This window comes from Microtus pennsylvanicus, chromosome 10 (genome assembly GCF_037038515.1).
Source record: "Microtus pennsylvanicus isolate mMicPen1 chromosome 10, mMicPen1.hap1, whole genome shotgun sequence".
NCBI lineage: Eukaryota > Metazoa > Chordata > Mammalia > Rodentia > Cricetidae > Microtus > Microtus pennsylvanicus.
In genome coordinates this window covers 26854225-26994706 of record NC_134588.1, presented here as the reverse complement: position 1 = coordinate 26994706, position 140482 = coordinate 26854225, and the positions used below count along the sequence as shown (strand labels likewise).

At 49.1% G+C, this 140482-nt stretch overlaps 4 protein-coding genes and 2 long non-coding RNA genes across 11 annotated transcripts in view; 2 read left to right on the top strand and 4 right to left on the bottom strand.

Annotated features, from left to right (window-relative positions):
- The window catches only part of Rab29 (RAB29, member RAS oncogene family), a 7950-nt gene extending 387 nt beyond the window's left edge, over positions 1-7563 (bottom strand). The window contains exons 1-5 of one of the 2 annotated variants that reach the window (XM_075987869.1): positions 6992-7563; positions 4889-4960; positions 3813-3994; positions 3006-3127; positions 1-2707 (exon numbers count right to left, since the gene is read on the bottom strand). The exon at positions 1-2707 is cut by the window's left edge and continues 387 nt beyond it. In XM_075987869.1, the coding sequence (XP_075843984.1) occupies positions 2593-2707; positions 3006-3127; positions 3813-3994; positions 4889-4960; positions 6992-7115 (615 nt within the window). In that variant the 5' untranslated portion in view covers positions 7116-7563 and the 3' untranslated portion in view covers positions 1-2592. The remainder of the gene's footprint in view (positions 2708-3005; positions 3128-3812; positions 3995-4888; positions 4961-6991) is intronic. The other variant, XM_075987870.1, reaches the window with a different exon arrangement.
- A 20363-nt stretch (positions 7564-27926) lies between these two features.
- Slc41a1 (solute carrier family 41 member 1) lies at positions 27927-49158 on the bottom strand. 4 transcript variants are annotated; one of them, XM_075987866.1, is made up of 11 exons: positions 49083-49158; positions 45643-46600; positions 37417-37524; positions 36417-36488; positions 35694-35838; positions 35412-35558; positions 34576-34723; positions 33644-33723; positions 32634-32768; positions 32226-32374; positions 27927-30139 (listed from the first exon to the last, which is right to left on the bottom strand). In XM_075987866.1, the coding sequence occupies exons 2-11, from the start codon at positions 46015-46017 to the stop codon at positions 29954-29956; spliced, it is 1545 nt and encodes a 514-aa protein (XP_075843981.1). In that variant the 5' UTR covers positions 46018-46600; positions 49083-49158; the 3' UTR covers positions 27927-29953. The 4 variants fall into 4 exon arrangements, with proteins under 4 accessions (XP_075843981.1, XP_075843980.1, XP_075843982.1 ...); XM_075987865.1 differs by lacking the exon at positions 49083-49158 and adding an exon at positions 48301-48723; XM_075987867.1 differs by lacking the exon at positions 49083-49158 and adding an exon at positions 48301-48660 and having other exon boundaries at positions 45643-46570.
- An 8270-nt stretch (positions 49159-57428) lies between these two features.
- Pm20d1 (peptidase M20 domain containing 1) lies at positions 57429-90290 on the bottom strand. The gene is made up of 13 exons (XM_075987864.1): positions 90099-90290; positions 86629-86715; positions 83287-83519; positions 82595-82681; positions 81471-81604; positions 81087-81206; positions 79891-79966; positions 79416-79477; positions 79108-79186; positions 70832-70903; positions 63213-63381; positions 61482-61581; positions 57429-59720 (listed from the first exon to the last, which is right to left on the bottom strand). The coding sequence occupies exons 1-13, from the start codon at positions 90265-90267 to the stop codon at positions 59597-59599; spliced, it is 1512 nt and encodes a 503-aa protein (XP_075843979.1). The 5' UTR covers positions 90268-90290; the 3' UTR covers positions 57429-59596.
- Positions 90291-90444: 154 nt separating this feature from the next.
- Positions 90445-92195, top strand: LOC142858223 (uncharacterized). 2 transcript variants are annotated; one of them, XR_012911989.1, is made up of 3 exons: positions 90445-90485; positions 91476-91549; positions 92033-92195. It is a non-coding gene; the product is annotated as an uncharacterized LOC142858223 (long non-coding RNA). The 2 variants fall into 2 exon arrangements; XR_012911990.1 differs by having other exon boundaries at positions 90452-90560.
- Positions 92196-100192: 7997 nt separating this feature from the next.
- Positions 100193-115376, bottom strand: Slc26a9 (solute carrier family 26 member 9). The gene is made up of 16 exons (XM_075987862.1): positions 114930-115376; positions 114141-114293; positions 113766-113848; positions 112955-113102; positions 112167-112280; positions 111922-111999; positions 110516-110611; positions 108762-108868; positions 108031-108100; positions 107849-107941; positions 107599-107712; positions 106811-107092; positions 105942-105996; positions 105124-105266; positions 104179-104250; positions 100193-102545 (listed from the first exon to the last, which is right to left on the bottom strand). The coding sequence occupies exons 1-16, from the start codon at positions 115092-115094 to the stop codon at positions 102498-102500; spliced, it is 1821 nt and encodes a 606-aa protein (XP_075843977.1). The 5' UTR covers positions 115095-115376; the 3' UTR covers positions 100193-102497.
- On the top strand, positions 115068-115517 carry LOC142858531 (uncharacterized). The gene is made up of 3 exons (XR_012912035.1): positions 115068-115165; positions 115216-115310; positions 115361-115517. It is a non-coding gene; the product is annotated as an uncharacterized LOC142858531 (long non-coding RNA).
- The last annotated feature ends 24965 nt before the right edge of the window (positions 115518-140482 follow it).

Sequence of the window (140482 nt, the reverse complement as noted above, 5' to 3'; positions counted from 1 at the left end):
GAGCAAATTCAGGTTGGTAGAACTGTGTGGTGGTGTCTTCACCACTGAGGCATCTTATAGGCCTCAGTTCCTTCTTTAATGACGGTTAGGATTATAATGTCTACCGATTATGAGAGAAAATCTAGACGAGCTATCAAAGCAGCTTCTAGCAATGCTCAAAAAGTCAACAAAAGGGAAAGACAGAATATTCCGCCTTTAAAATGGTTGCAACCAGGCCTAGTACACGCTTGCAACCCCAGCAGGAGATCAGAAGTTTTAGGCAAACCTGAACTATGTGAGACCCTGTCTCAAGGAAAAAAACAACAACAACAAAATAAAATGGTTAATCTTCAAGAAGTACTGGGGATATTTTTGTTTCTTTCTTTTTTTAAATTAAGAATTGAATCATTAGATGGGCGGTGGTGATGCACACCTTTAATCCCAGCACTCGGGAGGCAGAGGCAGGCGGATCTGAGTTTGAAGCCAGCCTGAGCTACAGAGTTCTAGACCAGTCAAGGCTACATAGTGAAACCCTGTCTCAAAAAACAAAACGAAACAAATGAAAAAAAATTGAATCATTACAGGCAATTGTACCTAAGAAATCAGTATTAATAAATTAGTGGAGTATTCCTTTAAAGTAGTTCTTTAAAAACAGGGTAGTGGGCTGAGGATGTAGCTCAGTGGGAGAGTCTTGTCTAACAAGACTGAAGCTCTAGCTTGAGCCCGGGGTCTAGAAAGACTGGATGTGGCTGCGTGGGGCAGTGTTCAAACACATAAGCTTATGGAGGACATTTCTCATTCAAACCACAACCTCAATTTCTCATTCTACCTTTGGTCTCCATAGGCTTATGGTGTGTCATGATACAGAATTCATTTCGTCCAACTTCAAACATCCATAGTCTTTAATAGTCTTGGCACTGTTCAAAAGCCCAGAATTTCTGCTTCTGAGGCTCAAAATGGTCTCTTAATTGTAACCCCTTGAAAAATCAAAAAAGTAAGAAAATTACATACTTCCAACATAGAATGGCACAGAATATGGATTACCATTCTAAAAAGGAGGAATGGGAACATAGCATATGAGTGTTTTACCTGCATGTATGTCTGCTCACTACACGCAGTGCCTGAGGACGCCAGAAGGGAGGGAGCATCATAAACTGGAGTCACAGTCCATGTGAGTCACCATGTGGGTGCTGGGAATTGAAGAGCAGCTGAGCTATCTCCCCAGACTCTTTTTATTGTTTTGATAGTCTCTTAAATTTAAGAATGGTCTTAAATTCTCCTGCCTTAGCCTTCCAAGTGCCAGGATTATAGGCAAGTACCACTACTCCCAGCCAAAAGCTTGACTTTCTTTTTTTTAAAATGTGGCTGAAGATGATCTTTACCTTCTGTTTTTAGATTTATTTTTATTATGTATAGATAGGTGTATGTCATGTATGTATTGTATGTCTGTATATGCATGTGAATAAGGTGTTTTTTGAGACCAAAGACGATGAATTCCTCTGCAGCTGGGGTTAAAGGAGGTGGTCAGCTTCCCAGTGTGGGTGCTAGGTGTCAGGCTCAGCTTCTCTCTAGAAGCAGAAAGCTCTTTACTGCTGAACCACCTCTCCAGCCCAAAACTTGACTATTCTTGAAGCCAAGACAAGGTAAAGCTAATTATGACTAAAAGTTTTAAAAATATAGTGATCCTGTTTTCCCACCAGTAGCCCCAAACCAGTCCAATGTCTTCCTTCTGCATCCCAGAATCTGATGTTGAAATGTTAAATCCAATACAGGAAGAATCTGAAAGAAAATGGAATTTGGCTAAAAGGCCATCTGATCTTATTTCTTCTCAGTCTGAACTCATGGTGTCTTTCTACATCAAAAAGAAAAAACTCAAAAAAATTGGAGAGAAATATTGCTATTATTATTTTTAAAGATGGGATCTTACATTATGTAGCCCAAGCTGCGCCTGTATATTTAATCCTCCTGCCTCAGCCACCCAGGTACTAGGATTGTAGGCATATGCACCACAAGTTGTCTTTGAGAATTATTTTATTCATACTTTTGATATTTACTTATTTACTCTGTATGTGTGAGAGCGAGAGTGTGTCATGGTGAGTGTGTCTAAGTCACAGGACAAACTTGTGTGAGTCAGTTCTCCCAACATGTGGTCCCCAGGGACTGAACTCAGGTTTTCTGGCTTGGTGACAAATGCGTTTATGCACTGAGCCATCTTGCTGACCCTGAGCATTATTTTCAAACTCAGATGCTAAGTGGATGTGCAAGGCCCTGATTCTCATCCTGGGCACCACAAACACAAACAAGCACATGGTGCTAATTTTTAATCCTTCCCATAAACTCATGTCACAGTTGAGGGATGAGATGATCATGGTCACATAGGATGCTCTAGTTGAACTACATGAGCCAACAGTAATTCAGAGACAACATCTAAGAGCAACCAAAATGCACATGGGTCCCAGGCAGCCTTTCCCAGGCCCCAGGGGGCAGGCCTCCTTTCTGGGCGGCAGTTGGCAAGAGACAGTTCAAATGTTCTTAACAGAATTTTATGCCGGGTAGGCAACCAACAGGAAGAGGTGGACTCGGCGACCGGGATAGAAAAGGAGCCTAAAAGAACTAGCAGCAGGTCCAGCCAGAGGAGGGCTTGGTTTGGAGATTGATGTAGTTCCCCTGAGTGGACAAAGACATTACATCTTCTCTGGAATTGTTCATCATCTTTTCAACGAGGACTCTTTTAAAAAAAGAAAAAAGAGAGAGAGAAATAAGCCTGAGAAGGTAGCTGGAGAAGAAGGTGATGCGTAAAAAAATTAAAAAAAGAAGGTGATGCGGCAGGCACTGTCTTATCACCAGGCAGCCCTCCACGAAGACACCAGGCTTAAGTACCCCGCATCCTCAAGTATCTTAGGGAGACTGACATTCCAGGGGCTTGATCTGTACTTGTTTGATCAGAAATCAGAAAAGAGGACCCATGGAGCCACGGTGGACAGTAAATCTGTGCGCCTGTCCCCAGAACACTAAGAGCTACTCACCTCATGGCTTCATTAATATTTCTGTTCTCCTTGACTGACGTTTCTGTCCAACCTGTGAAACCGTTCTCTTTACTGAATCGGTCAATCTGGTCCCGGCTCACTGCCCAAGGAGACAGATCACTCTGACAAAGAAAATACATAAATGGCAACACCGTAACCTTCATGGGAACCTGGGCATTTAGAACAATTTCCAACCAATGGCTGAGACCACCAACATCTAAAATCTGCAGCCAAGGAGTCACTCTCAGGAAAGTTGAGTTGGCTTAGCAGTTAAGAGCACTGACTGCTCTCCCAGAGACCCAGGTTCAATTCCCAGCACCGATATACTAGCTGACAATGCTCTGTAACTCCAGACCCACGGAACCTGACACTGCCTTCTGGCCTCCTTGGGCACCAGGCACACACATGGCATACAGATATACATGCAAACCAAACACACCCCACACAAAATAGAAAGAAAGAAAGACAGACAGACAGACAGACAGACAGACAGACAGACAGAAAGAAAGAAAGAAAGAAAGAAAGAAAGAAAGAAAGAAAGAGACAAACTTTCTCAATATCGCTTCAAAAGAAAGCAGAGGTGAATGCCAACTTGGAAGGGGCAAACCAGGCATGCTGACGGCCAGGCACTGGGGCACTAATTATAGCATTTGAGCAAGATTGCCAGTTTTAGGTTAGCCTTGGCTACACAGACTCTAGCTTAAAACAAAACAGGATGTACATGCTCAGAAACACAGGGCCTTTTAGATACCTTTACTCTAGTGACTGAGAGATGCCAGGGGCCATTTACTTAAACTGGCCACACACCTTGTTGGCCAAAAGCAGGCAGGGCACCGGCTCTCCACTAGGCAATGTAAGCTTGCTGTCCAGATCCTGTTTCCATCTCTGGCTGTTGCTGAAAGTAGTGGCATTGGTGACATCAAACATAATAACACAGGCAGAAGCATCTCGATAGTATAGTCGCGTCATTGAGGTGAACCGCTCCTGCCCTGGAGGGAAGGAAGAGAAAGCTCTCAAAAGGTGTTTCTGGGCCGGGCAGTGGTGGCACAGGCCCTTTAATCCCATCACTTGAGAGGCAGAGACAGGTGGATCTCTGCGAGTTCAAGGCCAGCCTGATCTACAGAGTGAGTTCTAGGACAGGCTCCAAAGCTACAGAGAAACTCTATCTCGAAAAACAGAAACAAACACAAAAAGGAAAAAAGGGGCGATTCTGAAAGTGAGCACCCTCTCTGATATCCTCTACTCTCCCTTCACTGGAGGACAGGGTGTTTTTGTACGCGGTAGAAAGGGTCCCTTCCCTTCCCTTCTGACCCTGCCTAGCCCATTAAGGGATTATTAAATTCGGTCACTTCCACTGCAGATTCTGTCTCCAAACTGAAGCGCCCACATCCCTGTCTGCCACTTACTATCTGTGCAATTTTAAGAAGAACAGGCTGAGCGCTTCAGATCTGTCAGGTGCCGAGTAAGAGAAACGCTTTCACAACAGGGTCAGTGAACCAGTAAATCAGAAATACTCTGAAGAACAGCATAGAATAAGGATCCACCATTATCACTGACTTGTTTTCTGGAGATCTTGCTTCTCACTAAAGTCAGCTGAAGATCTAGAGCCCACCCTCCTACCAGGGGAGTATCCACCATGGGACAATCTGCCACCTTAACAGCATCTCCACCCACACAGAGGTGGTGGGACATTTTTGTCTTTGGGGCAATATGCTGCCAGAAGCATCTCAAAAGCTCAGAGAAGCTCAAACTTGTAGCTTCAGGAAGGAAGAAAAAAGATGTCAGTTTTGCCATCCCATTTCCACACTACCTCCACCCGACCCCAGGCAGTTTACTGGCTAAATAATTTCTTCCCTTGTTCCCATCTGGTCTTCCCATTTTACCTGCAATATCCCAAAGTTGAAGTCTCACCATCTCTGAGTCAGACCACTGGAGAACCTTCAGCGCAAAATCCACTGAAAATACACATATTTTACTTTAATTAAGTCTGCCTTTAAACAAATCCAGGGGTGGGCCAGTGAGATAGTTCTGTGGGTAAGCTAAAGGGACTTTTGCCAAGCCTGTCAACACAAGTTCAGTGCCCATAACCTAAAGCTTACAAACCATCCTCTGACTTCTCCATGTATGTCATGATACACATGTTCATGCAATCACACACACAAAGTATTTTTTAATCCAGGGATAAGATCAGAATAAATACACAAAGACAACCCCTGAATCTTAAAACTCCATTTAGGCTTAAGCCTTCAGTTGGGGGAGAGGAGTCTGCACGGCGGGTAAGCGTGGGACACAATTCACACTCAAAGGGTATTCAGGGTTTTGGCCTCTATCAGATCAGGTTATTTGATACTAATTACCCCATGGCTAGGAACAGGAAATGTTATGGAAATAATTCCTCTTCTTAGGTTAGATGGTTTCTGGAAGTTTTCAGGGGTTTTTCTCAGGGTGACAAAGGAAATGAGTTAAGTTAAACAATTTTTGTTTTTGTATCTTCTACATTCAGCTTCACTGTTGGTATCTGAGCAAATAGTATAAGGAGAAAACACAACAAAAGACTCTATGTCGTCCGTAAGACTTTGGTAATTACGTCAGGCAGGAATTGGATAACTGAAAAGGTTCCAGAGGACGAAGTGTAAGAGCTATGCGGGAATCTGCCAGCGGGTCAGTCGAACCTCCCGAGTTGTGTAGCGCAGGCTAGCACCCACTTATCTTCCTGAGCGTGGAATTAAAGGTACAGAAAGCCATGCTGGGCTTGAAAAGCTAGTTGTCAAGGAGAGGAACAGAGTAACTTCAGTTTGGAAACATATTCTACATCTGCGACAGAAGTAGAAACCAGGGAGAATTTATAATAGTAAACACCGGGAGACAAACCAGCAAACCCAAATTTTCCAGAGTCAATTATATTCATACTGTAGGAAAATGCAGTCTTTGAAATGTTAAGTAAGCCCTTAATTTTGCCAGATACTTTTGAAAAATTAAAATGTTTTATATATATGTGTCTGTCTGTCTGTGTGCCTGCTCATGCCACAGTGCTTCCATGGAGGTCAGAGGACAACTTTGGGGGTCTCTTTCTCTGTCCCTCTTGTGGGGTTGGGGACTCAGCTCAGGCAGTCAAGCTTGGCATAAAGCACTGTTACCCACTGAGTCATCTCTCCCATCCTTTGCCAAATACCCTTTGAAGTTTTCATTTCAAAGTAAATAGCTAATTAAAAACAACTTTCATATGAACACTGGTGCACACTTTCAAAATCTGTATTGGTACAAGCTTTAAATAAAAATTTTAGTTTTTATTTTAGATTTTATTTCACATCAGCACCTCATTAACTACCTTCTACTTGTAGTGGTGCGGGGGTGGGGGTGGGGTGGTTCCCTTCAATTAAGTTCAAAGGCCACACTAAGGAAAGAAATTAATTAACTTTTGGTGTTTCTTTCTGTCCTCCCCTCCCTTCCCCAGTGTTAGAGAAGAAGGGTGGGAAGATAGGCCACTCGGGGTGTAGTTCACATTCTTTCTTGAATTCCTCACATTTCCCACGAAGTCCACGAATTATCTTTATTAGAGCAACCCACAGGGCTCATCAGTCCTAACCAGAATCTGTTCCCCAATCTTCCCCACATTCGGCCCTTCTGACTGCCTAACTCCTGGGCTCTGCTCCTTAGCTCAAGTCGTTTCTTTCCTCAACACAGTGAGGTGAGAAACAGAGCAACCCTCCCCAGCCCGCACTTGAACCCGGGCTCAGCTGCCTCCGCTGATTGGAGAAGTTAATTAATTGCTCGGGGAAGCTCACGGCTTCAGGAGAGTACAGCCGGCTGCCGTGAACCGCCCTACTCAGACCCCTCCACCTTCTCCATCTCTCACCTGTACGCTTTGGCCTGATCGTTGCAGGCAGACAGCACAGGTTGGGAACCCCCCTAGAGACGACCCCAGTACCCAGCGACTACCCGCTGCAAGCCCCGACGCCTGCTCCCGGCAGCCCGCGGCCTCTCACCTCCCACGGTGGACTTGTAGTGCTTGCTGAAGCTGTCCTGGGAGTAGCGCTGGACCAGTGACGTCTTGCCCACGGCGGCGTCCCCCACCACTAGCACTTTGAACAAGTGATCTCGGCTGCCCATGGCTAGCGGTGGGGAGAGGAGGTTTTGTTTTGTTGTTGTTGTTGTTGTTTTTTATGTTGATTTTTCGGGAAGTCGCTTATTTTGAGCCCTTGGGCTCCCCCCGAGTTTTCTTCCGACTGAAGTCGTGCATCCCCACCCTGTCTAGCTGAAGCTGTTCAGAAAAGGAAACTTCTGCACTCGGCCTCTGCGCGCTTCCTCCCCGCGCTGCCGCAGCCAGGGTGGGGCGAGTACGAGCTCGACCCCCTGCGGTTGGCACCTTCCCGTCAGGGACCTCCAAGCAGCTCGCCCGCGCGTGAACCCTACTGGCACCTTGCTCCACCCGCTAGGTACAGAGGACCTGGGCCCTTCTCTGACCGCACACACCAAATTGGGGGTGTGCAGAGTCCTTGTCCGGTCCCTGTTCTGCCACTGGCGGCGCACTTCCCGTCTTCCTTCGCCAGCCTTGTTTGCCCAGCTGCTGGGAGCACTACATTTCCCAGTGTACCTTTTGGTGAAGAGGCCGGGAGAGTGTGGAGAGTTGCCGAGTGGACTTTTGGGAAATGTAGTTTCATAGCTACCTTGCGCAACCATACATAAAGTTTTCAAACTTTAAAACATTCAGAAATCTATTTTAAAACAATTCTAAAATTCGGCGTGGTGGCGCAGGCTTGTAATCTTTGCCTTGGGGAGATGGAAATAAGAGGATCAAAACAAACAAACAAACAAACAAACAAACAAAAACCGCAAGGTCGTCATCTGCCAGGATTCCCCCCCCCCCCTTCCTCTCCCGGAGACAGGAGGCAAGGCGTTTTTTGAAACAGCTTGGTGTGTGGGGGTGTGGGGGTGTGGGGGTGTGTGTGTGTGTGAAAGGGGGAAGCCTGAACTACACAGGCCATGATCTCGCCTGTCTAAATCTTTCCCCTAATGTTTTAAAGTCATATTTTAAAGGTTTCTAGATGTTTTTTAATCACATTTTTAACGTTTTATGACACTAAAATAAACCACACCATTAATAAAAGACTAAACATCATCCCTCATGTCCCAAGTGGAGTCCATTTCCTGTTATCTCAACGACACAGTCAAATCTCGAACCTTGGAAATGTATTTTCTTTATGACCAATAACAAGCAAATTCATGGGCATTTGATGCTATAGCAATAGCAATACAGAATAAGCAGGAGACAGTTCCTCATTCAGACTTCCACATTTCTTACAGCAGCCACGAATATTATTTGAACACAAGGTCATTTCCTTTTGTTGCTACTATTGTTTCTGAATAATCATAAAATGATTGGCAAATATTTTTAACTTTCCTCCCTGTAACTTTTCTGTCCTGCCTCACCTTTAGATAGGATTTGTGACTGGTAGAAATTGGCCTCAACTACCTACATATGACCTTAAATTTGTGATTCTTCTGTAGCCAGTTTTATAGTTTTGGGGATTAAACCCAGGCATATCCCCAACCCTCTTCTTCTTTTTTCTTTTGACAGAATCTCTGTAGTCAAGCCTGACTTTGAGCTCCTGATCCCCTTGCTTCTGTCTCTGCTTCTTCCCTTTTCCCAGGAGTACACACCGTGCCCCAATGTGGGGTAGGGGAGGCAAGTCTCTTCCACCATTCCCTCCCTTCCCCCCTTTGCAAAAAATAAAAACTTGGAGTTAGTATACAAATTAATATCTTTCATGGCAACATTCCCCCCCCCCACACACACATACATCGACGTTTTCCTGTTCTAATCACTGGCTTTGCCAGTCTTCTCTCCTCCACTCACATTTAAAGGATTGCATGTTCTCAGTTCCCATGGCTTTAACATAGTTCAACACCCTTTGACATTTATTGCCATGTGGCTTTTGTGATGCTGTTCCCTCTTTTTTTCCACTCCCATGTCACTTTTTAAAATTCTTTGCATGGATCTCTAATGTGGGATTTCCCTCTGTAAGCTGTGATTACCATTAATGAATAAAGACACTGCTTTGGACCTACAGCAGGGCAGAACTTAGCTAGGCAGAGAAAACTAAGCTGAATGCTGGGAGAAAGAAGGGCAGAGCAAGGAGAAGCCGTGTAGCCCTGCTGGTGATAGACACCAGACACCAGACACCAGAACTTTACTGAGTAAGCCACTGCCACGTGGTGACACACAGATTAATGGAGATGGGATATATATATATATATATATATATATATATATATATATATATATATGTGTGTGTGTGTGTGTGTGTGTGTGTGTGTGTGTGTGTGTGTAGAGCTAATGGGCCAAGCAGTGTTAGCTGGGAACCAACAAGCGGCCCTCCTCCAACAGATCTCTCTATCCTATCCCCTTTAAGTATTTCCTAAGGATTAATTAACTCTTGGTCTCTGGGTTGATTATTCTATATTAAGAGAAAAGCATATTTCTCTTGGCTTCAAATATATCTGTCTTCACTTCTGAATGAAAAGAAGAAATAAAAGAGAAAGATAGGCATGGGGGAGCAGTAAGTTTATTATGGATATGTGGGAGAGCATAGCCAGAGGTAGGGACATCTGGGAAAGCCCAAAGTGGACATGATCAGACTGAGCTGGGCCATGTGGGGAGAGGAGGACGAGAAGGGATAGGGGAGAGAGGGGAACCAGGTGCAGTACCCAGGAGGTCAAAGGTCCATTAGGGGAGGGTAACCAAAATGTCTGGATTATATAGGGAAGAGCTTCTGGGGGAAGGACAGCCTCTCTGGGCTGGAGAGTTCAGGGTAAGAGGGTGGGTTAAGACAGCTGTACCCTGTAGCTGGTAGGAACTAAGGGATGCTGGGAGAAATAACCTGGCAGTCAGGTCTGCTTTGATATGTTAAATAGCACCTTGTTTGTCCCTGGTTTGAAACTTAACAACTTTATTTGTTGTTTCTCTCCAAACAGTTCTGTTCAGTATTGAGAAAGAAAGGTATCTCTACTTGGGCAAATCCATCACAGCCTTCCTCTTAGACATCACTGCAAAAATAGCTCCTTTCTCAGCCTCATCATTTCTCTCCTCCATGTAGACTTCATATTTTGAGCATTATTAATTCTTTTTATCTACGTTCATTTACCTCAATCCCTCCTTTTCAAAAATCAATTACCACATCCTGTTTCTTAAAAAATGTTTCTCAGGGATGCCTCTGGGAATCCAAACCAATACAGGTTGTTGATTGATTAGCAAAACTAGACGGTAGGACCCCATTTGTGAAGACACCACATGCTTTGATTGCAGTGCACAGAGAAATCAAGCTGGAACTGAACCGGAAGCTTCTCTGCTAGGCGGGGCTACACAGGCTGCTGGAGGCTGGTGGTCATTGATGGTGAACTCTGTATGTGTGCTACACTCAACTTGCCAGCAAGATGTGTCCAGTGGCGCACTAACGGGGTGACTATGGAGGGGACAGCCAATCACTTTCATTTTTAAACGTGTGTTTAATGTTACCTATATGAGTGTTTTGCCTGTATGTATGTCTGTGTATCACATGTGTGCTGGTGCCCACGGAAGCCAGAAGAAGGCACAGGATCCCTTAGGACTATGGTTATAGATGGTTATGAGCCTTCAGGTGTGTGCTGGGAATCGAACCTGGATCCTCTGGAAGGGCAACAAGTATTCTTAAATACTGAGTCATCTTTCCATCTCTCAACCCCACCTCCTAAAATATTTTTAATTGGATTTGAGGCCAGCCTCCTAATAGAGTATTCATGTCCCCTTCTGTAAACCTTGTCAAAAGCCTGTGTCTGGGGAGACCTAAGTAAGACTTAGAGGGGAAGCTACTACTGTTTTTGTTAAATGGGTGAGTTGTGCCTGTCAAACAGCCTTCTAAGTGTTTATATTTATTCCCATAGATGAGTGCTGTCAGTATTGGCATGAGAAGCTTCTTCTGGAAGTCGTTAAAGATTCACTGCAGGATCCCCTAACTGGTCAAAGTGCTGAGAAGAAGTGACTCAGCCCTAATATGGGAATGCCCATCCTACCCCACCCAAGGCTCGGGGAACATTGTGGAAGAAACGCTAGGAAGAATATAAAACCAAAGGAAGAGGTAGGTGGGGTGTTGTGTAATTCTGTCTTCTGGCTGTTGCGTCCATGAACACATGAACAGCAGCTGTGAGCCTCTGCATAAGACCTTCAGAGACTGGGCTCTTCATCAGTCGGTCACGGAGCAGGGAGGGACTCAGGAAGCCCTCCATTCCCTGAGGAATTGGCAATTAATGGTGTCAGGGGAGAGGCAATTTGTTTGTTTGCGACTGGACCTCTCGTTATGTAGCTCTGGCTGTCCTGGAATGCTCTGTGTAGACCAGACTAACCTTGCACTAAGGGAGATCTGTCTCCCTCTCCCGAGTGCTGGGATTAAAGCCAGGCATGCGCCACCATGCCTAGCAAAAGGCTTTTTTCTTTCTTTAGTGGTGTAGCCACTGGTAAATTGCTGGTGCTCCTGTAACTAAGTTCACTCATGCTCTGTAAGCAACCCCAATTCAACCCACTGGGGGGCACTGTTCTGGTAAAGCTCCCCCTCCCCATCTCTCTCTCCCCAAACCCTGCCTCATCTTAGAAAGGCTGCCAAACATGGCTCCTCCCTCAGAGATGCTCAAGACCACGCCCACAGGGTATTTAAACTGCATCCCAGAAAAAAAGACATGTTGTTTTTCCATCTCTCTTCCCTATCTTCTCTCTTTGGGGCTGGAAAATCATCTGGGAACGTTTTACACATTAAACCTGGGTTTTTCCTAATTTGGTTTGCGTTGGTCTGTTTCCGATTCTTTCTGGAGGGCTGTCCTTCACAAGTCAAGGCTGGAAGAGAGCCTTGATCTCTGGAGTCTGGCCACTAGGATGACAGTGAGCCTCAGTACACAAATTTTGCAATAACTTCCTTTCTCCCAGCTTCTATCCGCTCCTTCATAAGACCCCACTAGAATACAACACCTCTGCCTAGATATCCACTCAGCCATCATCCCTTCACAAATGTGTACTGCCCTTGGTCTAAAATGGATACAGCATCACGGTTTTATCATTTCTTTGGCTTTCACGCTCTTGTTCATGTAAATGTCTTAGCATTTCTATGCTTTACTTTTTGTTAACTAGCCTTTATACAAAGCGGGCTCCCAGATAGGGCCAGAGCTATTATTGGAAACTGCAGTGGTACAGCTGGTTGGCGGAATTCACACAGAGCTAAGGCCTGTAGAGTGGGTGTGTCTTGCCCACACCTGAGTGCTCCATTGACCTGTTCACCGGTCTCCAGGATCTGAGGACTTGCTGCGCAGTAATTTGTTTGTTTGCTCTTTAATTCATCCCATGAAGCTTCTCCAAAACATCATTGTTTCTTTATTGTCTACTGACTATCGTTCCCAAACTGACCAATCATCCCATAAATATTCAACATCTTCTATGCACATGGTCCACCCTCTTAACCAACTTACCAACTTTATCCAGTATGGTCTTAAGTGGGAATTGCCCTCCTCCCAATTTTTTTTATGTCTTCTTCTTCTCCTTCTCCTTCGTTTTTTATAGTGCCCTGTTATGAAGCCTTGGACGAATCAGGAATCACAGCAATCCTATGCTCCAGTCTCCAAACGCTGGGATTACAAACCTAAAGTACCACAGAAGGCCAGACAGCTCATCCCACACCCCCTTCAGGGTTTCACCTTTCAGGTCAGTCTGTTGGATTGAACCTGGAGCCTTCCGTCAAATAAGCAAGCACTCTACCATGAAGCCACAGTCTCGGCCTCTAACAACCCAGGTCCGATTTTGATTTTGTATGTATACCTAGGAAGTTTCACCAAATAAAATGTTCATGTTTTTCTCTAAACAGCTAAATCTTCCTACACTCTGAAAGCCTTGAATTTACCCAGGTGGTGGTGGTGCACAATTTTAATCCCAGCATTTGGGGAAGGCAGAGGCAGGCAGATCGCTGTGTTTGCAGAACCTGGTCTACAGAAAGAGTTCCAGGACAGCCAGGGCTACACAGAGAAACTGTCTTGAACACTCCCACTCCCCCAAAAAAGGAAGTTTTAAACTTTAGCATGCTTAAGAATCACCTAGGTTCTTCAGTAAGAAGGCCTCTTATTCTGTAAATAACCTACATGATTTCCATACCAGATTCTGAGGAATGGGGCTTGAAAGCCGATTGAAGAGTCATCTCATCATGAACTTGTCCCTTCTTAGGGCAGCCCTTATCTTGTACTTATGTCATTGCCATTCTGTTTGGCGTTTGGTTACTTAATTATGTAACAAATTGGAAGTGGTGGTGCAGAAATGACTCAGCAGTTAAGAGCACATGGCTGCTCTTCCAGAGGACCCAGGTTTAAGTCCCAGCACCTGCATTGGTCAATCAAAACCATTGTGTGCCTCACAACCATCTGTAACTCCACAATGGTCTTGCCTGCACTGTATGCAGGTGGTGCACATACAGGCAGGCAAAACACACATACACATAAAAATAATAAGGCATTCAAGAATATATATTTCTAAGGCTGGGCAGTGGTGGTGCACACCTTTAATCCCAGCACTCAGGAGGCAGAGGCAGATGGATCTATGTGAGTTCGAGGCCAGCCTGGTCTACAGAGTGAGTGCCAGGACAGGCTCCAAAGCTACAGAGAAACCCTGTCTTGAAAAACCATATCTATATGGTTTTATATATAAATCATATGACAGGGGCGTGGATCACATGGCTACCGCTGCTGATTGACAATATTCCTGCATTTCTGCTTTGCAGATCCCAGTTCTCCAGCACCCTTGGCTTTCGTTTTTAATGCTTCTCATGATGCGTTATGAGAGTTCCCTTATGCCTTTCCCTTTGGAAAGTTTTGTTTGGGCTTTAAAGGATGAAAATGGATAAAATGGCTGCTTCTCTAAACAAAATAATCCTTTGGAAAAAAATCCCCATCACGTGAAACCATAAATCGCGATAACTGCCTGCTTCCACACAAGGTAACCCTGAACTGTTCAAAAATTCAGATAAGTAACATGCGCTTGATAAGTAAGGCATATTTGATAAATAAGATTTGTTTGATAAATAAGGTATATTTGATAATCAAGATTTATAAATTCCTAAGGTCTACTCAGGTTTGCAGTAATATTTGTCCAGCTTCGTCTTGCTCACTTTAAGCTTTAGCTATTTGGATAAACTAAGCCATATAAAAAAAAAACTGCAATATTCTATAATGGAGAGTCTGGCCCCCCAAGAAAGTCCTTTTCCCAAGGTCAGGCATTTAGACAAAAGTCCCCATTCTCTCAGGGACTTGAAGAAAGCTCCTGCTCGCTAAAAAAGGAGTCATTCTTATCCCTGGCGAGAGGAATTTGTGGCCCTTCCTTTAACGTGTGGCTGGTGCCTATTAATTTGTTAAGGTCAGGGCTAGCTTCCTCAATCCCTCACCTCAAACTATACAATTTATCTATCCCTTTCTTCCACTTAATCTCATGTGCAACTATAGAGTATAAAAAGTGTATTTTTTCTTTCATTCCTTTTTCTTTTTGTTTGTTTTTTGAGACAGATTCTCTGTGTAACCGCCTTGGCTGTCTTGGAACTCACTCTGTAGACCAGGCTGGCCTCAAACTCATGGTATTCCTTTTTCAATAATCAGGCAGTCATCCTGATTAACCCTCGGATCATGTCATATTTGCCTCCCCCCACATACTCAGACTCCATACCTCCTCTTCAGGACCTGAACCCCCTCAGAGTAAGACTCTGGCAGGACAGTTCATAATTATTTGACTTACAGCGTGTTTGCATTTGACTCAGGGCATCTGGACGAGGAACTTGTTGTAGATTCTTAAATCAGAAAGGTGGGGAGTTAAGATTTAAGAGGGGAGATGTACAAGTCTGCTGCTCCCCCAAGTCACAGAATTTCTGCCTGAGTGATCAAAGGCCAGGCTTTGCCTATAATCTCACCATTTAGGAGACAAAGGCAGGAGAATCAGAAGTCAAAAATTCGAGGCTGTAGAGATGGCTTAGTAGTTACAATCACAGCACCTCCTAAGCTCACAGAAGACCCAAGTTCCGTTCCTAGCACCTGAATAGCAGCTCACAAACTCACCGTGGTTCTAAGGATCCAATGGCCTCTTCTGATGAGATCAGATATTTTCACGGTGGATGGCTATAGACACTGACGCCCTCTTCTGGCCTCTATTGGCACCACACACACACACACACACACATACACACACACACACACATACACACACACACACACACACACGGCTCACATACATATATGCAGGCAAAACACTTATAGGTATAAGAAAAACAAACTTTAAAAGGTCAGAAGCTCAAAGTAAACTTTATCTAGATAATGAGTTTGAGGCCACCCTCAGACATCTTGTCCCAAGAAACCAAAACCAATAACGAAATGGGAAAAGAAGTAATCTTACTCCTTGCATGGAGATAGGTGTCTTCCCAACTTACTAAACTGTCATTTTGATTGCAGTTTCTCAGGGAAAGCGGTATAAACAGGAGGCAGGAAAATGCATTTAGAGTCTGGAAATCTGAGCCGGATGGTGGAAGTGCACACCTTTAGTTCCAGCATTTGGGAGGCAGAGGCAGGTGGACAGATCTCTATGTGTTCAAGAGCAGCCTGGTCTATAAAGTGAGTTCCAGGACAACCAGGGCTGTTACACAGAGAAACCTTGTCTCAAAAAACAAACCAAAAAAAAAAAAAAAAAAAAAAAGAAAAGCCTCAAACAAACAAACAACCCCCCACCAAAAAAAAAAAAAAAAAGAAAAACAACAACAACAAAAAAAACCAATCTGGAAATCTGAATTACTCACACAATTTGGGAACAGAGTTTAGAAGCCAGGAACAGTGGTCACTTTTCACGGTCACCGCTACTCTTTGATGGATGTCTGCCTTCCTCATTTTTCACTTTTGCTTCTCATCTTTTACTCTGAAAATTTTTGAGCTTGCAGAAGAAAACATTCACACCACTTTCTCTTTCAGTGGGCTTATCAATTATGATGGCTAGTCTTGACTGTCAACTTTATAGAATGTAGACTCACCATGGGAACATGCATAGGGCATGAGGCCCTCCTGCTAGCAGATAAACATCGAAGAGACCAGGAACGTTACCAATGCAGGGGTGTCTCTGTAATGGAGGAAATAAATACCCGGCTTCAACCCAGAAAATGGAGTAGATATTGTCACTGACCTAGTGACCTTTGCTATCTGTAGAGCCAGACCTCACCAAGTCCCCCAGAATGTTTATCCCAGACCTCTACCCCTAGGCTTTTATCTTTAGTTAATAGAGCCCATCCTTAGGGGAGATGTCACGTACACTTACGGCCTGCTGACCTCTGTTATCTTTTTTAGAGACCACACCAGATCCTAAGCTATAGAACCCATCTTCATGGTCACATACACTTTGTAAAGGAGTTTCTACATAGTCAAACCTTAAGCTTTATTATGCACCTGAAATTGTAATGATTGTTCTCTGGAAACTTTTCCAAAGTGTTCTGTGTTTAAATATGCTGGCAACATGCAGTTGCCTGTTGCTAGACTCTCTAGAAGTTTGACCCAGCACCAATTAAGTTGGGCTGAACACTTCCCCTTCTTGCCTCTCTAGGTGCGGTTCCCCGCCTACCACCTACTGTGAACTTGCAGGGACCCCCTCCCCTGCCCCACCAGGAACAGACTTGTAGACACATCTTGAGGGAGTTTCCACATTAGATTAAGTTAGGTAGGAAGACCCTCATTACCTGTAGCTGACACCATCCTGTTGGATGAGGGCCCGATTGTTCATCCCAGCTGCCCAGAATCAAAACGATCACACAGAAACTCTACTAATTAAAACACTGCTTGGCCCATTAGCTCTAGCTTCTTATTGGCTAACTCTTATGTCTTAATTTAACCTATTTCTATTAATCTGTGTATTGCCACGTGGCAGTGGCTTACTGGCAAAGATTTGTCATGTCTGACTCTGGCTGCTCCATAACTTCTCTCTCTGACTCTGCCCATATTTCTACCAGCATTCAGTTCCATCTTCCCCGCCTACCTAAGTTCTGCCCTATCAATAGGCCAAGGCAGTTTCTTTATTCATTAGCCAAGAAAAGCAACACACAGACAGAAGGACCTCCCACACCACCATGCTACGGACTGGGGTCCCAGACTAAGTACAAAGCAGACAGCAAACTGAGCACCGGCCTTCCTTGTTCTCTGCTTCCTGACTGTGGGCACAATGGTACCAGTTCCCACCTCTATAACCTCTCTGCTAGGATAGACGTACCCTGGAACTTCCTAGAGAACCAAGTAAATTACACTTTAATGAAAATTAATTTCAATGTAATAGTGCCATCTAACAGTATGACTTTCTCCTTCTTTATAGGCCTCCAAATCCCTTTTCTCATTTCTCCCCACCTCTGATCCATAATTCAGTGTAGCTCATGTATGGCATTTGGTTATTATCTGTAGTCAGGGTTTGTCTCCCTGTGTCTCTGTCTCTGTTTCTCCTTTTTGCAGGGATGACATGAAACTCAGAACCTCATGCACATTAGGCAAGCATTCTGGGAACTACATCTTTGCTCTCCTAAGTTTCTTATAATCTAAAACTATGCTGAGCTCATTATAGGACTCGGTAGCCATGTTTTGCTACTTACTTAAATTAATTAAAATATAATAAATTTAAAAACCACTTCATCAATTACCTAGCCACTTTTTTCAAAATTTATTTTTATTTTATTTGTATTAGTGTTTGCTTGAAAGTCTGTGTGCTACATGCATGCAGTGCCTACAAAGACCAGAAGACAGTTGGTTCCCCTAGAACTGGGTCACAGCCAAGTGTGATCTGCCTTGTGGCTATTGGGAATTGAACTTGGGTTCACTGAAAAAAAGCCAGTGCTCTTAACCACTGAGCTACCTCTCCAGCCTCAAATCTATCTTTTTTGATTGTTGTTGTTGTTGTTGTTTTTTATTTTGGAGACAGGGACTTTCTTTCTTTCTTTCTTTCTTTCTTTCTTTCTTTCTTTCTTTCTTTCGGGGGGGGGGTGTTGAGACAGGGTTTCTCTGTAGTTTTGGAGTCTGTGGCTTTGGAGCCTGTCCTGGAGCTAGCTCTTATAGAGCAGGCTGGCCTCGAACTCACAGAGATAAGCCTGCCTGTGCCTCCGGAGTGCTGAAATTAAAGGCCTCTGCCACAACCGCCCCGTGAGACAGGGTTTTTCTGTGTAGCTTTGGAGCCTATCCTGGAACTTCTGCTGTAGACCAGGCTGGCATTGAACTCACAGAGATCCACCTGCCTCTGCTTCTCCATGGCAGGGATTAAAGGCGTGCGCCACCACTGCCTGGCCCCCAACCTACCTCTTAAATATCTTTGGCTAGTAGCTACTATGTGGGACAACACAGGTATTTTGAAGGTTAGTTCATATTTTAATTTTTTGTGTATTTGTACATGCATGTATATGTAGCTGAGTGTATGTCATGGTGTGGGGCCGTCAGAGGTCAACTCTGGGGAGTCAGTGTTTCCTTCCACCGTCTGAGTGCCAGAAATCAGATTCAGGTCATTAGGCTGGAGTTGAAAACATCTTTACTCACTGAGCCATCTCACTGACCCAGTTAATGTCTACCTCGGTCCTTGCCATTCTGTTTGACTTTTGGTCATTTAATTGTGTGATGATAATTATTTAACATACAAGTAGCCGGCATGTTTCCTTCCTTCCTTCCTTCCTTTCTTTCTTTCTTTCTTTCTTTCTTTCTTTCTTTCTTTCTTTCTTTCTTTCTTTCTTCCTTTCTTTCTTTCTTTCCTTTTTTTTGAAACTAGCTCTTGTAGACCAGGCTGGTCTTGAACTCATAAAGATCCGCCTGCCTCTGCCTCCCGAGTGCTGGGATTAAAGACGTGCACCACCATCGCCTGGCTTGTGTTTTTGTATTTGTTTCTTGAGACAAGGTCTCATATAGCAGCCCAGGTGACCTGAACTGCTTATGTAAAATAAAGAAACATACATACACATATATATGCATATATATAAACACTTATATAGCATATAAGATGATCCAGTGATCCCGTGAATGACCCAGCAACCCAGAGGAAAAGTACATGCCCAGAGAAGGGGGAGGCTGTGGTCTTCTATAGGCATAACGCTCTTCTGATCATGTTTTGCTTTATTTATTTGCAGTGCTAGGGATTAAACCCACTTTCACAGAAAATAAATAAATCATAATACAAAATAAAATAAATTGGTTCTTCTACGTCTACTGCCTAAGCTCTGGTATTGGAATTTGATTGGCCTGAGACGTGCCCAGACAATCAGTAATGCACACACCTTGCCAAACCAACACGTACCAAAGAAATGACCATGTACCAGGCAATTGCCTAAGATTTAGGAGTCTGAGTTCAAACACCCAGACCATGGAGATCTACCACTGGATCTCCAGAGTGGAAAACTGTTGGAACACGTAAGGTGGCCCAACAAATGGCCCAGCAGACCCAGAGGGAGCTGTGTGTCTCCTGCAGGTATATAGATAGTCGGGGGCTCTCCTGATCATGGTTTTGTTGTTATCTGTAGTGTTGAAGATCAAACCGTGGTGTGTCTGTGAGAGTATCCCAGAGAGGACTAAGGGGAGAGAAACATGATGTATGGGGGGGGGGGGAGGGCAGGCATTATCCCCCAGGTGGAGGCCAGGGTAGAACAAAGAGGGGAGAATGGGAGGTCTGGAGCACATGCATGTTTACTTTGTTTCCTGGCCTCCATGACGTCAGATGCTCTGCATCTCCATGCCCCTGCCTTCACCATTACTGAAACTGTGAGTCAAATAAAGTCTCTCCTCTTTGAAATTCTTATGTCAGGTATTTTTTTTTAATCACAGCACACAAACCTGACTATCAGAGACATACACTGTCTCCGTCATTAGAGAAATTGTAAGCCCCCCCCCATTTTTTTCAGACAAGGTCTCACTATGTAGCTTTAGCTGGCCTGGAACTCACCACGTAGGCTGGCCTCGAATTTACAGAGATCCACTTGCCTCTGCCTTCTGCTGGATTTAAAGGCATGTGCCACCATGCCCAGTTTCTTTCTTTCTTGCTCTCTCTCTCTCTCTCTCTCTCTCTCTCTCTCTCTCTCTCTCTCTCTCATACTCAAATAGCACTGCCTTTCTTTCCAAAGAGAAAGCCAGCAGCCTGGGTTACAAAGCCAAATTCTGTGTCTCAAAACAAACCAGTCTAGTCCTGTTCATTGCTTGGTAGAAAGTCTCACATTCTGGATTGTCTGATTGTTTCCTCAAGATTAATAAAACCGGAAAAACATTTTTGGCAAGTGCCTTCCTCAGAGGATGTGGCATGCATTTTAGTATGTTGTTACTGCCAGGCAACTATTGGCGATGCCTACAGTATGCACTCAACCAACACTTGCCAAAGAAGTGACCTTGTGCCAGGCAATTGCCTAAGAGCTTAGAAGTTTGATTTCAAATATCCAGACCTTGGAGATCTACCACTGTCCTAGAAATAGGGTGGAAAACTGTGTTGGAACACGTGAGGTGACCCAACTAAAGGCCCAGCAGACCCAGAGACAGCTGTGTGTCTTCTGCAGTTCTATAGACAGCCTGGGGCTCTCCTGATCATGTTTCTGTTGTTATCTGTAGTGTTGAAGATCAAACCCGTGCAGGGTTTCCTACCTGGAAGTCAAGCACTGTAACAACCGAACTACACCCCCAGTCCCAGTGTTTTCATGAATTTTGGAAAAAAAAAGTCTTTTTTTTATTTTAATTTATTTTTTAAATTTCATTTTACATTCCATCCACAGTTCTCCACCCCACCTCCTGCTGCCCCACTCCCCACTTCCCGTTCAGCCCACTTTCCATTTCACTCCTCCCTACTGGTAAAACCTCCCATGGGAAGTCAACAAAGTCTAGAACATTAAGTTGGGAAGGATCAAGCCCCTCCCCCCTGCTAAGGCTGAGCATGGCATCCCATCATAGGCAATGGCTTCCAACAAGCTAGCTCATACACCAGGGATAGATAGATCTTGGTCCTGCTGCCAGGGGCCCCTCAGATAGTCCAAGCTTCACCACTGACTCCCACATACAGAGGACCTAGTTTAGTTCCATGGAGGCTCCACAGCTGTTGGTCTAGAGTTCCTGAGTTTCCATGAGCTTGGTTCAGCTGTCTCTGTAGATTTCCCCATCATGATCTTGACCTCCCTTGCTCATATATTCCCTCCTCCCTCTCTTCTATTGGATTCCTGGAACTTGTCCTGGTGTTTGGTTGTGGATCTCTGCACCTGGTTCTGTCAGTTGCTGGATGAAGGTTCTGTGATGGTAGTTGGGGTATTCACCAATCTGATTACAGGGGAAGGCCTGTTTGGGCTCCCTATCCATTGTGGCTAAGAGTCTTAACTGGTATCATTGTTGTGGATCCTTGGGACTTTCCCTAGTACCAGGCTTCTCCCTAACCCTATAGCGGCTCTCTCTATCATTGCTCTCCCTCTCGGCCCTCGACCATCCCGTTCCCTCAAGTTGTCATCTCCCATCCCCCCCCCCCCCGTGATTGTTTCTAGGAGAGAAAACAGGTTGAGGAAATGCCTGTGGTCCAGCTAAGTCATCAACCCAAGGGTCCACAACAAAGGTACCTAAGTATATCCCTGAGAGAGAGGCCAGGAAGTTCAAAGGCTCCTCTGTTGACCACGGCTCTGCCAGCTTGTGCCTATATCTAGACAAATTTTGAGCCTGGGTTTTGCTAAAGGAATCATTGAAAAGGTGTGTGTGTATGCGTGCGTGTGTGTTTTACACAACCACATTTGTTGCTAGATGGCCTCATTCATTAAATATCCTCCCCCTTCTTACAAAAAAGGACTAGAGAGAGAGAGAGAGAGAGAGAGAGAGAGAGAGAGAGAGAGAGAGAGAAGGGAGCAGACGGTAGAGAGCCATTGAGGTTTAAAACCCAAGTGTGTGTTCCCAGCTGCCAGCATGGCTCTAGGAAAGCAGCATCTGTTGAAGGGCAGAAAGGAGGGTGCTGTTCTAGTTTCTGGTGTGTGTCCTTTCTTTCTGAACCCATTTGCTCAGAGGTGAGGGAGCAGAGATCTTCATTCATGTGGGCCATCCACGATTGTCCACTGAAATCGCCCTTCCCAGGAGCTCGGAAATACCAAGGACTCTATGAGCTATAAACATACCTAAAGGATCTAAGGGGACATTTGCTCAGCATGGATGCCAAGAGGGGAGCCTCTGCAAGAATCCTGGCCACACATCTTAGGGCTCCCTCTGGCAGAGGGACCAGTCTTCCAGGAATATCTGGCCCTCTCTTAGGTGTCTCTATTGAAGATTTCTGTAGCTAACCAACACAGCCTGCTCAAGTACTAAAACCAACTTCTCTGTTAGGATTCCCGGGTACCTCCTGGTCAGCTGCTTACCCATGAAACTTGTTGCTAGAGAATGATTGTGAATGTCAGGCAAACATCTGTCCTGCTCACTGACCACTGTATTAAATGATTTGTGGGTGGGCTGGGCTCAAGGTCATGATGATGCATTTAACCAATGAGAGCCTCTGTGCAGCTGGCTGACCCTCTTCACTATGGGACATTGAGCTCCGTGTCTGCTGTTCTCCTGTCTTCTTTCTTTCTTTCTTTCTTTCTTTCTTTCTTTCTTTCTTTCTTCCTTCCTTCCTTCCTTTCTTTTTTTTTTTTAAGTTTTTAAGACAGGGTTTCTCAGTAGCTTTGGAGCCTGTCCTAGAACTCACTCTGTAGACCAGGCTGGCCTCGAACTCACAGAGATCTGCCTGCCTCTGCCTCCCAAGTGCTGGGATTACAGGCGTGAGCCGCCACCACCCAGCTTTGTCTAGTTCTTAATATTGTCCCCACTCTCCATTCTGGATAATTTTCTTTTCACTTTGCTTCTAAAATTTCAACCCATCTAACTCACTTTATATAGTCATAATAGTAAACGCTTCTGTTTATAGAATTTTCTGTCTGCCCAACAGCCCCATGAAGAGACATCACTGTCCAATTTAGGGGCTTATAAACTAATTATGATCAAAATCTGGGATCCAAGTCTTTGTCTCCCTACATCTGATCATTAGTATCTCAAGACATTAAATTGTGTGTGTGGGTTAGGGGGATTTTCCAGGGGAAATGATCTTCCATGTGTTCTCACTAAGAGTTTTCTTATTCTGAAAGTGGGCAAGAGGACCCTTCACTTACCGAAGTGGTGGCGCATGCCTTTAATCCCAGCACCTGGGAGGTAGAGACAGGCAGATCTCTGTGAGTTCAAGGCCAGCCTGGTCTACAAGAGCTAGTTCCAAGTCTGCCAGGGTTGTTACACAGAGAAACTCTGTTTCAAAAAAACAAAATAACAAACCAACCACCACCACCACCACACCAACATGGTCTGATGTGGGGAAGGCAGTGTCTAGTTTGGAGCAGAACTTTTGGTAAGCCTGATTCATCCAGAGACTCCTGGCTGCCATCTTTCACCTCGATAGTCCACGAGTCTGTAGGGCAATGGAGATACCTTCCATTTTCCTGAAGTTGTTTTGCCTCTGTCTTTCAAATTCTAGGATTATAGGCATGTGCTATTATACCTAGTTGGATTTGTTTGTTGAGACAGTCTTATGTAACCCCAGCTGGCTTCAGACTTGCTGAGGAGGACTTTGAATGTCAGATCCTCCAGCCTCTACCTCCCAAGTCCTGGGATCACAGGTATTCACAACCATGCTGTTTTATGTGGTGTTAGGAATCAAACCCAGGGTTTTGTGCATGATAGATAAGCGCTCTAGCTGAGCTACATCCCCAGCCCTGGACTTTTAACTGTTTAAGAAAGATACCAATGGCTAGACTGTGATAGTCATATATAGGTAACTACATGTGAACATAACCACAAAGTCTTTAAATTATGTTTAAAGCTATTTTCTTGTTGGTCAAACTGTCATTCCTTTTCTGCAATTTCGGTTATTTTTTACAGTACTTTTTTCTTTTATCTTCTGAGTCAAACATTTGCCCAGGAGTGAAAATGAAACGTGGTGTGTGTAGATAATATAAAATGCAGGGCAGTGCTCCGAAAATGCTGTGTTTTAGCCGAAGGAGATGACCAGTTTCAGGACTAACTTTAGAAGATCATCCATCACCTGACCGCTCACAGAGTTGGAAGTGCTGCCTGTAATTATGTTACAAAATTATCAACAGAGATAGGCTGTGCCTGGCAGATGTGTTATTTTATTTATTTGTTTGTTTATTGTTTTTTTTCAAGACAGGGTTTCTCTATGAAACAGTCCTGTAGACCAGACTAGCCTTGAACTCACATTTTAAAAATTATCCATTGGAAAATACTGTCTATTTCAAAAATTTGCTGGGAACAACTAACTTCAGCAGGCCTGAGCCCACAGCACACAGTATTGTTATAGGATAAGAGTTGTTGCTGAGTGTGTGCCAGCCTCAGAATCAGCCTCTTACAGGCCGGTACCAGGGATGACTGTTCAAAGCAGCTGTGCGTTGTGTGTTCTCTGTCTGTCTGTCTCTGTCAGTCTCTCTGTCTCTGTCTATCTCTGTTACTCTCTCCATCTCTGTCTCTCTCTCCGTCTCTGTCTATCTCTCAGTCTCTCTGTCTCTGTCACTCTCTCTGTCTCTGTCTGTCTGTCTGTCTGTCTATGTTTGGTTGGTTTTGAAGATAGTGCCTCACTACGTGGCCATGGCTGGTCTGGAACTCATGATGTAGACCAGGCTGGCTTTGAACCTGTGGAATCCTCTTGCCTCTGCTTTGTGAGGGTTGGGATTACAAGTGTGTGGCATTACTCCTTAAAGAAGTTATGGTTAAGATTTAAATGACCTTAACAAGGTCATTTGTTATTAATAAATTACAACTAATATTCTGCAGTTATCTGTTATCTGTGCACAACTGAGCTAGCTGGTATCACACACACACACACACACACACACACACAATTTTAGAAAGGTTTTATGCTCCTTTTAAAGGGGTGCTCTGGTTAGCCACTTTATCTGTCTCCAGGCATAGTAAAGCACTGGACTGAGAGGGAATTGGCTTGAAAAAGAATGGGCAAGACATTTAACCTCTCTGATTCTTATAAAATAGTGATACTATCTACTCAGAGGTACTAGAGACATTAACATTGTAAACAAGATTACTAATTTAAAGGTATAATGTAATGACATGTATACTGTGTAACAATATAGCATGCTGTATGGTAAAACACTGCATAAATCATTGACAAGCAATTATCATCTCATTTTCCCTTAACAGCTTTGCTAACTTTGAAGAGTTAGTCCTAGAGCCCAGGGGACTTAGAGGCTGATTCCTGAGATCAGCAGGCGTTCAGACCAAACTGGTGCTTTATACTGCTGTGTGGTACCTTGCGGGGACCTTGTCCTGTATGAGTGGTGGTTCTCACAGAAGGCCTAGGCATCAGAGAGACCCAGGGGAAGTTATTTTCTGAATTTGCCTTACTGCATCTACCTCCTCACAAACACATGTTTAGCTGGGGATGTAACTCAGCTGTTGCTTGTCTAGCCTCCACGGGTTTGATCTACAGCACTGTATAAATTGGAAACGGTGGCACATGCCTGTGATCCCAGAGGCAGGAAATCAGACATTCAGACAATTCAGATTCAATCTCAATCTCTCTGTCTCTGTCTCCCTCTTTCTCTCTCTTTTGAGACAGGGTTTCTTCTGTGTAGACCACGTTGGTCTTGAACTCACAGAGATCCATTTGCTTCTGTCTCCCAAGTGCGGGGATTGAAGGTATGTGCCACCACTGCCTGGCTCATTCTTTTAAAATGATCTATTTGTTTTTATGTTATGTGCATTGGTGTTTCGCCTACAAGTATATCTGTGTGAAGGTGTTGGATCCCCCAGAACTGGAGTTACAGACAGTTGTGAGATATTCTGGGAGAGCAGCCAGTGTTTTTTAACCACTGAGTTGTCTGTCCACCCTTCAAAGTCATTCTTGATCCATGGCAAGTCTCAAAACACAAAACAAAAACTATCCCTGCCTTCTTCCCTGACCCTACAATGTGTCTCACTGGCTGTGAGGTCAGCTTCTAGGCCTTTTGAACTGTTTTCAGTTCTCAAAAATAACAGATTGACTTTTTACTTCTGATCCCTCTGTAGAATGGCTTCCCTTCTCTCCTCCCTGAACCCCATGCTTGACGAGGTCTTTCTCAGGTAACCCTGTGGGGGCTGGACACTGCTCATCACTGGTCTCCACTGGTCCCGTTGCTATAATTTAGCAGGGAATGTTTCTTAAAGGTCTATGTATTAGAGACGTGGTCCTCAGCTGAGCACTACTGGCAAGTACCAGACACTTAATGGGTGGGGATTAAGGGGTCATTTTACATCATTGAGGGTATGCTTTGTAGTGGACTGTGGAACACCAGTCTTCCCGTGTTTATTTTTGTTGTTGTTGTTTGCTTTTTGCTGGTGGCCACGAGCTGCAGCCCGCCCTACCATGAATTCCTTGCCAGCATCTACACCACAGCCCAGAAAGGAGGCTTATTAACTTTGTACTGAAATCTTCCCTTAGAAACAAGCAAGCAAAGGCTGGGTGGCGGCGGCGCATGCGTTTAATCCCAGCACTCGGGAGGCAGAGGCAGGCGCATCTGTCAGTTTGAGGTCAGCCTGGTCTACAAGAGCTAGTTCTAGGACAGGCTCCAAAGCTACAGAGAAACACTGTCTTGAAAAACCAAACCAAGCCAAACGAAACAAAACCAGATGTGTGCGCGCGCACATGGGCGCACACGTACACGAGCTCGTCTCCCCACAGCGTCTGTGCAGGTGGCCATGGAGGCTGGAAGAGGGCATCAGGCTGTGAGCTGCCTGAGTTGAATGCTGGGAACCAAACTGTGGTCCTCTACAAGGGCAGCAAGCTCTTAACCTCTGAATCCTCTCTCGGGCCCCCTTCCCTTTTTATAAGTTGGTTATCTCAGGTATTTTGTTACAGCAAAGGAATGTTGAATAACATAATCCATTTTAAATATTTTGTAGTACTTTGTGGCTTAGCAAGTACCTGGAACAGAACTTTGTGCACCTCACAACTACCTTCTGAACAACATATATCCTGTATCCTATGAAAATTCAGGTTAGGAAACAAGCTGAGAGGGGTCAGTGTTTGTGGAAGGTCATATAAATCCAAGTAGAAGCACAATTCCTTTGGAACCAGTTTTGTAAGTTTCTCAAGGTTTATAGGGTTGAACACAGTGAAGGGACATGGTAAATACTCCAGGTAAAAAGCATTTCTACTTTGATTCGACTCGACTATAAACCTCTGCAAGGCAGGGATTCTAATTTATAGATACCATTACCGCCGGCACAAAAAGAGACCGGGTTAATGGGGGTGGGAAACCAGAGTCTAATATCTCTGAACCCAAGGGCTCCGCTCTCTGCCTCTGAAATCCGACCCACACCACCACTGCTCATTTCTCAACAGATGTGTCTACTACCCTCAGGTGGGTTCTTGCTTGTCATGCATTGGCCCCTTCCCACTTCTGAGGAGGGACTGGGACCGCAGAATGGGGTCCAAGAAAATGGTTGAGGCTGCTTTTTTCTTTTTTCTTTTTTTTTTTAGTTTTTCGAGACAGGGTTTCTCTGTAGCTTTGGAGCCTGTCCTGGAACTAGCTCTTATAGACCAGGCTGGCCTCGAACTTGCAGACATCCGCCTGCCTCTGCCTCCTGAGTGCTGGGATTAAAGGTGTGCGCCACCACCGCCTGGCAGATTGTTTATTTTTATTTATTATGTATACAATGTTCTGCCTGCATCTATGCCTGCAGGCCAGAAGAGGGCACCAGATCTCATAGATGGTTGTGAGCCACCATGTGGGTGCTGGAAACTGAACTCAGGACCTCTGGAAGAGCAGCCAGTGCTCTTAACCTCTGAGCCATCTCTCCAACCCAAGGCTGCTTTTCTGATGAGACCCACAGGAATGCCAGCCATTGAAATAAACTTCCACTTTATTTTACCAAATATAATTTATCAGTTAAGTCGACATTTGTCAATTCAGTTATAGCAACTATAAATAATTCTCTTAAGACACAGTTCTGTAATTTTTGAAGGATATGAAAGTAAACTAATTTTGTTTCTTCCAGTCAGGCCAAAAGTACATGCAATAGGTGCAACCGGGGGGAAGAGATGAATCTTCGACTGAAGTCAACTTCCCTCTCACGCCAGTCCTCCTCTGCTCACAACTGCTGGGTGGGTGTGCCTACCTTTCTGTTTTCTGGGCAAAGAGGAATGATCCAGTCTCTAGACAACCTGATGCAACACCAGAAATCAGGATAGGGTAAGCGGCTGGGGAGCCTGGGGTCACAGTCTCGGGCTTTGATGCCTATACAAGCCTGTGTTTGGGGGTGGAGTTAGGCCAGATGGAAAAGCAGAAACAAGCCCAGATTGGTATTATTCTGCTCGACAGAACTTCAACTAGAAGAACCTCTACGACTCCTTCCAATTCTAAGGTTCTATGATTTCAGGTAATGTGGGAGGAACAAGGGTGTGACGTTTCCTTAGGTCCAGGTACAGCTTAACCCTTTTCTTGCACGGCAATCCTTAGGCTACACAGGGGAAGAGTCTATGGGCTCCTACAAACAGGCTAGGGAGCAGTCCAGTTGCTGAGCTGTTTGGGGAAGAGATCCAGTTTCCTTCTGATCATGTACAAGCAAATACCAAAGCAGCCAACTAATATCCAGCTTGCTCGTTCTAAACTTTCCTCTGAGTGTGTGGTGAGATGTATGGGGGGTGGTGTATTTTAGGACACGAAACTGCCAGCACAATGGGGCCAGTAATCACTGCGGAGTCCGGGTCTGAAGAGGGAATGAGGCAGACCTTGCCTGGAAGTAGGCACAGATACCTACAGCGAGGGAACGTTTACTGCCAGACCGAAAGGGGCACATGGCCTCTGTAACCTGGGGAATGAGGTGAGGTTAGGGCTGTGACCCCCCCAGGACTGGCTGGTCAATGCCTGGCACTGGACCTAACGCGGTAGACACCCCGTGGCTGTTGCTCGGTGGAGAGGCTCGTGGAGGGAGGCTGAAATTTGCTGAATGAGTGAATGGGTAAGGAATGTCAGTGGACAGGAGCCCAGAGAAAGGCTGACTGACCTCTGTTCAGGAAGCGACAGAGGCCAAGACAAACCATGTGGTTAAACATCAGTGAGACACCCGCAACTCACACTGGTCTCATTTGCCACGTTTCCTTGTGCTGTTCCCAGTCTTGGAAGCCTATCATCCGGTAAGCTGTGGGGAAAGGGAGTGCTTGGGGACAATCAGAGAAGCGGCCTGAACAGACTCAGGGGGGCCTCTGGAGACCTGTGCATGGCAGTGATCCATGGAGAGCCCAGGCCACTGCTCGTTCAGCTGGACAGCAATCGGGCAGTTGGGCAAGGCACACGTACACAGATGGAACAGTCGGATCACCTGACTGCGTGCAGGCTGGCCCAGAACAACAGGGCTGTGATTACTAGGAACTGAAGCTGCTTTCTCCTGCCCAGGGCTTTGAAGTTGGTCCATTTCTATAGAAGTACATATATGTGTGGGAGTGTTAATTAGCCCTCATCCCTCTGTTCAAACAAACTGAAAACAACCCAGAGCCCACTTACAAAGAGTTTCTCATTAGGGCCAGGGCTGAGGTCGCTAAAGCTAATCCAAAGGTCCCCAGATGCCAGACAGAATGCCAAGGTCCCAATCTACCTCACCAGGAGGCACCCACCATGGAATTGCACTTGGTGATTGTCTCAAAAGTCTACTTTTCCTGCTTATTTCAGTCCACCTGTCCTTCCTGAATTCTTGCTATCCAAACTTGGCTCAATGTATAAAAATTCCCATTGAAAATAATGAGAATTTGGTATCAAAATGAAATCCCAGAAAGACGTGGGAGTGTAGTGTAGGGTGGGGTGGGGAGACGAAAGGGAAAAGATCCAAATAGAATAGAAAGTGCAGAGGGGTAGAGAATGGGCTGAACGGCTAAGCTAGTCCCCAACATCGGTGTCTCTGTCCCCAATGAGCCAGAGGACATGGAAGCTGAGTGCTAGGAGCCCAGTGCCAAGAAGGTCCCCCAAAGCTGTCAAGTATGGGATGGAGAAGTTGTCCGGGTCCAGGCCCCGACCCCACATCCAGTGCACCATCCAGTCTGCGATGTACAGGAGAATCAGCACCTGGAGAGACAGAAGGGTTCTGCCTGTAACCACCCTCCACCTGCAGGGGGAGCCAGAGGCCACATGACTGACCTGTTCAGTGGATCCCAAGGCTTGGCCGGTCACAACCTTTTTGCCAGGACAGCTCACACTAAGCCAGCGGCTTCTAAGCTAAATCCTGCCCTTACAGGAACTCTGTCCTTGCCTCTAATTTTGGATCAGACCATTCTTGAGTTACTGCAATTCCTGCCATGCTGGCCTCTCCAGGAGCCTGGTAGGGGCTGGCAGTTAGAGCCAGTTTCTCGCACAAGCATCTTCCTCCTTCGTCACCTGGGTAACAGCTGACTATCCAACCTGCTTTCTCTTCACCCTTTCTAACCCGTTGCGGTCTCAAACAATCTAAGTTTATTCTAACATCATCTGTGAAAAAGGTTTATGAACAAGTCAGCTAAATATAAAGTCAGTAATGATGCACAGCCGTTCAAAACTCATTCTGGATTAGCTACTACTCTGGGTTTTTGTACTTTCTGTAATTACAGATGGTTGAGAATAGCAAGATCAGAATCTAGATACTGGGTCCAGGACCAGGAGTATCAACTGCAGTGGGGAGTGTGTCACAAATGCACAATCCCAGGCCGAACCCCGGGCCTTCCCAACAGGAGTTCACATCTTCATCGGATTTACATGCACTCTGCCACTGGGGCTGCGCTTCATCTAGAGCGCTAGTGCCTGGCTGAGGGGTTGAGGGGTCCCCACATGACCGTGTCTGTATGAGAATGAGATCCTTTCTTTCTTTCCTTCTTTTTAAATTGTTTATTTTTATATGCATTAGTGTTTTGCCTGTATGTATACATGTCTGTATGAGGGTGCCAGGTCCCCCAGAACAATACAGACAGCTGTGAACTGCCATGTGGGTGCTGAGAACTGAACCCGGGCCCTCTGGAAGAGCATTCAGTGCTCTTAACCGCTGAGCCATCTCCATCTCTAGAGAACAAGACACTTTCTAATGGTTAGGCTCTGCCATGGTCAACTGGGAGCATTTATTCTTGTACTTTGTAAAGACTGTGGTATGAAAGTTCCGCCTTAAGGGACTCAGGTGCAGAAACCAGAGATTACTATTCTAGGGCCTTTCACATCTGCCCCCGCGCAGTGCACAGCCACGTTGGATTCCCCTGGCCCTGGCCCTGGCCCTGGCTTTGCAGTCCAGCCTCCCTGGAATGTCACAGCCCTTTTGACAGCTGCAGCAGAGTGCCACATTAAGAGTGTGACCAGATGCACCAGGATGGAAATGGCGGCAGCTGTCTTCACATCTAGCCTCCTGAGTCGCGCAAGGACACATGCCAGGACAGGTGCACAGCGACCTGGCAGAACTCTGCTTCTCCACAGATTTAGAGAAGGAGGCGCAGCTAAAACTGACCTTAGGGTCTTCCTAGATAGGAGACGGGATGAAGGTCTGGCCTCACACCTAGATGAAGGGATGAGCTGAGACAGCCACAGCAGCCCCTTGGCATACCTACGCTCCTTTCCCGTCACTGGTGCACCTGACGGCATTTGCAAGGGAGCACGGTGACTTGGGTAACCTCTGCTGGGAAACAGCGTATGGCTCTTTCCGAGATTCCTAACACACAGCTTTCCTAAGGACTGAGTCGGGGGTTTGGTGGGATAACTGTTTACCAACAGGAGAATGGCTTAATCAAATCCAGCAACAACACAGGGAGAAGTAGCACAGCACTACAGAACAGCAAGGCTGGTGAGTCCTGAAGCTGGATTTGTCTCTAAAGTGGTTTGACGCTTGTTCTAGCTGTGAAGCCCGGAATGCACACCAGTCAAGTGGAGCTTTGGGGCGAGCCTCCCCGTCAGGCACCCTGTATCCACCTGTCTGTAACCCTGCCGCTGGTCCATTGCTCTCTCTTTGGAAATATATCACTGAGGCTGAGAAGGGACTCGACTAGGCTGAAGTCACACAGCACGGCAGTAACTCTTCTAGAGCCACCGCCTATCCTCCTGAGTCCTGGCTAGCGGCTGTCCAGGTACAGAGACCAGGCCCAGACTTGGGGTTCTGATTCCTTGTGGGCGCCTGGGCTCTCCCGCTTCCGCGAGGCCATACCTGGAGCAGTGCAGCTGTCATGTAGAAGATGATGAAGATGAGCGTGAGGGTGGTGTGCCCACCCTGCATACAGCTGATGGTGTAGAGGAACACCAGGTGCCCTGGGACCACGAGGAGGAAGAGGACCCGGGCTGAGCGTGAATTCACGTCTGGAAGAGGAAAGAGGAAGACAGGAAGGTCACAGGATGGTCAATGCCATGTTCTAGGCCAGCATACAGTTGTGTCTCCAGAGTGTTTCAGGAGAAGACAATGTCTCCTCCAGGCCCAACTCTTCAGAATAGCAGGCACAGCCCAGCAGAGGAGAACCTTTAACCAGGGGCCCCAGGTGACTCTCTAGTGAAGGTCCTGTCTGTAGACCCCCTTCCTCGAGGCAGGGATGGACCCGGGAGGCTGAGATGCTGTGCTTACCAGGGCTGAAGAAGGTGGTGCATGGACTGGGGCAGCGGCGAGGAGTTGGCTCAGAGTTCTCCCCGGGCATGCCGTTCATGTGGAGGAAAGTGGAGATGCGGCTGGCCTGCACAGCCACCAGGTTGCCCCCGACACCTGCAGAGAGACACACAGGACTCAGACTTGGAGTAGAAAGGGCTGGGAGGAAGCCACCGTATTCTCTGTCTTTTATCTGCAGAGGCCCTGCCTTCTGCTCTCACTAGAGTTGATGCAGACATAGCCCTTGCCCTTGTGCCAGGAGAACAGAACGTGACGGAAGAAGACAAATATTTCACCGCTTCTTAGGAATCCTCTAGGCTCTCAGTTTTCCTTACGTGCAGGCGTGATGGTTCCACGTGCCCCTGAAGTGGCTCTGAGTGTGTTGGCAGGGATATAGCCTGACTGTGTAGCACAGACACCTGCTTGCTCCGGAGCAGACCCAGGCAGGCACCCAGAGCTCACAGACTCAATAACCAGTTTCTGGTGGGAAGTGTGACTTCGAGTCTGGTACTGTCCCAGTAAATTGCCAGTTACACTGTTTGCCTCTAACGTCACACCCCACCCTAGCCTCTGCACTTCTCGGCTTTGTCCTGAGCCCTGAGCAGTGGACGGCTGTAGGCCTCACACCAGTCTCCCACGCTGGATGCCTTTACTTCACTTGTGCAGCGGGAGGTACCAGGTGAGTAGCGAGAGGGGTCTAGTGGGTTTTTTTTTTTTCTTTTCTAGACCCTATTCTGTTTTTGGGCAAGAGCTCACTCTTGCAGGGGGTAGCCTGGAATTCTAACTGGACCCCCACAGGATGATGTCTGGGTCCCCTTGGCCCTTCAGGGCTAGAGACGTTCATGTTGATAATTTCTGGGGGCCTCATGGTCCCCTGTTGGTATTTTGCCCCACCTCTGTCTTTAAGTCTTTTCCTCTCTAGCCTGCTGGAACCCTGACTGACACAGAAGCTGTGTCCAGCTGTCCGCCAGCAGCTGATGCTAAGGTCTCACCATTAATCACAGGAGTGAAGACAGCCATCCCTGCAAAGTTGGGGTCCGAGACAGTCTTGTCCAAGATGAGGCCGCCCACACTAAAGAGACACAGAGACAATGGATGAGAGCCACAGGCCTATTTTTTTTACCTATACATTTTCTCCGCTCCCCTCTTTTCCTCCCCCTCCCCTTCTACCCTTTCCCGTGATCCTCATGCTCCCAATTTACTCAGGAGACCTTGTCTTTTTCTCCTTCCCATAGGCCTATCTAATGTTGGGGACAAGGGCAGTCAAGTGGCTTCCAGGAGTCTCTCCTTTCAGTCTTGGGTTTTCTCGCATGCAGCGGTTGCTGCTCATAATCTCCTGACTTGGCATGGTGACGCTGGGACAAGGTGTGAGTGGAGCCTCCTTCCCGTGAGGACCATGGTCGCATGCCTGCTCAGCACTCATTTCTGCTATGGTAATGGCACTGGCTCCAGCTCTTTCAGACTCAGTCACGGTGGTCCAGGTATCGCTGCTGCAATTGTGGCTAATCTCCCCATCCAACCAGACAGCTGCATTCCCAAGACCGAATGACTGATTCAAGGACAGAACTGTGGCCAACTGAACAGGAAGCAATGACATTCTATACTGGGCCTTTGTGCAACTGTTGGGGGAAAGCCTCTCTCCTCTTGCTGGAAGCTGGACTGCTGATCACCACAGGGAAGGCAGAGTGGTAGACTCCCAGGGTCTCAATAGCACTGCGTGTGTTCCTGGATACAGCTGCTTTTTGTAGTTCCCAAGGTCAATACGCCCTGCTTTGGTTCCTGTCACTTGCAATAGCAGGACACATGCCTGACACTGTGGATGCATTTCCAGTATGTACTCCATTTTTCCTGCTCTGGGACTTCAGATGGGGTCTACAGTGAGGTGGGAGGGGCACGGGGGTATACACTCGGGGCCCCAGCCTACCTGCTGATGGCCATGGCAATGATGACGGGCTCCCAGCCTGAATACAACACCTCCCGTGTGGCTGGGCTCCTTCGGGCCAGCATGATCCAGATAGGCAGCAGGGCCACGAAGAAGGCACACACCAGGGGGTAGATGTATCGCCAGTGCTCTGAGAGGGCAGAGAGCAGAGGGAGATAAGTACCAGGGCCCCAGTCCTCAGCTCCCCCAGCTCAGCCTGCAGATGTCCTGAGACCAGCCCTTCACCCTAAGTCTACTCCGGATGCCTGGAAGAGCATCACCCCACCTCATCACCACTGTGCACCCAGGAGGCAGCGAGGCCAGAGGAGGAAACGAAGGCAGAGAGCTCTCATTTTCGATCTGAGACAAGGCCTTGCTATGCAGCCCACGTTGGCCTTAGTCTCATTCTCTTCTGGTTTTCACCTCCCGAGTGGCTGGGATCATAGGTGTGCACCATCACGACCAGCTCAGGCAGGAAAGTTAACAGAGGCAGACGCCAGACTGTGTGTGTCTTGGTCTGATCCCAGAAATCCCTCCCCTCCCCCTTCTTCAGTTTACAAGAAGATTCTAGTCTTCCACTCTTTTCTTTCCCCTTTCCACATCTCATCCCTCCAAGAGAAACAAAACCCCTAGGATGAAGCAGGGATGAGTTCTGAACCTCCCCCTTCTGCTGCCTGCCTGTGAACCGAGACGAGAGCCTGTCCAGCCTCCCCAGGACCGGGAGGTGTGGCAAACGGTTCATACAATTAACAATTTGGCGAAAATCTTCACGCGTTTGCAAAATGGTCCCCATCTCTCCCAGAGTCCACCCACGCCATTTTCAGTGGCCTCAGCCTTACTCAGCTCCAGGTAGAGTCCCCAGCTGATGCCCGAGAGGAGTGCCAAGGTGATGAGGTCGCCCAGGCTAGCAGCGATGGGTGTGGCCACGTTGTCTGGGTTGATCCCGATTTTTCGAGACCCAATGATAACTCCAATCATGATCATACCTAGTGAGAGGCAGGCCACATGGGGTGAGGAGGAAAAGAGTTGCCCCAATCAACAAAAGACGGCACCGAGATGCCGGGCAGGGTCAACACCCCGGGAGCAGCATCCTCACCCCTGTGCCTTCTTCCCTCTCTTACCCAGCACCAAGGAGGCGATAAAGGCTGTGGCCACGCTGCTGGCACACAACAGGAAGGCATGCGGGATACTAAAGTGGCCATCAGGGATCCAGCCAAAGACGACGGCAGCGATGGATGCCAGAAAGCCCACCACCGTGGCCTGCACCTGCGGAGAGACGTGGTCATGCGGAGAGCCTGGAGCAGAGTTCCCTAGTTGAGGTTACCCAATGGACTTTTCCTAACTCTTAGCAAGCAGGCAGGACTGGACTCTACAGCTCTTGCAGGCTAGAAGGAAGCCTTTATTTTGTCTTAGTCCTGACCCTAGTACAGGGTAGTGCACCATGCAAAAACCCAGGACCCGCTTGCTACTGGATGACTGGAGATGAGGTGAGATCAGTCAGAGCCAAGACCTTGGACCTAAGGGGGAAGACATTCGATCTGTGTGGCCTCCGGGGAGATGGGACAACACTGGCAGAGGACACTCCAACACTCACGACTCTGATTCTACCGCAAAGACTGGTGCAGGCTCAAAAGCCTCTGATCCATCTAGAGCCTGACATGTGACACGGAAGCTGCTGAGGTCCTCCCTATCCTGGCCATTTTCCTGAGTAACTAGTCACCTCCTAGCCTACTTTACAGGATGCTGGAGAGCCTCTTAGGAGCCTGCTGGGCTGACCTAAGCCTTTCAGGGATTCCTGACTAAGGGGATGCTTAGCTTATTGTCTCTGGTCCATGTTTTCTTACCTGGATGAGGGCCATATTCCCCGTGATCATCCGCCAGAGTTCCTTAGGTGTGTCCATTTGTCCAATATTGGCCTGGAAGAGGGGGGGTGAGGGTTGGAGCTTGCTGCACGGGGCCTGGGGTTCTATCTGTTAGACTGGATCAAAAAGCAATGCCGATAGCTTAAGATTCTGGGACTCGGCTATGAAAGCATCCAAGGCAGATGAGTTCCAGGATGTGAGGGGAGCTGAGGTAGATTCCACCCTGTCTTGTTTATCCAGCCAGCACGATCCTTCATGGATCTGCATGATGCTGAGGCAGCTTGTTCTCTCAGGGAAGGCAAGGTCAGTTGTTGGTCCAGGCCTGAGGCTGCCAGTATTTGGAAAGGAGTGGGTGGCACCAGCCAGAAGAAAGGACGAGCAAGGGGTGCGTTAGGCTGGCTGCCCTCTACACTGTCTTCTCCAGAACTGGTCACAGAGGGTCATGCCTGGTCTCCTGAGTTCTAACACGTCATGCCTCCCAGCCATGGCTGTCTATTGGGCTTAGTCCACGAATGGCTGTGGCAGACAGAAAGGACTGTGGGAGATGGAAATGCCTATTCTCTCTCGAAGAAGCTGTGATGGGGAAGGGGGATGGTTGGGAGGGCTGTGGGGAGGGCCTGGCTCTGCTCCTGCCCAGCTGCAGAGTAGGGCTGGAGATCAGAGGAGGCCCCCACCTGTGTGGCTGGAGGGACCAGCGTGATGCCTGCCTGTCGAAGCTGCACAAACAGTCACGAGGCAGGTTGCAATGCAGGAGGTGGGGCAGGCATCCAGGGAAGGCTGGGACATCCAGAGTCCAAGCCTGGGAACCATTCTGGGCAGGGAGCCCCTGCCTGGGGACAGGACACCCAGTCTGGGATCTCCCTCCACAGCTTCCCTTCCCTTCACAGGCCCGGGCAGTCGTGTGGACACCTACTTGTCTCTATCTTCTCCCATTATCTTCTCCCTGCCCCTCTCCCCTGCTCCCCACAGCTAGGACACTCACTGCAGTGGACAGCCTTGACGCCAGGGTCATCTCCAAGTTCCCTTTGAGCCCCAGCAGTGCAGGCACCAGGATGAAGACCTCTGTCACCTTCTGGAAGACCTCCCAGTGCTGTAAGATAAACACAGAGCCCAAGAACCTCAGTACCTCAAAGGAGCGGCACTGAAGCTGAACAGAGTGTGGGGTCAGGGGACAGGAGGGAGAACAGGACCAGCAGGGGCGAGCACACAAGGCACCCAACCTCCCTGCGAGAAGCCTGGGAGTACAATAAGCCCAAGAATTCCAGAAAGCACAGCCCAACCCCCTTCCAGAACAGGAGAAACTCCTAGTCTGATTGTTCCTTCTGTATGCTTTTGTGGGGACACACAGGGGAAACACCCCGAGTTGGCTTTGCCTCAGAACCCCTTGGTAATGTCCTTTCAAACAGCACTCTGCAGCCCCCTTGCCTTCATCCAGTTTCTCTGTGGCCTCAGCCTTGGGAGGTGTTGTCTCAGCTGTGGAGAGCCGGGCTCCACAGGACTGGGGCTGGGGTGATTAGAGCGTTTGTTTGGTTTCTGTTTCCAAGGGCTTTGGGACTCAGCCACAGTAAGTACTTTCCTTAGCAAGCTCTGCATTTAGAGGGTGCTTCTCCTATGGTAGTCGGCAAGAGATTTTTGACTCCTCTCTATGCTCCCATCATCTTAGCTAACAGAAGCACATATACCCCTGTTGGGAGAGACTGGGCCTCGGGAGACGCGGGTTCTAGTCCTAGGTCAGTCGGTCCTGGCTCTCCCACCGACTTCTTTGGCTGACATATGTTAATGTATTTTCTTATCCAGTCACCTCAACAAGCCAATGAAGAGCTATTTTTATTCCCATTTTGCACATGAGAAAACCGGAGGTTCAGAAAAGTACTAAGAGGCAGGTGGATTTCTATGAGTTTGAGGCCAGCCTGGTCTATAGAGCAAGTTCCAGGATAGCCAGGGCTACACAGAGAAACCCTGTCTCAAAAAACCAAAAACCAAACCAAACCAACCACCCAAACAAACAAAAAACCAAAAAGAAAAAAAGAAAAGAAAGTTCTACCCCAGTTACTGTAGGAATCCAGGCTGGCGACTGAAAGCCCCCTTAGTTGTGACCAAAACTAAGGCTTTCCTAAAGAAGTCCAGGTTATGCCTCCCTTCCTGGCCCTAAAGGGCCATGGGGCTTTAAGAATGGAAAGTCTGCAGGTTCGTAAAGGGAGGAGGGCGAACAGCAGGCAGATGAATATGAAGGCTGGTTTGGGTGTCTAGAGACGGGGTGCTGGGATGGGGAGGCGCACAGACACGGGCGCACAGATAGATACAGGGAGGGGTCTCATGCTGTCTTCTCAGCATGCTTCCTCACAGTGGCCAGCTGGACCCTCAGACAGGTTCTGAAGACATCAAGTTCCTGCTCAAGCGTTCAGTTCAGGGGCCATACTGGAGCCCACCAGGAAACTCCAGTCCCTCTACTCTATGCTCAAGAGCAAGGCTGCAAATCAAAACCACCTGTCAGGATGGCTAAGAGGACAGACAGAAAACACCACGGACTGTATGGACATGGAGATCAGAACACGTCTGCATTACTGGTGGGGGTATTCAGCTTCTATGAAAACAGTATGGCAGTTCCTCACATGGGAAATGAATTGTATGTGGTGGATATGCTTGTATCCCCAGCACTGGGGAGGTAAAGGCTTTGCTGAAAGCTCATGGCCAGCTATCTACATAGCAAGACCCTGTCTTAAAAAATAAACAAGCATGGTGTGTGCCTTTAATGCCAGCACTTGGGAGACAGAGGCAGGCGGATCTCTGAGTTTGAGGGCAGCCTGATCTACAGAGCGAGTTTTAGGACGGCCAGGGCTACACAGAGAGAAATCCTGTCTCCAAACCAAACCAACCAAACAACCTGGGGAGATAGATGGCTCTGTCAGTCAGGTGCCTGTCACACAAGCCCAAGTACCTGAGTGTGCATCCCTAGAACTCCTATAAAAAGCCAGGCATTTTATTAAAAAGTTGTGCATGTCGTAACCTTAGTACTAAGACTTGCGGGGCCCTGAGGATCACTAAGCCGCCAGCTTAGCCAACCAGTGAACTCCAGGTTCAATGAGAAACTCTATCTAAAAAAAAAGTGGAGGCAGTCTGGAGAGATGTGACTGAGACCACTAACTGTAATTGCAGAAGACTCAGGTTCCTCAGGTTCTAGTCCCAATAGCCATATGGTGGCTCACAACCGTCTATAATCCCCCAAATTTGACATCCTTTTCTGGCCTTTCCAGGCACAAGGCATACATGTGATGCAGACATAATGTAGGTAAACCCCCCACCCCCATACTACCAAAAAAACCCAAAACCAAAAATAAAATGGAAAAAAAAAAGCAACAACAAAAGGGTGGAGAGCAGCAGAGAAAACGTCCCGTGCTGACCATTGGTTTCCACGTACGTACACATACCCATATAACATGTACCCAATCCATATAATACATACACACACGGTAAATGAATGAGTGATTATGATCTAGCAACCCTAGTACTTCCCCTGACTACTTACCCTCAAGTTCTAAGTGTTTACCAGAATAACTGAAAGCAGGATCTTGAAGGAATGTACTCCTGCTCACGACAGTCCAGAGGTGGAAGCAATCTAACTGTCCATCAGTGGCGGAGTGGGCCAGTGAGATATGGCACAACACTACTGAATGACTCAGCCTTGAAAAGGAAATCCTGTCCCGTGCTACCAACCAAACCAGTCACAACAGGGTGAATATTGTATGATTCCACTTAGTCCACGCTGGAGTAGTCATCGAATTCATAGAAATAAAAAGAGAATTGTGGGTGCTAAGGACTGAGGGCCTGGAGAAGGGAATTAGCATTGTGTGGGCGTAGAGTGTAAGTTAGAAAAAAGGGAACTGAGGGCACACTTCAAGGTCACAGTATAGTTTCACTTTGCGTGACTTCCTGCAACATTAAAAACAAACAAACAGGGGCTGGAGAGATGGCTCAGAGGTTAAGAGCACTGACTGCTCTTCCAGAGGTCCTGAGCTCAGTTCCCAGCAACCACATGGTGGCTCACAACCATCTGTAATGAGATCTGGTGCCCTCTTTTGGCACACAGACAGATAGAACATTATACACATAATAAGTAAAGATCTTAAAAACAAACAAATAATCTAGATAGTATGTCTGTAATTCTAGCAGTCAGAGGCTCAGGCAGGAGGATTGAGTCTTTAGACAGCTGAAAGCACAAACAAAGCCGGGCAGTGGGACGCAAGCCTTTGATCCCAGCACCGCAGAGGAAGGCGGGTAGCTTCAGGGCCAGCCTGGTCTACAAAGTGAGTTCTAGGACAGCCCGGGCTGTTACACAGAGAAACCCTGTCTAGAGAAAAAACAAACCAATACCAAAACCCAAGATGCATGAGGCCATCAGAATGGACTGGGGACAGGGAGCAGAGGCTGAAACACTGGGTGGCCCTATAAGGCAAAGACCTTGACTTTTTGTTAGTGTCATGGGGTGTGTGTGCCATGAGTACAACAACTCATTTCTTCAGGGCTGGAGCATCCCCCTGCCTGAGCTCCTGGGCCTGGGATCCTTTTGAGCGTCTCCTAAGGGACTTAGGCTCTTTGAAGACTCCTGTGGGGGAAGAGCACTCCCCCTCACGCCCCCTCTACAGCAGTTCCCATCCTTCAGTTAATGCTAGGGAAGGTGAGTATCATCTCCCCTCCCAGGCAGCCCCTGGGAGGTGCCTCATGAGTTTTGGGAGTGTTACCACTACGGATTCAGCTTCCTTTGCTGAGGCCCAAACAGCCTTGCCCCTCTCAAACTGGATAGGCAGCTTCAGAGAAGGAAGAAGTCTTCCCCTCCCTTGACAAGTGTGCTGACTGTGGGCTTCTGGAGCGCTCTCAGAACACAGCCCCACGCCTTATCCTCACCCAAAATGCTTGCCTACCTGCGCCCAAGCTGCTAGCTCTCCAGATGGCGAGGGCAATGGGGCATACGCCAGTAAAAGAGAAAAGTCGCAGAAAAGAACACTCCAAGTATATGCAAGGGACATTTTCTGAACTGTCTGTAAGGAGTATAGCATGTCTTTATTTTATATATACATATATATATATAGGTGCAGCTGGGCCTGGTGGTGGCATATGCCTACTTGTAAGCCTACCATTCAGGATGATGAGGAAGGTTGTGAGTTTGAGTCTAGCCTGGGCTACACAGCAACACGATCCTGAAAAAAAGAAGGTATAAAGTTCAGTTAACCCACCCCCAGCTGCCACCACGAGCACCCCTAATCGTCTCCTTCCAATGCATGTGTGTTCTCTGCTTTTAACTACAGGGGGATCTAGAAGCTGTGGGGTTTTGGAAGGGATGAGATGGGACAGACGGGCAAGGAAAAGGACCAGGACCAGTAGAAGTCTTCCCAACTCACAGAGTACAGCTTGGAACTCGCAAGACCTGACCCTATGACCCAGCAAAGCCCTAAGATGGCACTTGGAACAGAAGAGCCAATCCCTACATTTATTTTTCCTACCCATAAAACCCTCTTGAAAATGTTCGTCAGGCTGGGGGTCTATGGCCTGTATGAATGCATGAGAAGCAGAGCCAGCCAGAAAGCACGGCCGTCCTGAGGTTAGGGGCTGAGGACGGAGTGATGTAGATGAAGGTGGCGGCCTAATTCAGGCTCATCCTGTTCACCCTGACTTGGAGCACTTGCTCCTGAAGCCAAACCAGTCAGCTAAGCTGTTAGTCAAGCTACCACCCACACCTCCCTGTATCAATGGGGATGGAACAGGGTCCAGCAAGCTGCTTGGCTTGAGGGTTAGAGAGGAACACTTATGGATTTTTAATTGCTCCTCAGAATCTGGGCCCCTCTTCTCTTTGTTCTCTCTCTTTGACCCCTGATATGCGATGAGACAGCAGCCTCCACACTCAAAGCTCACCCTGACTCAGGGCAGTGGCCAAGCCTCACAGCTCAGAGGCCTTGCTGCGTGTGACTCCTTCCTAGGCCATCCAACCTGCTCCTCCACCTGCAACCTCATTCGGCAGAGCCTCCTGCTCCGGAAACACACCAGCAAGCAGTGAGGGCAGGAAGAGATGGAATGAAGGCACTCAACGGGCCCAAACTCTGATTCTAGGGTTAGGCACCATCTCGGGTCAGGCTGAACCACCGCGTTCATCTGCTAGAGCCGTGTCCCGGGCATCCTGCAGGTATTCAAGCAGAGGGCCTCAGGGCACTGCCTGAAGGGACAGAGCTGTGCACAGTACACAGCGTGACAAACACAGAAGGCAGAGATGGGCAGGGCAGAGGTGATCAAGGGAAACAGGATCTGAGCGTCCTGCCAGGGGCTCCAGCTGCCTCCCACACCTCTTCCCCAAGGCCAAGCTGCTGAGCGTGCACTTCCATCTCTGAAGATACCAGAGAAGGGGCCTACTTTCTGTGGGTACTCAGCAAGTAAAGAGTGCGTTAAAATGAGAGGGAGTCCCCGTTTAAAATGAGAGGGAGTCCCCCTCTTCAAATCTAGTTGAGAGGTCTAACGGAGATCACGCACCGCCTCCAGCCACCCATTCCTCACCAAGGCTGAAAGACACTAGACGTGATGCCCTGTAGAAGCCCAGGACAGAGCTGGGGGAGGGTCACAAAGCACAGGCAGCTAGAGGCTTCCGTGCAGTCTTTTTCTGACGGCAACACTGGGCTTGGTCCTACTTCCCTTGCAAATCCCGGCTGCAGTGGGCAAGTCACAACAGACTACAGTCTCCTTCTCCTTTCATACTCTGGAGAAAAACCTAGGCTCCTTATTTTACTGTGGGGGCTACTCGGAGTGAAGCAAGAGGTCAGACAAGAGACAGGAGCGGGTCTTCTAGGAAAAGCCCAGTCTTGGTTGCTGTGGAACCTTGGGCCAGGGAGGTATCTGTACTGAGGTGCTCCCAACAACAGGGACCTTGAACAACCACCAGAGGGCCCCATCTTGGGCCCTTCTAGACTGTCTCGCTGCAGGTTATTTTATCCTGTGAGGGGAGCACAGGTGTGACTCCTGTATCCAAGAGCATCTGTCGCCCCCATCGCTACCCTGGATGTAGAGTGGCTCCTTGTCCTGTCCTCCCATTCACCAGCTCCAGCCATCTTGCTGTGGTCATCCGTGGGCCCTGCTTTAGCCCAGCTGTGGTGGGACTAGAGGGGGAGGGGCCCAGGAACAAGTCAGTCAGTGCCATCTACAACAACTGAACCCTAGCTCTGCTATGAGTCAAGATGCCACACCCAGGGAGATGCCAGCCCTCTGTGGGCATGCTGGGAGGGGGATCCAGGTACCCATTACTTAAATCTCTCAATGTCTCAGGTCCATGGGCATAAAGCGAGACATCAGAGGACTGTTCCTTTCCTGGAACCCTGACACGTGGGAGGGGAGGGACTGATCCTCCTGGCCCTTTGGCTCTGGTTCGCTTTAAAAGCCAACACCAATTGTTCTGGTTCCCAGTCTGCCCTGTTCTTCAAGACAAGACAAAAACAGCAGGCTCCTCATGGTCTTAAGCCAGGTTGCAAATTCCAGCCATAACAAAGGTTACTGACATAGGCTCTGGGAGAGATGAGCAAGCAGTGTATCTATGGCTTGGTTTCCCATCTACAGAATTGAGATCGATGCCTTTTTCCTTTTTAGGCTTACAGAAAAGCCCCCCAATACCCCTTCTCATTATCACCATCATTATCCAGAAACTAAGTGTCTCCTAGTTCACCCCGGGATGACGGTTCTGTAGCCCCCTGGTTTTCGCCTTGCGGTGCTGGGGATGGAAATGGGGGGGGGGCTTTGTGCACGCTGGGCAAGCACTGGACCACTGAGCTGCATTGTCAGCCCTGCAGCTCTTTATGGGACTAATCTAGAACTCACAGAGTGGTAATGAGAATGAGGGCCTCAGAAAGGAGAGGCGAGGCAGACTCCAAAACCAGTCTCAAGTCTTTCCTCCTTCCTCCTCCTCCTGCTCTTGGCCCTAGGAAGAAAAGCGACCAGCAGGGGAGGAGTCCCAAGCTCTGGACTGGCCTCCTAACCTCCGTGTAGGGACAGTCCTCACAATAACAGGTCTGAGGAGAGGGGAGGCGGCCAGCCCCGGGCACTCTCGCCAGCTACAAATATCCTTCCAATTAGCTTCCAAAGTTGGAAGGTTCTCCTCGAAGACTCAGGGTCTATATGCACATTTTAGACAGCATCTACAACCAGCCCCCCGAGACGGGCCCGGGGACCCCTACAGCACGGGGAGGTGATACTGAGCTTCATACCCTTTAGGGTGACAGCATAGTGAGGGAAGCCTGGATGGGGGAGGAGTGGTCCCCATGGACACAGGCCAAAACACCTGCCTCTGTACTTGGATGGAGCCAGTATCTAGCAGCCACTAGCCATATCCTGATTAACTCAGACGCATTTAGCACTGGTAGAAAGCACAGTATGCCTCCCTGAGCTTCAAAAACTTTTACTTAGAAACAAGACTTTCTCTCTCCAACCTGGAGGCTCTTGGTAAGCCCTGACTCACAACACACTCAATACAGCAGGCTCCAGGTCCTACCAACTCTTACTGTTCCTTCTACCTGATATCCCGTTGCCGGGGCCCAGAGCAGGTTCATGACAGACGAGGAGAGACGGTTCTACCCAGGTCTGGTTATGTTTTGTTCCCATCCCCAGCACTTATAGCCTTTTCAGATCTTATGCCACATTCCCAAACCATCCTCACTCACCAAGGAGACCGTGCCAAGGATGCACGAAGACAAGCAATACAAAATGCCTCAAGAGCTTTCTCACTGGCTCAGAGACTCTCAAGACAGCTGAGTAAATTCCTGCCCAGCAGGGGAAGGGAAGAAAAGGCTTGAAAAGGCGCTTTCTATCATGGGTATCCTTGAAACCGCCAATAAGGGGAAGGGAAGAGAAGGCAGACATGAAGGGAGAGCCATCTCAACAGCACTGTGGTATCATGGCAAGCAACAGCCCTGCCCCTCTTTCCTCCTTTCAGCCTGAGAACTGGAGTTTCATCTGTTACTGTTAGGCAATACTGCCCCGACCACCTCCCTGGGGCTACTTGGCTTCTCGGAGGCTTCTGTAGAAAGTAACAGAGACAAGGATGAAGCCAAGGATGTGATCCAAAGGGAAATAGTATTCTAGGAAGCAGCGGCTGCTTCTAACGCCGAGATGAAGAGGAAGTTTCCCAGAAGGCCGAGGAAGCGAGGGCTCGCGAGCAGAATCTATCCTCCTCGGGTCTTACCTGCACAATGTCCAGCACCATGCCAGCTGCCACAGTCCCAAACCCCGCCAGGAGGAAGGGGAACAGCACTTGCAGGCCAATGGAGAAGGAGGTCTCCTTGAGCGGCGAGGGTGGCGCAGGCCCCCGGTCGGTGCTGACGTCGTCACTTTCGTTGCTCTGGCTCCCATTCTCCAGCAGCGCGTCCTCCTCCCGAACTCCCTTGGCGTTAGCTCGAGACTCAATCACCACCACCTCCACCCCAGCCCCATCAGGCCCCAGGAACTCTGAGGTCCCAGCCAAGGGCTCTCGCCCAGGGCCATCCGAAGAGCAGGGTGAGGGAGTAGGGCCAGTACCATTCGGCTGGTGGATGTCCTTTGGCTCTGGCTTAGAGGACATGACAGGCAGGGAGGAGAGGAGGGGAGAATTATTTATTTTTCTTTCTCGCTCCGACTCTAACTTGGGAAAGAGCTTAGTCTTGGGTTGAACCCAGGCTTGAGTGCCGCAGGACCTCTTCCCACGGCTCTCCACTCCTGCCTGGCACTGTAAAAACTGATCTACCAAAAGGCAGCCCCATCAAGCAATGCAGCCCGGGGCTGGAAGGAAACAAACTCTTCACTCCAGACGCAGCAGCTGCCACTAGAGGGGTAAATCTTTGGTTCTCAATGGCCAGCTCCTCAGAGCAGGGGCATGCAGAAGAGAAGGGCGCAACCTGAGTCTGGAGTGCCTGATATTGCAACCCTCTCTTGTGAACACTGAAATGAGTTCCGATTGTTCAGAACACAGCCTCAATCTGGGGCTGGGGCTTCTTCCCACTCCTGCTGGGGGCCTTCAGCTTCCGGCAGCACCTTGGGCTCAACTGGTCCCAGCACAATGTCCGCTGTCTTTCTCCTCTCTCCCAGAGGGCTCCTCCCTTCTTGAGAAGATCTTGTACTTTCTCAGTTGCCTGGTCCTTAAAGTCACAAGAATTTGTGTGGAACACCTTATGTGGGAGGAAGGGAGAGAGGGAGAGAGGGAGAGGGAGAGAGGGAGAGAGGGAGAGAGGGAGAGAGGGAGAGAGGGAGGGAGGGAGAGAGAGAAGAGAGAGAGAGAGAGAGAGAGAGAGAGAGAGAGAGAGAGAGAGAGAGAGAGAGAGGAGCATGTCAGTACATAGCAAAAACCAGTTCTTACAAGGACAATCTCCAGCGCATGAGGTAGTCTGTTACAGAGGTGGCTATTTGCTGTTTTTTCCCCCCCCACTAAATTTACACTGTCCTGCCCACTTCATGTGGAGGCCCAATAGGTTCTCGTCCCAACAATCCCCCACCAGACAGCAAACCATGACTCCACAGGAAGATGCTGTGTAGGAGACTTTGGCATTGCCTTCTGAGCCGCCTGGGGTGGGCAGAGATGTTCTCAGGGGTTGTCTTCTCAAATCTTGATCAGAACTCAGTGTTAAGTGTAGTTATCTTAGTTACCTTAGCGGTAAGTCACAAATCCCCTATCCAGTCACTATTCTGGGAATGACTTTTCACAAGACAGCCGTGGAAAGGCAGAGCAGACAAACAGGGAGACTGACTGTCCAGAGAAGCATCCCCAAACCTCTAATTGCCCTGGCCCCCTAAGAGGGAAAATGCCAGCAGGACTCACCAGGCAGCGGGGCAGGGCAAGCCTGCCAGACCAAGGCCAAGAGCCAGAGGCCTACTTACTACCTACTTCTGCCCTTGAGAGTCAACAGCATTACAGAGACCTCAGCAGCTGGCCCTGGTCTGGGCTCTTGTCTGTATTTTTCTCTCTCCTCTATGCTTGGCCGAGTGAGCTTCAGCTAGGGCATGGCAGTTAACTAGGTTGAAGAGACAGAGGGTAATAAAACTACCTACATATTTCGGTTACCTAGGCTCCCCCAGTTCCCGAGAGTTCCTAACAGCTGGACAGGGCGCAATTCTTAAAAACAAACAAAAGTATCAGTAAAAGGTGGAGAAGGAGGAAAGAAAAACCAAGGAAGGCAAATATAAGAGTCACAAGCTAATAGGCATTCACTCCCAAATCATGTGTCTGTCTTCCCCGCTCCACTTTTCTTAAAGGAATCCCCCCGGGCCTTGATTCCAACTTGTTGCATCTCACCAGCATGGCTCTCAAAAGAAAAAAAAAAATTCCAGAGCGTTTTGCAGGTATGATGAACAGGCTGTTAGTATTCCAAACACTCACGATTAGTCAACTCCGGTTTGGTTAAGGCAGACTCAAACTCTAGAGTCCAAGTTATGAGTCCTCCATCTACTCGGTCGCCAGCCAAGCCACCTTAAACACAGCACCGTTGTTTTCAAAGATCCTCACTGTGAGTCCACAGCGCCCATGCCAGAAAAGTTTCTGAGTTCGTTCGTTAAAACCTGACACCACTACCCCTCCCATCTCGCTGGCAGGCCACTTTGACCTGGAAGGGGGCTAGCAAGGGGGCAGGCCAGTCCCTCAACTACATCACCAGTAAGGCCACTACCGATGGGCCTGGGGCCCTAGGACGCCTCATTTCCTTCCCAGGCGGGGATGGACAAAAAGACCTGTTTGGGCATCCCCAACTACAGGGGTGGGAAGGAAGAGTAACTGGCCGGCTTCCGCCGCCTCCCTGCAACTCAGACTCTGCAAAGGCGCTGCGTGCTAGAGTCCCCGCTTTCCCCCCCACCTAACCCCAGACCCAACAACACTGACCTGCGCCTCGATGGGGATGAAGGGCGCCTGGAGAGTGGCAGCAGGGGCCCGTGGTATCGGGGTGTGCAGGGTACCCCCTCTTTTCATCACTCCTCCCCCTCAGCCGTCCTCCTCGAGCCCCAGCGTGTGCCCCGCTACACTCCCAGCCAAGGCGAGCGTCCAACCGCGACACCCGGCTCGCTACATTTCGCTTCTGCCTTCCTGCGAGGCCGCTGCTCCGATTCCACGATGGGGAAGTGGCCTGGAGTGCAGGATATTCCGCCTCGGGCCGGCGAGGACAGGACGGGGCCTGGGGTGCCGAGCTTGCTCACCCCCAATCGCCTCTTGCCCACGGACTTGGACAAGAGTGGTTGGCTGTGGGTGGCAAACGTGATCTGGGGCAGAGCGGGTGGCACCCCCCTCCTCCATCAAAAAATAGATTCTGGATGGACAACTACATCAGCCAATCAGGGCAGGAAGAGGGGCGGGCCCCGCCCAGGCCCCGCCCATTTCCCGCGCTCCGTGAGCGGGGGCGGGGGGAGAAACGCAGCAGAGCTACGGGAACTCGGAGTCGGAGGGTGGCGTGGACTCGCGGTGCTCTGGCGCTCGGGCCGGTGGTGCACGCCTGAGTTCTCGTGGCCTCGCAAGGCGAGCGAGCCTGTACACATGTCCCCTGCATCTTGACTCTCTGTCGTGAGCCTCTAGCCTCCGGAAGACCCGAAACCACCCCCGTGGGCCGGCCAGCTGGCGATCGCCCGTGCCCGGCAGCCATCGCGTGTTCCTTCCCTGCGCCCAGTCCCTACCTTCTTCTTGGGCACAGTTTCTTTTCCTCGGGCTCGTCATCTCTCTCCAGGTTCCGTGTTCCTCTCTGGGCGTCTGACCAAACGAATCTGCTTTAATAAAGTTTCAGCCTTCAAAGGGGTGGGGACGGGCAGGCTGGAGGGAAAATTTGTTAGACTCACAGCTAGGGCCACATACACCACCTGAGGTAAGGGTGGAGGGGAGCAGGTTTGCTTTGACCAACTCGTGGCCCCATGGGAGAGATGGCTCCATCCCGGGCGAAATGAAGTCCAATTTTCCCTGACGCACCTTGTGGGATCAAAGAGGAAGGAGAGTGTTTTCACCCTCGCCTTTTTTGCCACTTCCTCCCTGGGGTGTCTCCACCTCATCAACCCCAAATCAGTACTAGTTCTCTTTGGGATGTTTTGTGCAGGGGATGTGACCTCGCCATAAAGGAACTCCCACTGACAGGCTTTCCCCTCTTGTCGGTGGAACCTGTGACCAGTGGTTCCTTCCTGCCCCCCTCCCCTCTAGAAAGGAGCTTGGGGTTATTGAGCATACATACCTTTGAGTGAGGATGGTAGCAGAGATTATCTTGCTGGCAACCAAGCTTGTGGAGCACATGCTCTACAGCAACTCAAGCAGGCATTCCTTTAGATGATGATGACATATGTATCCATAAATCCTGTCCCCACCTGCCAATCCGCATCCCTGCGTTCAGCTCAGCTGCTGGGACATCAAAGGCCTACATTTTCTTAAGAATCCAGCAAAGCAAATGTCACTGTAGTCGAACCCCAATTTTTTCTTAAAAGCCGAGCCTGTGTTTGGATACAGAAGTTACTCCTTAACTGGGCAATACTAGGTCTCCTCCCGAAGGATCAGCCTTGTGAGTAGTGAGTATAGACTGGGAGGGACATTAAGACTGGTTGATGTGCCTGCCCAGCCTGGTGGTGAGGGTTGGTAATCTTAGTCCTTGGGAGGCAGAGGCAGGAGAATCTCTACAAAAAAGGCAGGGGTGGGAGTGGGCATTGTAGTCTACAAAGAGAGTGCCAGGATAGTCAGGGCTATGTAGTTGAGATTCTGTCTCAAGACTAAAAACTTAGTCAGGCAGTGGGTGGCGCATGCCTTTAACCCCAGCACTCAGGAGACTGAGGCAGGTGGATCTCTGTGAGTTTGAGGCCAGTGTGGTCTGCAAGAGCTTGTTCCAGGACAGGCTTCAAAGCTACAGAGAAACCCTGTCTCAAAAAACCAAAAGACTAAAACCTTTTACTCAATGACAACTTACAAACAAAATCAATCTCTCTCTCTCTCTCTCTCTCTCTCTCTCTCTCTCTCTCTCTCTCTCTCTCTCTCTCTCTCTCAATCCCCTCACTTTTTATCTGCTTGAAAAGTCTCTCCTTTCAGTTGGAGTAAACCAAACATATGGGCAAGCACACAAAACCTGTTGTTTAGAACAAGCTGAGACACAGTGAGCAGGCCCATGTAGCCACCACTGAGAGGAAGAATTCAGTCATCACTGCCTCCCTAGAAACCCCCTGGTCACAGCCTCACCTGTCTTCCCTAAGAGCCTCTGTCTCACACCGTTAGCTTTGTCCTCCAGCCTTTGGACTTGATGTAACGGAACCGCTCAGGAGAGATGAGTGGTGTCCGTGCCTGGTTCCTCTCACTCCTGTAGACACGCGATAGCATCAGTTAATTCACCTTTATTGCCGTGTAATGTCACTAAGCAAGCATATGCGATCTGCATCTGTTGATGGACATTTAAGTTGTTTCCAGGTGTGATTATTACATGAGTTTATTATGTGATTATTATATGGCATCTGGATGCCACTGGGTGCACTCCCATTCTTGTTTGTCTGTTTTTGTGGCAGGGTCTCTCTGTGTGGCCCTGGCTAACCTAGGTCAGGCTGCCTTGAACTTCCAGAGGTCCGTGTCCCTGTGCCTCTGCCTCTTACGTGTTGGGATGAAAAGCACATGTGTCCCCACACCCAGTCTACACTTGCACATGGGAACAGGATGGAGACAGAGGGCAGACAAGTGTTCAGCTTTAGTAAATGCTACTAAGTGATTCTCTAATGTGCTTTTACTAATTTATATTCTTGCTAGTGATGTCTTATTGCTTCATAACCTTATTAATACTGGTACTATTAAGCCGAAAAGATTGAAATTGTAGCTATTCAATCCCAAAGGCCAGGACAAGCTGATCTCCATGAGTTCAAGGCCAGCCTGGTCTACAGAGTGAGTTCCAGGTCTGCCAAGGCTGCTGCTGAAACTCTGTCTAAAAACAAACAAACAAACAAACAAACAAACAAACAAACAGCAACAAAAACAATTGTAGCCATTCTGGTGGATGGGTAGTGGTGGTTCACTGTGGCTTACATTTGTGTTGTCCTGATAGCCAATGAGGTTGAGAATTTTTCCCACATATTTCTTTGCCATTTGAATAGCTGTTAAGTATTATGCCAATTTTCCACTGGGCTTTTTGTCTTATCGCTTTTCAGGAGCTCATATATTTTGCATATGAGTTCTTCATTAGCTTTGGGTATTAGACACATCTTTTTAAGACTTCGAGTACAGAAGACCTTACTTCGGGGTATCCTGAAGTGTCAGGACCGCTGGGACAAGGTTCTGACCTCCATGTTTTGATCACTTATGTATCTCTGGCACCTGGCACACAGTAAGAACCCAGGAAATCTGATGAATGACTGTTGAATGAGACAAAGGAGATTTGCCTAGCTAGCATGGCCTGTCACACCGACTTCTAGGGGTAAACAGCAAGAGGGCCTGGGGGAAGCCCATTTCCTTCCAGTCCAGCCAGCTGGAACCTTGGGAGAGGAAGGCATCTCAGCCTTCTCTACTGAAAGAGCAGAAATAGCTACAGTCTATGAAGTGAGAAACACAGATGTGGGGGGCAAAGGTCACAGAGGTAAGGACAGGAATTAGCAGCAGGTATCAAGTCAGCCAGAGATTTCAGGCAAGACCCAGTCATGAGTGGTATGAAGATGGGAAGGTAGGTCTCCGAGCATTTTTGCAGCCCTTTGTGAGACAGGAACCTCCATGTGCACAAGACGCTCCTGTGGTCTTCATCTGGCCTTGTGGATGTGTCCACTCTTGGGCCAGCGAAATGGCTCAGGGAGTAAAGGCACCTGCTGCCCAAGCTGGTGACTGAGTTCAATCCCTAGAACCCTTGTACAGGCAGAAGGAAAAGGACTAACTTTACAAAGCTGTCCTCTGACCTCTACCCACATACTAATAATAAATAAATAAGTTTAAAAGTCTGTTTTTAAAAATTAAAGTGTTATTTTTATTCAAAATTATGTGTTTATGTGTGTGGGGCTGTGTGTAGGGCTGAGCCTATGTAAGTGTAGGTTCACATGGGGTCCAGAAGAAGACATGAGATCCCTGGGGCTGGAGTTACTGACAACTGTCAGCTGATGTGGGTGATGGGTACCCAAACCAGGTCCTCTGCAAGAACAGATTCCCTGACACTTTGGTGACAATCTCAACATGACCTCTCATTGGAGACCTCCCTTTTTTCCTGTTTAGATCTGTCTTTAGCTGCTGCATGGCCTACCATGTTCATTCTGAGCACAGAAGCCCATTACTTCCTACAGTCTTTCTGCAGGCCTGTTGTACTGTGGCGCACTTCTCCTTGGTGCCTTTCCTTCCTGCATCTCTTCCTCCTGCTTTGGAGTCTCTGAGTAGTCCCCGTCACTGTGGGGTAGAGAAACTGTCCTACCAAAATGCTGGAATAAACTCTCGGTGTCCTCTGCTGAGGTTCTCGAGAAGCAGAGTGGCTGGCATTGATCCAGAGGCTAATAGTAGCTCCAGAAATTTTAAACAGAATGAATTTGGGACAGCAGCTAAGCCGAAGAGAGGTGCCATGGCATTGGTGTAGAAAGCACAGAGTTTTCTTTTGGGGGCATGGGGAAGGTTTATGGGGGAAACAATTGTTGGTCAGTTAGGGTCCTGTGAGGAGCCCACAAGGGGAAGACTTCTTGGAGCAGCCTTCTTCAGTCCCGGCACTTGTCCTGATACGCAGTGCATTTAGCCTTCTGTTTTGCGGTTCTCCCAACGCCACGGTTTTCCCTGGGTCCAGGTGCTGACCACTGAGGGCTCCTTCGAGACCAACTTGCAGAGTCATCTTGAAGCGTCATAGCATTCCGGAGTCCCTCTCCAGTGTGCCATGGTCACAAGACTAGCCCGGCATGGCTGGAAAGTTTCCCGACTGTTGTTTTTCAGAGCATGTGTGCCCCCTCCCATTTTTCCCCCTGCTGCCACCCTCCCAGAGGTCAACTTCTTTCCTGCCGCCTGGAGCTGAGGTGATATCCCCTTCCGGCTCCATTCAGCTCTAAAAGGATGTAGGGGTGCGGGCGTATGGGGAAGTATGGCCATCTGTCCTCAGAGCTGGGTGCTGTCAGGTTTACCTTGGCTTCTTTGTAAATGAACTCTGGGTTCCCAATCCCTCCTTGATAGCCACACTGGGGTTTCTTCAAGCAGAAGAGCTCGAGGTATTTTACAGCATTTTATTGAGCACAGCAGGAAAAAAATTGTTCAGTGAACTGTAACAGGAGGCCGGAGGCCATGTTGTCACTAAAACAGTGTAGCGGGGCGGAATGCGCCACAGCTCTGAAATTACACGGGTTGAATCATGTTTAGCCAAACGTTAGGTATGCGGCCTTGAGTGAGCCCCTTCATATTTCTGGGCCACATCTCCAATGGGGAGACTTGACTGCCTTTCTCAGAGATTCTGGGTCGGTAGTAACTGCATTTGGAAAATTCCCTCTCACAGGAGGGTTGTTCTGATATCACTACAAAGAAAGAGCCAAACACAAACATGAGACATCAGGAAGGGTCAGCTCACACTCTCTGAGCTTCATGTTGAATTCTAAACCTTGCAGAGTGCGAAGAATTAAGGATGGATGGTCTGAGAATATGGGTGCTGATAAGTAGCATTCCTTCAGCCAGAAATTGGAGACAGCATCTTGTAAGAACATATCCTGCAAATTAAATTATCTAGTTTCAAACTATCCTCTGTATTTATCCTTTTTGCTTACCTAGTTTTAGTTTACTAAACTGGCCTGATCGTAAGAATCACAAAATAGGCATCTGTTTTAAACATAAATTTCTGACTTCCTAAAAATTTTGTTTATAAAACTTCGGGGAGACAGACCAGAAAAAGGTACCCCAGATAACACTCACTCATGATTCAACTATTTGGATCTAGTTAGCCCTTGCTTGGTGGCTCTCAGTCCTGACTTCATATTAGATTCCCCAGGAAACTTTCAGAGAAACATCTTTTAGCAAGAAACCCTTGCCTGTGCTTGGGAGGACTCAGCCAGGCTCAGAGAGTTTCCGGTGACAGAGTGGCTCTCTGACCAAATCTGACAGCGGTGGTTCATGTGCAAACTGTTGATCTCAGTGATCACACTATGAAAATGCTTGCTGCAGTATAAGGCGTAGAAAATGAAGTCAGCGGTTTGAAAACAAGATAGGGAGCTTTCAAAAGTAATTGAAGTTAGTCATTACGGAAATGCAAATCCAAACCACAAGGTAACATATTGCATCCGCTACACTGGTCATCTAGGTCATGGTGGGGGAACAAACCCCAGAAAATCACACCTGCCAGTGCAGTCTGCTGGGCAGGTGATATGGTGTTGCTTCTATAGTGAACACGTGGTGTTTTCTCAAAGTTAAGCACAGAATTTCCATGTGACCAAGCATTTTCACTCCTAAGTGCCTGCCGAGAAGAATTGAAAGTGGGGGATCATTCTGGTTAAAAGAAAAAGACTTATAACACGCAGGCAGGCAGGCAAGGGAGAACGTGGCAGATGCAGGGGGCAGCATTGAGTGTGTGGCTGGGTGGAAGAGTACATATGCAAGATGGCCCCTTACCAGCTCAAGATTTCTTTCATAGATGTTTCTTCTTCATTCCTTCCTTCTCCCACTCCCTCCCCACCTCTTCTCTCAGTTGCTGGGGATTGAACCCAGGGCTCCATGCATGCCAGGCAAGCATGTGTGTGTGTGTGTGTGTGTGTGTGTGTAGGAGGCTGGGCACAATGTGCCACACTGTGTATATGAAGGCCAGAGGATTACTGTGGGATTTACTTCTCTCATTCCATCATGTAGGTCCTGGGGACAGAACTCTGGTGGCAAAGCGTGGCAGGAAGCACCTTTTGCCCACTAAACCATCTTGCTGGTCCATGAAAGTCTTGTTTTATTACATTCATTTTGCTTCCCAATCTACATTACAAAGTCTTCGAGCACAGACGTGTATATATTTTATATTGTGTACATTAAAATTTTTATAATTAAGATTTTCCGTGATGTCATTTTTTGAGTCAACAAAAAGATGTTTGAACACCTGTTGTTTTCATGTCTCTTGACCACGTACTCTGAAGGGGAATGGTGGGGTAATATGGTAATTCTCTGGTTAACTTTAGAGGGAACACCAACCGTTTCCACAGCTGCTCTACCATGTCACATTCCCACCAGCGAACGCACGAGGTTTCCAGCTTCTCTACATCCTTGCCAACAATTGTTATTTTCCACTTTTTTGATTGCAGCCAACCTGGTGAACATAAGTTTACATCTCCCCAGCGACTAGCAACGTTTACATTTACAGATCTCTGTCCATTCCACTGCCTCTGTTTCCCACTTGTTACACTGTAACAGCTTACTTCACAGGTTAATTGTATTAGCAACCTCGTTATAGTAAATTCTGCACAAGGGTTAGAAAGAAGGACCTGGATTCGGTTTGCCAGGTCCTTCTTTCTAACCCTTGTGGGAGGAGTAAACAGAACAGAATGCTGGGAGGAAGAGGAAGTGAGCTCAGACTCGACAGCAGAGATGCCATGCTCCAGGCTCCCGAGCAGACAGACGCAATTCAGCTCTGACCCAGGATGGACGTAGGCTAGAATCTTCCTGGTAAGCGCCACCTTGGGGTGCTACACACATGATTGGAAATGGGCTAGTCCAGGTGCGAGAATTAGCCTAGAAGAGGCTAGATAGAAATGGGCCAAGCAGTGTTTAAATGGAAAAAAAAAAAAGAAAGAAGGACCTGAACTAGACAGGACCCAGGAAAGGGTCTTTGCTGCACTTCCCTTTCCCTTCCCTGACTTAAAAGGCCCACACTGACGTCATTCATTTTTCTGAAGGCCTCACATGCGCATCTGCTTCAGCATCTTAGCCTGTGCTTGTGGTTCTTTGCCTGGTTCTCATTCAGCTCTGAGGTCTCCGCTGCAATGGCGATCTCTTCACCATGGAGGCACCATGACACATAAAGAATAGACGTTTTCACCAGGTGGTGGTGGCGCATGCCTTTAATCCCAGCACTCGGGAGGCAGAGGCAGGCGGATCTCTGTGAGTTCGAGGCCAGCCTGGTCTACAAGAGCTAGTTTCAGGACAGGCTCCAAAGCCGCAGAGAAACCCTGTTGTGGGGGGAAAAAAAAGAATAAGGTTTTATCTCTTACATTTGGAACAGAAACACCTCACCTGGGCTTCTCGCTTTAGAATGAGCCATGTGTCACAGCCCTGATGTGTCTAACACTCTGTCCCTTGGCACTTAATTTTTGGTGTTGATAGAGCAGTTAGTAACTGCTGAACATACATTCCTGAGAGATCAGGCTCCAGAAAAACATTTATCTTGCCCTAAGTCTTTATTTAAATTGATAAAATAGGATATATTTTGGTCTATCTTATAATGTTTTGAAGTTGGTATACATTAAAAATAAGAGGGGCTGGAGAGATGACTCAATGGTTGCGCTCTTCCAGAGGACTAGAGTTTGATTCCCAGCACCTAACTTGTGGCTTATAACCATCTATAGCTCCAGTTCCAGGGGATCTGGTGCCATCCTCTGGCCTTTGCAGGTACTGTACACATGTGGGCAAGCATTCATACACACTAAATGCCTATGGACATAAAATAAAGGAAAATTAATTTTAAAAATAAAGACCATCTTATAAACTCCATGCAATCCTTGCAGGGTGGAGGGAGGCACACTAATCTTTGCTGGTGTCTGAGTTTGGTGTATGTGCTTGCCAAAGCAAGCATGCCCTCTATCTTCAGCAAAAGTTGATGCCTGGTTGTCTTAAAGGCTGTGGGTTGCTGTGAACTAAAGGCCGGCATGAATTTGGAGTACAAGGTAGAACTGAGTTGTCAAAATGTTTAGGACAAAAAGACAAGGGAAAGCCTGTCATACCCTCCCTTTGGGTAGAAAGAGGGCAATGGTCCTTGTGAGATGTGTTACCTGCTAGTAGTCCTGAACATCCATTTTCTTGAAGGGCTTTGAGTTCTAATCCCTGGCTTGGGCTACTCATGAGTTAGTGTAGTTTTTCCAATATTGCAGAATGGCCAAAGAACATTTCTTAGTATTAAACATTTTATTCAATTCTGAAATTTTTATATTCTTAGATCTAAAAGTAACATATGCAAAGGCGCAATTTTATTCTTGACAGTGTGCCAGACATCAAACACAAGAATTTCAAGTTGTTTCATTTCAATTAAAATATTTATAGTTCCAAAAACATTTGGTGAAATGTTCAGCTCTTATTGGAAGAAAAGAATACTAAATCAGAGGTGGTGGTGCAGGCCTTTAATCCCAGCATTCAGAAGGCAGAGGCAGGCAGATCTCTTTGAGTTTTAGGCCATCCTGGTGTAGACAGCAAGTTCCAGGACTTGTCTGTCTTCTGGTCCCCCCTTCTGTCTTTTAATGGGGTACTGTGTGATATTTTGACACATGTATTCATGGGACGATGTCCAAACCAGCTTAAATGTGTCTATCACCTCAAACTCTCTTCTTAAAAAGTCATCAGTAAGTCAAGGATGAGGCTCAGCCCTGATGGCCTTGTCTAATCCTAACAACCCCACAACGACAGATCCTAATCAGTTAGGTTTCCTCCCTCGGAATACTTTTCTCATAGGATCAAGTTCACAACCGACAAATGTGGGGGACACACTCAAGCCTCAGCGGTTGTTACGGGAATTAAATAAGACATCAGTGGGGAGGAGGTGACACAGGGTCAGAGGATAATGGGGAGTGTGGGAGCCAGGTGACGTGGCTTCAAGCCACTGTTTCCTGCTAAATGTGGAACCCACTCAGAATCAAGTTCATCTCTGCAGGAAGGAGTAACAACAGCATAGTCACAGGGCTGAGATAAGGTGTAAGGAACTGCTCTGTAGGGCTCTGCACAAAAGTGAAGGGTTATTTTTGTTCTTAAGCTTGCCCTCCAACAAAAGCTGAATAAGTACGGAATTGGCCAAAAAGAGAGAGTGAGGGAAGGAATGTGAATCTTAGAAAAAAGAAAAAAAAGCCTGAATAATTCGCACACTGTTTCTAACACTGACAATTAAGCCAGAGCTGCAAGGAGCAGTTCACATCTTCACATCCATGGGAGGAAGGTAAGGACTCCAGAGGGAGGGAGAACGGGGCTTCTGAGGGAGCAAGGAAACCCAGTGCTATCAAGCCTGTAGGAGACATGAAAAAGTCTCGCTGGGAGAGGGAAAAAGAGGGAGTCTTTCAAGTCCCACTTCTGTGTCTCCCCTTGTGACCTCAACTCCCTTGTGAGCCACAAAGCACAGATCCTGGCCCTGAGTCAAGAAACGCTGCTTTCCAAAGCCCCCCACCTGGCAGCTACTGGGCAGAATCAAACCGCCTAGGGTTGGAGTCCAGAGAGAAGGCAGGAGTTCTGCAGTCCTCCAGTGAAGGTTGCCTCCCCTTGCCTCTCTTACCCAGGGAAGAGCAGCCCCTCGAGCACCCCACCACCACCTTGCCCTCCACTTCCCCTTGGTCATTCTGAAACAGGATATGGTGCCAGGGCCAAGGCTCTGCTGGTTCTGGGCTCCAGTGAGAGGCGGTGCCAGGGAAATGTTTCCACAGATTAGTGCCTCCTGGGGTGGGGTCACCAGAGCAGGTGGCAGGAACAGGGCAGGGAAGGGAGCAAAGTTCCAGGAACCCAAGGAGGGCAGCTTGCTTTTCCAGGCCCCAGTGTCTGGACCCAGGAGTTGTGAGGTGTGAGAGGAACTGGTTAGAGAGCAGCTGACAGTGCTTGTGGGAGCCTCTCCGTCTGACCGAGCTACTCAGGTGTGGAATAGACTGCAGAGGCAGGAGAGGCAGCTCCCACATCCAAGAAGAGAGTGGATGGCAGGAGAATGGAAATCCTAGAAGGCAATCCAGCTCAAGTACCCTAAGTTAACATTCTATCTAGATAAAACCTTCCTGAGATTTTTCCAAAATCTGCATTTGTTAAGGCAGGCTGGGAAAGAGGACTAGTGAGACAGGCCAACACCTTCTATGGCAGGACAGCGGCAGCTGAGGCCACTCAGGAGAAGAGGGCAGACATCGAAATGACAGGCTGGATTCTGCTCATCTCCTCCTCCTCGGTGCTTGGTCTATGGCGAGTGAAGGAGGGAGTCAGGCAGATGAACTCTGCAGTGCAAGGTGGTTCCACCAAACCTTTCGTCAACACCGTCTCTGTCTCTCCCTGTAGGTTAGTCCTGCCCAGGGTCGGGCACCCCTCACCCAGCTGTATCCTGGCCTCAGAGTTCATGCACATGAGGAACTGGCTCCTTGTAGGTGTCTGCATTCTGGATCAACTCAAAGATGAACTTCACCTGGTTCTCGTAGTTCCGCACGGAGATTTTCTCGTTGATTCCATGGATACTGAGGGAAGAAGCATTTTGGGGGGAGGAGATAAGAGTCAAATGCTGTGGCACAAGAGCTGGCACAGAACACCCTTCCTGGTCCCCCCTCCCATATGGCTAATCTTTGGTTCTCCTGGGGGCCAAGGTGACAAAAGTCATTTGTCAGCTCATGTGTGCCACACCCATTATTTCTCAAGGACCCGTGCTCCTGCCTAAGAACAGTGGGGAAAACATTGAATAACTCTCTGGGAGTTGTTTAGCCTAGTCTTCTTTTCTGAGGTCGGTTCTCCACTGGTAGAATTATCTTCCTAATTCTTATGTTCTTAGAATAGAGTCTCCTGCTAGAGTTTTTCCTAAGGTTTTGCTCACCAGGGATAAGGGAAGGCAGGAAGGCAACAGCCCGGGGCACCTCTCCAGCCTCTACCTAGGAACCTTGCTATCAGATCTCATGTTTAACCCTCAAAGTGCAAAGATGACAGGAAACAGAGGGGGCATTTACACTCAATTTTAACAACTCCCCAAACATAAATACTATGCTTTTTGTTTACATTTTTTTTGAGACAGGGTCTTTCTATATAGTCCTGGCTGTTTGGCCATTAGACGAGGCTGGCCTCAAAGTCAGACAGATCCTCCTGCCTCTGCCTCCCTTGCCATGGACTACCATGCCTTGCTCAGTGAGGGCCTTTTTTTTTTTCTTCTTGGTTTTCAAGACAGTGTTTTTCTGTGTAGCCCCGGCTATCATGGAACTCACTCTGTAGACCATAGACCAGGCTGGCCTTGAATGCATAGAGCTCCACCTGCCTCTGCCTCCCAAGTGTTGGGATTAAAGGCATGTGACACCACTGCCCAGTAGGAGTGCTATTCTTAAAATCACATTCAAACATTTTCATTCTGTTTCAAGTGACTTGTGGTATGGCAAAGAAATCAGGTCTGATGTAATAGATTGCAGAAGGCTAAATGGAAATTATCTTCCCAAACTTTGAGAGTTAAAATTGCCTGAAGAATCACAATAACGGTCATACTTGACAGTTAAAATTGGTATTCACATTTTGGATTTCCACAGTATTTCTTCTGAGAAGGCCAACTAACATGCACACCTTTAAACTCGTGTGTGTTTGCTTATCAAAGAATGTTGGAGGGTCTCCTTATTTTACAGGTGGAGGAAGGGAGGTCCAGGGATGAGCATTCTCTCAAAGTGAGAAAGGCTACCTGAGGATCCCCTTCTTTCCTGGACATGGTTTTGTCACATAGCTCAGGCTGGATTTAAGTTTGGCAATGCATTAGGCTGGAGAGATGGCTCAGCAGTGAAGAGCACTGGGTATTCTTTTAGGACCTGGGTTTGAGTCCCACATAGCTTATAACCATCTGTTCTGGGGTGCCCCCTTCCAACACTTAAAGGCAATGAATGCAAATGTTATACATCTATACAAGCAAACAAAACATTCATGCATAAAATAAGAATAAATAATTTTTTAAAAAGTGGCCATCCTCCTGCCTCAGTCTCTTAAGTGCCAGGCTTATAGGCTGCTACATCCAGCTTCTCCCAAGGATCTTCTTCCCAACAACCTCTCACCAGTCACTTGACTCTCTCCACTTGTTGAAAGAGGACTGTGAATGGGGACTACCCTCACGATTCCTGGAGCCACGATGCCAACTTGGGTTCTAGAATCTCTCTAATTTGTCAAAACCTGGCTTTTCTCTATTCTGTAAGTCACCCAAACGGGAAGGGACAGCTCAGATACATCTGTTAAGCCTTGCTGCTTAACCCTATTCCACTTACCTACTGAAGCCCTGAGGCTGCAAGAAAACGGGGTTGAACAGATAGATGCCGTTGGTGAGGTTGGCGTAGTGCCGGCTGTCTGTGTTGGCAATGCAAATACCTAGAAGGGGAAGAGAGAGAAAATGGGTTTCGTGCGAGCCACCTGTCCAGTGATGCAGGGGAAGCCGGGTGACTGACTGGGAGCCAGTTAGGACCTGGGGTCACTGTAGAGTGATAACTGGGATGTCCTAAGAGCATCTGCCTAGGTCTCGCCTCCTACCTCCCAGACAGGGTTTCTTTGTGTAACCCTGGCTGTCCTGGAACTAGCTCTTGTAGACCACGCTGGCCTGGAACTCAGAGATCCGCCTGCCTCTGCCTCCCAAGTGCTGGGCCTAAAGGCATGCACCACCCAGCACCTAGGACATTTTTTATTGTCTAAATTGTCTCTTTTCAAATACTTACAAAAACTGTAACTGTAACCAGGAACATGGAACCTCCTAGAAGCGTGGGTGAGATATCCCCGAGTGGCCCAAAGCTAAGCTGTTCTCGTTCCATGATGGCCAGGGAGACTTTCCACTTTGTCCTCCCAGCCAAGGCCATATACTGTGTGAGGACTCGCGAGTTCAGAGAGATCATTTGTTCTGCATCACTTAGGGCAGAAGCCAACAACCGCGGGGGCATTTTACTGAGGTAAAATGGAGCTGTGTTCTGCTGGTCTCATCTTCTGAGGGAGGCAAAGTTCAGGTGGGAAAGTCCCAGGAAGCCCCCCCCTGGATAGGTCCCCCCCCCCGCTGGGCTTGGATTCGCCTTGGATAGGCAGGACCTTTGGGGAAAGCCATTCCTAGCCTCAGTGCAAGGGCGGCAAGACAGTGCAGGATGGTATTTTGTGTTTTGTTCTACTTTCCTCTTCTCATTTCCAATGGGTACCTGGGTCTAAACCCATGCATTGTGGATTTCTTCCTGTTAACTTTCTCTACCCCCATGGCAGTCTGACCCTACTGCTGGGATGATGGCCAGGGGCAAGAATGGGGTAGGGAGAGCCTTCGAGGCTGAAAGAGGAAGATATAGACTGTGAGAACCAGGGTTCCTAAATGTTCACAGAAAGCCACAAGTTAACCCACCTAGAGGGAACTGGACATTTGTCCACACATGGAGACCAGAGACCTGGGAACTGCTCAGTCATCACTACGCCAAAACTCCCCTGGTAACATCTTGCAAAAAGGCAGATTTCTGCTGGAATATGAGGGTGGGTCCAGGTGTTCTACATTTTGTGAAGTTCCCTGGGAGGACCACTGCCAGATTTAGACGGCATTAGCACAGGTGGGGGAAATGCCGAGGGGCCTGCAGGCGTTAGACCCAGGAGGAGCACCGGTATGGATGTCATGGGCTCAGAGGCTGTTCTGGGCAGTCATTCTAAGTCCTGCTACTCAGCTGTTATTCTAGGTTGGTGACAAGGTAACTCCTCCAGGAGAGGCATATCCTAAGCCAATGCCTCTTCTATGTCAGAGGGACACAGAACGCTACTGCCATAGGTGAAGCAAGGACCCATCCTCGGCTGACCTAATTTATTGTTTCTGTCCCTTTCCTGTTTCCCTTCTCACTTCCACCCCCGGGGAAAAGTACAGTTCCAGGGACAGAAGCAGCCAGCTGTTTCCAGGATGAATGGCTGGGTTGGGGGCAGGGAAAGGAATATCAGATAGGAAGCAGTCCCGGCCACCACCACCCACCAGCCACATCTGATGAAGTCATTACCGGGGACAACAATATCGACTTCCGGGAAGACAGACCGTATGGTCTGTTGAAGCAGCTGGTAGCCTATGGCCTTGGCATCGGAGGGGCTGACGGGCAGGGGCTCAAAAGACCTCAGCACATGTAACTGGACTCGGTCATCAGCCACAATGTTCTTGACAAGTTCAAGGACCTTCAGGGTAGAAATCAAGAGGGTTACAATTCTCGCTGATCTGCTACGTAAGCACCAAGTTCAGATCTTTCATTTCAGCAAGGTAGCACTCTAGAGGTGAGAGCAAAGACTTGGTTTTTGCAGCGGGACCCCAGCTTTTGCTGCCAGGCTGTGAGTGATGTAAGAGCTGGCACTTCCTAGAAAGCATGGCAGAATTCAGCTTAGGTGTTTAGGAGGATTGTCTTACAGCTCTGAGTCAGACAGGGAATAATCCGGAAATTGTTTTTTTCCCCTAGGGTTGTGTGAGCCGTGGGCTTGGGTAAAGCATACGAGATAGTAGGACGAGAAGAATCTCAGCCATCTCGAGAGGATGAGCTGCTCCAACCCGATAGCCTTGGGGTGGTGACACAGGCTGCAAAGGGCTACACCATACAGGTTTCCTTTTCCTCTCTTGAGCTGATGCCTGTTTGTAACCAAATACACTGAGCAGAAAGATGAGCTCACATGCACACAGAATCAGGAGTGTGGTGCTGTGGCTGAAGGTTTCCCCTTTGCCTCTTTTTATTGAGAAGGACCATGAGGAAATTCCCAGAAGAATCGAGCCTGAGGTGACTAGGGGGTGTCCAATGGAAATCTCTGGTCCCAGGAAAGATGGAGAATGCACCAGGAGGCTTCCAGTGGTCCCCCAGCCCAGTCAGCTGCAGAAGGCAAACCTCATTTGAGCAGTGGTTAGTTTGAAGCTGCTCCTGTCCTACGAAGGGCTGTGTGTCACAGCTGGAGATCACCTGAATGGGGGCACTAACTAGAGAAGTCATTTTAGGCCAATGGCCCCTAGAAGTGTGGCAGAAGCTACATCTGGAGGGTACATCTGCAGCAAAGGCTCCCACTTCTAGCTCAGAAACTCCATTGGAATCAAAGCAAATGTCCTTCAGGGAGGGGTGAGGGTCATAAGAAATCATTTTCAACCAGAGATCAGTTTCATCCCATCACTAGTGAATTCACCATGGGTATGTCTCAATGGTAGAGTGCTTGCCTAGCATGCACAAGGCCCCAGGTTCAAGCCTCAGTACCTTAAAAAAAAAGTATATCTAGTCCTCACACATTGTTTTACCCAGAGCAAGGCTCCTAAGTTATCCCCTGTGCAGTAGAGAGGGGTTGTGCCTGCTGTTTCTTGCTTCAGCCACTCCAGAGGTTTCAGCATCTGGAAACTGAAGAAGGTATGATGACTGGGTCCTTTCAGTGAGAGGCTGGAGCCTGATCCCGAGGCAGGGGCCATGTCAGCCTTTCTCCCTTGTCTACAGTATTGAGCAAGTAAAAAGCAATAATGTCGGCTACTTGAGCTATAAAAGACAAGAACCAACGAAAATGATAAGAGGCGTTGTGCCCCTAAGTACCTTGTCCATCCTATACAGTTAGGAGTACGGGGCTGAGTGTCTACCTGATTACCTAAGGAAGGTGCTCTGCAGAGGCCCGCGTACAACCGGAAGTGAGGATTAGAAAAGCATTTTTCTTAGGTGTGTAGTTTGGTGTTAGGAATTTCGAGTCTGAGGAGGGGATATAGTACTAGTAGGGAAAAGGCAAGAGATTCCTAAGGTGGAGAAGGATGGGTTAAAAAAATGAGGCATGACAAAAATGTTGTGCTCTGGATAATACCGCACAGTGGAGTGACTTTGGGCCAGGCCCCCAGACCTCTCTGTACTTGTTTGCTCCTCTGTTACCAGGAGCTGAGATTCTTCTCAGTGTTTAAGACGTGTCTAGCATTACGTCCTGCTCAGTGCAGTGTGCACAGTGTGGAAGGAAGGAATGGGGTTAGGTGTACAGGAAGCCACGCCCCAAATTCATCACAAGGAAGATATTCATATCAGGATGCTAAAAGGGGGACGGTCTCTGTCGAGTGGCAGCTTGTCCTGGGTCTTCTTCCAGAAGCAGCCTATACAGCTGGATGGAAGCTGGAGTCACACCAGAAAGACCTGGTTAAATTTTAAACAGCCAGTGTTCTTACCGTCAACAAAGAGAACACACAAGTAATCGACACATAAAAGAGACACCATAGACTGGCAATGTGCCGGGACTGTAGATGGAGAATTGAAAGGTCAGGCTCTATAGCACCCTTGGAAGCCGCTCTCTCCACTGGTAGTCCCTTCTTCTAGTCCATTATTGCTGGAGGGGTCGTGTTCCTTGATCACAAACAGACACTAACAATTATTATAGTCTAGAGTGGCCTCTGACTTACTATCTTGTATCAGACCTCTTGGGGACAGGGATAAAGGTCTGTTCTGGCTGGATGTGGTTGAGCATAGCTTTAATTCCAGCAGAGGCAGGAGGATCTGTGAGTTCAAGGCCAGCCTGATCTACAGGTGACTTTCAGACCAGTGGGGGCTACAAATGAGACCTTGTCTTAAAAAGATGGCCTGCCAATATGTCCTGCTAATATTTCACTGCCCCTGTATTAACTCTGCTCATGTTCCCACTGCAGCTCCACAATCACTTGTGACCCAGAAGCTCATTATCTTTATACTACTTACTGCTTATGTTACTCTGTTCATTCGTTTGATTGCTTGCTACTGCCCCTTCTCACTGGACCGCAAGTCCAATTAGAGTGGGAATCTTGTCTTTCTGAATCACCACTATCCCAAGTGTTTGGAAGAATGTCTAGCTGGGTCAAGGGGGGAAGTCTGAATTATAGCTTCTTTGGAGGGTGACAAGTTTAAGGCCAGCTTGGGCAACTTAGCCAGGCCCTGTTTCAAAATAACAAAGTCGGAAAAACTGGGGAGGAGTCTTGCCTGTGTGTGTGTGGCCCCAGCCGCCTACCTCTATGTTGTGAGGAAGAATAGATGCAGAATGAAGACGAGAACTGTGGCACCCACGCGTGTTCCCACTGGACTCAGCATGACGCTCTGAGCTTTGGCCCCTGGACAAGAGTGACCAGGACAAATGGGCCCTTTGAGCTTCCTAAAGAATGGAGGTTTTCCAGGATAGCCAAAACAATCCTGGACAATAAAAGAACTTCTGGAGGTATCACAATCCCTGACTTCAAACTCTATTACAGAGCTACAGTACTGAAAACAGCCTGGTATTGGCATAAGAACAGACAGGAGAACCAATGGAACAGAATAGAAGACCTGGATATCAATCCACACATCTTCAAACACCTGATCTTTGATAAAGAAGCAAAAAATATCAAATGGAAAAAAGAAAGCATATTTAATAAGTGGTGCTGGCATAACTGGATATCAACATGTAGAAAAATGAAAATAGACCCATATCTATCACCATGCACAAAACTCAAGTCCAAATGGATCAAAGACCTCAACATAAAGCCAGCCACACTGGACTTCATAGAAGAGAAAGTGGGAAGTGCACTTGAACGCACTGGCACAGGGAACCACTTCCTAAATAGAAGCCCAGCAGCACAGACCCTTTCTACTTCCCATGTAGATTATATCTATGTGAGTCTCTCTTAGTGTCCTCATTGCTGTAGAAAAAGACAAGATCTCCTGAGTAAATTGGGAGCATGGGGACCTTGGGGGAGGATTGAAAAGGGGAGGGGAGAGGCAGGGAGGGGAGCAGAGAAAAATGTAGAGCTCAATAAATATCAATTTAAAAAAACCTCATAGAGATGATGAGTGAAAAGCCCCCCCCCCCCCAAAAAAAAGAATGGAGGTTTTCCAGCCTCACTGGGGCAGGTGGTCAGGATGAGTTCAGGAGATTCCAGGAATGTCATCAGATAGACCAGCAGGGAAGACCTTTTGGCTAGGAGGACAGAGTGTGCCAGGACCAGGGGGATGAAAGCCCTAATGGGTGGAAAACAGCCTTTGGAAAAGGATGGAGTTTGAATGGGCTGGGAAAAAGTGGGTGGAAAGCTCAGCTGATTAAATCCAGTGATTTCCTGGAGCTATGAGCCTCCAGGGAGAGCACAGGGTTGGCACCTGCTGAACAGCAGCCGGAGCCAGGATTCACACTGAGCTCAGACCCTTCCCCGAGGCTAGGCTGGCTGTTGACCCACTGAGTCCATGAGATTGCCGGGCCTATATAATTGGTATAGATTCTTGTATACTGATACAAGTTCAAATTATATTTGTTATTTCTGTTTACAATATTTATACACCTATGCAAAGTTATTTTGTCAGATTGTATACATGCATGTTTCTACCTCTGTTTAAGACATTTTATATACTGATACAATTTTTAGGATATATTTATCATATTACATTATATATTTCTACCTCTGATCAAGATACTTATACATTATTTACATTTTAAGGTTATTGTCCTCTTTTACTGCACAGTTGGTTACAGATTATTTAATATTCTGATATGAAGTCTTAGTCTTTTTTTTTTTTTTTTTTGGTTTTTCGAGACAGGGTTTCTCTGTGGTTTTGGAGCCTGTCCTGGAACTAGCTCTGTAGACCAGGCTGGTCTTGAACTCACAGAGATCCACCTGCCTCTGCCTCCCAAGTGCTGGGATTAAAGGCGTGCGCCACCACCGCCCGGCTATGAAGTCTTAGTCTTTATGTTATACAAATATTAAGTATTATAAGTCAATAGTCACTCATGTTTGTTATACATATAGTCAGATTAATTAGGCTCTTTAAATACGTAGAGATTGTATTCTGCATAGATAAGTAATCTGCAACCACTTCAAAGATCCGTAAAACATGACATTTAAATAATTTAGGATTCTGTTGACATGAGACACGATTGCTCCTGATAGCACCAATCTATTCCCGAGAGAATGTTGAGCACCAAAGACACTCCACTTGGAGTTTCTTTTCTTCTTGTCACAACTGGTCTTGGGCAAGAAACTGCCCATACCTCAACCACTGACAAAATGCAAAATGCATGGTGTCCAGACTAAATAAGCAGGACACACACACACACAAAGGCTGCCAAACCTTACCTCTATAAATGGTCTATCAGTTACTCCAGGCCTTAGCCAAAGTTGGTTGCTTCAACATTGCAAATGAGACTTTGGGTGATTGCCCAAGTAACCAGCTGTCTCTGTCATCTACTGCATATTTTGGAAGCTGCTTGATTGCACTTCCTGCCTACTCAAGTAATATTATCTCCCTTCTCAGGCCTTCTATGGGGTTAAAGATTAGATAAATGTAGTTACCTTCCTCTTATGACTTAGCCAAGTTATTTCCAATGCAAAACTTAGACTTCTTAGGATAAAACACTTAGCATATGTTCCTTGCTTAATATTGTTTATGCTGGTTATAATCCTAATTTTATACTTGATATTTGTTCCTAATGTATATAGTTTTGTATTGGGTTTGGAACTCTCTTATTTAGAAAAAAGGGGGAGGTGATGACCTTTAAGAGGCTGGACCAGGTTAGAGCATGACCTTTGGGTACCCAGAGAAAACCACCAGCCTGCCCAGGGCTCTCTCTCTCTCTCTCTCTGGTTCCCACGTTACACACCTAAGGTTAGACTTCTTGTTCCTGTTCTGTGAGTTTGCCCCTTATAATAAAGAATTATAACTGGAATCTTATGGAGTTAGCTTGGGATTCTTTGACTAGTGTCCCCACCCCCTTTTCAGTAACAGGAAGAACTTTCAAAAACTAACAAGTAGAAATCTAGGTATGTCTGACTCTTGAGGAGATGGGCCAGAGTCCCTATTGTGTTCTAGAATGTATTATCCACCTCCCAGTTGCTGGGTTACCCTCTTGGGGTTTTCTTTCTTGCTGTTGTTATTGTTATTTTGAATGTGTGTGTATGTGTGTGTGTGCATGTGCATATATGTTCCTTGCGTGTGCATGTGTGAGATACAGATCAGTCTGGTGTGGTGGTTTGAATATGAATGGTCCCCATAGGTTCATATGTCTGAATGCTTAGTCATCAGTAGCAGCACTACTTGGAAGGATTAGGAGGTGTGGCCTTATTGGAGGAGGTGTGCCACCAAGGGTGGGTTTTGAGGTTTCAAAAACCCAAGTCAGGTCCAGTGTCTCTCTCTTCCTGCTGCCTGTGGATCCAGAGGTAGAACTCTCAGTTACCTCTCCAAAACCATGTCTGCCTGTGTGCTGCCACGCTTTCTGCCATGATGAGAATGGACTAAGTCTCTGAAACTGTAAGCAAGTCCCAATGAAATGCTTTGTTTTTGTTTTTTGTTTTTTTTGTTTTTTTTTCGAGACAGGGTTTCTCTGTGGCTTTGGAGCCTGTCCTGGAACTAGCTCTTGTAGACCAGGCTGGTCTCGAACTCACAGAGATCCACCTGCCTCTGCCTCCCGAGTGCTGGGATTAAAGGCGTGCGCCACCATCGCCTGGCTGAAATGCTTTGTTTTATAGGAGTTGCAATAGAATTTACAGGACTAAGAAAGACATCTTGCTTGGGACTTGTATGGACCAGGCTAGCCTTGAATTCAGATTCACCTGCCTGTTTCCCAAGCACTGGGGTTAAATGCACGCACCATCATATCCTGGTCCATCTTATGCTTTTAGGACAGGGTCTGAATTTAGAGCTCACCAGTTGAGCTAGACTGACTAGGTAGTTAGCCAGCTCCAAGGATCCTAACTCTGCTCCTCGAGTGCTGCGTTAAGGGGTGCACTGTTTACCCGGTTTTTCTGTGGGAACTAGGACTCCAAACGGATCTGCAGGCTTACACGGCACATACTCACCCACTGAGCCATTTCCCCGCCTCCTGTTCTGCTTTTCATTGATCTACTTGGTTTTAACTGAGAATTTCATGCGTCCTATATTTTTATCATTCCCCCGACTCCTCCCACATCCCCCACTTGTTCTCAAATCCATGCTGTCTTATTCCTTAACTACTATTGTCTTACATACTCACCCACCCACCACACACATATACAACCAGCTGAGTTCATTTAGAATTGCCCATCTGTGCTGCTGCTGCTTTTGAGGCAAGGTCTCTAGCCTCAGCTAGTCTCAGACTTCCCCTACTTTCTCATTGATCCAGCTCTTTAGTCTTAGCAACATCTTAAGGGTTCTTTAACACCCAGTTCAAATTTCTACTGTAAGGTAAGGCCATTTTGGCCCTGGAGGTAGCTTTGCAGGGTTCCTGGGGGAGACTCTCCACCCCTGATTATTACGGCAGCAGGAAAGGGCTGCAGACAGCAGCAGCCCTGGAGCCAGATTGTTGGACGTGTACTCACAGGTACACTGCCTATCTGCTCTGTGGCTCTGCAGCCCAGCTTCCCTTAGCCGAGTGAGGACAGCGGAGATCCTACCGTACTGGGGGGCGGCGTAAGTGCTAATGAATGAGAGCGTGCATCTGCACACCCAAGGACGAGCCAAGCACACAGCAAGCCCACTATAAATATTTACTACCATTTATTTGTATTTGTGTTTCAGCCTTAGATTCCAAGTTTTCCCCAACCAGACATGTCCTATCCCATGTGGCTGATGCACAGGGGATTTTGGGAAACAAAACAAAACAAAACAAACCTCAGATGTTGAGGGTCCTACTTCTTGATGCTGGATCTGATCTTTGGAACATAGGTACATACCTCACGTACTGTCTGTGAAGGGTGAATCCGGAAGTTGATTGTAGCCTGAGCCAGTGGGGGGATGACATTCACCTAGACAGAGAACCAGAAACCTGGCCTGAGCCCTCCTCATGTCTTCACAGTGGGCCCCTGCTCAGGAAACACCAACCAGGAGGACGAGAAGCAACTGCTCTGGTTTAAGGAATCAGGGCTCAATCCAGAGTCTGCCCTTGTCTTCCCCCCGCCCTCCACCTGCTGGCACATTGACTTTTAGGGTCTCTGCTTTAGGTGAGATCTTTGTGCTTCTTGGTCATGGAGGGGTCACAGAGCAGTTCAGAACAGGACTGTTCTGCCTGTGACTGCCCAGATGATTCTCTGCTGTGCCATCAGAGACCTCTGTGTGCATGTTCCCAGGACACCTTGGGCAGTTCTGTTAATATTGGGGTTTATTTGTGGTGGAACAGCCAGGGTCTCAAAGGTCTCCATAGCACACTGTGTTCAATCCCAGAAGGGATGGTCGTGGTTGTTTTGCATATCTGGGTATAAAATCTACCTAGTTTTTGTCTGAACTTATGATTAGTTGGAGAAGACATGCTACAGTGGGATATTTCCTTGATGTCTTGAGAGATTTCCTTTATCTTTCTTTGAACTGGAAAGATGCCCAAAAGCTCCAGGTATAATAATGTGCTGGGCTGTTGCAAACAGGCAGTGTGATTTCTGAGTAGCTACTACCTCACTGCAACTCTGCTTCTCCAGCTGGGAGCTGGAGCGACGCTACCTCATGGTTGTCCTAGCGATATCCTACTGCACAGTCCTAGCGATGCTACTGCAGTCCTAGTGATGCTACTGCAGTCCTAGTGATGCTACTGCACAGTCCTAGTGATGCTACTGCACAGTGCTAGTGATGCTACTGCAGTCCTAGTGATGCTACTGCAGTCCTAGTGATGCTACTGCACAGTCCTAGTGATGCTACTACAGTCCTAGTGATGCTACTGCACAGTCCTAGTGATGCTACTGCAGTCCTAGTGATGCTACTGCAGTCCTAGTGATGCTACTGCAGTCCTAGTGATGCTACTGCAGTCCTAGTGATGCTACTGCAGTCCTAGTGATGCTACTGCAGTCCTAGTGATGCTACTGCACAGTCCTAGTGATGCTACTGCAGTCCTAGTGATGCTACTGCAGTCCTAGTGATGCTACTGCAGTCCTAGTGATGCTACTGCACAGTCCTAGTGATGCTACTGCAGTCCTAGTGATGCTACTGCAGTCCTAGTGATGCTACTGCACAGTCCTAGTGATGATACCGCACAGTCCTAGTGATGCTACAGCAGTCCTAGTGATGCTACTGCAGTCCTAGTGATGCTACTGCACAGTCCTAGTGATGCTACTGCACAGTCCTAGTGATGCTACTGCACAGTCCTAGTGATGCTACTGCACAGTCCTAGTGATGCTACTGCAGTCCTAGTGATGCTACTGCACAGTCCTAGTGATGGAACTGCAGTCCTAGTGATGCTACTGCACAGTCCTAGTGATGCTACTGCACAGTCCTAGTGATGCTACTGCAGTCCTAGTGATGCTACTGCAGTCCTAGTGATGCTACTGCAGTCCTAGTGATGCTACTGCACAGTCCTAGTGATGCTACTGCAGTCCTAGTGATGCTACTGCAGTCCTAGGGATGCTACTGCACAGTCCTAGTGATGCTACTGCACAGTCCTAGTGATGCTACTGCACAGTCCTAGTGATGCTACTACACAGTCCTAGTGATGCTACTGCAGTCCTAGTGATGCTACTGCAGTCCTAGTGATGCTACTGCACAGTCCTAGTGATGCTACTGCAGTCCTAGTGATGCTACTGCACAGTCCTAGTGATGCTACTGCACAGTCCTAGTGATGCTACTGCAGTCCTAGTGATGCTACTGCAGTCCTAGTGATGCTACTGCACAGTCCTAGTGATGCTACTGCACAGTCCTAGTGATGCTACTGCAGTCCTAGTGATGCTACTGCAGTCCTAGTGATGCTACTGCAGTCCTAGTGATTCTACTGCACAGTCCTAGTGATTCTACTGCACAGTCCTAGTGATGCTACTGCACGGTCCTAGTGATGCTACTGCACAGTCCTAGTGATGCTACTGCACAGTCCTAGTGGTGCTACTGCAGTCCTAGTGATGCTACTGCACAGTCCTAGTGATGCTACTGCAGTCCTAGTGATGCTACTGCACAGTCCTAGTGATGCTACTGCACAGTCCTAGTGATGCTACTGCAGTCCTAGTGATTCTACTGCACAGTCCTAGTGATGCTACTGCAGTCCTAGTGATGCTACTGCACAGTCCTAGTGATGCTACTGCACAGTCCTAGTGATGCTACTGCAGTCCTAGTGATGCTACTGCACAGTCCTAGTGATGCTACTGCAGTCCTAGTGATGCTACTGCACAGTCCTAGTGATGCTACTGCAGTCCTAGTGATGCTACTGCACAGTCCTAGTGATGCTACTGCACAGTCCTAGTGATGCTACTGCAGTCCTAGTGATTCTACTGCACAGTCCTAGTGATGCTACTGCAGTCCTAGTGATGCTACTGCACAGTCCTAGTGATGCTACTGCACAGTCCTAGTGATGCTACTGCAGTCCTAGTGATGCTACTGCACAGTCCTAGTGATTCTACTGCACAGTCCTAGTGATGCTACTGCACAGTCCTAGTGATGCTACTGCAGTCCTAGTGATGCTACTGCACAGTCCTAGTGATGCTACTGCACAGTCCTAGTGATGCTACTGCAGTCCTAGTGATGCTACTGCACAGTCCTAGTGATTCTACTGCACAGTCCTAGTGATGCTACTGCACAGTCCTAGTGATGCTACTGCAGTCCTAGTGATGCTACTGCAGTCCTAGTGATGCTACTGCAGTCCTAGTGATGCTACTGCACAGTCCTAGTGATGGTACTGCAGTCCTAGTGATGCTACTGCACAGTCCTAGTGATGCTACTGCACAGTCCTAGTGATGCTACTGCACAGTGCTAGTGATGCTACTGCAGTCCTAGTGATGCTACTGCACAGTGCTAGTGATGCTACTGCAGTCCTAGTGATGCTACTGCACAGTCCTAGTGATGCTACTGCAGTCCTAGTGATGCTACTGCACAGTCCTAGTGATGCTACTGCACAGTCCTAGTGATGCTACTGCAGTCCTAGTGATGCTACTGCACAGTCCTAGTGATGCTACTGCAGTCCTAGTGATGCTACTGCACAGTCCTAGTGATGCTACTGCACAGTCCTAGTGATGCTACTGCACAGTCCTAGTGATGCTACTGCAGTCCTAGTGATGCTACTGCAGTCCTAGTGATGCTACTGCAGTCCTAGTGATGCTACTGCACAGTCCTAGTGATGCTACTGCACAGTCCTAGTGATTCTACTGCACAGTCCTAGTGATGCTACTGCACAGTCCTAGTGATGCTACTGCAGTCCTAGTGATGCTACTGCACAGTCCTAGTGATTCTACTGCACAGTCCTAGTGATGCTACTGCACAGTCCTAGTGATGCTACTGCAGTCCTAGTGATGCTACTGCACAGTCCTAGTGATTCTACTGCACAGTCCTAGTGATGCTACTGCACAGTCCTAGTGATGCTACTGCAGTCCTAGTGATGCTACTGCACAGTCCTAGTGATGCTACTGCACAGTCCTAGTGATGCTACTGCAGTCCTAGTGATTCTACTGCACAGTCCTAGTGATGCTACTGCAGTCCTAGTGATGCTACTGCACAGTCCTAGTGATGCTACTGCACAGTCCTAGTGATGCTACTGCAGTCCTAGTGATGCTACTGCACAGTCCTAGTGATGCTACTGCAGTCCTAGTGATGCTACTGCACAGTCCTAGTGATGCTACTGCACAGTCCTAGTGATGCTACTGCACAGTCCTAGTGATGCTACTGCAGTCCTAGTGATGCTACTGCACAGTCCTAGTGATGCTACTGCACAGTCCTAGTGATGCTACTGCAGTCCTAGTGATGCTACTGCACAGTCCTAGTGATTCTACTGCACAGTCCTAGTGATGCTACTGCACAGTCCTAGTGATGCTACTGCAGTCCTAGTGATGCTACTGCAGTCCTAGTGATGCTACTGCAGTCCTAGTGATGCTACTGCACAGTCCTAGTGATGGTACTGCAGTCCTAGTGATGCTACTGCACAGTCCTAGTGATGCTACTGCACAGTCCTAGTGATGCTACTGCACAGTGCTAGTGATGCTACTGCAGTCCTAGTGATGCTACTGCACAGTGCTAGTGATGCTACTGCACAGTGCTAGTGATGCTACTGCAGTCCTAGTGATGCTACTGCACAGTGCTAGTGATGCTACTGCAGTCCTAGTGATGCTACTGCACAGTCCTAGTGATGCTACTGCAGTCCTAGTGATGCTACTGCACAGTCCTAGTGATGCTACTGCACAGTCCTAGTGATGCTACTGCAGTCCTAGTGATGCTACTGCACAGTCCTAGTGATGCTACTGCACAGTCCTAGTGATGCTACTGCAGTCCTAGTGATGCTACTGCACAGTCCTAGTGATGCTACTGCACAGTCCTAGTGATGCTACTGCAGTCCTAGTGATGCTACTGCACAGTCCTAGTGATTCTACTGCACAGTCCTAGTGATGCTACTGCACAGTCCTAGTGATGCTACTGCAGTCCTAGTGATGCTACTGCAGTCCTAGTGATGCTACTGCAGTCCTAGTGATGCTACTGCACAGTCCTAGTGATGGTACTGCAGTCCTAGTGATGCTACTGCACAGTCCTAGTGATGCTACTGCACAGTCCTAGTGATGCTACTGCACAGTGCTAGTGATGCTACTGCAGTCCTAGTGATGCTACTGCACAGTGCTAGTGATGCTACTGCAGTCCTAGTGATGCTACTGCACAGTCCTAGTGATGCTACTGCAGTCCTAGTGATGCTACTGCACAGTCCTAGTGATGCTACTGCACAGTCCTAGTGATGCTACTGCAGTCCTAGTGATGCTACTGCACAGTCCTAGTGATGCTACTGCAGTCCTAGTGATGCTACTGCACAGTCCTAGTGATGCTACTGCACAGTCCTAGTGATGCTACTGCACAGTCCTAGTGATGCTACTGCAGTCCTAGTGATGCTACTGCAGTCCTAGTGATGCTACTGCAGTCCTAGTGATGCTACTGCACAGTCCTAGTGATGCTACTGCACAGTCCTAGTGATTCTACTGCACAGTCCTAGTGATGCTACTGCACAGTCCTAGTGATGCTACTGCAGTCCTAGTGATGCTACTGCACAGTCCTAGTGATTCTACTGCACAGTCCTAGTGATGCTACTGCACAGTCCTAGTGATGCTACTGCAGTCCTAGTGATGCTACTGCACAGTCCTAGTGATTCTACTGCACAGTCCTAGTGATGCTACTGCACAGTCCTAGTGATGCTACTGCAGTCCTAGTGATGCTACTGCACAGTCCTAGTGATGCTACTGCACAGTCCTAGTGATGCTACTGCAGTCCTAGTGATTCTACTGCACAGTCCTAGTGATGCTACTGCAGTCCTAGTGATGCTACTGCACAGTCCTTGTGATGCTACTGCACAGTCCTAGTGATGCTACTGCAGTCCTAGTGATGCTACTGCACAGTCCTAGTGATGCTACTGCAGTCCTAGTGATGCTACTGCACAGTCCTAGTGATGCTACTGCACAGTCCTAGTGATGCTACTGCACAGTCCTAGTGATGCTACTGCAGTCCTAGTGATGCTACTGCAGTCCTAGTGATGCTACTGCAGTCCTAGTGATGCTACTGCACAGTCCTAGTGATGCTACTGCACAGTCCTAGTGATTCTACTGCACAGTCCTAGTGATGCTACTGCACAGTCCTAGTGATGCTACTGCAGTCCTAGTGATGCTACTGCACAGTCCTAGTGATTCTACTGCACAGTCCTAGTGATGCTACTGCACAGTCCTAGTGATGCTACTGCAGTCCTAGTGATGCTACTGCACAGTCCTAGTGATTCTACTGCACAGTCCTAGTGATGCTACTGCACAGTCCTAGTGATGCTACTGCAGTCCTAGTGATGCTACTGCACAGTCCTAGTGATGCTACTGCACAGTCCTAGTGATGCTACTGCAGTCCTAGTGATGCTACTGCACAGTCCTAGTGATTCTACTGCACAGTCCTAGTGATGCTACTGCACAGTCCTAGTGATGCTACTGCACAGTGCTAGTGATGCTACTGCAGTCCTAGTGATGCTACTGCACAGTGCTAGTGATGCTACTGCAGTCCTAGTGATGCTACTGCACAGTCCTAGTGATGCTACTGCAGTCCTAGTGATGCTACTGCACAGTCCTAGTGATGCTACTGCAGTCCTAGTGATGCTACTGCAGTCCTAGTGATGCTACTGCACAGTGCTAGTGATGCTACTGCACAGTCCTAGTGATGCTACTGCACAGTCCTAGTGATGCTACTGCAGTCCTAGTGATGCTACTGCACAGTCCTAGTGATGCTACTGCACAGTCCTAGTGATGCTACTGCAGTCCTAGTGATGCTACTGCAGTCCTAGTGATGCTACTGCACAGTGCTAGTGATGCTACTGCACAGTCCTAGTGATGCTACTGCACAGTCCTAGTGATGCTACTGCAGTCCTAGTGATGCTACTGCACAGTCCTAGTGATGCTACTGCACAGTCCTAGTGATGCTACTGCACAGTCCTAGTGATGCTACTGCAGTCCTAGTGATGCTACTGCACAGTCCTAGTGATGCTACTGCACAGTCCTAGTGATGCTACTGCAGTCCTAGTGATGCTACTGCAGTCCTAGTGATGCTACTGCACAGTCCTAGTGATTCTACTGCACAGTCCTAGTGATGCTACTGCACAGTCCTAGTGATGCTACTGCAGTCCTAGTGATGCTACTGCAGTCCTAGCGATGCTACTGCACAGTTCTAGAAGAATCAAAAGGAGTATCCCTTAGCCCTGGCGGACCAAAAAAAAAAACCACAGGTCAAATGCAGGAGCATAATATGCTGGTGCTAAAGCGATAGCTGGACGTATATGACTATGTTGAACAGCAGCTGGGGAAGATTATCTGGGTTGGTTCCGGTTTGTTATGCCAGAAAATAAACATAAATTTGGAGGCATCATCTACTTCTATCAGAATTTGGGACCACATGAGGTGGCACACGCCTTTAATCCCAGCACTCAGGAGAGACAGGCAGATATATGTGGGTTTTAGGCCAACCTGGTCCACATCATGAGTTCTAGGTTATCAAGGGCTACACAAACACAATGGCAAACCCAAATCAATCTTCTTTTCCAGATTAAGACCATATTGTACTTGAGGAAAATGGTGATGCCTGAAGTTGTGCTGGTGGCACTGATGGTTACGGGTGTGTCTAACTTCTTTCAAAGCCCTATGCTTCGTGGGCCAGGCTTGGTCCTTTAACAAGAGACACCCCTTAGTAGACAGGGCAACTGCAAGTGGCCAATTTACCAAAACCTCAATGCTTTCTTTATAGGATAAAAGCTTATCACATTACTGATTCTTATTTCTAGAAGAATAAGACTCATAGAAATGATAGTCACTGAGGCAGATTTTGGGCAAGGATATCAAAGATTTTACAAGTGGTAAACGAGCGTGTCTTTGAATTTACACCAGGGGAACGTACATCAATCACCCATTGAATTAGTTCAGTGGGTAGAGCTTTGAAAAGAAAGACTTTTTAAAAAGATTCTATGGTTGGGTGGTGGCGGCGCATGCTTTTAATCCCCGCACTCAGGAGACAGAGGCAGGCGGATCTCTGTGAGTTTGCTGCCAGCCTGGTCTACAAAAGCTAGTTCCAAGACAGGCTCCAAGGCTACCCTGTCTCAAAAAAAAAAAAAAGATTCTTCTTGGCCAGTGCTGTTGCTCAGTGGTAGAGCACCTGCCAGGTAGAAGGCTATAGGCTTGATTTATAGCATTACAAAAAAGCAAGCAAATAACCAAAAATAGAGACCTTTGATGGTAAAAGGGTTTGAAGGTTTTCGTCTATATGACCAAAATGCTAGGAAAATATAAAACATGCAGAATTACATTCAGGGCATGGGTTAGGAGACCCAACCCCCCCAAGCCCTTTCTATACATGCCTAGATAGATGTGCCCACACTCTCAGTGGGGTGTAGACCTTGGCTGGAGCCTTTGCTCTGGAGGCTTACCCTACTGATGCCAGAACAGTGGCACGACGACACTGTCCCTTCCATTACTAGAGCCACAGCAGGAGAGGAAAGCCCACAACAAACTCAAGGAACCGAGGTGCAAGGGCAGCCGGAGGAGCCGGATGATGTTACCTTGACTCCTGCATTGAATATGGTGAGGGCGGTGGTGGTTCTGACCAGGGCGTTGGTTATGTGATTCCTCTCCATTAGCCTATAGCAAAGAGGCTATGGTTAGACATCAGGAAGAAGTCGTAGAATGTCTCTCTCTGTCCTAAACCTTGGAGACCTTTAAGGCTGAGAGAGACATCAGCCTATACGTTAATAACACAAAATATCTATGATTGAAAAATGACTAGTCAGGCCAGGTAAGCCAAGAAATGAGGAGGGGGTGGAGGGAGGGTATCTGGGGAGGGAGATTTAGAGGAAACAAAATACGTTACCTGCTTACAATGGGCCGAAACAGCCACAGGTTCCCCAAGACTATATTGGCAGGGAAGGAAAACTGAAAGGGAAGGAACAAGGTCAGCAGGAACGAAGGGGTTGGCACAATAGGGCCACTGTTGTTGAGGTCTGAGTCTCTACTTCAGGTCTACTCCAGGGCACAGTGCTCAACTCCCCCCCCCCTCCCAATCTCTGCTGGAGTGAGGTGGCAGGCATATATGACTATCCAGAACAATTGCTCAGCAGTCTTAGGCAGCATGGGAAACAGCTTTTGAGGGAACCTGGGCATGCTAAGACCTTGGATAAATCCTATCAGCTTCAGACAACACGCTCCTTCTGGCTCAGCCGCTGCTGGGACTAGGTGATAATGGGCAGAGACCTGATTGACACGGTGGCCCTCTCCACAGCTCCTTCCCACCCACTTTCTGCTCCTCGTCTACAGCTGGCCGGGAGCATGGAACGTCCCTCCCATACCTCCTTTGACAGCAGCTTCAGTGCCTGCTTCAGCGGCCCACTCCCAAACATATTCGGCATGGGTGTCTGCTCCAGTCTGGAAGAGAAAGAGTTCTCAAGACCAGGCCTCCCCCAGGACTGAGATCAGCATCCTGGAGCTGAGGGAGATGGGTGCAAGCTTCAACGAGCCTGCCCAGTCGTCCACCTGCCCACCACCTCCAGCAACCCGAGGTGAAGATCCAGAGCATCAGCAGGAGCTGGGGCCGCAGGTGTGAGTCAGGGCCTCGCTCCTCTCTCACTCTGCTTCCTTAGGGCAAGGGGCCATCTCAAGCGTTACTGTATTCCCTGACACAAAGCAGCTCTCTGTCCTAGGGTTACTATTTCTATGATCAAATGGCACGATCCAAAGCAACTGGGGGAGGAAAGGGTTAATTCAGCTTACACTTCCACATTGCTGTCCATCCTTGAAGGAAGTCAGGACAGGAACTCAAGCAGGGCAGGAACCTGGAGGCAGGAGCTGATGCAGAGACCATGGAGGTGGCACTGCTCACTGGCTTGTTCCCCATGGCTTGCTCAGCCTGCTTTCTTACTGAACCCAGGACCACCAGCCCAAGAATAGCACACCCACCATGGGCTGGGCCCTCTCACACCAACTACTAATTAAGAAAATGGCCCACAGGCTTGCCTACAGCCCCATCTTCTGGAGGTATTTTCTCAATTGAGGCTTCCTCCTCTCCAATGACTCTAGCTTGTGTCGAGTCGACAAAACTAGCCAGCACCCTTTCTCTTTACTTTGCTAAGAGAACCTAGACACAGGTAAGTGTTGTTCTTGCAAACCTTGGTCTCTATCCACAGCCAGGGTCCATTATTTATCTTTGTACCCCTGCCAGATCAGCAGGTGAATTTAGGCAGTGTTACCATTCCCTGCCAACTTGTAATTCTAACTACTTGGCCGAGCTCCGGACTATCCAGCTCTCTGACTTGGTTTTTGTCTCCTGGCTCCTGCACATTCTCTAGTTGTACTGACAGATCCTTCGGTCCCAGGCCTGTTCTGAGTATTGGTGGCTTTGTCCCTCCTGCAGCCTGTACCTCTGCTCCTTGGGCCAGCTCGATGGCAGGAAGCATAGGCAGGCAGGCTGGCTCCTCAGTCTCAGAGTGGCCAAGTGCCAGGTCCTCCATCCCATGCAGTCCCGGAAGAGGAGCCAGGAGCTGCTTACCGGCTGACAGCGGCGGAAAGGATACCAATGCTCGTCTCCTTTGGGGGAGCTGAAGAGTGTCCTGGAGTCATGTTCACTTGCAGCATGAGATCAAGGGCACCCTTCTCTGCGACGGAAATTCTGTGGGAGAGGATCAGAGATGAGTCTTCAGACTGCTTCCCTCTAAACTATTCCGTAGACTCACAGGCTCATCTACATGATGGCCTGGTGGTCTGGGAGGTTAGCTTCATGCTGCTTGGAAAAATTCAACACTAGAAGAAGGCTATGGGGGGAAGCCCAGGACACGGTGGTTAATACAACAGAATACGGGGGGGGGGGGCAGGCTGGGTAATTTCAGACGCAGTGATAACTCTTTCAGGGTGGAAGGTGCGGTGCTTGACTTACATGGCAAAGGGCTTCTTGAGGTTCGGAAGAAAATCTTCCATGATAAAGCTCCCTTCATCCACAAGGAAGGCCAGCCGAACGCCCCTAGCCTGTAGGAGTGCTGAAATCTTCTGAGCGCCCTTTATCCCAGACACCTGTAGACAGAAAGACCAAAGTACAGTCCTTCTCAGCCAGGAACGGACAGACAGACAGCGACTGTAGGCTCACTCAGCCAGGAACGGACAGACAGACAGCGACTGTAGGCTCACTTGGCCAGGAACGGACAGACAGACAGCGACTGTAGGCTCACTTGGCCAGGAACAGACAGACAGACAGCGACTGTGGACTCACTCAGCCAGGAACGGACAGACAGACAGCGACTGTAGCCTCACTCGGCCAGGAACGGACAGACAGACAGCGACTGCAGGCTCACTCGGCCAGGAACGGACAGACAGACAGCGACTGTAGCCTCACTCGGCCAGGAACGGACAGACAGACAGCGACTGTAGGCTCACTTGGCCAGGAACGGACAGACAGACAGCAACTGTAGCCTCACTCGGCCAGGAACGGACAGACAGACAGCGACTGTAGGCTCACTCGGCCAGGAACGGACAGACAGACAGCGACTGTAGCCTCACTCGGCCAGGAACGGACAGACAGACAGCGACTGTAGGCTCACTCGGCCAGGAACGGACAGACAGACAGCGACTGTGGACTCACTCAGCCAGGAACAGACAGACAGACAGCGACTGCCTGCCACCTTCCTTCCTAGTCTTTTTTTAATGGGGCAGGGCCTGAGATAATTCTGTCTCGCAGAATTGTCCAATTTTGGAGTCCCTCTGGGTCCCGCTAATTTCGCAAAAGAAGGAACTGGGAACAGTGAAGGGCTGGGCAAGGTTTCAGGCAGGCGGCATCACTGTGAATGAAACACTCAGTTCTCTTTCTGTTGTACTTAGGGTCCCTGTGGTAGAATTGCCAGACTATCTTTTGGCCTAGATATTACCAGGGAGTTTAATGCTGGCACACAGACACAGAGAAACTGGCAACAGCCATGGGATCTCATGATGCCCCTGCATCTGATGGACATACTGGATCGCACCCCACCTCCAAGAGACCCTGAGACAGGTACTCGGCACACTGCTCACCTCCTCATCGTGGCCCAAAGCAATGAAGAAAGATCTTCTAGGGCTATAGTTTCTGATCAATAGGAGCTCCAAGGCCTGCAGGATTGCCTGGGATTCAGAAGAGGAGAAGGGCTCACTAGTGGAGTAGGGTGAAGTCAGAGTCATTCATCAGTAACGGTGGAACTAAGATCTGATAGACTGGATTTACAGAGAACAACTTCAGGTGGTCCAGAGCTCGGTAGAAAACCCTAACTCCCTGAGAAAAGCACACATTTATCTGCGCCACCTGAAAGGTCCCTGTGCAGCAGCGGGTTGTCTACCCCCAGTTCCTCCGTGGTTGAGAAATCAAGGCCCAGAAAATGAAGAAATGAAGTGGAAAAACTGATAGCTACCATTTAGGCCTTCTACAGCCAATTTATTCTCTCTCTCTCTCTCTCTCTCTCTCTCTCTCTCTCTCTCTCTCTCTCTCTCTGAGACAGGGTATCTCTGTGTAGTCCTGGCTGCCCTGGAACTTGGTCTATAAGACAGGTTGGCCTTGAACTCAGAGATCTGCCTGTCTCTTCCTTCTGAGATGAAAGGCATGGGCCACCACTGCCCAGCTCCAGCCAATTCTTTTAACCATAACCTCCTCCCTCTCCCAGAGTCATCCAAATTCTCCCACCCTGGAGCAACTTTTGGGCTCTAAGGAAGTTATTAAGCATAGCACTTCAGACCATCACAGAGTTCTTGTTGTCCAGTGTGCCCCGGCCATGGATGAAGCCATCACGCTCCAGGCCTGAGAATGGGGGCACCTCCCATCCTTCTTCAGGGGCTGGAACCACATCAAAGTGAGCCATCAGCATGTAGGGCTGCAGACTGGGGTCCGAGCCTTGCACAGTAAGCAGGTGGCTGTACGTTCCCACGACTTCATGTCGGATCAGGCTGCTGTGGAACACTGTCGGGAACACTTGAGGCAAAGGAAAGGGATGAGAAGCGGTGAGATTGCCAGGGCCATAGTCTCCTTCCGTTTCCCTCCCAATTTCTTGCTCCTAAATCCTTTTCTTTCTTTATTTTTTGAATATGAATTCTCCTTACAGATATAAATCCTGATCTATCTATTTAGTTTCTGAAATTCCTCTACTGTGTGTGTGTGTGTGTGTGTGTGTGTGTGTGTATACACATTATCATTCCCTCCAGGATCAAAGCCCTCCTATTTTAATGTGCTATTTAAAATTGTACCATTAAATATTGGAGCTGGAGATAGGGCTCAGAAGTTAACAGTATTAATTGCTCTTGAAGAGGACCCGAATTCAATTTATAGCACCCATATGGTGACCCACAATCATCTGTAACCCCCGTTCCAAGGAAATCTGATGCCCTCTCCTGGCCTCTAAGGGAACTGTCTACTTAGTGCATAGACAAACAAGCAGGGGAAACCACCACACCCTCTCTCGCTCTCTTTCTCTCTCTTACACACACACACACACACACACACACACACACACACACACACACAATGGGTAATAGCTCAAGATCTGGCTCATTCTAGCCAAACATATTGACACCTGTATAGATGAGGGTTCTGTTAAAATATGAATGTAATAGTTGCTAATATCCAAATTATTCAGAGGAAAACATAATCACTATTTATTTGAAAAGTTCTAGGGTCTTTTCCTTTGAAGAAAACACCATGGGCATGTACCCGCAGGAGGCTGAGGAAGGAGGACCTGACTTGGAAGCTATTAGGCCACACAGAGACGGATACACGCACGTATCTAGTTAGAGCTACTGTCGCTGTGATGAAACGCCAAGAGCAAAGCAACTGGAGGAGGAAAGGGTTAATCTGACTTACACTCTCACACCTGTGGAATTTGAAATTTGGCTTTCACTGTCCATCACTGAAGGAAGTCAGGATAATAACTCTAGCAGGGCAGGAACCTGGAGGCAGAGGCAGATGCGGAGGCCATGGAGGGAGCTGCTTACTGGCTTGCTCAGCCTGCTTTCTTTTCTTTTTACTCTATTTTTATTCATTCTTCATGTCTTTCATGTCATGCTTCCAAATCCCACCCATCTCCCTCCTCCCCTCTTGTCATGAAGGCTGCAGTGTGACACAGTGAGTCATGCAATAAACCCTTTAGCCATACCTTTTTTTTTCTTTTAAGTTTTTCAAGACAGGATTTCTCTGTATAACAGCTCTGACTGTCTTGAAACTAGCTCTGTAAACCAGGCTGGCCTCAAACTCACTGAGATCCACCTGCCTCTGCCTCCCAGGTACTGGGATTAAAGGCATGCGCTGCCTTCATCACCTACAATCATTTTCTCAATTGAGTGTCTCTCCTCTCACATATGTTAGCTTGGGTCAAACTAACATTAAACTATTCAGGATGTAAGATTTTCTTTCCTTTTCTTTTTTGAGGCATGCTTTCACCACGTAGTCTAGGAACCCATGATCCTCCTGCCTCAGTATTCCAAATTCTGGGATTATAGGTGTGAGTCACCATGTCTATATATTTTCAGCCAAAGGTTGGTTGAACCCATGCATGAAATCCATGGACACAGACAGCTGTGTTTAATATATTATATTTACTTTTTAAAGTATATGTGTGTTTTGGCTGATTGTATGTTGGTGTGCCTGCCACATGTGTAAATCTGAGCCTGGAGCTCATGGAGAGAGGAAGAGGGTGTTGGATCCTCTGAAACTGGAAGTACAAATGGTTTTGAGTCACCATGTGGATGCCGGGAATTGAACTCAGCAAGTATTCTCAAATTACTGAGACATCTTTCCAGCTCCTGTACTTTGTTTTAATTGACCATTCGTGAAGTGATGAATATTTGGGATTTTCCATTCGAGGCTATTATATATTTATAAAATATATATAAATACATAATGCTGCCATGAAGAAAGAAAACAGTGTTTTCACTATTTGTATTTTGTGGAGATAAGTCTCTGTGTCCGGCCATACTTCTGTATGTGGGAGTGGATGTTCTCAGGGCGGATTACTCTCATTACTGGCAGACCTCAACACAGGTGGTCTAGCTAATCCCCCCTGGACTGTCTGGGAAGAATGCACTTACTCCTTTGTGCAATCTAAACACACACACACACACACACACACACACACACACACACACACACCACAGCAAAAAAAAAAAACCTGAAGAAGAGTGTGTTTCAGTCTGTCACCAGATTATTTAGTTTACTTTCACTGTATATGTTTAGTTCTCTAAATTGTTTTAATTTGGGGGGGAGAGAGAGAGAGACATAGAGAGAGACACAAAGAGAGAGACAGACTTGGGATCCTAGGCAAACACTCTACCATGGAGCTCCATCACCAGGCCCCTAGCTTATTCTCCCTCTCATCCCCTCCCTTCTTTGATAATGACTTCTTGCCTGATCTTTGGTTTGGTGACAATGTTTTAGTCCCAGATCCATTTGTCCCAGCATGTTAGAGAGGGAACTACTTGATGCTCCTAAGCTGGCTTTTCCCACCTCCGACATCTTGAAAGGGGGGGGGGCTTCCCTATTTTCCATTAGATTTTTTTTATTTTTCACTTTAAGATTCTAACATCCTCCCAATCCATTCTCCCCAGCTCTGGGCTCCGTGGTCATAGGGATGAAGGAAGGGGGAGGTGCTAGGATAGGTCAAGGATGTTGGCTGCCCAGAGTCTTAAGAGTGTGTTAGTAATCAGTGTAAATGAGCCCACTAGGTGGAGTGTCTTGAAAGCTGGGTGAATGGGTGCGTGGGGGTAGGAGTGGGAGGTGCTGGGACAGAGCTCTAGACATCTGCACACGAGAAGGAGTCCCTTGTTTTACCTACTAACGTCTAGATCAGACAGATACTATTTAGAGAACTACAGCTAGTTCTCAGTTCTTCAAAGGCGAATCTACAGCCCTCTCTTCATCCTCCACTGTGTAACTTTCAGTCTCCCTTTTATACATTCTATCTACAAAGTAAAAAGCACCCCCCCCAATGTGACTGTCTTCTATTAGTGACAAAATGTATTTTCCTATCACTTTGTCAAGGACACCGTCTCTAGTGCGTCTCTGTCACTCTTTCCCTCAGTTTGCAACTGACCTTTGCGCATGTATTCTCCAAACTCAGCGAGGGCTGTGGTGTTGGATTCCTCATGGCTGAAAGACACCGTGGGAATCTGGATGGCACCTGTCAACAGAGATGGAGGATTCAAGTTGATAGAGGTTGGATGTTTCTAGTAAAAATCTGAAACCATCAGGTGTGGTAGCACACGCCTTTAAAGCCAGCACTTGGGAGGCAGAGGCAGGTGATGTCTAAATTCAAGGCCAGCCTGGTCTACAGAACTAGTTCTAGGGTAGCCAGGACTACATGTGGAAACTCTGTCTTGAAAACAAACAAAACCTGAAACCATAGCCGAATGTAGCGGTGCACACCTGTAATCCCAGTAGGCTGGGACAGCAGAACATGTCTCTATAGAACACACACACACACACACACACACACACACACACGAAATTCAAAATTTTGAGGGTCAACATGTCATCAAGAAAATTGACAGATTCAACACAATGCCCAGCAAAATTCCAGCAAAATTCTTCAAAGACCTTGAAAGAACGGTATTCAACTTCATATGAAAAAACAAAAAATCCAAGATAGCCAAAACAGTCCTGTACAATAAAAGAACTGCCGGAGGCATCACAATCCCTGACTTCAAACTCTGCTACAGAGCTACAGTACTGAAAACAGCCTGGTATTGGCATAAGAACAGATAGAAGGACCAATGGAACAGAATAGAAGACCTGGATATCAATCCACACATCTTCAAACACCTGATTTTCGATAAAGAAGCAAAAAAATAGCAAATGGAGGGCTGGAGAGATGGCTCTGAGGGTAAGAACACTGATTGTTCTTCCAGAGGTCCTGAGTTCAATTCCCAGCAACCACATAGTGGCTCACAACCATCTGTAAAGAAATCTGGTGCCCTCTTCTGGCCTGTAGGCACACATGCAGACAGAACACTGTAAACAAAATAAATAAATCTTTAAAAATATCAAATGGAAAAAAGAAAGCATATTTAACAAGTGGTGTTGGCATAACTGAATATCAACATGTAGAAGAATGAAAATAGATCCATATCTATCACCATGCACAAAACTCAAGTCCAAATGGATCAAAGACCTTACTTAACATAAAGCCAACCACACTGAACCTTATAGAAGAGAAAGTGGGAAGTACACTTGAATGAATTGGCATAGGGAACCACTTCCTAAATAGAACCCCAGTAGCACAGACACTGAGAGAAACAATTAATAAATGGGACCTCCTGAAACTGAAAAGCTTCTGTAAAGCAAAGGACATGGTTAACAAGACAAAATGACAGCCTACAGAATGGGAAAAGATCTTCACTAACCCCACATCAGACAGAGGTCTGATCTCCAAAATTTACAAAGAACTCAAGAAATTGGACACTAAAAGATCACATAATCAAATAAAAAAAATGGAGTACAGACCTAAACAGAGAACTCTCAAAAGAGGAATCTAAAATGGCTGAAAAACACTTAAGGGAATGTTCAACATCCTTAGTCATCAGAGAAATGCAAATCAAAACCACTCTGAGATTCCATCTTACACCTGTAAGAATGGCCAAGATCAGAAACACTGATGACAACTTATGCTGGAGAAGTTGTGGGGAAAAGGAAACACTCCTGCATTGCTGGTGGGAATGCAAGCTGGTACAACCGCTTTGGAAATCAGTATGGCAATTTCTCAGAAAATTAGGAAACAACCTTCCTCAAGACCCAGCAATACCTCTTTTGGGTATATACCCAAAGGATGTTCAATTGTACTACAAGGACATGTGCTCAACTATGTTCATAGCAGCTTTGTTTGTCATAGCCAGAACCTGGAAACAACCTAAATGCCCCTTGATCGAAGAATAGATAAGGAAAATGTGGTACATTTACATAATGGAGTACTACATAGCAGAAAAAATAATGACAGCTTGAATTTTGCAGGAAAATGGATGGAGCTAGAAAGCATTATTTTGAGTGAGGTAACCCAGACACAGAAAGACAATTATCACATGTACTCACTCATAGGTGGTTTTTAAACATAAAGCAAAGAAAGCCAGCCTACAAACCACAATCCCAGAGAACTTAGACAACAGTGCAGACACTAAGAGAGATATACATAGATATAATCTACATAGGAAGTAGAAAGTAGGAAAAGACAAGATCTCCTGAGTAAATATGGAGCATGGGGACCTTGGGGGGAGGATTGAAAGGGGAAGGGAGAAGCAGGGAGGGGAGCAGAGAAAAATGTAGAGCTCAATAAATATCAATAAAAAAGTATATATAAGGGGGCTGGAGAGATGGCTCAGAGGTTAAGAGAACTGACTGCTGTTCCGGAGGTCCTGAGTTCAATTCCCAGCAACTACATGATGGCTCACACCCATCTATAATGAGATCTGGTGCCCAGAACACTACATACATAATAAATAAATTTTTTTAAAAAAGTATATATAAAAGGAAAATTTTGGATTTTAAGTCACTTAAGTTTTGTCTGAAAGACACAGTCACCTCTAACTAAGGAAGAACTCTATCACGCCACAGCTTACTACCCAGATGGGGAAGCTTAAGTCCAAAAAAATTAAATTGCCCCACTAAGAGCAGATCCAACATCTGAACTTCGATGTTTTGTATCTTGTTAAGGAGTTCTATGCCACGATGCTACGAGGTCTTGGTAAGCTTTTGTTTTCTTCTGTGCACAGGGACTCTGCCACAGTCCACCAGTTTGCAAAGGGCTATTGGCATGATGGGAAAGCTTTTCCCAGGCCACTCCAGGTCACTCCAGGATAAGCACAATTCATCTGCCACGTGGCGGCTAGCATTTGGTCTCTGTGTCGGCCTGCACATGTTTGCGTGTGCAGTTTTTATTAAACCAGTATTTAATGAAAGGAAAAGAGGAGTTGAGCCCAGTGGTCACAAAGTATTACGTGAGCCCACATAAATGCTCCTCTTTCCTCCTGAAAGGCACAGGCCAATGAGTTGGTTGCCTTGTTAGGTTCCTCGTATTAGGGGGGAAACTAGATACATATTACATGCCGGGAACAATGCATTCCCCTCAGAGTCAGCGAGTCCCACGGATTCTTAAATGTTGCTACCGAGAGCCCAGTCCTTGCAGGAGCCCTGGGGAAGATCATTTAACAAAGCAAATCACTTTTAAGATACCTCGGAGATTTAACAAACATGATACCTTTCAGAGGTCGAAAGTGCTACAAACCACTTGTCAGAGGCAGGCAGGGTGAGGCAGGTCTGAGGTGGGTGCGGGCTATGCCCAGGGGAGAGAAGCTGGAGCCTCCAGGCTAGGTAAGGGGACACTGACGCGAGGGGCGTGTCAGACCCGTGCACCGTGTGCCTGGACGTGTGTGGGAACGCTGACCGGGCCAGCCCGCGGTGTGGCGAGTGGAACTCTAGCCTAAGCAGCGGTCGGTCCCTCTGCCGAGGGAGACAGTCCCGGGATGACTGGGAACTGAGGGACCCACGTCTGAGCCCAAGGGGGCGGAGGTTCACCTTTCAGCGCCTCTTTTATAGCGACGCGCTCCTCCTCGCTGAACTGGGAAGGGATCCGCGAGGCTCCCCAAATTTCCCTGCTGCTAGGGCCGGTGGATCCAGAGACGGTGGAGAGAAAAATCAGGAGTGCGGCAACCAGGGCCCGCACGCTCACACACTGCCCAGCCATGTCTCTCCCGAGGCCTCGCCTGTCTGGCCAGAGTTTGGACCTTAAAGTCCAACCTGACTCGCCGCTGACCAATCACCGCTTGGTCTTGACGGCAGCCAACCAATCAATAGAAGGGCTCCGCCCCTGCTCCGCAAGGCCTTTAGGGGTGTGTGATTTCCCACGGAAGGCGGGAGTAGAGTCAGGAAGCAAACTGAAGCAATACTGCGCTCTAGGCAAAGGTTAGGTCTTCACGGCTCTTGATCTTCTGCTTGGAGATACTGTGAATCTTCTGTGTGTGAGAGCAAACCAGTTCAGTGAGTGTGTAAACCAGGTTTATTAGACCTCAGTCTCTCCTTCTGGAGTATGTTTAGATTTAGATTTTGACTCCTAGTTCCTAGGTTCTGTGGAGGAACTCGGTGGTTTCCGGCTTTAATTTCATCAAAAACTGCCCCAGGATGGCTATTAACGGATAGTGTTTTGACATACCTGTTTGGGACAGTTTGCTCCTGTTTAGGAACCTTGCTGGAACTGTTTTGAACCGTTTTCTTAGCATAGCTGAATACAATAATGTGCTAACAATGGAACCTACCTGTAGTTGGAGATGTGACCTTGTTTTTCCTTGTTCTGCCCAGATCGCTGAGCACACCTCCCACCCCCACCTCCACCCCCACCCCCACCCCCCACCCCCGCCCCAACTAGGAGACCGAGCCCTGTAGGTAAAAGCAAAGAGCCTTTATTCATGCACAAGTTTGCAAACTCGGTCTTTCCGTGTGTCCAACGTGATAGGAGTGAGATCCTTGAGCTCAGAGTTGGGCTTTTATAGTAGCAAAGGTGGGGGTGACGGATTGCTAAGGTTCAGGACCCCTAATTGGCTGACGTTTGTCTAGGGGTGTCCTGGTGAAAAGGGAAGGTGTGTGCTGGCAGGTGATCTTATCTACAAAGGTTAGATCATTAGGAATTTCCTTTGGATGGTCTGTTCCTGGGTGGTGCCTGGGTAGTCTCAGTTTGTGGTTTTTATTGGAACCAGGTGTTGCCTCAGGGCAAACTACTGAGACTCAGGCCTCTTTTGAACTTGTGGTGGCTGGGTCCTACACTCCTCAAGGGTTAATCCCCGCAACAGGCCCCTTCCCCACAGCTTTGAATTTAAGCTTTCCTGCCCTGGGGTCTTCCTTTAAACCTCTCCAGCTCCTGTGTGTGTGTGTGTGATGGTTCTTAAATTCTCTTTTTAGTGACACCAAGAACCCCAGAGAAGATCCGAATTTCCCGGGTTTGATGTCTCTGCTGGCACTCTGAAATTTTTTTGGTAACAACTCTTTCCTTCTTTTTAATTCTTAATTGAAACCGGGTGGTGGTGGTAGTGCACGCCTTTAATCCCAGCACTCCAGAGGCAGAGACAGGAGGATCTCTGAGTTCGAGGCCAGCCTGATCTACAAGTTCCAGGGCAGGCTCCAAAGCTACAGAGAAACCCTGTCTCAAAAAACCAAAACCAAAACCAAAAAATAATTCTTAATTGACAGAAAAAAATGAAACCCCATCCTGTGCCCCTAGATAGCAGCATATAGGCGTCATTATGACACTTTATACATGTGTATAATGGATCCTGATCAAATGTATTCCCGACCTCTGTCTCCCTTTCAGCCCCCACTGATCACCTTGTTGTCCCAACTAGTTTGCCTCTGGGGTGTGTGTGTGTGTGTGATCCAATGAGTTTAATTAAAGCTACTCAAGGAGCATGGGCAAATTACCAGTGAATACCACCTAAAGAAAATTTCTGTTCCTTTCCTAGCAATATTGACATCTTATAACTTCCCAAGAAGTGGGGATCCTGCATGAATCCCTTCCCCCTCCATGACAGAATGCGTGTCACCCAGTTCTGTGCAGGCAGTCTGGTCCAGAGTGCAAAGGCCATGTGTTGCCGGGAAGACAGCATTCCATAGCACACCTCCCTTCCCCCAGCTCTTATGTTCATCTCCATAAACACAATTCTTTTTTTTTTTTTTTTCAGTTTCACTTCTTTATTTTTCCTCAAGTACATTTTAGAAATAACATTTAGACACAGGCATTCTCTCTCTCTCTCTCTCTCTCTCTCTCTCTCTCTCTCTCTCTCTCTCACACACACACACACACACACACACACACACACACACACACACACACGTTGCTTCTTTCATGAAGGGTTTTCCCTTGCTTCCTTTAACTGCTTCACATAGAATTCAAAGCTTTCAGGGGGCTCTGTGAAGGGGACTGGCTCGCCAACATCTTTGAGCAAAGTAGCATAGCGCTTCAGAAACAAGTCATCCAGCTCCACGTTCTTTGCTGCATAAACACAATTCTTACAGGTGCGTATTGTATTTTGAACATAAATATCTTCTCTCCATTACTCTCTACCCTCTATTTTCTTGTTTCTCTGTCCATTGATCCCCATAATTTCCTTAGTTCTCAGTTCTTTCATTTAGTCTATACATACATGATTTTATGAGACCATATGAAATGTAGGAACCACAAATGAGAAATATATTTATATTTCTGAGCTTGGCTTAATTTGCTCAATATAGTTACCTCCGGTGTTAATCTCACTACGACCACAATTCAAAGCCAAATTTGAAGCAAGTTTTAATTAAATCCTGGCCAGGCAGATGCACTCTGGTCAAGTCCATACCAAAGTTGCCAGGAAATGGCCCAGAATCAAGTATGGCATGGGTTTAAGAAGGAAAACCTATATTCATTGCATTTCCCCTCAGGCCCAATCAAGGGCAAACATACATCCTGGTGGACATATAGCCTACATCCAATCAGGGGCAAGCAAACATCCAATGGACCTCTAGTCTACGTCCAATCAGAGGCAAGCACACATCCTGATGGACATCTAGCCTACATCCAATCAGGGGCAAACGTATATCCTGACGTACTTCCTGCCTGTGAACCTCCTGCTCGCACATGATCAAGCACATTTGACGCAGAGGATTCGAACAAATTTGTTTTTGAGGGAGTGAAAACCTTGTGGCTTGTTATCTCCCATAAACAATAGTCTCCAGCCTTTCAGGAACTGCCCTTCCTTGGGCAAGGGGCTTGCAGAGCAGAGGCAAGTTTCGCGGATCTCTAAGGCATAGATAGTAATTCAAACTTAAAATGTAGCTTTGGCTCTCACACCAGGTGCATCCATTTTCCCATTGTGTGTATACGTCACACTTTTCACCCATTCCTGGGCTGTAGGACATCTAGGGTCCGTCACTTGTGAATGTGGCTGCAATGTCCATTGTGTGTATACGTCACACTTTTCACCCATTCCTGGGCTGTAGGACATCTAGGGTCCGTCACTTGTGAATGTGGCTGCGATGTCCATTGTGTGTATACGTCACACTTTTCACCCATTCCTGTGCTGTAGGACATCTAGGGTCCGTCACTTGTGAATGTGGCTGCGATGTCCATTGTGTGTATACGTCACACTTTTCACCCATTCCTGTGCTGTAGGACATCTAGGGTCCGTCACTTGCGAATGTGGCTGCGATGTGGCTGCGATGGGCACCGCTGGGCAGATGTCCATGTCCTCTGTTGATTTGCTGTCTTCCAGGTGACAGTACTCAGGATGCTATAGCTAGGTGATGGAGGAGTTTATTTCTAATTGTTTGTTTATTATCAAGCCTGGAGGGTCCCAGCCCTGAGGGGCAGACGCAGGGTCCCATCCCTTATCTAGAAGCTCTTTGCAACTGATCCCTGCTGGCAAAGGGAAAGCCAGGTTTTTTTTGTTTTGTTTTTTTTCCTGTGGAGTGATCCAGGATAGGCCCCAGGCCCAGAAAGTTAGCCAACATAAAGTAAACTTGATGCTTCTCTGTGTGTGTATGTGGTGTTTATTTGGGGGGGGGGGGGCATTTCTTTGTTTGAATGTTTTTTTTTGTTTGCTTCTTTCGAGTTTCATTTTTGTGGGATTTTTTGTTTTTGTTTGGGGACAGGGTGTCTCTTCATATCCCTGACTGGCCTTGAACTCACAGACATCTACCTACCTCTATCTCCTGAGTGCTGGGGATTAAAGATGTGTGCCACCATGCCTAGATCTTTTGGGGGAAAGGGGTGGTATGGAAACTCACAGCAGTAGAAACTCCTTGGAATCTATAAGGGTGACCCTAGCAAAGACTCCAAGGAATGGGAGATGCGGAGCCCAAACTGGCCATCTTCTGTCACCAGGCAAGGCTTCCATGGTGGGCCTGGACATCAACCCAGCCACAAAAACTTTGATGTATAATTTGTCCTGCCTGCAAGATGTGCTGGGATAATGGTAGTGCAGATCTGGTGGGAGTGTTCAGCCAATGACTGGTGTAACTTGGCCTACATCATGAGTGGGAGCCCATGCCTGACACTGCCTGGAGAGTCAGGAATCAGAGGCTGGATAGCTAGAAACCTAGGATAGAACCAAACATGACTAGTAAAAAAAGTCAATAAAATGATTCTTAATAATATTCTGTTATACTCATAGATTGGAGCCTAGCATCATCGTCATCTGAGAGGCTTTAATCAGGAACCCATGGGAGCAGAAACAGAGACCCACAGCCAACACTAGGCAGAGCTCAGGGAACCAAGCAGAAGAGGGGGAGAAAGGATTGTAGGAACCAGAGGGATCAAGGACAGCATGAGAACAGGGCCCAAAGGGATCAACTAAGCAGGGCTCATAGAGACTCATGAGACTGATTGACAGCTAGGTTCTCTGCAAATATGTTCTACAGTGTAGTCTGGCATTCCTGTGGAACTTCTAACAGTGGGAGGGGGTGTGTCTCTGACTCTGTTGCCTGCTCTCAGGACCCTCTTCCTCCTGCTGGGTTGACTTGTCCAGTCTTCATATTAGGGTTTGTGCCTAGTCTTTTGTTATGCCATGTTCAGTTGATATCCCTCAGAGGCCTGCTCTTTCCTGAAGGGAAATGGAGGAGGAGTGGAGCTGGGGAGAGGAGATGGGGGAATTAGGAGGAGTAGAGGGAGGGAAACTTCAGTCGGGATGTAATACATGGGAGAAGAATAAATTATAAAAAAAGAAAAAAATTCAGAAAAATTAACAGAGAGATAGAGCATAAAGTTGAATGGGTAGAAAGGTAGAAGGGAATTGGGGAGGGGTGGAGGGAGGGGAAGGAACATGACCAGAATATAAAAATATATTGTATAAAAATTAAAATAAAAATTAGATTTATTTATTTTATGTGTATTAGTGTTTTTCCTACATGCATGTGTCTTACAAATCTTGAGATGAGTTTTCTATCTTTAGGCAGTTCAATGGAACCAATAATCTGAAGTTTTTGGGCTGTTCTGCTTTGCTCTCTTTTCTCTGTCACAAGATCAGGTGATCCTCCTGACATAGGACAGAGAGGAAACTTTAGATATGCATGCTTGGGTCTAGAGAAGAGAGAGCTGTAACCCACCTCCAGAGCCAGCTTTCCAATAAAGTACAACAGCATAAAATAACTTTAATATTCTCCACACCTAAGAGATATTTGACCTTTTGCCAGACTGAGTCCAGTGACCAGAAAAGCCCAGAGGTAAGAAATTCTGAATGGTCAGGACCACTGAAGCAGCCATAGCAAGTGGCTTCAGAGGTGGCAAAGGTAGCAAAACAAATACCAATAAACACAGAACACAGAAAGCTCGTGCACCCTAAGGAGGCCAGCCAGAGACAAAACTCATACATTGAACTGGGCCTGACCGATTTCCAACTCATCTCCTCATATTCAAGCAACCAGAGCCAGGCTGGCGGTGCGATGTCTCAGTATTTTGCTCTGGATGGGAGAGTGTTAGGTCTCGTTAGAGCCCTCCTCATCCCAGATCTGGATCTCAGCAGAACAAGAAAGTTACTATGATGACCAGGGGAGGCCTCCATAGGCACCTGCTGCTTTTCTCAGCTTGGCAGTTCACTCTGATAGTCTGAGAAACCAAAAACACGGCCTGGAGCCTTGGTATGTCTCAAGGTGCGCACCTCCTGAGGTGGCCCTTGAGCTCAGAGTCCTGGAGTGAAGATCTAGCTTTAGAATTTGGGTGGGTCGTCTGATCTTGCTGGGGGCCTCCAGAAAATGCTACTACCACTGGGCAAGAATAAGACCACTGCCACAATTTTTGAGCCAAATTTGAAGCAAGCTTTATCAAATACTGGCCAGGATGGTGGACACCGGCCAAGTTCATACCTGAGATTACCAAAGTATGGGACTCAGGAACTTATAAAGGCAAAACCCACAAGGCTTTTGTCCAGCCAGGGGCAAGTGTACACCCTGATGTGCCTCCTGCCTATTGTGATAAAGCACATATACTTGGTGTAATTGTTGCAACCAAGCTTGTTATAGAAGTGAAGACACAGGACTTACGTGAACAGCTCCCAGCATTCCAAGAGTTATCTGTCCTTGGGTAAATGGGGCTTACAGGGTAGAGGTGCTTTTGTTTTATAGATCTCTTAAGCACAGCAATTTAAGTGTAAAGCATAGCTTTAGCCAACACATGTCCACACTGTATGTACTACCTGCCCATCAGTGACTCACGGGTACTTTCACTTGTCTGATTGACTGTGGTGGTGGTGCAATACTTGAACAATGTCAGGAGCCATTTCCCCCAAAAACTATTGCAGGGACCATTGTCCTGGGGATGTTTGCAGAGAGCCCCACACCCCACCTATATTGAGAACTGTTTGTTGGCAGAGCCCACCCCACACCCAACTATCTTGAGAGCTATCTGTTAGCAGAACCTGCCCCACATTCCAACTATCTAGAGAACTGTTTGTGGTTGGAATCACAAAAGGAACGATTCTGCTTGCATAGAGAACACTAGGTGTGTCGACTCGTGAGCTCCTGACCGAGGACTCGTGACCTCGTGACCTGCTCATGACCATCGCTGCAAGATCCCTTCCTGCCCTGGCCATGCTCCTGCCCCCATCCCAACCCAAATTCCTCATCCAGGGGCTATATAAGCCACAACTGTGACACTAATAAATGGAGACTTTGACAACAGATTTTGCTTGGCCTCCTTCCTCTTTCCCGCCCGCGTCTTTTCAGATAGTGCCTCTTCAGGACCCTGGAACAACTGACCTGCCAGGCGGGTTACAACCCTAGACTAACTGACCCGCTGGGCGGTTACAGAACAAGAGAGAACTTACTTTACTTAATAATGGCCCCAAAAGGCAAGGATAGTGATGCTGGCAATTCACACCACACACACACATACACACACCCTCAGTCAGTCATATGCAAGCACACATCAGCTGGGCATATAGTTTGGTGGTAGAGCACTTGTTTAGCATGTGACCCTAGGTACTGTTCCCAGCATCTACATACAATCATCATGCAAGTAACACATGTTGTTATACTGTTCTCACATACACTTTGCTTTTGTTGATCCTCCCCCATACTCCTCTCCTCCCCTTGGAAATTAAATTCTTATCATAATGTGATTATTTTTTAGTAATTCTTCCCCTGCCTTTTAAAAGTTATCACTATGTAGCCTAGGATTGGCATCAAATTCAAGATCCTCCTGCGTTGGTCTCCAGAATGCTGGGATTATAAGTGTGTACCACCATGCCACCATAGTTTCAAAGAATAGCCCCATTCCTTCAAAGCTAATTTGTCATATATGAATACAGCTATCCCATGTGTTCGGTTAGTATTCATCTTGCCCAGGGGCAGCACCACTGTGATGTGGGCCAGGACCTCCTACATCAATCACCAACCAAGACAATGCCCCCCTGACAACGGCCAGAGGCCAGTCTGATGGAGGCAATTCTTTACTTGAGGATGCCTCTACCAAGATTACTTGTTGCAAGGACTTTCCCCTAAGATGCTTCATAAAAAATGTTATGGGTATCTATAGAGTGAGAGAGAAATGAGAATGAAATAATAAAACGAGCAAAATATTAACAATTGAACAAGGATGAAGAGGGTGTGGTGTCTCTTGTATTGTTTTTGGTTTTGCAACTTTTTTCACTTTTTTTTCCTATTAGAAAATTAAAAACAAAGCTGCCTTTAAAAATTGTTCAAGGAAGTCTGAGAAGTGGGAGGAAATCGTGATTTTGTTATGCCATTCAACCTTAGAGTGTGGAGAGCTTCCTGTCAGTGCGTATGAGCCAGTTTCTGTAGCTGGCCTCCTCTGGCAGCATGCCTCGAGAGATTGTATCTGAGAGGGGAGCCATGGTCTTCAAAGGGATCCATTCAGTTTAGCATAGTAGCTGGGCATCTTCTAGAGGGTTCAGCTAGAACCCTAGAAGATACAGGTTTTAAAGATGGAAAGATAAAAGAGTACGTTCGGTTTTACGGCCGCTGCATGCTCCCTCTGTGGAATGTGCTCTCTAACCTGCCAGCCCCTTCCTGGTGGATGTCTTTTCAGGGGACACCCTCAGAAGCCATGTCCCCTGCCGTGGTTGCAGAGTTCATTCCCCCGAGGCACTGCATTGCTTGCTTTTCTGTTGCTGTGAGAAAACACCACAACCGAAGGGGCTTCTAGGAGAAAGAGTTTATTTTTGCTTATGGTTCCTGAGGAGTAGAGTCCATCGTGGTGGGAAAGGCATGGCCCAACAGTAGGAACAGGAAGCTTGCTGGTGGCAGTTTCAACCCCACACAGAAAACCGAGAAAGCAGGAGGTGGGGTGACGCTATACCTCCCAAAGTCACCCCCAGGGATGTGCATCTTCTATCGAGACTCTACCTCCTAAAGGCTTCATAAACACCCCACTATCTGGAGACCACATGTTCAAATATGAGCCTATGAGGGGCATTTCCTGTGGGAGCCACACCATCTGCCTGACAGATTGTAGCGGTAGCTCCAGAACCTCTGGAAAGTGGTGGGGAAGGCGGCGGTCCCCAGCTGCCCCAGTGACTCTTCCTTCTTAAGTTGTATTTCTCTCCATTGCTGTCTCACTCCCGACTGTTTCCTGGATCACAGAAACAGCCTGTGCACCACCTTCGGCCTCTGGCAGAATGGTGGGAAATTAGGAGAAAGAAATGTACTTGGGTTTTCTTCTTCGTGGAAGAATTAGGCTCAGATTGAGGCTAGAAGAAAATCTAAAACTCAAGCAGGGAGGATGCTGATTGGTAATTCGCTGAATTCCCACAGTCCGGAGTGGCAGGGTAAAGTTTATAGACATCAGTTAAGAACGCACCCGCCTCCTGCTTCCACAACAGGAGCCCTCCCTCACCTGTCTCCTTACATTTGCTCTCTCCAGCTCTTCCCTCGTCTCTCTACTCTGCGCATGCATCGTGTGTCTGTGCTCTCTTTGCTTTGCCATCTCTCTGGTCCCTTTGTCTTTTCCCACTATCTCCTCTCCACTCTGTCCTTCTGTTCCTCTTATCTCCTTTCTCCCACTGTTAGAAAACAAAGTTGGGAACTGGTCTAGCTTGTTAGACCCAAGCCCTGTTATCTGTGTTGTATTTCACATTTGGGAGGGAAATCAGGATTAGATCGTGTCCCTCATGAGGCTTTGCTAGGTGGTGGTGGTGCTGATCTCTGGTAGTCATTCACAATGGAGAAGCGTTGATGAAGGGAGGGTCGGCAGAAGGTATGAGGAGAGTTTGGCTGTGTGTGTGTCATGTAGCCAAGGCTGGCCTCAAGTTCATTGTGTAGCCAAGGATGGCCTAGAACTCTCGCTCCCCTTGCCTCTTCCTCCCAAATACTGGGATTACAGGTGTGTGGATTACACTAAACTGCTCAGCCTCCTTTTGTGGTTTCAGAAGCACAGAGCTGGTTGGCAGGGCTGACGCCCGCCCGAGTAAGAGGCCCCTCTGCTCTGTCTCCTCCCTCCAGTCTGCTTTCTGACTGGCTCGTGTGAATGCATTCATGGCGAGGAGTGGGCAAGCAGGCCTGGAGGCTGTCTAGGAGACACCTCAGAATCCTTCAACCTCTTCTCAAGAGTGGTACGGAGCAAAATCGGCCGTTTGGAGGGCTCTTTTCACCACCCTTTAAAACCCATGTCACTACGTACGCACAGCCACGTTTCAAGACCAGTTTATTACCAAAACACACAAAGGAGACTGGCATTTAAATAAGTTATACAAATATCTCAAGAGGTAAGGTTTGCAGCCCTCCCAGGAGCCTATGTCACAGGTCAGTGTCTGTAAGAACATCCACAGCTGTTGGAAATCTGGGTTCTTCTGTTCCCTCGCCCCCTCCCTTCCTGCCTCAGTCGTGTCCAAAGCCGCAGTCTGTGTGACGCTCACAACCTTCCCCAAGAGCGGTAGCTGTGGAGTTCTCTTCAGCACCTTTTTGGTCCCCCTGCCCCCTGTGTTTCTAATGACACCTTCGCCTTGTGGTCTGTGAGAGAATGTAGCATGTGGCAGATCCTTGCTCCCCTCCCAAACAAGCCCCAACCCCAGGCCATCGTGAATCAGTAATCCCTCTCAGTCCCAGGCCTGACCTGCAGGTTAATGGGATCAAGACACTTGGTCCAAAGGGGACTTATAAAATGTCCTGCGGCTCTGTGACCTTCCAATACTTCTTGGACTTTGGAGGAGGCGGAGTAGGGGAGGGTAAACTGTCATTGGCTGGGGTTCTCTTCCTCCTGGAATTTGGCACTTCGAGTGCTGGGTACAGTGAATCCCAGATAACGTTGTCTTTCAGCCTTCCAAGTTCTGGGCTCCATTGGCAGCCAGATGGCATAATGGATCCACTGAGAAGCAACAGCTGCGGCCAAGAATGTGCTGGCTGTTCGCCAGGGCCCTGTGCTTTAACTACGGAGGAGACTCGCTTGCTCACTAGCTTACTTAACACATGGGCACATAACAAAGGTCAGGCTCAAGTTAGTAAGTGGGATGCTTTCCCAGGTTGGGCCGGCCCAGCCTGAACCCAGCCTGTTGGCACAGGGGTCACTACTGAAGGAACTTGGAGAACAATGAGGAGAGGCCAGATTTTCGGTGTACTTGTAAAAATGGTAGTTTTACAAGACCGTGTGTGTGTGTGTGTGTGTGTGTGTGTGTGTGTGTGTGTGTGTGTGTGTGTGAGAGAGAGAGAGAGAGAGAGAGAGAGAGAGAGAGAGAGAGAGAACGAGAACCTATTTCTTTTCAAGTCACTGGTGGGATGTCTCTAGTTACCTCCTTGTTTTCCTGAGAATTTAATTTCTTTCCTGGGGTTAAAAAGGTCCTGAGATAGTTAAGAGCTCCCTGTAGAGGGAGATCCAATCTGAACTGGTCCTTCACTTCTGCACCCAGTTGGGTGCTGCAGCTAGTACCTTAGGACTCCCTTATCCATGTTGGGACCTCCCCGCATCACTCCGGGCTACAAGCTGATGAGGAAGAGTTCAAACGCCTGGCTCTTTCCAAATGAACATGGCCACCATGGCAGATTTCCCAAGGAGGGGCAACGCGGGCTCCGAGGTCAGGTGGACTGTCAGGTCCAGGGACCACTAGTTTGTCCTGAGTCTGCAGTAGCAGCCTGTTCCCCTCTCCGTGTCTCTAGTACAAAGAGGGATTCTGAAAGATTTTGTGCAGAACGGCTGTTGCCATATCGCTGGAGGATTCTGCTGGTCACCTGTTCCCCAGAATGGAGCAGCATCCAGGCGGGTATGATCCAAGAGGCCAAGTCTGCCCCTCGGTGGGTTGTCCCCGGAGAGGTAGTGCTGACAGTCTTGCAGGTCCTGCCCACTGCCCACACTGGGGCTGAAGTGCTGGACAGCAATGAAGGCCTCAGCAGTCTTAGGACAATGAGAGAAGTGGGCACAGAGACAGAGACGCCTGGATTGGGGACAGTACCGTGTCTTTGAAGCACAAAGCTGACAACTATAAGGCAATTGGAAGGACAAGCTTCCACATTCTAACCCAGTGCATCCCTGAGCCCCATGACAGCCTGAAACCCTCCAAGGCCAAACCACCCAGGCCACAGCCCCGTTTGGACTGTGCTCCAGCTCAGCACAGCTGCCCCTATCTTTCTCTGCTTGGCTCGCTCTTAAGACCGGAAGGCAAGTTGTCCACCAGCTGCCATGGCAGGGCACGGGTAGATGGGCAGAATAAGCTTACTGCCGGGCTGGGCTTGAATGAGAAGGGGAGGTGATGGGTGGGTTCATCAGACTCTCGTCTCTGCCAGTTCTTGTCAGGATGGGCTCTTCTGGCTGCAGAGGCTGAGACGGCTCTCTCCCAGGGAGATGGGGAGGGAGGAAAAGTCAGGAGAGAGGACTGGAGTTGAGAGAGGATCGAGAGCTTTGGCCGATGGACATACTCTTCTTTCTGCCCCTCCCTGTGGTCCTGGGCTTATTGTCCGTGGAAATCCCAGGTGCTACGTGCTCAGGAGGCAGTATGGGAACCAAACGGGCCCTCACAGTGCAGTCAGGGTCTCTGTGTGAAACATGCTCCCAAACATCTCCTGCAGAGACCACAGGGAAGAAGGGTGAGAGTGAGGGAGTGATAGACCTGCTGGAGTCAGAGAGGCTTCAACTGAGGGGGGATTATGTACCGCAGGCCAGAATAAAGCATAGCGAGCCAGACGGTGTATGCAGCTAAGCAGAGGAGGGGCAGGCTAACATAGGTGTGAACTGGTACCGGGTGATGGAGCAGAGGAGGGGCAGGCTAACATAGGTGTGAACTGGTACCGGGTGATGGAGCAGAGGAGGGGCAGGCTAGCATAGGTGTGAACTGGTAACGCGTGATGGAGCAGAGGAGGGGCAGGCTAGCATAGGTGTGAACTGGTAACGCGTGATGGAGCAGAGGAGGGGCAGGCTAGCATAGGTGTGAACTGGTAACGCGTGATGGAGCAGAGGAGGGGCAGGCTAGCATAGGTGTGAACTGGTAACGCGTGATGGAGCAGAGGAGGGGCAGGCTAGCATAGGTGTGAACTGGTACCGGGTGATGGAGCAGAGGAGGGCAGGCTAGTATAGGTGTGAACTGGTACTGGGTGATGGAGCAGAGGAGGGGCAGGCTAGTATAGGTGTGAACTGGTACTGGGTGATGGAGCAGAGGAGGGGCAGGCTAGTATAGGTGTGAACTGGTACTGAGCAATGGAGACAGTGTTAGTAGCATCTAATTGTGAATTGTGTCCCATTGGCCTGTGCTACGTGGTTTTTCTTTTTTACACTTTCCTTTCTGAGTGTCGCCTCCATTTTTTTTTTTTTTGTGAGGCAACACCAAGGTGAAGATTACAGAAGCTGTATTATTTGTGCTGGAGATTCCAATGGAGCTCAGAAATCAGCCTGGTAGCTCAGCTATCTCTCACTTGTCATCAACACTCTGAGTGACACACTCGGAGGATCATGGTACTCAAACCAGAAAAGAATGGGAAGACAGATGCTATTTTTAACAGACCCAGATCCAGATTTCTCTAAACTTAGTCACTTGCTTTCTTTTAACTCAAGGGACTGGAATGGCGATAAATTTCACAGGCCCCAAGAAGGCAGTAACAGCTTGTATTGCATAGCTGTCAGTTCTAAATGTTTAACCAGTTGCTGTAATAATTCATTTATGCCCCCAAACATCAGTTCTCCCAGAATGCAGCTTCCAAAGAACAGGGGCCTTTGTTCACGGCTGTTTGCCCACCTGCAACAGTGTCAGGCAGGCGGTAGGTGTTCCACAAACACCTCATGAGTTGATTAAAGATGAGTGGCCTCTTCTGCCAGTCCTGGCGGCAGGGGGACAGATTAACTAAATGTCTCTTACTTTACCGATAATATCGACAGACCCAGTGATGTCACACGGCTTAGCCACGATCACAGGGTTGGCACACTGGAGAGTTAAGAATAGGTAGCAATTCTCTAGGACTTGGTCCAGAGGCTCTTTCATTCCACGGGCTCTGTGTGTGTGTGTGTGTGTGTGTGTGCATGTGTGTGTGTGGGGGAAGGTGGGGTGCTGATGCCGAGAAGAATCAAGATCTATTATTAAAAGAAAGGTGAAACCTTGCCACCCTCAAGGTTACTGCTCTGAACTGGGAGAGATAGCCAACAAGCACCTTCTGTAGAAACGGGTCCTCTTCCCTCTCCTCCCCCACCTTTTGCCCCTCTACTCACCTGCTCTAAGTCCCAATAGCTGGGACCGTCCTCTTCAGAATCATACAGGAAGAACTCAGTGTCTCCTGGAGCCTGAGGGGAAGGAAGTGGGTGCAGGGTGAGTCCGGGTGTCAGAGGTGGGTGCACGGTGGTGGGGAGACTGTTTCCCTCACCCCTTTCCCTGGTCCTCCTCTGCCGGCCTCATGAGACAGCATAGCAACAGGCAGATGCCCATAGGGCCTGGCGTCTCTTGTGGGTGTTACAGGCGGGGAGGCACAGGCTGCCTGAACTTGGAATTCCTTTCCTTTCCCCGGAATTCTGCAAAGGCAGGATCATCAGACTCCTTTTCCTGGCTTTCTCGCTGCACCACTAAGGAGTGTGCATGCATTGTTTGTGTAATTTAAATTATTTATAAATATTAAAACTAGGCTGGAAGAGATGGCTCAGTGGGTAGAGGCATGTGTCACCAAGCTAAAGAACCCAAGTTTAATCCCCAGGACCTACATAACTGGGTATTATTGGTGTAATGACAAAGAACAAGGATTGTCCGAGAGTCCGTGTGGGCAAGGCTCATGAGTCAGAGCGTTCTGCTAGTCTCCCAGGACCTGCAAGTGAGGGGAGGCTGGGTCTGGCTTCTGACGTTTTAGACAGTTGTTTATATCTTTTTCTCACACCATCCACTGAGCTAGTAAATTAAACGTCAAGATGCAGAGACAAAACTCAGCTGCAGCCCCTCCATCCATCTCAGCCTGAAGTCTCCAAGCTGGGGCACCCACCACTACTACAAAACAGTCAAGGGCAATGGTTGATGGTGCCCATTCTACAGATAGGGAAACTAAGGTTCAAGAGCGTGAGGTGGCAGAATTGGTGATGGAACTCAAGCCATCTCTCGTTCTTCCTAACATTCATTGGTCCTCCTGTTTGTGGGAGCTGGAGCCTAGGGTTCTTCAGGTGTGGAGACCTTACCCCTTGGAAGCTGCGTGCTGGGTCTTCTCTAGTGTTTGCCTGGGCAAAGAGGACTGCATCATGAACGCTGGGGAAAACATGATTGCGCTGGACACACCCATCTTCAAAGACACCTCCATGGCTGATGTCATTGTACACCTGGGCTGGAAGGAGGCAGGTGAGGTTAGCTGGAGGGAGGTGCTGGCGAAGATGACAACTGACCCTGCAATATCGGTTCTGGACAGCAGAGGGCAGTATGATCTTGAAAATGCTGAGCCCTCAACCTAGCGCTTGAAGGAAGCTTTCGGATTTGAGAAGTTGTTGCTTGTCAAGGAAAGGTTAATAATACAGCACATTCTGGAGGTGGTTTTCTGGGAGTGTTCACCGAGGGTAAGAGGAATGAGCATGCTCATCACGGGGCTCTGGAAGAGTCCTGCTGGGTGGGTCTGGATATGTGTGCACCCCCTTGGTGTTTCTTTTGTGCCCTTGTGTGCAGTCTGTGCTTGGCATAGCGAATTCAGCGAGTGTCTTTTGCTCTGAGTCCTTGGGGCTGCTTAAAGCTCCCTTTGGAGATAAGTCCCTGGGAATTGGGGTCTCTGGGCTTTCCATGGAAAGGATTTCAGGTTCAACCAGCCAACCCTCCAATTTACACAGCTGGAGACGAACCCCAGGCAGTCCAGAGACTCGGCTAACTAGAGTCAGGGCGCACACAAATTAGTGGTGAGCAGATTAGAATCCTGTCTGCTCTCAGCCACGTGAGCATCCCCCACCCCAGGATGCTCACCAACCGGTCCCCACTGCATCCCCTCTCCAGCCCACCCAACCCCCACTCTTCTTACCATGGATGTTCACCAGAAAGATCTGGACTCCAATCTTCTCATAGGTGGAGCTTAGCTAGAGGGGTTGAGGAGAAGAGGGGAGCGGAAGGAAACGGGGAGGAAAGAAAGGAAAGGAATGCTCTGAGTGGATCTTAAAAGTGACTCACGACACACACACTTCAGAGGCGAGGGAAAACAAACAAGCAACCCCGAGGGCTCTGGCAGCCACAGGCATGAGTGGCAGAGAGCACCCCCTGGAGTGCTGGCCCAAGGCCTCTCTGAAAAGTGGGGCGGAAATGGGGCTTTGCCAGTGTGGCGGGCACTTAAAGTCACATGGCCTTTTTGCAATGCTTGGGACCAAGGCTCAGTTAGGCAGGTCAGTGAAGTCTGGGAATCCAGGTCCAGCCTAGAGAAGCCAGCTGAGCTCAACACCCGAGAATGGCCTGACATAGTCTCTGCTCCCTGATCTCCTAGGTTGCCTCTGTCTGAGTCCTTTTGAGAAATGCCGTCAAACTGACTGTTACAGGGTCACCGAAAAGTGATCAGATGGGTCCTTCTGTTTGGCTTAAGTCTGAGACAAAGCAGTGTTGCATCTTCTTCTCTGGTGAGTGTAGGAAGGGGCAGCAGAGCCAGGGGCCAAGCTGGACTCACTCAGAGGGCCCAAAGTGGGTTCTGGAGACTGATGGCTTGAGAAAGAACCCAGAATGGCCTTGGTGGGCTGAGGCTCAGGGAGCTTGCTCCAGCACCTCACTGTCCTGAACAATGTGTCCAGCCTGCTCACATCTGGGGCAAGGGGTCCTTAGGGTCTGGACGCTCCCTCAGCTAGTTCAAACGAGGGACGTGAATGGGGGTAGGGTGCACGCCCTCCTTCCTGCCCCATGGTGCCTCACCTTGGCTAGGGCTTTGATGCCCATTAAGTCCACAAAGCTGACTCCGCTCATGTCGAGAATGAGGGTGTGGAAGGTGACAAAGGGCGGGACACTAGCTAGAGCATCACTAGGCTCCCTGGGAGACTGAGCGGAGGTGGGCGGCTCACACGAGGCAGCCGTGGAGGATTCTGGGCTGAAGGTGATGTAGGATATGTTGGCGTCACCTGCAGGAGCTTGGTTGTTGTTGGGGTCAGTTGAGGGAGCGCTTTCGAAGTCTTGTTGGAGTTCCTGCAGAGAGACCGTCTGCGGGTGGGAAGGGGACAGTCAGGGACTGTGACAATGAACCCTAAGCAGAGGCAGATCATATTTCAGCTTGGTAGTGTATTCAGGCTTCCCCTAAAGCCCCTTCCCATAGGAGGCCTGCTAGCTTCTCTCTCCCAACCCAAGTGGCGTGAAGGTGGGGGGGGGGACGGGACGACGGGACGACGGGGGGAGGGGAGGACCCTGCAGTTCTCTGAAGCCTCCCCTGCTCGGCTTGAGAGGAAGGCCCTCTAGGGACAGTAGAACTCCCTGTGCGTTTGCCTAAGCCTGCTTCTCCCACCCTCTCGCCCTCACACAGCCTGAGCACCTAGGAAATTCCCACTGGAGATGGGGGCCAGTGGGTCCTCTGGGAGCTGGCAGCCTTTCCCTAGGAGAGTGTCCAGCAGCGCTCTCGGAGACTTCCTGCCTGTCTCTCAATGTGCTGTTGCAGGCTGGGAGCCAGGGGCAAGGCCAGAATGGGCATGGAGGTGGTTCCAGCCTCAGTTCACCTTGGTTTTCATGAAGAGGGATTTCCTCTGTTGTGTGGGCTTCGCCGTCCTCTTCTCCTGCTTCCGGAGATATTTCTGCTTGGCGAGTAATATCTTCTGGGGGTCCATACCTGTCTGTGGGAAGAGGGCCAATAGCAACCTTGACCTCTACCTTTGTGGCGTGGCCTGCCCTGGGAGCCTAGCCCCTTCCTGCTTCCATCTTCTGGCTACTCTCTCTTCAGCCCTCTGGTCAGCAAGGATGGAGCCTTACCTTGGCAATGACTTTTTGCCTGAAGATCTCTGAGTTGGCAAAGTAGAGAGGGGAGCAGTAAGTGACAATCTTAACCCCCTCAATTTCCTGGACCTGTGACAGGGAGACTGAGCTCAGGTCGCAGATAGGTCTTGGAGAGGGGACAGGGTGGAGCAGGGAGGTCCTAAGCTTGGATCACGTACCCTGTTGTAGGTCTTGGGGTTCACATAGATGTCCGTGTCCATGATCTGGGCTAGTGTGGAACCATTTCGACTAGATGAAGAAAAGGAGGATGGAGAGTAAGGATGCTAGTAGCTTGGAGTGATGCTGGGGTGGGGGATGAGAAAAACCAGCCAGGACTCCTGTTCTTATGCAGGCTTGTTGGTTAGTCTTTCTGCCCTGGGGTCGTGGGCCTGGTGGTTTGTGACTGGTCTATAACCAGGCATGTGCTGGTGTAGCCCCCAGACTGGGGGTTGGGGGAGAGGAGGGAGAAGGGTACAGAGGTGACAAGGCCGGGATTTCCTGATTTCTCTTACACCCAGCATTGTCCTTGCCACACCCTGATCTGCTCTGAGGCACCCTCAGCCTGCGCTAATGGCATCCTTTGGAGGAAGGGCACAGAGTCCGTGCTCTGAACTAGTGTTCTCCGGAGGAGGGTCCCATTTGAGTTGAGGTTCTCACAGAGCTTCTTGTGTGCTCCTCCTCATCCCCAGCCCTCTGAACCCATGTTGGTTTGCTCTGGGGTTTTAGGGTGCCAAAGTCAGATAGCTTAGTCTATGCCCACTGTCCTGGCTAGGTTAAGTACTGCTGTGGTCTGGCAGCATGTCCCTTCTCTGGGTCCAGAAGGCAGAAGCTACAGTGCACTATGGGAGATCTTTGCAGACTGGTCCAGTAAACCCATGCTGGGCCAGGGAGGGATGAGGTTGTCACTTACAATTGGGTCTGGAAGATCACAACCAGGATGGAGAAAGCCACACCCACTGCTACACCATAGGGGAGACTCAGGAAGAAGGAGGAGAGGAAGCTGACCACCCAGACGCACTGTGAAGAGAGAGATGTCAAAAGGCATTCTGGGGGGAGTAAAACCGCCCATTGCAGGAAGTCTCCTGGGATTAGCCAAGACCCTAGTCGGCCTGCCTAACTCAGATCTCTCCTTCCCTTCTTACTTCATGTTTGCAGGGAGTCACATGCCGGGACTTTGGTTTCCTTGCCCATTTCTCTTACATTGAGTGCAGCTCTTGAATCCCCCCCCCCCCCCCAGATCTGGGGATTGAATGCAGGGTTTCACGTTCCAGACAAGCTCTCTACCATCGAGCTCCACCCCCACCCCAGTCCTCAGCCTAGTTTTAAAAATAGAATTCTAGCCTTCTATTTTAAGAGATGATGGAAGCATGTACTGAGAGACGGTGTGAGCCGAGAAAGAAGAGCATGCCCAGGTTCAAAGCTGGGTTCTGGACTGTGTGGCTGGGTGAGCCAGTTTCTTAGTTTATGCGGGGAGGGGGGTGATGAGGTCCGTTCTGCAAGAAGACTGAAAGGTCAGAGAGTCATGGGTCCTAGCCTTGCAGGGTGCTCCCGAGTGAATGGAGCCCTCTTCCTGTCTAGCAGTGGATTGTGTGTGCTTGGATGGGGACTCAACCCCTGAACAGAGAAAATTTGGGCCAGGGGTGCTGGTTGTCCCCCAAGGGTCCTCAGGAGCCTCTAAATGGGTCTGGAGGAATCAGCCTCTGTTGGGATTTCTATAGAGACACAGAGTGAAGATCAAGTCACAGGGCCCCATCTGGCTAAGAGGGACTGCGGCCATAGCTGGGAGGTGGGCACCATGTGGTAAAATCAGATCATGTGCTGGGGGAGAGCATTTCATTTCTTCCTGTCTCCACCGCTCACTGGGAGTCCTCAGAGGACCACACAGTTCCTGACATAAAAGATTTCCTTCCATACGTGGTGTGGGAAAGCCTGTGAGTGGCAGGACAGTCCAGAAGCCTGGAGCCCAACAGGGAGTTTCCAGCCAGACTCTTGCTTCCTGCATTGCCTCTGATTTTTGTGGTCCTCCGCAGTGTTTAGTCAGTCTCATCTCTGGGCACCTGTGGGTGGGCTCACGTGGACCTGAGGAGCCCTGTCAACACACTGGAGCCCTCATTGGTACAGCTGAAGCATGAAGCCGAAGCCGCAGGAGGCCTGTGTAGCATGGCACTTTCCCATGGGGATTTATCTCGTCTTCAGGGCCAGCGCATGCCGCAGTACACAGCTCCATCCCACAGACAGATGAGGAAGTAGAACCCAGGAGAAGACTATAAACTTTCTCAGGATCCTGAACTTCTGGCTTTATGTTCTAAGTTTTCTTACTGAACAAGGAGATGTGGGTAGTAAATTATAAAAAGAGTAGCTACTACATTTCGATGATCACACAGGCAACTCAGACCGCACACAGTTCCCTAATCTCATCTTCTTCAAAAGCCATCCCGAAGTCGAATGTGCCCACTTCACAGGCACGGAAGCTGAGGCTTGGAGAGGTAAAGGAATTTGCTATTGGCGACAGAGCCAGGGAGTGGCCGAGTTAGGCTCTCTCCAAAGCCTGCTTCTCAGCCCCTGGGGACTAGGGAACACCAGAGCATCTGCATCAGGCCAGAGCTGCGGGCTGAGAGGAGAGCAGGGGCATCTGTGGGTAACCGGAGACCACCCCACACTTACACAGTCCAGCTTGCTCTTCTTCCACAGGTAGTAGGGGTCGCTGAGTTGCTTGAGGGAGTTCTTGAGGTTGACAGCTATCAGGGCTCCTAGCACAGCCTGGAGAAGCAGAAGAAGAGGAGGAGAACATTGTGTCATTTAAGGCGTCCCCTTCATCTTGTCCTTTCCACACAAAGCTGACCCTGGAGCCCCACAAGACAAAGCTAGAGTTCCGGGGCTCCTTTCCTAAGCGCCCCCTCAGTCCTAGGATTGCGAAGTGAAGCCTGTTAAGCCACACCGCTTATTCTGGGGCTGCCTTTGTATTTCCCTCTCCTGCATCCCTGAGCAGCTCACACCTTACATCCTCGTAAGAGGCGGTGCGGGTGCGGGTACACTGCACTCCCAGACACCTTGCCCTTTATCCTCCAGCCTAGGGATCCAGATCCCAGAAACCAATCCTACATGGTGAGCTGCCTCACCAGACAAGTCAGGCTGTCAACCTCAGTCTCCCCCACCAGTACAAGGAAGGAAAAACGCTCTGTTGTTTACTTCATAGGGCAACTAACAGCAAGGGTGACAGTGGTAGTGTGCAATACATCACGTGCTCCTCCCATTTCCCAATCCATCATGTGCTCCTCCCACTTCCCCATCCATCACGTGCTCCTCCCACTTCCCCATCCATCACGTGCTCCTTCCACTTCTCCATCCATCACGTGCTCCTCCCACTTCCCCATCCATCACGTGCCCCTCCCACTTCCCCATCCATCACTTGCTCCTCCCACTTCCCCATCCATCACGTGCCCCTCCCACTTCCCCATCCATCACGTGCTCCTCCTACTTCCCCATCCATCACGTGCCCCTTCCACTTCCCAACCCATCATGTGCTCCTCCCACTTCCCAACCCATCAAGTGCTCCTCCCACTTCCCCATCTATCACATGCCCCTCCCACTTCCCCATCCATCACGTGCTCCTCCCACTTCCCAACCCATCACGTGCCCCTCCCACTTCCCCATCCATCACGTGCCCCTCCCACTTCCCCATTCATCACGTGCCCCTCCCACGTCCCCATCTATCACATGCCCCTCCCACTTCCCCATCTATCACATGCCCCTCCCACTTCCCCATCCATCACGTGCTCCTCCCACTTTCCAACCCATCACGTGCCCCTCCCACTTCCCCATCCATCACATGCCCCTCCCACTTCCCAACCCATCACGTGCCCCTCCCACTTCCCCATCCATCACGTGCTCCTCCCACTTCCCAATCCATCACGTGCTCCTCCCACTTCCCAATCCATCATGTGCTCCTCCCACTTCCCAATCCATCACATTCTCCTTCCACTTCCCAATCCATCATGTGCTCCTTCCACTTGTAGGGGTTATTCTTCCTGGAGGCTGTCATCATCCCCTGCTCTGGGTTGGGCTCTTACCTTGGGGAGAGGGTACAGATAGGACCCCAGGACCAGCATGGTGATCATCACCACCAGAGACACACACAAGCTTGCCACCTAGTCAGAGAAAGAGCTGGGAGTGAGTGGCTACGGACGCCTCGTGACTCGACCGTTTCCCAGGGAGTGAAAACTAGCTGGGTGAGGATGGCACGCCTATGGCATCTGGAATTCTCTGGCATTGCTCCGTTTCCACTCCTACCCTGGTCCCCTGAGGCAAGGCTCACCTGGGATTTTCCTCCAGCCCCGTCCACAGCCAGGGTGACAGAGAGCGCACAGCAGATGACATGAATCTTGAAAAAGGAGCCGAAGAAGTTGCTACAGCCCAGGGCAATCATCTCCTGTGGAGAGAGGGCAGGGTTGGTGGGGAGTAGGGCTCTGATGTGGGTGGTCATCTGTGTGAGGGGGACTCTGAGGCCTGGTGTAGACCTTAATGCTACCTGACCACACACACTACCTCGGGGTTCAGCCAGTAAACACTACTGCATGGGCGTGAGGGCCTGGGTTCAGATCCCCAGCACCCCTGTAAAAAATATGAACACATAATCCCAGCGCTGAGGAGCCAGAGGCAGGAGGATTCCTCAGAGCTGACTGTCTAGGCAACATAACCAGGCAATGAGCTGTAGTTCCAGTGAGAGACATCAGATGTTAACCTCTGGCCTCCATATGTAGCACACACATACATGTATATGAATTTGCATATACATGTGCACACACACAAACATGTAAACTCGCTCCCCCCAAGACTCCTCACAGAAAGAAAGAAAAGAAAAAAGAAAGCTAAAACCATAGGTCTAGTCCACCAACCCTTAGGTCTAGCCCCTCCCAAACCTTACTGTCTCAACTCAGCACAGAGCCCCAAGACATCTTTATCTCCCCTATTTGAGGAGCTGGGTGTAACCCAGGGCCTCTTGTGTGCTACCACGGAGTCACATCACCAACCCCTCTAAGCTGTTGCTGGTAGGCTTCTGTGGGCCCAGTACCCCTGAGCCCTGCCAGGGGCAGTTGGAGATACCTGATTAGAATCTACGTCATAACCATGCTTGCTGGCGAGGGTCCGGCCCATAGCCAGATTGATGACGTAGCCCACGATTGCCAGGGAGAAGGCTGTGCCCACCATGTCCTTCCACTGCGAAACCACTGGGATCACTGGAGTGGGAAACCTGCAAAGGACCCAAAGAGAGGCAGGGCCCAGGGGTGTGAGAGGAGGGGAGCTGAACCCCCACCATGTATGCCAGGGTTTTATTTGGATGGCTTGTCCCACGTGATCTCACACACTCTAATCCGAAGGCAGGTCCTATCTCTGAAAGGAGGAATTAACTTGTACAGGTCAACAAGTCAGTCAACTGGAGGGCTTCATTTGTTGGTGTCCAGATCCTGATTCTTTGTCCACTAGTTTTTAGACCCACAGACCTGCGGTGCTGTGAGGGCTTGTTCCCCCTCCCCTGTTTCAAGCCCGTAGGGCAAGCCTTGTCCCAGCCGTCCTGGATCCAGTATGGTGTCTGACATAGAACAGATGCTTAAAGAATCTGATGGACCTTAGTGGCTCCCTTTCTGCGTGGGTAAAAGATTATGCACAAGAGCAAAGCTGAAAGCCAGCTATGAGTGGGCCTGAGAGAGGTTTGACTGCGTTCAGTGCATGAAACTTAGGGGCTGGGAGGGTAGCATTTGGGACTCCTTTTCCATGAAGTGGCCACCAAGGGCTGGTTATGTGGCTTTTCTGAGTCAGTTTTCAATTCGGTTTCACTTGGGCCTCTCATCTCCATGAGGGCCACGGCTCTGGTGGAGAACGGGCCGGGGTTGGCCTCTGAGTGATCTGGACTCACCCATGTTGGATCTCTCCCACAATCTGCATGTGATATTTTTTTGGCATCTTGTAGCTCCCAGAGATAGCTGTCGCCACTACCACCTGCAAACCCCAAAGTGGAGAATGGATATGGACTCTTAGTTGGGGCTAAATCGGGGGTCTTTTCTAAATCCTTTCTCTGGGACTCCCAGATCCTACAGTCTTGCCACCTTAAGGCAGTATGTGCATGAGGCAGCCTGGGGATTCACACGGAGGGCCATGCAACGTATTCACATGTGACTTCCTGTCCCGCTGGCTGCCTGCGGAGTGGGTAGAGGGATGGACGGGGACTCCTCTACTCACTGCCCCCATCCTGACCTTCAGAACCCCATCTCCAGGCAGGAAGGATCCTCACCACGATCATCTCCGTAGGGATGGGGAAGTGGATCTTGTGCATGTACCGAGCATTGAGTTCCTTCACCAGCACCAGGAAGACTGCGCTGACCAGGGCGAAGATGAGCGATGCGATGTTGGTGTGGGGGAGGTTTTTGCAAATGTCAATGAAGGTCTAAGGGAGAGAGCATCACAGGCTCCCATCCTTTCTTCCCATACTGCCCTGCCCTTGGGTGCCCGGCCCAGGGGAGACATGCCGCTGGAGACACACAAAGGCAGAACACAGCCCTGGGTGTGGATACCATCCTCTCTCCAACTACCCTCTCCCAAAGCGGGGTGTCAGGAGTGAAGGCGAAGGAGTTACACTTTCTCATATTATTCTTGTGTGTGTGTGTGCATGTGTCAGTGTATGCCACATGTGTGCAGGTGCCTGTGGAGGCGAGAGAGAGGGTCAGATCCTCTAGAGCTACAGTTACAGGGCCTTGTGATCCACCTGATGTGGGGGCTGGGGACTTCAAGATGATATATTTTCTTTCTCTTGTTGAGAGTTTAAACTAAAAGAGAAGGGGCTCCCGGATAAAGGAGTTCAGGCCTTTGAGGAATGGGGTCTCCTGTTCTGCTGGGATTGACCACAGGGAGCCCGAGTGAGTGCATGAGGGTCTGTGTTAGACCTCTTTCCCACAAAGAGAACACATTGGGAAACCCTCTGCCCAATAGCCCAGCCAGCTATCAGAACAAATTAGTTCACTACCTCCTAAGGGTGGGAACAGTTCCTATCCTGCCCCTCCCCAAAGGGTGTTTCTGGACTCACAAAAACGATGGAGCCTGGGCCAGCGTAGGAGGGGATGGTCAGACCAAAGATGTACTTGAGCACGGAGATCAGGATCTGCAGGCCAGCGGCTGTCATGAAGCCCCGGATGAAGGATTCAGAGAGGTAAATGGCAACAAAGCCAAACTGCATGAAGCCCAAGCCCATCTAGAAGGAAGAGGTGAAGAGTCCGCAGTGGGTTGTCTGCTCCAGTTTCCAGGCACATAGCCTGACTGAGAGTCCGCGGTGGGTTGTCTGCTCCAACTGCTGGACACATAGCCTGACCAAGAGTCTGCAGTGGGTCCTCTGCTCCGACTGCCGGGCCTGGCCGAGAGTCCGCAGTGGGGCGTCTGCTCCAACTGCAGGACCCCAAGACTGCCGAGAGTCCACAGTGGGTCGTCTGCACCGACTGCTGGACACATAGCCTGACTGAGAATCCACAGTGGGTCGTCTGCACCGACTGCCGGACACACAGCCTAGCCGGAAGCCTCATGCAATTCCGTGACAGCAGGGACTCAGGGTGAAGAGATCCCTGCAACCTTTCCCCAACATTCTCTGTGACCTGGGCGCCTGCCACCAAACCTTGGTTCCCTCAGCACACAGCCTCTCTGCCACTTCACTACACTGGCTTCGGTTCCTTTATCTTAATATAAATGTGGTCCTCCCCCGGTGCCACCTGTTGCCCGACTGAAATCCCGAGAGTCACACCGCCTTTCCTCCCACAGGCTGCTAACCACGAAGAGCTGGTAATGCTCTTGGCAAAATGTTTCTTCCTCCTACCCGCATCTCCTTCGCCACGGCCACCGCTCTGTCCCTCCTGCCTGGGCCTCTGCACAATCCCTGCCTCGGTTCCACCTGCCAACCATCTTTCTGAGCAAATAGGACCCAAACTGCTGCCAAGAGGACAGACTGCAGACTTTAGGATTGGGCTCCTGCCTACCTTCCTGGCTTCCTCTGACCCTCTGCCCTTGAGGCACACTAAAACCGTTCCTAGGCAGACTTCGCTTAGGCCTCTGTGCTCTTGGGTGCAGTTTCCTTTGCCCGCAGCAGTCGGTACACGGGTTTACTCAGTCTCAGTGAGCTTCCATTTGACCTTGCCTTCTCAGGTCAAATGTCCCCTCCTCTCTGAGGACTTTCCTGGGTTCCTATAGTCACCCATTCAGGGTTCTACTGTGCCTCTTATCTCACTGTGGCACACAAATTTATCTGTTGACAAGGCCACTTCCTCTGTCCTGCTTGGAGCAACTTGTGAATCGGGCCTCTTTCTTTCACTTATCTTTGTATCCTCAGGCCTAGCTTAATTCCTGGCAGAGCAAAGCAATCAGAAAACATTAGGTGAGTGATGACTGAATGATAGGTACTCTCTAAAGTGGCCGGTGCCCTTGCAATCTGCCGCGCTGTGCCTCTTTCATCAACACTGAAGGAAAGAAATCTTTGCACCCCTGGTTAGACGGTCGGCTTATGCAGTGTACCGCGGCTAGGGCCAGAGCTGGGGCAGAGGAAGCTGGAGGGGCAGCAGGGATACTGGCAGAGATCAGGGTTTCTCCAAGGGGCATCTGAAAGTCTCTGGGCAGACTTTATGTTCAAGAGAGTTCCATTGGCGGCACTGCCACACACAGGAAGTGGAGAGTCTAAACTATTTTAAAACCCTTCTGGTCCCTAGGATGGAAAGGGTAGCTTTGACCTTACTGGGGGTTTGGAGGTAGCGCTAAGGTGGTCTGCCACCTTCTGTGTGGAATCGCTGGTAAGGGTGGGAGATGACCCCTCACCTGGATGACGGCGGTCAGGCAGGCAAGCGTCGCCGACACATGCAGCCTTTCCGCCTCCATGGCTGCTGTGTCCACATAGCTCTCGTTGGTGGCATTGTTGAATATCTGGAATTTTGACTCTGGGGCCAGCTGCAGACAGATGTTACCCACCAGGATGCTGATAACGGCAAAGGTACCTGCGGTGCCCCACCCAGCCAGCAAGAGTCAGAAGTTTGCAGCGTGCCCTTGGAAATGACCAAGGGGTCCAGCCCTGGAACGCGCACCAGCCCCCGAGGAATGGTTCCCTAGGCTGGTCTCTGCCAACGACACATCATCAGTTGCCACACCTAAGCTGCCAAGGACACTTCCCCAGATCAGGTACATCCTTGTTAACATCATCTCCTTGGCTCCTTGGACATCAGCTCAGAAGTGCCAGCACAGCCTTGCCCAGAAACTGTGTCTAGGTTCTCTTCCTCCGCCTCACTGGTGCTAGGCAACTCCGAATCTCCCTGCAGTGGCCCGCTGAGAGCTGTCGTGTCTCAATCTGTTTGGTCTGCATAACATATGGTATATTATGCTCTGTCACACTTTGCTCTCCTTCCCGGGAAAAAGATGCAATAGGCCGTGCTGACTGAGCTCACAGGGGTGGAAGGATTTCTCCAAGGTCATCAAGGACCTAGGACTGATGCAGCGACCACCCTTTCAGGTTGGATCAACATCAACTCCAGAAGAATAAAGGTGGAAACGGAACCTCCTTCACCATGCCCTGTGTCTTTGGAGTCTAAGACATCATGTTTAGTGGGGGAGGGGTGGGGATGAGGGAGTAGGGGAAGGATGAGGGAAGAGCCCTTACCTGGGACCATCTGGTGTATACCCCCTAGGAAGAAGTAGGTCAGGAGGGGAAAGAAGGAGGAGTAGAGACCATTGACTGCAGGAAGGTTCGCCAGCAATGCAAATGCCATGCCTGCAGGAGACAGAGGGAGTCTTCGCTCAGGAGAGCATCTGGTTCACATAGGTCATAGGGTAGAGATGGGGAAAGAACAGGAGGGGTTGGCCAGCTAGGCCTGGCTGGGGCTACTCTCACCTTGTGGCACCTGTATACAACCCCCACTGAGTCCACCCAGCATGTCTGGGATGATGTAGTCTTTGATCTTGTACTTGGGGAGCCAGGAGAGCACAGGCAGCAGCCCCAACACAATGGCTTTGAACTTGGTTGAGGAGCACCTGTGGAAGAGGGCAGGTTGCAGGGAGACGCCGGCACTGCCATCCTTTGGCTCACTCAATCTCAGGGCACAGCCTGTGCCGCGGGATGTTGCGGAGGGAAAGCTGTGCTTTAAATGGCAGAGCCCAGCAACACACCCTCCACTTGGGAATCCACAAGGCTGGGCTTCAAGCTGTTGATTTAATGGTAGCTCAGCCTTCTTAGGGTGTCAAGTCCCTTTCTTTTAGACCATCACAAAAAGGCAATCTCTGTTGTCCCTGTTGTCTCTGTTGTGAGCGCACTCTGCCAACTTGCTGTCCCCGACATTCGGTGAGTCTAGTGTGGGTGTTCACCACTGGCAAAGCATCAGAGCGAAAAGGAAGATGGGAGAGCCATTGCTTGGCCAACAGTGTGAGGAGTATTGATCGTTACTGTTTGTGGAACACCCCGAGATCCTTTCATGGAGACTCATGGGTAGCAGGAACAAGGGCTTACAAACCTGAGGGTGACAGCCAGTGGATTGATGACTTGGGGTGGGGGTTGAAGTCAAATGCCCTGGGTTCCTCTGGTGACTCACGGGCCTAGACTGATTAGGCTTCCTTTCTTGCCCCGCACCAATCTTTACTCTTTGCTGTTGCTCAACAATAGTTTCCCTGACACTGGGGCCCCTGGATGTCACCCAAGACTGAAACCAACACAGACAATGCTTTGTATCCTGGAAAGTCCAGGCAGATTTTTTCTTTTTTCTTTTGGTCCCGATTAAATACTCTGCAGAACGGCATCTCCACCAGCCTGTCAGTCCAGCCTCTTCTAGGACCTGGGGTGCTTCTTGCACCCGGGAAATGGTGAACGGCTTCATGCATACCTAAAAGCCTTGTGCTAAGAGGCAACAGCTCTGCAGGAGCTCTGACAGGTTTGCTTATGGCAGAGAAAACTGGACTCGCCGGTAGAGAGCTGGCGGGGGGGGGGGGGGGGGAGGAACACGGCTCACACACCCAGCCTTCTTGCACCTCTGCCATATGTCAGGCAAAGCAACCTGAAGTCTGAAAGAAGCGCTGGAAAGAGATGCCAGACAACTTATGTAGAAGCCTCAGGGTCCAGGACGGGATTGGAGGGAGGGATTAGCTCTGTAGACACTCATTCATTCACTCATTCATTCAACCAACATTCTTTGGAGCACCACATGTGTGCGAGGCACTGTTCAAGGCTCTTGTGCCAACATCATGGGAACTGTGAATTTGCTCCTTCTCTGTACAGTTCTCATCGGCCCTAACCTCCAGGAAACATCAGATCCTCCATCCCACCTGCACACAAACAACCTAAACGTAAACTCACTTGAACACAAAGACTGACTGCATCTGCCTGTCTGCCTGAGGAGCGCAGCAGCAAGGCCAGGGCCCAGACACTGGGCCCACAAGCCCTGAGTGTCGCTGAGCAGAGATGGAACCTCCCAGGAGAAGCAGGGTTGGTCTAGGGCTTTAGTAAAGACTCTAGTGGGTGATTCCCTGGCTTCAACCAGTTCCACCTGCGGCTCCGCTTTAGCTACTGCCAGTGACCTCAATCCAGGTAACTGAATCAGCTGTTTCCGCAGGAGCACAAGGGAGGGTGAGGTCTGCCAGAAGTATGGGAAGGGGGCGGGGAGCCTGTGGCTTCAGGCTTAGGGGGTATAGGTATGGGGCACTTTCCTTCGAGGCAAGATTGCACAGACCACTACCACAGTTCAGGGACCCGAGAGTGGGAGGAACCCCAAGGCTGGTAGGGTCTCTTAGTACAGCCTAGGAACTTAGAATTCCTCCTCTAGGAATCCTTTGAACTGGGTGGAAGAAGGACTACCCATGAGGTTGAGGCATGGGGAGACGGTGCCTTTTGATACCCAAGGATGGGGCATGGAGGAGGGGCTCAGGTGCTCCCCACCGCTCCATGGCGTAGCACATCCATCCAGCGGTCCTTGAAGACCCGAGAGATGACTAAGAGGACTGAGATTTCAGGAGATGCTACGTAGGGGATGGAAACACCACCCTACAACCTTCTGAATGGCTGTGTGGTCCTCATTCCTCTTCTCCACCCTTCCCAAGGAAGCTCTTGTATTCGGGTTTCAGAACCTGCCCTCCCCTAGGGCTTCCCTAACCCCTTGGGTACTGGTCCAGGAGCCCTGACTGGAGCAGGATGGATTTTGGCGAGGAACAGAGGAAAGAGGAGTCTGGGCTCTGGGCCACATTACCTGAAGGTGTTGCGAAGTTTCTCTCCCACCGGGTAGGTGCGGTCCTTTTTCTCAAACTCATCATCGAAGAGGGTGAGGGAGTACGCAGCTCTGTCTACCACGTAGCGGGGCCTGGGCTGGCTCATGTCTGGGGCATTGACAAGCTTTAGGAGAAGCAGAGTATGGGCAAGTGAGGGGCATCCCTTCTCAGTGCCAGCTAGGCCCTTCTCTCTCTGGTCCTCTCTGCAGCAGAGATTTATCCCAGTCTTCCCGCCCCCATCCAGCAAGGTGCCTCCCTTCCTCAGTCAGGCCTTTCCACCAGACTCACTTCTTTTGGTGGCCTTCCTTCTCAGGCACTGATGATACACACACTCGCCCTGGCTGTTTTGCTTGGCACCCAGCACGTGGCTGGCACTCCACACCTGTGACATCACTGTCACTCCTGCTGAACACCAGGCAAAGAGGAGGTGGGAGCATAAGGACAAAAGTCACAGCTGGTTTCCACACAGGAATCCTACTCCCCCGAGGCTGGGGTGGCTCCGCAGACTGTTTCCTGCCCTAGGCCTCTGTTTCCCTGGCAGAAAGGCTCACGCCAGTCAGCTGGTTAGCTTGGAACGATCAGGAAAACAGCCCGCCTAGAGGCAGGGGGCTAGCCAGCGTGACCTCAGGAGGACCTTTGTTGGATAAGACTCCTCCTGCCCACGACTTCACCAACAGGTTTCCCCAGGAAGGACAATAGTGTGCTCGGGGAAGTCTGGATGGTCGGCTTTGGTTCTCTCCCACAGCTTCCTGTGCCTAGCCTATCCTCCACCCTTGTGTACTGGTGTCTCTCTCTCTCTCCGCCTCACGCTTTGCGCAACCTGATATTCCAGGAGCTGAGCTGGGCAGAGCTTGGTGCCAGGGCCCTTGGGGCCCAAAGGAGTTCCCTGTGAGAATCCTTCCTTTACCCTCCTCTAACTCTGGACCCCTCTCCTGTTCCTCAAGCCCAGATGGCAAGAGCTATGTAGAGGCCCCCAGGCGAGGAGAGAGATAGGGTGGCCGGAGAGAAGACTTACATTTGAGAGGTCCTGGGGAATCTGGGGTGGCTGTTACCAAAATAGGTTTGCGATAGGGTTGAAGATGTGCAATCACAGAGGGACCCACCCCACCAGACTTCCCAGGTGAAGGCCTCAGGGAGTGGGTTAGCATATGCGCTTTTGGAAGAGAAAACAGGAAAGAACTGGGAATCCAGAGACCAGAGACTGTTCTGGCTTCTTGGGAGAGAAGGGAAGGATGATACCACCTCCCTGAACCTCCAAGCCCTCGCCAGCAATGTGGGTTAGGCTGCTTACTTCACGGGGATGTGTGCATGATGGCCCAGAAGGAATTAAGTACAGTGGAAAGGACGGTGACGTGAGGGTCTTGGCTAACAAAGTTGTGCTTGAGTTGATTGGTGTATCCATTCCTTTGGCCTGGGGGCTGAGACAGCCTTCCAGAATGGCAGCTAAGGGTTGGCCTGTTAGTGAAATCCCACGATGATGCCCACCAGAGGGTAAAAGTAGGAGGACAAACCTACCCGCAGAGCCCCTGCCCAGCTACTCGCCTGCTACTTAGTCCCTAACAAGTGCCTGTTGAGTGAACCAACCCGTGGGGTTTTGGAGGAGACATGGGCAGAAGTGAGTAAGGGCCGTGGTATGTGAGACATGAGTGGGAGAAACCAAAGAGGCCTCAAGAGAACATCCCGAGTTTTCGAGGCAGAATGACCTGGGTTCAAAGATGCAGTTTCTTCATCTGGAAGTGGGGATAATAACAGTCCCAGGCAGCTGCGGTGGGGATTAAGTGAGCTTTGCGTGAGGTGCCAGTTTCCTAGGTTCCCAGCGAATGCTAACGACACTGATTATTATTATTAAGATGGGAGGATGCTTCCTTATGGGAGATGACTCTCCAGCAGCCAGTCTTCATGCTCCATGGAGCGGCGTGGCTTCGTTCTTCTTCCCAAACCTCCCTGGAGTCTGCTAGGGTCTGGCTTTCTAGCTGGTTTGCTTGGCAGGCTCTCTGGGAGCAGTGAGTGACCAGAAAGACTCCTTAGAGAAACCCATAGTGCCAGGCTTCAGGGTTGCTTGCCGTTTTGCGCGCGGGGGGGGGGGGGGGGGTGTCCTGGGCTACTGAACTGACCAAAAGAACTGGCCAAATATTGCAAGGTGAGCTGACTGACGAAAGCAGAGCCACTTAGGGAAGGAATCTGGCTTCTGTGCTAGCCGGTAGGGTGGGGGTGGAGGGTGGGCTGAAGGATCACCCCAGGTTATTTTTAAAGACTCTGTTTTCGGCTAGTATTGTTTGTGGGGTGGGATATCCCAGGCTATCATCCCTGAGTCCGCCTTCAGCTCTTCCATTTCCTCAGTGGTTCCTTTCTCCCTGCCACCCAGTCACTCCGTTCCTGACACTTGTCCCCGCACCCCCAGTTAATCCTATTGCTTCTTTTTTTCTCCCCTTTTCTCCTGTGTATGGCCTTCACCCCGCCCCCATCCTCCCATCTGACTTCTCTCAAACACCTTTCTTAACTGAATGTTTGGCCACCAGCTCTTCCACTGGGCACAGATGTCCTGCTGGGAAAAGCCAGGTGTCATTTCCAGGAGGACCAAGCCCAGGCTCCTCTTTTAGGCCTCATCTTAGATGATCCAGGTGACTGGTACCTCTGTCCCATGCAGGCAGGTTGTTCACCCCAAACAGGCTTGGGTCTCCAAAGTTCCTCCTTAGCCTAGGTGCTCTGACTCATCGCTGCCTTTCAAGACCCGCCTGTCCTCAAGACCTACTTGAATTCCTCTCCCCACCCCCATCCGGAAGCCTTTTCCACCACCCTGGCCTAGAGAGACCGCTCTTTCCCCTCAGTTCTCCTTCTGGCTGGTCTGGCTAGCACTGTGGTGGGCTCTGGCCATTCCTGGCTGCCTGTCCAGGAACGAGAGGAAGAAAGGGGGCAGGGGTGGGAATCCTTTGGGGAGAAATGGATGTGACTCAGCCCGTCTCTGCCCCTCTGGGCAAGGCTTGCCTGCAACCTGAGCTCCGGGAGTCCCCGGTGACACAGGCTAGCAGCAGAAAAAGTCCCTTTGCTTTCGGTAACCCCAGTTTGCCCCTTTCCTTACTTCCTGACGAGAGTGTCGCAGGGGACCAGGTTTTCCACAAACCTGTTTATAAAAAGGGGAAGCCAGCAGTGGGTGGAAGTCAGGAAGGTGTGTCTAGAAGGGGATTTGAGGGCTGTTCTGGCCCAATTCTCTTATTTCGTGCGTGAGGAAACTGAGTCACGGAGAACAGCAGATGTGTGTGAACTAGGCCTTGACAGTAACTCAAATGCTCCTGTGGAAGGGGCTCCAGGACTCCAGGGGACAACACTGACGCGCGGGCTCTGATGGCCTCAGTTTGTCTAGCACAATGACGGAGTTGCAAGAGTTTGCTCAGGGGCAGCCCTGACTGCTGAAGAGTAGGCGCCTTCCTTGCACTTCCTGTTTCCAGGAAGGGAAGGCTGGGATAGGTGGGGTGGGCATAGCGGAGACAGTCCCTTCATCCCCTCTGAGTCCTTCAGACCTTGGTGCTGTGGGGTAAAGGGGAGTGTGAGAAGGGAGAAGGGGTGAGCTACCGCAGTGCCTCTTGTAGATGGGCCTTTGGGGTTCTCAGCTAAGAGAGCCTTATGCGTTGGGTTGGGTGGGAAGGCAAAAGAGAACAAGAGGCCGAAGAGATGGCTTCGGGGGTTACGAGCACTTGTTGCTCTCGCAGAGGCCTGGGGTTTAGTTCTCAGCACCCATGTGGTGGCTTACAACCCCTAACTCCAATTCCAGGGAATCTGACAGCCTCTTCTGCCCCTGCAGGCACCAGGCACACACGTGGTTACACACATACATGCATACTACATACATACATACATACAGGCAGAGCACTCATATACATAAAATTTAAACCTCTAAAAGAGCAACAATAAAAAGAAATAAGACATACACAGAGAGATATCAGGAACGAGATGATTTGACCCCTAGTTAAACATAGTCTTGGTGGGCCAAATGTTACGTGGCCATGGCTGTGTCAATGAGCCCCACCCCGCACACAGTGTGTAACTCTCCATGTCAATAGATTGCAGGTGCCATGTGACAGTGTTGAGGGACAGAAAGGTGACCCTTACAGTGGAGAGAGCAAGGAGGGCATTCTGAAGAGCTAGAGGTGGGCTCTTTAGGACTCAGAGCAGGAGAGAGAGAGAGAGAGAGAGAGAGAGAGAGAGAGAGAGAGAGAGAGAGAGAGAGAGAGTCACATAAGCAATCCCTAAATCTGGGCCAGGGAAGGAATAGGGTCAGCCTGAGGTTGGAGGAATCTTGGGCTCTTTTACAGCCCAGGAGAGAGCGGCAGGTGGACGGACCCTGTGAGGACTCCACCAATGAGCTCACACAAAAGAAAGCCCACTGGACCTCCTCCCTAGCTTGTGTTCAACTGGGTCTGTGGATCCCTTAGGATGCTTGTTTAGGGGGGTGGTGCCCAGGGAAATGAACACCGGGGAGACTGGCCCTGGGAATCATAGTCATTCCTGGATGTTATTTTTTTTTATTTTATTTATTTACTTAGTATGTATACAATGTTCTGTCTGCATGTATGCCTGCCCACCAGAAAAGGGCACCAAATCTTATAGATGGTTGTGAGCCACCATGTGGTTGCTGGGAATTGAACTCAGGACCTCTGAAAGAGCAGCCAGTGCTCTTAACCTCTGAGCCATCTCTCCAGTCCCTGGATGTTATTATTATTGCTGTCACTTTGGAAGATTCCCTGTCTAGCTCTGCCATTTGGCCTTCCTTTTCCTACCTGATCCTACCCTTTCGTCACAGGCCCTCCCTCACACTCCCCATGTTTTCTGGACTAGTGGAGGGAGACAGAGTCTTTTCTGAGGAGGGGGGACATTGGGAAGCAGAAAGGTGAGGGCTGGCGCATGGATTTCTGGAACGTCTGGAGGTGACCCTGTCCCTGTAGCCCAGAAAGACTTCCTTCTTAAGCCCTGGCTTGGGGGAGGGTGCCTTGGGGGAGTTGTTCCTTGACAGACCTGTGCCAGACACTGGAGCAGCCTGGCCTGGCAGATCACAGGTGTCCTTATCACAGCTCTTTACCTGTCTGCTGGCTGCATTCTGGGGAGTGGAAAAGGCACCTTGAAGTCCCTTTAGCTTCAATTACCCCTTGCCTTCCTCATCTAGGGCAGGTATCCCAAGAAAGGGTAGTCTCTCGCTTGGCCAAAATAGGGAGGTAAGCTGGTTGACAGGACAGAAGGTTGGGGTCCTGACTGAAGACTGTGTCCCTGACCAGAGGAGGGGCCCTAGAAGCCTGTCACCCCTAAGGCATTTTGAAATACCTTTTCTATTGTCGCTGCCCTGTTTCTTGCACAATTTGAAGTCCCCTTCTAGCCCCAGGTCCTCCTTTGTGATGGAAGGGAGGATGGACCTAAGAATGTTAACTCAGCTGTTCTGGGTCTGCAGCCTGTGAGGGGACTCATTGCTGTGGCACTCAGGTCCCCATTCCTTATCTCTAAGCCCACTCGGCACCTGCTTGCCTGGTTGAGAAGGGAGGAACTGGGACCAAGTCCCAGCAGAGGGACTAAGTGGGATGCTGAATAACAAGATTTGCACCAGGCCACAAGATCCCTGTAAGCATACATGGCAAGAATCCGGGTCAAAATTCCAGGTGGCATTGGTAAAAGACTGGAGGATTTTTATCTTGCAAGGCCTGACCACATCGCCCTCCATTTGGCTCATGTCCGGCTGGTCCCCATCCCTTTAACAAGCCTCCTCGGGCTATTTCGTATAGGTTGACACACTCTCACTAAGTATAGATTTTATGTCACTCTGCTGGAAGCCTCTGAGTACTAAGAGATAAAGCTGTCAACTTTACTTCAGATTCTGTTCAGCAAGCCCCAGGTCAGGACAGACCCCGGGATGTGCCGGGAAGGCTGACATAGTGGTGGATCTGGTTCTGGTATGTGCTGGTCTTCACACTGCCCAAGCAGGCTCTGGCCAGGTTCTGAGAGCATGTGTGTGTGTCGGGGGAGGGGGGGGTGCTGCAGGGGCTCTGGGAGAGGATCATCTTCCAGTAAAAACCCATAGGAAGAAATTCTCTCTCAGTCTGCCCTACTTCAGGGTGGGAAAGGCTTTGACAGTCCAAGGGACACATCGTTAAATCTGGTCTTCCCCAAGTTCAACTGAGTAGTCAGCGCTCAGTAGTCAGTGGTGAGAAAAGACTGGCTTAGCTTAGTTTGGTAAGAGACACTGTGCAAAGACGCCTTGGGACCCCTAAGAACTATAAGGCAGGAAGTTCAGAGCTAGATGCTTGTGGGCCTGGCTCTTCACCTCACTCTACACTGACCCAGACCCTTCCGTGTTGCCCCTCTGGTGCTCCACCCGCCTGATGGAGCCTGCCCCTTGCTTGCCTTCTACTGCTTAGTTTCCTCCATGTCTACCTCTTTCGGCTCCATAGAAGAAACAGCAACTAAATAGAAGCCCATACAGCTAAGCACCCTGAGCTCGTAAGAAAATAAGTGAGGGAGGGAGAGTGTCTAGAGGCGGAATGGACAGGAACAGAGCCACACGGACAGACGTACAGACGTACCGAGAGCTCTCTGCTCCCAGGACTTGGAAAGAAGTAGAGAGCGCAGGTAGCTGCTTAAGAGACCCAGGAGGCCCAGGAGGGCCCATGCTCCATTCCTTTTCCTGGAGAGCCTTGTTTTGCTCCACTCTAGTTGAGTGTCACTGACCTCCTCCAATGCAGGGTCTATTCTGTTTTCTCCTCCAGCTAAACGCAGCCTAGTAGCCGAGGTCTTTACGGTGGGCTCCACACAGGGCAGGGCTGGAGGGCTGCTCAGAGACTCTGGTCCACAGCGTCCTTCTAACTTGTGCTCAAATTGGCAAACCCCTCACCCTGTTATCTTCATCTCTCTTTTGGAGGTACCCCTGGGGCCAGTCCTCTTTTCTGGATAACCCCCAGCCCTTAGGGTGGGTTGGGCTGGGTGGGGCTTACCTCTGAGTGAGCAGAGCTGGCTGGGCAGGGCTGCAGGTGTGTCCGGGCAGCGGGCAGCAGGCAGCAGAGAGGTGTTCCTGAGGTGTGTGAAAGGGCTCTGCTCAAATAATCCAGGGAGGCGTTTATAAATAACTTCACCTCAGGGCCACAGGTGAGCCCCGGCTTCTGATTGGCTCGGAGGGGAAGTGGTTTTGAACACTACACCAGAGCTAAGCCTAAGGAGATAGGAAAAGGAGATAAGGGGGAAAAGGTCCCAAATGAACAGCCCTTTTTTTGTTTTACCCAGGGAGCAGGGCCGTTTGATGGGAGCTTGGCACTTCCTAAATCCACCCTGAAGACAATAGGTCACATTCACCGGGGCCACTACCCCACAAGACTCCCCCAAGGCAGTCAGCAGAGGAGGGGCACCAGGCAGATTCCTCTTTGAGCCTGCTGTCCTGCTACTTATGGGGCTGGGGGGTCAAGCCACACAGCTTGGACAATGGGCACTATTGAAGGCACCTGAGGGGTGGGACTCTGAGACTCTTGCTTTGAAGGTTGGGGAGCTGGAGGTTGGGGACGGTGGACCTCTGAGCATCCTGGGAAAGGGCACGAATGGTGTCTGGAGGCCCTGAGGACCTTGGAATACTTGGAGCTGGGGTGGAGATTTGGTTTCCAGTTTTGTCCCTGACCTTAAATCATTGTAAAATTTGTCTCCGTGCAGTGGGTGCAGTGTGCTCTGAACCGTCGGGGGCACGAGACTCAGGATCACCACGGTAAAGGAGAGAAAGCTGAACTAGAGCAAATTTAGGCAAGTGTTCTGGAAGCTCCACAGGCTCCACCCCTTCCAGGAGCGGATGTAACAGAGCCAATGGCAACACTTAGGATCCCAGCGGCCTTTGCGGGAAGAGTTGCTGGTTCCATGGCCAAAGATGCAGCCAGAGACCTCTGAAAGAGGTGTGGCAATCCACCATGTGGGACTCCTGCCTGATGCCAGGTGGCTTTTTTCCAAGACATCTTGTACTAGACTGTCCTAGCCCTGAGTTGTCCTTCCATTCCTCTAAGATAAAACAGAAGCTCGGAAGTGTAATGGAGTCGATAGGGGGGGGGGGGGCTTCTGCGATGCGCGTGGCTGGAAGTGTCCCGGGGAAGGCGAAACGAATTTGCTTCAGTATATAATAGGGACTCGACAAATATTTGTTGAATGAATGAACGTCCGAATTGTCTGCAAGCCCAACCCAAGGGATAGTTTGTAGATGCATTGCTTGTGGGGACTGGGGAAACTCCCAAGGTCACTCAGAGTTGTCAAGGTGTAGCCAGACAACTCGCTGAAGAAATCCAGAATGCAAAGGACCCACGCATATGGGCGCCCCTCGGGGGAGGGGAGGACGTGTGGGTGGGCACTGTGTCTACGAGCCCTTCCCCATGCTCCTGCATAGACAGCGTGTCTTATTCCTGCAGCATTTCTTGCCATGGTGTCATAATATGGAGCATTGCCACGCTGGGCGTGATGTGCCCAGTTGTTAGTCTTTCAAATACACTTACCCTGTGAAGATGTCGGTGGGCAGCTCCGAGCTTGTTTACTTTGGCATTTTGATCTCCTAGCCCCACTGCCTAGAAGTGAGACTTCACTATGAGTCTGTGAATTGGGCGAATATGTCGGAGCCTTTGAACAAAGCAAAACCTGAAAACAAAACTCTTCCGGTTGGCACCCAGCACTGTCCAGTGCAGTGGGCAGTCTGGCCTGCTCTGCATTTTGGCCAGGAAATTCCTAGAAAGCTGATGAGTCATCAGACTCCTGCTGTAGCCAAGTGACAGTGGACATCAGGATCAAACCGTGGGTCTCTCTGCTGAGGCACCATGTCTATCAGGGAATTTTGGGCTCTACTCTTGGGCAGGGAGGGTAACTGCCCAGTTGACTGGATAACCAGGGTTATCTGCAGATATCCCTCCTCTCCCAAATGAGCCATAGATATGCCGGGCTACCAACCAGTCTAGTGTGAGCTTCCTTAGCTGTTCCCTCTGAGCCCTGTTTGGCTTGCTGTAGTACCTTTCAACTTCCACACAGGCTATCTGATTTAATTCTAGAACCAACTATATGGTATCTACATGCTACTCGCATGTTTGAACGAGTAAATAAAAGGGAAATAAGCTTCCCCAAGATCACAAAGATCTTCATGGAAGAGATGGGGAGTGAACATCTCTTTGCCTTTGAACCTGTAGAAGCAAGGGTGGATTGCTAAGCCACACCCACCTTTTGATACTCTCAGCCAGGCTTTTGAACAAGCCCCAAAGGGGATCTGGATGCAGATAGCTGGGGCCTTCAGAACAGCTTGAACGCTCTTGGCCTCTTCTCTCCAACTTCTTCACAGTTTCAGAAAAATTCCAGACAGGGAGGCTTTACCTAACTGGACAGGACAAGTGAGCTCATAGTCTCCTTTGAAGCTAAATCATAGGTGGGAGGCCAAGATGGAGGAACCTGGACCAAAACTGAAGAGTCAGAGGTGGTACCAGCGGGCATGCGGCCCTGAAGACTGAAAGGCATCTTGGGAGCACAGTGGACAGAATAAATTATGGAACAGTTTAGGGTTGAGTAGGGACATGAAAATATAGAGAAGCAGCCATGGAGCTGAGCTAAAAGCACAGAGACAAAGAAACAGAGACAAATTCTCTGAAATAGAAAGCAGTGAAAACATTCACACCGGTAGCATCTCATCCTTGGGTTTCATTAGCTCACCGTCTGTTTTCATGACGCCAACGGCAGCCCCTCATCTCCCTCAGGAGCAGGGCAGGTTCTTCTTTGGAAGTCTCTGTTTTACTCTCACCTTAGGGCTGGAAGTTGTATTGGTGCCTTCCTCCTTCCCTCCTTCCCTCCTTCCCTCCTTCCCTCCTTCCCTCCCTCCTTCCCTCCCTCCCTCCCTCCCTCCCTCCAATACTGCTTCTCTAGAGCTAGGAACTTGTCTTTTGAATACCAAGATAATTAGGACAGAATTCCTGTCATAAAAATATCCAGTCTACTGAGAAAAAAGCTGAACCATAATCCCTAGGGGGTCCCTTCCAGGAGGCTGGATGTGTGATGTTCCCCTAGAGGGCTTTTCCAGATTCTTTCTAGTCCTCTATGATGTCTGAATCAATCCGAGGGCCTCTGTATTAAGCCTGTCCTTGGTTTTCATTGCACATACCACACACACACACACACACACACACACACACACACACACACACACACGCTCACATGGCTTGCCCACATGCCATACTCACATTAAACAGGTCTGGGAGTTTCTGAGTTATGCAGAGAAAGCCACAGTGTTCATCAGGTACCCTCTTGCCAAACCTCATCTTTGGGCTGTTCCTGCTAAGGAACAACTATTTTTCAGATGAGTAAGCTGAGGTTGAACCTGTAAGTCAGACACTAGATCTCTCCGAACTGACTGTCCATCCTTGGGCCTCTAGCATTGTGGCTTCTTGCATGAGTGCGTTGTACAGAGCCTGTGCCAAGGGTGTGGGCAGGATCATGTTTTGGGCAGAGTGGCCCAGTGACTTAAACAAACACCTCAAGGCCAGAGACAGACAAATCTTCACTCCTGCCCTGAAATGCAGGAGCTGACCTGCGCCTCAGGCTGCCAGCTTCAGGAGCACATAGGAACTGGAAGGATGCAGCACTTCCATCAAGAAATCAAATCCTCAACTCTTCCCAGGGAAAGGAGCTCAGAGGTTTAGTACCCCCAGATTGGGGTGTCACTATCTGGTCAGAATGTGGGGGAAGGAAGTGAGGTGACAGGGTGATGCTTGCTGGGGTTCAGTCTTCTCACACAGGGAACCTGAGCTGATACCATTTGCCTGGCCCCATGATAGGTATGCAGGATCCAAGACCCAGTAAAAACCAGTTCTGAGGGGTCAAGACACTGACAGGAGCAAACAGAAGAGGCTTCCAGAACGTATGTGACAGCGCTGAGGAATACTAGGCTGGAAGAAGTTTAGGTGGCCTTTGAAGTGGGTGGTCTGGTCAGGACCTGACTGGATAGGTTACAGTCCCTAAAGTCTGTCACTCAAAGAAACCAGCTGTCATAGAGCCATGCAGTAGGACATGAGGAGAGGCCTCAGGGTTTGTCTGAGGTACCTCCTTCCTCATTCCATTTTCTCTGGCACAGAGAAGGCCAGCAGCCTCCCTGGGGTCATGGGTTGGGGGCTAAGAAGGCAGCTTAGCTGGTCCCACGGGGCTCTCACCTGTAAGTTTCTCTTCCACAGACGTTCCTCCCACTTCTCATGTTCTGCACACTCCGTCCATTTTTCTCTCCTGAGGATGCCCCAGGTCTCCCCACTGACTGCTGGGAGGGGAGCAGGCCTGTTGGGCTGGGGAACTTAGGGGTTGATGCTCTAACTGAGAGAGTTCTGCAGCTTCTAGAAAGAGGAGGCCTGGTGCCGGTGAGACAGGTATAGTAGGTAAAGGCACTGGCTGCCAACTGCTGACCTCCATGGTGGAATGAGAGAACAGCCTCCCACTGACCTCTCTCTCTCTGTGTAAGTGTGTGTCTGTGCATGTATGTGTGTGTTCATATACATGAGAAACAAATAAATAAACAAAATGAAGGGAAAGAGGTAGTGATACTTCTCAGAAACAGAAGTTGATGGCCTAGGTGGGAGTGTCGAAGGCAGCTAAAGCCAGTCTGGAATGCTGAGACCACACCTGAGGACAGGTCTGGTGGGTATGGGTTCTGGGCTGTTGGTGGTAACGGACAGGCCTCCTGATGGCAATTCTGACTCTGGGACTCTGTACCATAGTAACTGGGTATAGGGATACTTTCAAGAACAGGAAGTAGGGAGCCCACTCCTCCAGCTCAGGGAAAATTGAAACGGCTGAAGAAATACAAAATTGGTTGTCTTGGTTTCCAGGGTGGCATCCTGTCTCTACATCTGGCTTGGCTCGTGCAGCTTGGGGATGAGATGGAAAAAGTCTTTGTGATTCGGGGTGGGAGAAGACAGTCTGTCTTTCCTTTAGAAAAGAGGGTAAGCCTAGAGGTTACTTATCATCCACTATCCTCCCAGGGTCCCTTGTCTTTAACCACAGACCTCTGCCAGTGGGAAACGCTGGGCTTTCCAAGGTGTGAAGTCTCCCCACAGCTTCTTGAGGACAGGCTCCAAGAGGCATCAGACTGACTTAGGCAGATGTCCAGGGTCCTGATACTTACTAGTCATGTGACCTTAGGAGCAGCATTAGCCTGCTTGAAGTTCAGCCTGTCCATCTCTGAAAGGTGACTCGTGGCAGAAGCAGGTGTGGTAAAGCAAACTCCTTTCTTTGGGCACAAACTCCTGCTCTGAGGTGATCACACACTGGCTGGCTACTGGCTTATCTTCTCTACCTCTGATAGCCCTCAGTGTTCTGCCCCAGAGATTCTGCCCAGCCAGGTGATGCCTTTGTTCTCTACAGCGGATGACCCCACAAAGCCAGGACCACAAAGCTCCCTCTTGCTAATTTTCCCTCAGAACCTCCTGGCCCTGCAGGCATGTGTCAGACAGCTTCATTCAGCAGGGGCTTCCCTTGAGCTGCCGTGCAGCAGGACCAAGCCACTCAAGCGGAACATGTGCCCTCACTCTGGTACGTTGGTCACCAGCCCCTCTGCCTTCTCTCTTTTTGGGGGGAGTGCGTAGTGGCGAGGGTGTGTGTGTGTCCATGTGTGAGTGCTGGTGTATGGCAGTGAGTGAGAAGCCTGTTACGAAGGGCGGGGACAGAGGACACACAGTTCACCTGTCCCCTTTGCTCCTTCCCTAACCTTCACGTGTTCCCTAATGAGCTGTGGTCTTGGCAGCTCTTGGTGAGACTGCCCCCCCCCCCCCCCCCGCCACTTGGTTGGAGTGAGCTCTCAGACCTGTATATGCCTGCTGAGCTCCTGCCTGGAATAAACCAGGCTCTTTGGGGTGGCGCTCACCCTCTGTGTGGAGGGCTTTGTGAGAAATCCTGCACCTGTGCTCCCAACACAACCAATTTACCCCAGAGTTTCCCTTAGAGACTCTGCTTAAGGGGCACAAATCTGTCAGCTCCTCCCCTCCCCCAACAAAGTAAACATATTGCTGATTTTTAAAAATTTATTTATTTATTTATTTAAACCTCTGAGGTCTGGGCACTTAGGACTCAGATCCTCCCTCCCCTTCTTTTCAGAATTCTTCCCCAAACCATCTACAAAGGCTAGGGTGGAGGCAGCAGTGTTGTCGGCCCTAGAGGAGGGCAAGTCCATCCTGAGCAGGAGCCTGGGACAAACTCAGGGTTCCTCAGACTCCTTGACTCCCCCTGACCAGCCTCAGCTCCACTTGCTTTCTGGGAATCAGGGGTCAGATGGTGTGGGTGGAGTTCCCTAGTGAGCTGGATTCAGGAAAGGTATCTCTCTGGGTCCCCTCAGCCAGCAGGCAGTCCCCAGGTGAGGGGCGGACAAAGGCTGCTTGGGTCTTGTTGGGTCTATACTTCAGATACATCTCCACCTCTGGAGTACAGGGCAGGGCCACTGGGAGTGGCTTTGGGAGGTCTCTTGGAGGCTTCCTCCTGTGGGCCAGTTCCCACCATTTCTCCAGGACTGGGCTCCAGCTGGGGTTGCTCAGTGTTCAGCTTCTCTCAGCCTGCTGGTATAGTCATTGGCTACGATTCCAGTCAAAGACATCTTCAGGGTGCAGGCAGGGTGCCAAGCTTGTGGGCAGGATCTGGACTGCTCCACTGAGCAAGGAGCTGAGAGGCAGCCAGGGCTCATGTCAGACCGGGACGTGACCACCAGGGCTGCCCGCCAAGGGCAAGAGGCATCTGTAAGGAATATGCGGCAGGCAATGCCACATCTGCCACCTCTGCCACCAGCCCTGGAAGGGAGCTGAGCTTCTCAGTCTCTGCAACCAGAGCTCCTGAAGGTTGGCTCTGGCTTTCCCCAAGGAATGAGAGTGCAATTTGTATTGTTAATGTTTTTGACACCGAGTCTCTCAAGGTAGCCCAGGCTAGCCTCAAATTCTCAGCTCTCCTGCCTCAGCCTCTTGAGTCCTGGGTTTTATAACAGGCGTGTGTCACCACCCTCAGTTTAACCAAGTTCCTGAACCTTTCTAAGCTGTTTCCTCATCTGCAAAAAACGTGGGTAACAAAAGCACCTACCTCAGAGGAATGTGGGGAAGATTAAATGTGATCATTCCCAGGAAACACAGGGCTCAAATCACTTCCTCTACCCAAGAGACTGCTGCTCCACCCCTGTGCCCCTCTCCCCCTTCCCCCTCCTGCCTCCTGCTCACTGAAGCTGTCCTTTGTGTGAAGCCCTCGCAAGCCATCTGGGAATGTTCTCCCTTCCCCGTTTCCTAAGACTGCTTAGCCTTATCTCCTGGACGCCTGTCTGCTTGCTTAGGCTGGCCTACCTGCTCACCCTAGGCGGTGGCTTCAGCTGATACTTGGCCAGGTGCTATCAGGGCCTTGGCTCTCATGGTCACACTGCTCCTGGGGCTCATCCCTTTACCCCTGGCACGTAGGAGTTGGGCACGTGCTTTCTCTGTTTCCTTCCTGGACCAAATGTACTAAGCATGTCGGCGTGGTGTTTTGTCCTGCTAGTCAGCTTTCTGTGGCCCAGATAAGATACCAGGAGAAGCAACTGGAACTAGGAGACATTTATTTTTAGTTCACCATTCCAGAGGTTTCAGTACATGGTTAGTTGACCCCACTGTCTTTGGGTCTGTATGAAGCAGAACCTCCCCTCTTCCCCCGGGGCAGACACTGCATGGTGGGACAAAGCCACCAGGAAGCGGGGTGGGGGAAGCAAATCACCCAGCAACCATCTCCTTCAAGACAGGCTGCACCCCAGCAGTTTCTACCATCTTCCAATGGCATCCGCCCATCAGCAGTGGAACCAGCCTTAGCATATGAGCTTTGGAGACACTTCAGCTACTAGCTGTAACATCCACTGATGTCATTGACATGGCCGACCTCAGAGCAGTTAGAAGAAACATAATTAACTCAGCTCCATGCTGTGCAGGGCCAAGTGTTCCCACAAGGAACCTGGGTTGCGGCCTGGCCCACTGGCTGGGGACCTCATCTTCTTGCTCGTCTGAATCTCCCTTGGACTTAGGACTGTAGTGTCCTGGGTTTAGGTTTGAGATTCTCCAGGTTTTCTCCTTCAGGCTTGTTTTGTTTTGGATCTAAGGTTGAATCCAAGGCTGGGTATCTACCACTGAGCTATATTCCAGCACTCCTCAACTCCCAAACTGGTTCTTGCAGCTTTTGTTAGTTTATTTGTTGTTGTTGTTGTTCATAAGTTGCAAAGCAAGGGCATCTGGAAAACTCTGCCCTTCTTCTGTATCTTGGAGCTCTAGCCCTTGAGAGACAGTCGTCTCAGGGAGACGCATGGCCAGGAGCTACATCACCATGTACAACAGAAGCATGGATGTTGGGTTCTCTGGTGCAGACCGCCAGTTTGTATCATCAGAAGTCACACCACAGTGAGGATGTTGGGCACAGCCTCCTTTCCCTATGTGACTGTGTCCCCGCCGATGGGGAGACAAGCCGCTTCTGTGTCCTGGTTTAGGTCGTGGGTGTTCCTTCTTCCTTGTTTTCTCCCTGGCTTCTGGCTCCATCACGCCTGCTGACAGCGGCCTGGCGAATGCGAAGGCATCTGGGCCTAAAATGAGCTCGTGCAGCCAAAGGCACTGCTAGCCTTGGTTTCCTCTCTTTGGAGTGGGTCAGGGGAGTTCTGTCTTGTATTATAATCCACTGCAGTGTGGTTCCCTTCACAGCAGGAACTGAGTCTCTAACACACACCTGGTTGCAAATCTCACGTAGGTCCGGGTGATAAGAGCTCACACCACTTCTTGGAGCTCAATATGACAGAACCTGGGAGGGTGTCTGGGGAGAGGGGCCATAGAGGGTCTCCTCTTAGACACTTGCTTTCCCCTCAGACCTGTGATTTGGATGTACCAGTCTCTGATCTTAGTCAAGGTGAGTTGGGTTCCTAGCATCGCTTTGAGAAGGACTTCTGTCTTGCTGCTTCTTAGATGTAGGATAAATGAGACGGACAGAAGGCCCAGCCATCTTGTCTCCAGGACGAGCAGTGAGGGTACTTGGGATTAGGAAAGAACCCAGTGGCTTGGTGGCTTCTAGGTCACTCTTATTCTCTTCCTGGAAATAGTACGTGGGTGACGGCAGAAGTGGTGCCGCTCACAGAGCCTGAAAACAAACAGTGCTTCAGCCAGGTGTTGTGACACACGCCTGTAGTCCTGTGCTCTGCAGGCTGTAGGGACAGAGACTCCTGGCTTTCCTTGGTCATATAACGAGTCCGAGGCTAGCCTGGGTTACATGAGATATTGTCTCGAACAAACAAACAACAGCTAGCCAGTTGTGTGCAGTGACACCCATCTTCAATCTCAGCGCTTGGGAGGCAGAGGCAGGTGGCTCTCTGTGAGATCGATGCCAGCCTGGTCTACAGAGCTAGTTCCAGGACAGCCAGAGCTACACAGAGAAACCCTGTCTTGAAAAACAAAAACAAAAATTAAAATAAAACCCCCAAATAAACAAAGCAACAGCAAAGAGCCTGGCGCTTCAGTAATGCATCTGGGTTTGAGTGAATGACTCGGCTGTTGTGAGACCCTAGACTTCACAGAGAGCATCTGGGGGTGCGGTCTCATGCAGCTGTGCACGGCCCTGGGATGGGGGCAAGGGCTATTCATCTGTATCTTTCCTGTGTAGATACCGAGGGTCTGTCAGCCACAGCAGAGAATCTCAGGATTGGATTTCTGTGTACTGCCAGGCTGGACAGCAACGTGTTTGTCTTATGTTCAGAAAATGTGAACTGTGAGGATGGCCCTAAGAAGAGAGCCTTGGGTTGATCCAGGTTATCAGGGTCCTCTGTACACAGAGGGCCATCTGCCTACCATCTGGGGAGACCTCTGGGTAGGGTTACATCATTTGAGAAAAGTCCTCAGCCCAAGCAGACTGGGTGACTGAATGCTTGCCCTTTTACCTACAGTGGCCTGGCCACACCAGGTGACAGGGTGGAGTGCAGGGCAAAGGGCCATCAAAGAAGAAAGTCTGAATTGACCCAGGCACCCCTGACTTTTCTGCCCCACTGATTGATCGGCACAGCATTGACACAAACACATGCGTGCGCTCAGAATCATAGGCCCCAGGTTCATTGACTTCCGTAGAAAAGCAGCATGTTTTTAGGGTTTAGGTGAGATAGGAAGGAAGATTTTTTCAGGGAAATCTAGAGGATCATACCAGTCAGTGGGGATCTTCAGAAAGATGCCTGACAGTTCTGAAAAACGGGAGAGCACGGTTTCTCTCTCTCTGATAGTGGAGATGGGAGTGGAATCAGGGGACTTTCCAAGCAGATGAATAAGGTATGAAGTCACTAGTCCCCAAGCCTTGAAGCCTAGGCAGGAAAACAAAGGAAGAACAATGCAAACACCCTGACTGTAGGGGAATAAGGCTTGTCTGGCTCTGAGCCACTGGAGGGCTGGTGAGGGGCTGATGCCCTGGTGACCTCAGGGCCAGAGAATAGGGGCTAGTCCCTGCTCATTCTGCAGGAACTCTCAGAGTCCTGGGGGCTGGGACAATCCTAGGAGGTAAGATTTTTTTCCCTCTCTCTCCATATTTTATTAGGAGAAGTGGCAAACACATAGAAAATCCCCAGAGCCATGTGCCCATCACCTGGAATCTTCATCTCTTAGACACACCTCCCCACTGCCCACGTCCTGGCTGCCCACCAGCCCTTTCTGGATGAACTTCAAAGCAAGGTGAGGCCATCCGTCTCCATCTAGACCAACTTTCAGTGCCGGGCCACTGACCAGTGACCATCATTTTTCTCAGCTATTTTGAGGTAAATTTTATCCCTAACGAAACACACCAATCTTCCGTGTAGGACTGTATTCCCAGTTCCATTGCACAGCTACCCTTGGCTAACCCAGGCTCCTATTAACACCCACAGTTCATGAGGGCGAATTTCCTTGGGAGTCCAGTTCCAAGAAATCCTCATCCTATTCTTACTTCACAGCTGTTCCCAGTTTTTCCCTCTCTGATTCAGTCCGGCTGTTCTGTCACTCACGCAGGTAAAATCTTACTGTTTGTGTTCTCGCAAAGATCCTCCCCTTAGTATTTGGGGTTCTGTCTCTGAGAACAAATTTGCTATATGAGGTTGGTTTCTCTTTGTTCAACTCTTTGAACATCTGTCAAATTTTTGTTGTTGTTGTTATTAAGGATGGAACCCAGGGCCTCACACAAAGCGCTCCACCACTGAACTATCTCCCCAGTCCCAGACATTTTTCTTAACCACCAGCAAATATGTCCCCCAATACTCTCTCTATTAAATAAGGAAATGATGCGGCTAGCACCTGTGTGTCCACTAGTGATCCACTGAAGGTCAACAGGGTGGGTGTAGAGAGATCTGTGAGGTGGGCAAAATATTCAGCCCCCAGCTTTCACTTTCTGCTGGCAGAAGTCCTCTTGGGGGCAACCAACACTGTCCCCCTCTCCAGGATTCTCCTAATTCCAAATACTTAGGGCTCAAGCCCCCCTGACTCCCAGACAGAAGCGAGGGGATCTGATAAGCAGCCATTTACACAGGACAGCTGCTAGTCAGGTTTCTCTGTAAATGGAAGCCTCCCCTGAGGTGCCCCTCTGCAGCCACTCACTCCTGTCTTTATCTCCCCATGGGCTGATAGGCCCAGTGGCCTCCAGACTCTGACACCCCCTCAGGGGAGGGAACAAACCGTCCCCACCATTTCCAAGGCTCAGTTCACCCCTCCCGTGGACACTGGTTCCTTTTAAGAAATGTCACAGAGGGCTGGAGAAATGGCTCAGAGGTTAAGAGCACTGCCTGCTCTTCCAGAGGTCCTGAGTTCAATTCCCAGCAACCACATGGTGGCTCACAACCATCTGTAATGAGGTCTGGTGCCTTCTTCTGGCCTGCAGGCATGCAAGCAGACAGAATACTGTATACTTAATAAATAAATAAATAAATGTTTAAAAAAAAAGAAATGTCACAGATTTTATTTCCTCTCAGACTCAACCCTGGAAGTCCCAAAAGCTTCAAGCTGTGATGCTGTGGAGGGGACCTGGCAGTTGACAATCAGAGTGGTCACATCAGAACAGTAAGCCAATAGACAAGCAATCTCAGGAGTGAACATATGGGAAGACCCGAAGGAAGCGACGGGAAGACCTACCATCCCAAATAAGAAGGATTGGGAAAGGGCAGGCCGCTTCAGGGAGCCATGCCACCGTCATCCTTGTGTGTTACTCAAGAATGCCTATGTAAGAAAGCGCCTTCTCTACACCCACTCCACACCCACCCAGGCTTATCTGTGAAAAGCCACCTCCCCTGATCGCCCCCTTCCTACCAGTTCTTTCTGTCTGCTCCTCTCCCTTCTGCTGTTCCCAATACCTTCTTCTGCCCCCCTCTTCCCTCCCACCACCCTCTCTCCCATTTCCAGGCTCCAGGAGACATTATTTTCTGGAACTGGGTTCTTTGGACTATACACATCCCATCTAGGCTGAGAGGCATGGTTTTTCCTAGACCTTTTAGTTGAAATGGCCTAAGAAGCCCAGAAATTTGTTCTTAGCACATCCCCATAGGGCAGAACAGGTTACTCCCATCAGAACTGGTGTGAGGATGGGAGAGAGTCTGGGCACCAGGCTGGGTGCTGCTCTAAGACACCCCACAATGCACACTAAACCTTCAGGCTGTGCCCTGCCTGGCTCCATTTTATAAAATAGCAGCGTGCTCCATTTGGAGCCCTCACGTCAAGGCAGACGTCAAAATCTAGAATGACTCTGGATTTTGTTTATGCAAGTAAACAACCACTATCAGCCCAGCGTAGGTCACAAGACCTAGACGGATGATAATGTATTTACTTAAATAAAATATTCCACCTGACAACTTATCAAGCCAAGTCAGGAGCACATGAGTACATGCATGTATCACAGTCATGCAGGGAGCTAGGCTGAGGCCATCAGGTGGGTCCGTGGGACACACCAAACAACACGGTGCAGCTCCATACTCAGACCATATAAAAGGAGGGGTAGCCAACCTTGGGTGCATAGCACCCATTGGCCTGCCATCAGACCCTCTGGTGCACATGTCATGGGACCCTAAGATCCCAATGATTGATTGGCAGGTGGCAAACTCCTGCCTCTATCTCTGGAGCTTCAGCTCCACACGATGGCCTTGCTTGACGAGGCCCACTTAAGTGGACTAGTCTGAACCTAGCATGTCTGCTCCAGGGTAGCTCTGTGGCTGGGCTGTGTTCATCTAACTCCAGTGATCCCTCTGCTCCGGCATCAGCTCTCTGCCCTGCCTTCAGCAAGACCCCTTTGGATCCTGGTGCTGCTTTAACCCTTTCGGCACCACCCTCTAACCCCCCATATCTTGTGTGAGCTGTTAATATATGACCTGAGAGGTAATGTTCGTCACAC

Coding starts and splice junctions, on each gene's coding strand:
- Slc41a1 (XM_075987866.1), bottom strand. CDS start 46,017: ATGTCCTCTAAGCCAGAGCCAAAGGACATCCACCAGCCGAATGGTACT. Junction 37,525..45,642: donor TGGTGCTGGACATTGTGCAG/GTAAGACCCGAG, acceptor TTTATCTTACAG/CACTGGGAGGTCTTCCAGAA. Junction 36,489..37,416: donor CGTCAAGGCTGTCCACTGCA/GTGAGTGTCCTA, acceptor CCCCTCTTCCAG/GCCAATATTGGACAAATGGA.
- Pm20d1 (XM_075987864.1), bottom strand. CDS start 90,267: ATGGCTGGGCAGTGTGTGAGCGTGCGGGCCCTGGTTGCCGCACTCCTG. Junction 86,716..90,098: donor TATAAAAGAGGCGCTGAAAG/GTGAACCTCCGC, acceptor CTCTGTTGACAG/GTGCCATCCAGATTCCCACG. Junction 61,582..63,212: donor AGTCGATATTGTTGTCCCCG/GTAATGACTTCA, acceptor TTCCCCTTCTAG/GTATTTGCATTGCCAACACA.
- Slc26a9 (XM_075987862.1), bottom strand. CDS start 115,094: ATGGGCTTGGGCTTCATGCAGTTTGGCTTTGTTGCCATTTACCTCTCT. Junction 112,000..112,166: donor GGGCTGGAGGAAAATCCCAG/GTGAGCCTTGCC, acceptor TTCTCTGACTAG/GTGGCAAGCTTGTGTGTGTC. Junction 108,869..110,515: donor AGAAGAGCAAGCTGGACTGT/GTAAGTGTGGGG, acceptor CTCTCTTCACAG/TGCGTCTGGGTGGTCAGCTT.